The sequence below is a fragment of the Lycium barbarum genome, chromosome 4, assembly GCF_019175385.1.
Source record: "Lycium barbarum isolate Lr01 chromosome 4, ASM1917538v2, whole genome shotgun sequence".
Classification (NCBI taxonomy): Eukaryota; Viridiplantae; Streptophyta; class Magnoliopsida; order Solanales; family Solanaceae; genus Lycium; species Lycium barbarum.
Window position 1 is genome coordinate 5,007,877 of NC_083340.1, and position 144,179 is coordinate 5,152,055.

Sequence of the window (144,179 nt, forward strand, 5' to 3'; positions counted from 1 at the left end):
AAGATGGGGCGAAAAAAAATCCCACCAAACAATTAATATAAACACTGTTTATTTATTTATTCAAATATTATATAACACTGTTTATTTGAACCATTAATGGATGGGCAAATGAAGGAATACACAGCCCATCAATTTCTTGTCAGCTCTTCATACCCTCCAAGCAACATCTTTATTCACACTGCTATTTCCACCTTCCTTAAATGACTATTTTGGCCTTTAAACCTTTCACGTATCAAAATTAATTATTGGCATCAATTAAGCATGGCTCCTGCAAATAACACACATAAATTAAAACAATGATCCAAATTTTAAAGAAAAAAACCAGGCATAATATTTTTCTTATTGATTAGTCATTTATACCTTGTATAAAGGATGAAGTTCTTTTAATTTTTTTCATAGACGTGATAACATTCCTAATAAAACACCTCATTTAAGTTCTTTTTAGTTGAATGAAAGGGAAAACCCATCAAAGGATGTGGTGCAACAGATGAGGTTGTTCCTTTCTTAATCAAAGGTTTCGGACTCGAGCCCTGGATATGAAAAAAATCCTTGGTAGAGAGTGTTTCCCCCAAGTGAGTCCTACACGACGGATATCCAGAATAGTCGTGCTTAAATGCAGGTACCGAATAATGAATGAGAATCAAAAAAAGAAATGAAAGGGAAAAAAGTTGTTAGGAAAACAAAAATTAGATAGTGAATTGTTAAGTGAAGGCTATCAACGTATAGAAGTTAATTTTGTCTTTGAAAGTAACCATTTCAAAATTTTCACATTAAAATGGACATTCGAGTTTTTTATTTTATGATTCCCCTTTTTTATAATTTCAGCATAGTAAAACCTTTTCAATAAATTGCATTTACTTGGACACTAGACTTCTCTTTAACACCGTTTTAAGGGGTGTGGTCGATGAAATAATTGTGAATCTTTCAATTTTAATCAAAAGTTTCGGATTCAAGACTGGTAACTAAACAACTTCTTAATAGGAGCGTTTTTATCTTTAGTAAGCCTATGTGGCGCGTAATTAAATTAATCAGGTCAGTTGACTTCAAGTAGCATATGGTTGACCAAAAATCTTTTCTTAAACTACTTGAGAATTGAGAAAATTAAAAGAAATATTATGAGGGTATGTATGTCATTTTCTACTAGACAATGTTAATAGTTTTGTCTGGTTCTTTCTGCACCACAGGTTGTTTAACACACATATTAATAGAGGACTTGTAACCACTCTACAAAAGTGAAATAAACTCAAAATCAAATAACCAGCTGCCTGTTTCACTCTCTCCACTTCCAATCTTCTTCTTCTTCTCCTTCTTCTTTCTATCATCATAGTCATGAAAATTCAATACCATTCTTTTCAAACTATGCTAATATTGGTAATACTCTCTGTTAGTCAACTATCAAGTTGTAGAAAAATCCAAGAAATCACCCCAACAAGCACAGAGCAAAGATTTAATTCAAGATTTTCATGGTACAACTCTGCACCAGCTCCTACAAAATCAAGAAATAAAGATGATATTGATCAGAGTTATAGAGTTTCACATCGAACCGTTCCCGGAGGACCAAATCCTCTGCACAATTAACTTGTTTTATATCGTTGTGTTCTGGTCAGCTTGCGCACCTCTACGAATATACTGGAAAAAAAGGAATCACCAAACTAGTTTTCGTCTCTACTGAAATTTGAAGCTAAGTTTTTGCAGCTAAGTTTGATATACATTTGTTCTAATGTTTTTATTTTTTAATTTTCTTATCTTTGTATTGTACATGGAAATCAAAGACGTATACAGGAGAGCTTTTATATAGCACTACAAATTGATTGAATTCGTTCTTTTTCTCTTCTTTGTCTTACTTTCTCTGTCCTTTTTTTTTAGGTCTTATTTGCATACAAAGAGTACAAGATTATTTTTCTAGTTATCAAGCAGTAGTTGAAGAGCTACGTCATTTCTTCAATAAATTTATGATGCAAACAAATACGTGCAAGGACAGAGTTGATGAGAAAGTGTGAAAACATGCCAAAAACTAGTTTTTGAATAGAGCTACCAACCAATCATAATGGGATCAGCCACCGACTTTAAATTATAAGCGTTCCAATGTTTTGTTTTTAAAGTAAAAGTGTATTTATTCAATAAGAAAATTGCAGCTGATGTTAAGAAAGTCAACTCATAGACTATCAAGTAGGTAAGACATATAGTAACAAGTAATTCTTGTTTATTAGTCTCTATTCTAAGCATGATGTTTAAATAATGTCTAAGCAGTACGAGCCATATAGATATAATGGTGGGCAGCCAGCTAACTTTCTCATGCATAAAGACATATAGTAATAATCCACACAAACTAGAAGAAGAGATTAAGAAAAAAAAAAAAACTAGCCGGTGCACGTACGTACAATTTTAGCGATTAATGAAATGAGTAAAATCATAAAAATCAGAGTCCCAATCTGAATATTAAAAAAAGAAGAAGACGTACCCACAAAATAGCTGATTGGCATGCAAATTGACCGCCATGATAAAAAAATTTAAAAAGTTGTACATGATACATTTCCCATACATGATACATTTCCCATATATAATTCCTCCGAACGGTCAAATGTTTATAGAAAATATTTGGAACGACGACTCTAATAACAGATGGCAAGAGCTGTCTGGCTCTATGCTAGCTAGTGAGAAGTTAATAGATACTCAATACAATATATAGTTGAGTTACACGCAAATTCATTCAGATAATATTATTAAAGAGGCAAAAAAAGGAGGACATTATTAGATGGATACATAAGTTGTTAATTTCCTATAGATATTTCCTCCCAATAGTCAAACAACTCCATTTGGAAGTATTTGGAGGCGACTCCAATGATATGACAATTCATAATTGTGATGTGAAGTGATTACTGATTAGTAGTTTAATATTCATTGTCAAGCAATAATAAGTGACTTCAATGAGAAGTTAGTTGCGGTGAGAGACACACACAGAATACAATATATGCTCTAATTAATGAGTTTGTAAAAGGACTTCTTCAACCCTCTGAAATTAAAAGTCTATTACTTGCTATTAAATATTTTTCTATTATATATAAGTATCTAAGAGGGAATAACACAACAATGAATGTTTATACCAAAAGTTATATAAATTGTACATTTTAATCAATTACTTTTTTATCTCATGTGGGCATATGTCATAATACTGAATATTTATTATTTTCTCATGCATACACGTATACACTTCAATTTTAATTCGTCGACACGTTTATTTTCTCCATGCACTTTTACTTGTTCACTTTTAACTTTTCAAGTTCTTTAACAATTAATAAATGAAGTACTCCCTCTATCCCATGTTGCTTATCCACATTACTAAACTACTTTATAATCCCACGTGGACATATGTCATAGTACTGAATATTTATTCTCTTCTCATGTATACACGTATGTGTTTACCCCGGATTCGGATAATCAATTAAATTTGTAAGTGAGTATGGGATATGTGTTTGGGTCTTTGATGTATGTTAGATAGAGAAAATGTGTATATGATAGTTCTTTAATAAAACGGTCAGTGATAGCGATTTGCTATGAATATGAACGCTTATAAACAATGTGAAACACTTGATGGAAGAAATACAATATAAATGGAAATAAGTTGCTTTGGCCGAATCAGATTTTTAGAGAGAGAATATCTATATGAACTTCTTCTATTATAAATGTTCTTAGAAAATAAGAGGAGTCAACCCTTACAAAGGAGGGGGGGTGTGCTCTATTTATAGTGTCACTCCCATGGTTCTCATACAATATGAACTAATAAAATAATAGTAACAAGGACAACTCTGCACGGATTTGGTGGGATTAGACTGACGGCGCCGTCTGACACACACATGGTGGGTAGTTGACCATGACTGGACGTTACTGGCGCGTGGCCCGCCTACAACGGCCACACGGACCAACGGCCACTCGGACCAACGGCCATGAATGCCCGAGTCACCGGGATTGGCCGTTTCAACGATGCAGAAGGCAGATCAGTCGGTGCCCTTACTCATCTTCGGCCCAGGCATTGTTCCGGTCAAGGGCGAATAGTATCCTGCGCATTTCTATTCCTTCCTCCGGTTCCTCGTTCCACCGATTTGACTTACATCCGGTTTTTACCGTATACAGTATGCACTACAATTTTAATTCTCTGACACATTTATTTTCTCTGTGCACTTTTACTTGTTCACTTTTGACTTTTCACATTCTTTAAGAATTAATAAATGAAGTACTCCTTCTGTCTCATCTTACTTGGCCACATTACTAAAAATATATGTCCAAATTACCTGTTCATTTACAAAATCAAGATGAAATTAATTAAAATCTTTCCCATTTTATGCTCTCCATCCCATATTACTTGGCCACTTTTAGCACTGAATACTTATTCTCTTCTTATGTATACATGTATGCACTTCAATTTTAATTTTCCGGCACATATTTATTTCCTCCATGCACTTTTATTTATTCACTTTTGATTTTTCACGTTTTTTAAGAATTAATAAATGAAGTATTCCCTTCGTCATATGTTTCTTGGCCACATTACTAAAAATGTATGTCCAAATTACTTGTTCATTTATAAAATTAAGATAAAATTAATTAAATCTTTCTCATCTTACCCTCTCCGTCCTATATTACTTGCCACATTACTAAAAATATATGTCCAAGTTACTTGTTCATTTACAAAATCAAGATAAAATTAATTAAATTTTTCCCATCTTATCCTTAGTAATAAATGTTCTTTAAAATAGTCAATTTTGATTAGAACGTATTTATTTGAGAGTAATAGGGGTAAGATAGTAAAATACATCTTTTATTTATGATTTCTTAAAGGGCGCGCAAAAGGGAAAGTGATAAGTAATATGGGACGGAGGGAGTATATATTTCACCATAATATTTATAATTATTAGTGTAAGTCCCAATAGCCTTGGAAAATGATTTGGAAATGAGTAATTAATGTAAAGGGTAAAATTAATAATAAGAACAAAAATTTGTTTCCCTTGATATGTCAACATGGACAAGTAAAAGTGAACGCAGGGAGTGATTTTATCCTCGTTTTTCTTTCTTGTCAATACTTTAAACATGAAGAGAGGACGAATAATAGCAATGCAAATTGTACCAAAAGTTATATACATTGTACACTTTAACCAACCAGTTTTTTTATCCCACTTGGACATATGTCATAGTACTGATCAGTATTTATTCTCTTTAAATGTATACACATATGCACTTCAATTTTAATTCTCTTACACATATTTATTCTCTCCGTACACTGTTACTTGTCCACTTTTGATTTTTTACGTTCTTTAAGAATTAATAAATGAAGTATATATTTTATCTTAATATCCATATTTATTGGTGTATGGTCTCAATAGCCTTAGAAAATGATTTGAAAATGAGTAATTAATGTGAAGAGTAAAATAAGAAGAAGAAAAATTTCTTTTTCCTGATATGTCAACATGGACAAGTAAAGTGAAGGGAGGGAGTGACTTTTATCCCCGTTTTACTTATTTGTCAATACTTTACTTATTTTACTCTCTTTTGCATTCTCTGATTATTGTTTCTTTACATTTATAAAATGTATTACTTTATATTTTCATTTTGGAATTAAAATTTAGTGATTTACGATATAACATATTTCTATTATATATAAGTGGCTAAGGAGAACCAACACAGCATCACCAACTTGTACCAAAAGCTTTACAAATTGTACACGCAATGAATGCTTGTACCATAAGCTATATAACTTGTACATTTTATCCAACTATTTTTTTTATTCCACGTAGACATATGTCATAGTACTTAATATTTATTCTCTTCTCATGTATAGACATATGCACTTCAATTTTAATTCTCCGACACATTTATTTTCTCCGTGGACTTTTACTTGTTCACTTTTGACTTTCACGTTCTTGCTGAATATTTATTTTCTTCTCATATATAGATATATGCAGTTCAATTTTAGTTCTCCTACATAAATTTATTTTCTCTTTGCACTTTTACTTGTTCACTTTTGATTTTTCAGGTTCTTTAAGAATTAATGAATCCCATGTGGATATATGTTATAGCACTGAATATTTATTCTCTTCTCATGTATACACGTATGCACTTCAATTTTAATTCTCCGACACATATTTATTTCCTCTGTGCACTTTTACTTGTTCACTTTTGTCTTTTCGCGTTCTTACTGAATATTTATTATTTTCTCATGTATACATGTATGCACTTCAATTTTAATTCTCCGATACCTATTTATTTCCTCCATGCACTTTTACTTATTCACTTTTGACTTTTCACGTTATTTAACAATTAATAAATGAAGTACTCCCTGCGTCCCATATTACTTGGCCACATTATTTGACTTTTCACGTTCTTTAAGAATTAATAAATGAATTACTCCCTTCATCCCATATTACTTGACCATATTACTATACTTGACTTTTTACATTCTTTAAGAATTAATAAAAATTAAGTACTCCATTCGTCCTATATTACTTGGCCACATTACTAAAAATATATGTCTATTTTTCTATTCTATATTTTTCTTTTTCTTATATATAAACGCCCAAGGTGGACGAACACAACAACAATAAGTTGTACAACAAGCAACTGAAATTGTACTCTAAACAGGGACTAACATGTGTACATTTCAGAAGTTGAACATTAATTCTACCTCTTGCGTGTTTACTTTTTAAGTCCCCATAGGTCCACAGTGTCTTAATTGTCCTTTCATTTCCTTCATTTGACATGTACTCCCTTTGTCTCAATTTAAGTGTTTACGTTTGACTAGACATGGAGTTTAAGAAATAAAGATAGACTTTCAAATCTTGTGGTTCTAAATTACAAATGTGTATAATATAATAAAATATCCTTTGAATCTTATGATTATAAATTTGACATGTAGGATATTTGAATTGTCAACTTACTAAATCTAAAAAGAGGCGGAAATAACCAAAATAAGACAATTTTATTTTTATTTTTTAACAACAAACGCCCAAGTGGACGAACACAGCAACAATAGGTTGTACAAAAAGCAACTCAAATTGTACCCTAAGCCAAGACTAATATGTGTACATTTCAGAAGTTTAACATTAATACTACCTCTTGTGTGTTTACTTTTTAAGTCCCCACGTGTCCGCAGTATTTTAATTGTCCTTTCATTTCCTTCATTTGGCATATACTCCCTCTGTCTCAATTTAAGTGTCTACATTTGACTAGATATGAAGTTTAAGAAATAAAGATAGACTATCTTGTGATTCTAAATTAAAAATGTGTATAATATAATAAAATATCCTTTCAATTGTGATTATAAACTTGACATGTGGGATATTTGAATTGTCAACTTACTAAATATAAAAAGAAGCGGACATAACCAAAATAAGACAAATTTTAACAACAATTGAGAAATTAAGGGGAAAATAAGACGAAAAAAAATATGAAGAATCACTAAGGAGAATCGCGGTATCCGTTGCAAAATATACAAACCATAAAGACTAACTGAATTGAGTAACCAAATAAATCATGTTGGGCCCCGTGCATCGTACGGGCATAGCTTGCTAGTATCTTTCTAATTTTGATTTCTATGTAACAATGCTTTTTATCTATAATTGTTAATATAAAAAAGTATAATATATTTTTTAATTAATTTAATAAAAATATTTTATTAGCTTTGCTTTTAAGAAAATCAAATATATACAACAATGGTTCTTATGTTTGGATCTGAACAGTTAGTTAATTGAGATAGATATCAACTTGTCGGTATACATATAAGATATTAAAGATTTTAAAAGAAAAATATTGAATCAAAATATTAATTTTCCCTCATATTCTTACTAATTTTCTTTTTTCACATCGATGAATAACTTTTATTGTCATGACAATTAGAAAAAAGTCACACTCTTTCCATCTCAAAGACTTAATTCCATCATATGTTTTTCATTTTTAAACTCCATTATCTAATTATAATTAAAGTGATGGTACATAAAATACATTTTTTATATGTTGCTATTTATCATAATAATTAAAATGTTTTTAAAAGTTATTTCCAAAATATAAACCTTAAAAATTGACTGATTAAAGTGAATAAACATGTTTTAGAGACATGTATTGCTAGTATTCTTAATTATATTTTTCTTTCCTATTGTTCAAAGTGTGCATGTGTACGATATGAGTTCCCATCAAAAAGTCCTATTGCACTTATTGCTTGTTTGGTAAAATAAGATTAGGTCGAGTATTTGACTACAAATCTCTTTGTGTTTTCCCACACGATTCAAACAAGAAATTGGAGCCCAAAAGGCCATATAATTAAGCTCAATGTTGACTTTATTCGATCAAAAGTACATACAACACGTAATAATCATTTAAAAGTGTTGCCCCATTCGGTGACTGATAGAGGTGAATCCAAAAAAAGTTAGTAGATTAAGAATAACTGAATAAGAGTCCGTTTGGATTGGCTTATAAATTGTTTTTAGTTTTTTTTAGTACTTGACTGATCAGCTTAAAGTCATTTTGTGTTTAAAATAAGTTCAAAAAAATAATTGAGCCCATTTGACTTAACTTATCTAAAGCAGCGTATACAGCTTATAAGCCAAAAAAAAAAATAAGTTAGATTACCCCAACTTATTTTTTTTTAGCTTATAAGCTGTTTGCAGCTTATAGGCATAAGTCCATCCAAACAGGCTCTAAGAATGATTTTATAATATGTATGCATTAGTAAATTTATTCGCATTTCGCGCGATCATAAAAGATTTAATTTAATTTAAAAATAAATATTTTCTAATATTATAAAATATAAACATGAAAAATCTCATCGATTATACGAACTAATCCTTTCTAATATACGAATATAAAAAAAATATAACATGAAAGATCTAATTGAATGTACGAACTATTTGTTTTAAATATTTGTATATTAAAATATATAAACATTAAACAAAAGCGAAATGACAACAATAAGTAAATTGACTTGGAAGAAAGCAACACATTCTGTACAAAAGAATCGTCCTTTTTATTCATCCCATTCTTAGATCTTAGTGGTCTATTATGATAAAAAAAAAAAAATTCATCAAACAGATCCAACCATTTCAGATACGGGAATTTTTTACCAAAGTAAGCTATTATTTGAGCCAATTCTCCAAAATAATACGTTTTTTTGAAAGTTAACCGAACTAGCATAAACGTATTCCTGAGTAACGAATTAGGTATTATTTTATTCAAAAATTCCAACGGACAAAAAAGTCACCGGTTAACAGCGTTAAAATATAATTCGTTACTGTCAATAACGTATTATGGCTAATACGTTACTGACAGTAACGAATTTAGAAATTCTAGGTACAAACAATCTTTCTATGAAATCTGACATTGATTGATCCTAAAGTCGTAACCCGCAATTACGACTTCAGCATAAAACGTAACTGACAGTAACGTTTCTTCTGAAACTAGGCACGCGCAATCTCTTGCAGAGAATCCTCACTACAAGAAAGTAAAGATACGACGACATTTATTTAGTGACATTTGAAATAAATGTCGGGGAAAAAGGAATTTCTCGACATTTATGAAAAAATGTCATAAAAATAATGACATGTGATGTAAAATGTCGTAAATATAGTGACATTTGACGAAAAATGTCACTAAAATAATGACATTTGGCATAAAATATAGCTAAACAACGATTTTTGGCGTAAAATGTCGTTAAAATAACGACATTTGATACAAATGTCGAAAATATTATGACATTTATTTCAAATGTCATATTATTAGTCGCTAATTACTGACTTTTACACCTAATGTTGGAAATCGAAATCTTTTTAAATTATGTCATCACTCTTTATATTTAATTCTAGGGAAAGAATTAGTGGATGCATAAAGTAGTAATTATATATATATATAACGAATGAGTTTGGAACTAAAAATATGGCTAAATTACAACAACAACAACACATCCAGTGTAGTCCCACACGTGACTAAATTAATTGTGTAAATTAGTTAAAATTAAATTATACAATTATAACAATAGAGCTATTGAATATTTCTACCAATTAAAGAAAACTATCGCACATATGACTTTTTAAAAAGTATTTAACTAGTAGTATTAGAATAGGTGTCATTGCGGATAATATTTAAAGAATATTAATTATTTTCAGAATATGACTTGGCTTTTTTATCCATTATTGATCTTTTCATTATTGTTATGGCCAGATTCTATTATGAATTTTTACAACATTCTTCATAGGGCACTCTTATTTTTTTCTTGTTCGAACTCTTGTAATGGAGGAAAGAACCGAGAAAAAGGCATCGACGACAATCGATTTTACTACGGGACAATTCGTGTCATATTTATTTTATTTATATGCATTTGAACTTTATTTAAGCTCTTATTAAAGTAATTGATTTTGCAAGGAATACTATTTGCTACTACTAATAAAAAAAAGCTTATGAAATTATAGTAGTTATAGAAATAGGAGCAGTATTTTTTTTTATTTTGGTTCTATGTACTTTAATACTCTTTTTCATTTGGACCCAGACTTTCCCCCCAAAAAATTAAAAAATCCCCAAAGACTAAATCTTCCCCCCAATAATTTTAAACTTAATCAAATACTACTCCCACGAATAAAAGCTGGAACCCTAACCTTTTCCCTTCCCCCAATTCCCTTTACGTCATAGGCTGCACCGGCGGCCTAATTTCTCCATTTCTCTTCTCTCTCTCTCTGCTTGAATTTTATTTGTCATTTACTTTTCTTGATTTATTTTTTCTTTTGTAGGTTTTACGAAGTGGAGTCCCGAAAGAGATTAATTGTATAATATGATTGTTGCATTGGATCATATTTTTGTGGATGTGAAGGTAATCCTCTGTGGTGTGGGCTTTAGGATTGACACTGAATTTTGAGATCTGTATTTTACTTTTTTAACTGTACCGTGAATGTAGCAATACTCTTATTTCACGATCTTTTGTCTTCTATAAAAGTTGCCTGCTATTTTGTTTAAACCATATTTTTCTAACTTCTAATATTTGCCCTTATCTTTGGTTTGCTGTCAGAGATCTCTTTCTCATCTTCATCAGAAGTCGATATGCAAAAATTAGAGTCAAGAAGAGAAGTCTTTTGAAGAGGATGCATGTTGTCATAGAGATTCAAGATGCTGCTTTGTATGAAGGCTCAACAAGTGACAATCAATGAATTGGTGTTTTTGTGGTCACTAGTCAACATTAGATTTTATTTATAGCATTCTCAGCTTAGGAGAAAATTTTGTATTCTTCGGGAACCATATATTTAATGGTGTTCACGAGATTTTTCAAAAGTTTGTCGAAGTGACTCTTTTGTTTAATTCAAAGTTCTATTGTAGTGTATAACTTGTGTACTGAAATTATATGATTCATCGGCATTAAATTAGATTTTTTCAGTATATAAAAAAGAAAAATGATGCTATTGACTAGAGATGATTTTCCGACATTTCTATGTATGCGTAGTAAGGATGGTATGATTTGATGACATTTCGTTATATGTCGCAATTAAATTAATTTCAAAATCGGTGACATTTAATAAAAGTTGCAAATAAATGTCGCTAATTATTTTGCCGACATTAATCTAAATGTTGGAAATTTTGTTGTGACGTTTTTAAAAAGTTGTAAATAAATGTCGTAAATTATGTACCGACATTAATATAAATGTCGGAAAATTCCCGACCCTCAAATTTACGACATTTGTACTAAATGTAAAATAAATGTCGCTAAGTGATTTTGCGACACTTATGGCACTTAATATGACATTTATAAAATGTCGTCGTAAGCCTAATTTCTTGTAGTGCCTGTAAATTGGGAATCCTTCTAACTGATTTGACTATAAAACGTTATCTGTAGTTACGTTTTATTTGTAAAACGTGACACACAATAAGATTGTGCACTTACAATTCTTCTGACTGATTTGACTATAAAACGTTATCTGCAGTTACGTTTTATTTGTAAAACGTGACACACAATAAAATTGTACACTTACCTTTAATAGTTGTTATGTGTTATGTCAATGTCATTTCTATGCTGACAACATTTTCTTACACAATTTAGTGTGCAAGTTATGTGATTATTTTATTCACATAGAAAGAAAAAAAAATTGGATATTGTTACCCACGTGATTAGATGGCAGAGTCAGAGCCAAGAGTTCAACTTTATGTTTTTAGATTTTAGAACGACGATTTCAGATTTAATACTTATGTTCTAAACTTATTATTTATACATATTTAATAAATTTCTTAACACAAATATATTATTTGAGCAAAAATTATTGAGTTTGGCGAAACCCGTGTCCAGGCTTCTAGTTTCGCTCTTCCAACAAAAAAAAAAGTTACAAAACTACCTTTAGCGCAGTAAAATACTGCGTTATAGAAACAGTACCAAAAAGCAAAAAAAATTGGCCAAACTTTATTTTTTGCAACACTTAGTGTTTTTTTCCATACTTTGACCAACGATTAGTCGTGTGTCATGACTCCGAAACGTCAATATTTTATATAGAACCTGATATTTTTTTATGCGTACAATAATGTAGGCCCAATACATCAAGGATACGTAGACGTTCAGATCGTCATTTTAGGGGCTGAAAAGGTGCCCGAAGTAAGTTTTGTTTGAAAAAACTTAGTGTTTTTTTCATACTTTGACCAACGATTAGCCGTGGGTCAAGACTCCGAAACGTCAATATTTTATGTAGAACCTGATATTTTTTCTGCGTACAATAATGTAGGCCCAATACATCAAGGATACGTAGACGTTCGGATCGTCATTTTAGGGGTTGAAAAGGTGCCCGAAGTAAGTTTTGTTTGAAAAAACTTAGTGTTTTTTCCATACTTTGACCAACGATTAGTTGTGGATCAAGACTCTGAAACGTCAATATTTTATATAGAACTTGATATTTTTTTCTGCGTACAATAATGTAGGCCCAATACATCAAGGATACGTAGACGTTCGAATCGTCATTTTAGGGGTTGAAAAGGTGCCCGAAGTAAGTTTTGTTTGAAAAAACTTAGTGTATTTAAGTATCACTATCTTTGTAAGGCCTCACAGGCTAAGCAACATGAGATAGCGGGATTCCTACCACTACTACAGGTATACCTAAAAATATTAATAAAAGTATTAACTGTATTTATAAAAAAAAAAACTTGTTCAATTCCGAGATGAGGCTGACTGGCCATAGCAAATCCATAATTTTGAGCCAACAAATTCATGTGATAACCATGCTGACCACTCATTTGAAATATATTATTTTGATTTGCTGGTTTGGTCTTTACATAAATCTCCAAAATATTTATATCGATCTTATCCGCAAATTTTTGCCGTATGGAGAAAAATTGTAGCAAGGACTGGTCATTCTCAATTTTAAACTCAATGAACCTTGTATTGTTACCTTGAAATGAGCATGGATATTTTCCAGAAATATCAATTTGAATATTTTCACTATTTGTCCCCATCTTCTCATGCAATAGTTCAACCAATTCAGCATAGTTCGTTGAAATAAACATGCTGACAATCATTTTGGCACCTTCAGTGTACCTGAATCCGTTCATTTCAGTAATTATTTCGCCACCCCAATACAAAGCAACCATCACATTATGTTCAAAATTGGCCATCTTTACTCCTACACACGAAAATAAGACACTTATTATTATTAATATAACAGAAAAATAAATTAAAACTATAGTATTATTTTAACATATTACGAAATATTTGACTTAATTAACTTATACATGTTGAATTTTTTAATGCTGTTCCGACAATAGGCCACACAAGTAGAAGCTTTGATGAAAATTGTTCGAATGTGTTTGAACATTCGTTTCATACACTATATTTTATAATGATATGTGGTTTGTTCAAAAAGTATGAGGAAGAGGGACTTTAGCAGTGTGTCGTTATTGTGTGTCACGTTTTACAATTAAAACGTAACTATTAATCACGTTTTATAGTCAAATCAATCAGAAAGATTCCCAATTTGCAGGATTCTCGGCAAGATTTGCGCATGCCTAGTTTGAGTAGAAACGTAACTGTCAGTTACGTTTTATGCTAAAATCGTAACTCCTAGTTACGGCTTTAACATCAGTCAATGTCAGATTACATAAAAGGATTGTTCGTATTTGGATTCTCTAAAGTCGTTACTGACAGTAACGTATTAGGAATAATACGTTACTAACAGTCACGAATTAGCTTTTAACACCGTTAACCCGACCTAATTTTTTCCGTTAGAATTTTTGAATAAAATAATGCCTAATACGTTACTCAGGAATACGTTTATGCTAGTTCCGTAAAAAAAATAAAAAACGTATTACTTTGGTAAATTGATTTAAAAAATAGCTTATTTTGGTCAAAGGCTCCAGATACGGCAAGTGCACATGGGGGGTAGAGCTCCTATTTAAGCCACGGTCTAAGTTTATAAAACTTTCTAATTTCTAATTATTTTGGAAATAATTTTGAATTTACAAAAACTCGTCTGACGTTACAAAATTTGCTTCATGTTTCTTGCTTGTGCAAGCAAACTTCCGTTATACGTGTTCTGAAGTTTGGTTCACTGAGCCCTAATTTCAAGCATATATGTGTGAAGTTTGAACCACCAATGTGTTCATAAGTTCCATCTATGCACATTTAAAATTGTAATTTTTTCTGAAATTTGAACTATTAATCTTTATCACCATCAATATTTTCATGTTTTTCAACAATATCTACTTGATTTCATCTTACTTTTTGTTATTTAAAGCCTGAATAATTGAAAGTCATGAGAAGATAACAACCAATAGAAGGACAGTAACATAGCCACATAATAAGGAACCTCCAATTTGGATACAGAACCTTGTGAATTCAAATTTCGTCGATTTATGATTTCAGAAACAGAAGGTGTTTCTCTCCCTATGAATAAAAAATAATTGTCAACTTTAATCACACTATTAAAAACAGAAAAAGATTGAATACACATCCATTTGCCAGCAACGTGATTGAAGAATGAGAATGTAATACTCACCACAAGCGAAATCAATGTCAAGGATCTGTTGGATAGGAAGTTGCTTGTAGTTGTAGAAAAAGCTTGCGTAATCACTACAAAAAAGAAGGGTAATTTGCGAAGGTTGAAAGTTCTAATTTTGCGGGGGTTTTAGCCTCCTCAAACAATTAGTGAAAGCTACAACCCCGCGAATTGCAACTTTCAACCTCCGCAAATTACTATTTTTTTTTTGTAGTGAATCTTTGAAGAGAAGTTATCCAGTAGCCATTCTGCTAAATCAATTTTGAGACATGTACGTTACAGATCTAGTTACAAAGATGAAGTTTCGTACCTCCTATTTTGGATTCTTCCCTGCTTTCGGTGCCACTGGAATTGAAACCTGGAAAGAAAATACAACTGAAAACAACCGTTACCCAAACTTGATTACAAAATATTTAGAAGAATATCAATATATCGAGAGGTTACAAAATATTTAGAACAATATCAATATATAGAGAGGTTACAAAATATTTTCTCCATGAATAACCGTCTGTATGCTTCATCCTTTTTGAAAGAGAGAACGCCAAAACCTCTCCAACTCTGTCAGGCTAGAGTAGTTTGCAATGAAAAGTTCACAATTCCAAAAGGTACTTATGTAAATTTAATGACCATTATTTCAATTAAACCGTTACCAACTTTAATGATCATTACAGAATTAATTCAATAGCAGTAACTTGTATCTGTAGGTTTAGTTGTTGATTTTCTGTAAGGGTCAGCCAAAAAATGACTAAAAAGAGAAATGAGAGGAATAAAAAGGCTAACTAAGCGAATTTAAAAAGGGAGAAAAATCCAAAAAAAAAGGAGAAAAAAGATAAATTATTTTCTAAGCCATAGAGAGGTGTCACGTCAGCTTGTCTGTGCCTAACATTATATAGATATAGATTCTAAATGTTACATATTATTCGAGCCAAAAATAATGGGTTCAATTAAACCCGCAAAACTTGCTCTTAACATGAACTAATGTTTTGGTCTGGAGCTAATTAACTGAAGATTACCAATAAATAACAGGCACATAGGATTATGTTCTTAAGTCAATCGTAAGGAAACCAATCAATTCAATTGAAGTCTAAATTAATCATCTACTGAAGGAGTGTCTCAGAGGAAAATCTGCAGTGCCTTTTTTGTAAATTTGCAAGATGTACAACTTTGATTATTCCCTTCACTTAGCATCTTCACTTTTGAGAAATTTTAACTTTTACAGTTTGACTCATACTCGTACCTCAGATTTTCCTGGACTTGATCAATGCCTTAAGTGGAGTAATTATGATATGCCTAATGAAAAAAGACAGTTGACAACACACGGAAAATCATAACACTCCTATTAAGGACTGTTTGTTGCAAGTAGAAGTAAACAAAAAATGGATGATCTTCTTGCTACACGAAGAAATGTTAAGCCCATAGATGAATTGGAAAACTGAGACGATGAAGGTCTTTGAAAAGATAGACATATGCCTTAGGTCTTTGAAAAGATAGACATATGCCTTACTTCATTAACATGGAAATTAAGTCAGCCCAGAAATGAGTATTATTTGTCATAGAAAGTGCCCAAAGACAATTCTGACAATTTTCAAATTGAGAAATGTTAAAGTCATGAGCACTCTTGCGTATCAAAAGGAGATGCTGCAGAAAGATGTGCCTCGTAGATCAAATATGTCAGTATGCTGCGCCTATGTTGCCAAAGTATATATACATTATACAAGTGAAATACATACGACTGCTGCAAAGAGGTTGTAGCGGCTGAGTCAGAATTTTCACTAAGGGGATTCAAAATATAAAAAGGTAAATACACGAAGAAGCCAACAAAATTCAATATCTATTATATATACATAAAATATAATTTTGATATAAGAAATACAGTGTAACTTTCTGCTAAAGGGTCCTTAAGTTATGGTGTAAGGTCCAACGATGGTCAAAATTTGAAGCTTCGCGGTAATAATAGACAGTGATTTGGTCGCGCTTGTATGATATGAAAAGTACATTAGAGTGCTAGTTTTAGCCTTGGCTGAGAATGTTTTATAACACACAAACAGTAAAACAAGCCTAATGGCTACGAAACAAAGAAATGAGTTGTGTGTGTGGATAACCAAACAACTACTTTGATTTTCGCCACAATCTTGTTTCTTCATAGAGAAAAAAAAAGGTATTTCGACAATATGTTGTAATTTATGAGGTGCAAAAATATGGTGAGGTGGTGTTGCTGTAGTGCAAGATTAAGGATCAATTTTCTGACTTGTACATGTTGCTGCTGTATCTTTACATTATAGAGTATTTTCTTCGGCTAACCTCTGTAATAGCACCAGCAGAAACTTTTTGTAGTGGCATACATAGTAGTATGATTAAGAGAAATGTAGAATCTCGTCATTTGTAATCAAATGTAATGTAGAATGGGTACATTTGTAACAAACCCAAACTCCTCACCGTATTAATAAGAACTGGAACACGATTACAGCTTTGGAATAGTAATTGCAATACTCAAACTACTAAATTACAATGGAAAATGCTGAAATAACAAGTAACTAGGGATAGAGATAAGAATTGGGGATGAGATGTGTCACAACCCAACAAGAGGGCCATGACGGGCACCAGGAGGTAACCCACCGAGCACCTCCAAATACATCCCATAATCATTTCTAGGTGGACCACAAAGACATCTCATGGTTATCATAATCTGTAAGGGCATATATCACAAGATAAAGACACATCGCTATATAACCATCAATAACTATGTCCATAAACATAGGCCAACAAGGCTACCAAAATATAATACAACAATATGAACTGATGACGATACGGGACTTCTAGCTACACATATCTGTCTACGAGCCTCTATGTATAATACAGGAATCCGTGAAGACGGGGTAGGACTCCGCCATGCCCAAGTATATATATATATACAAGAGTAGTACCAATAATCTGTAGCTTCGAAGCAACTGGAGCGCTTTTGAAACTCCGCTGATGAAGCTCCTAAGGATCTGGTCCGTCTACCTGTCTACCTGCGGGTATGAACGCAGCGTCCACAAGAAAGGACGCCAGTACGAATAATGTACTGAGTATGTAAAGCATAAGATCAACATGTACATAAGAATCATGGAACAACATTTGAGACATGCCAGTGAGTCTGTGAATCTGAATGAATCTGCATGATTGTATATCAGGTATGTACATATATATATATATATATATATATATATATATATAGAGGAGCGCCACAACATAGGCCACATTGTCACCCCCTGTCAAATGTGCCTTATATATATATATATATTATGAAGAATGAGAATGAGTGCAATGCATAAAAGTAAAATGAAATAATAGGACTCGGTAATATCACAAAATAGCTATATACATATATTATATTCATAGCATACATGAGAGCCCAAATAAAAGCTACTACTTTATCGGTGTGACGTAAGGTCGGTAACCTCCAATATTATGGAACAATCATCATCGCTATATCTCACCTTGAAGGAAAAATTATCATAAGGTGAGATCAACAATAATGAATGAAATCAAGAAAATCCTGAAATAAACTCAATAATCTCATAATAGCATCAAGACCACAAGCTTTGAAATCTCTAGAAATGGAATCATCATCATCATCATTGTTTTCATCATAGAAAACATCTATCTTTAGCATCATAAGAACTTTGAAAATCATAAACTTCTAGCTTTTTGGAAATAAGGAATATTATGGAACATATGTATGGGTTCATAAGAAAAGAATCATGCCTTTAAAAAAAAAAAGGTTTGGCCTGACATATCTTTTTGGTCTCCTACTACTTAACGCTTATCCTTCCAAGCTCATAAATCTACATTCAAGAGAATGTATACTATTGTTAGGCTTATCGTCATATGCTTGTCTTAAACCCTCAAATTAATTCCTTTTAAAAGCTGCCGAAATTTGAGCAGCATCTCCCCTGTTTATATCCCTAACCCGAAATCACAATACCAATAAAACAACAACAATAGTAATCCCTAATATCAACAATATTATCATCAACACCAATATACTCCTAAAACATCCCACACGATGTTTTTCCCAATTTCTCAACCAACCATAACAATATCCACAATATCATATTAAAGAATTATATTCAATTTAATCTCAAATTAATCCAAAATCTCCTTTCAAATTCATCTAATAGTCATCATCTTCAATTCAATGCTCCGTGACTTCTCCACTTTGATTCTTTTCATTTTCAAGAGTTATTAAACCTTTAAACCAACTCAATCATATAGATAAGATGGGGACATACCCTATAATGGAAGAACTTCACCTCACTCAACTTCTCCCAAGCTCAAGTTCATCACAACATTGAAGAGAATTAAGAATAATCATCTTCCATAGATTATCTTAAGGTTTTGATGTTTTATCTTCTCTTTCAATGGTATGAATGGTTGTCGAATGTTATAGAACCTTTAAGAATTCTCAATAACTCTCTTATAATGGGAAGATAAGTGTGGAGATGAGAAATGGTGAGAAATTAGGTGATTTAGATGACTTAAAGTGCTATATATAGTAGTCCAATTCGGGTTGGGCTAGTGGGCCAAAATTAGTGGACTTTTTAAGAGGTTTTTAGAATTCCCGCGTAGGTTCGCGGGCTTCTAGCAGTCCGTTTTAAAATGTCCATAACTTCCTACTCCGATGTCGTATCGACGAACGGTTTGTTGCGTGGGAAACTAGACTTGACGAACTTCATTTTAGGCTCTTGAAACACCTCAAAACTACTGATATACCCGGAGATATGCCTCTCTGAAGTTGACCCAAAATTTCTGTCCAAAATTCTGCCAAATTTTTTCAAATTTTCGACAAACTTATTTTCTTCGATTTGCTTGATCCCGGAATCTTCCGAAACTTTCCATACATGATATTTATCATTAATTATACTTGATAAGGGTCATGTCCTTTGGTTCCAAGATTGTCCTTCTCAGTTACGACTTACGAGATCATAATTCATCCTTTACTTCATTGTTACGTACTTCTCATGGCCTGTACCTTTCAAAACTTCAAAGGACGTCTCCGATACTCCATTAATATGGTGAAATACATGGCGTGCTCATGCTCTGGAAGTGTAACAAGATGCTTAGACACATTTTCTCCACAATACGCATAACTGCTCTTTTTAACTCGTCTTTTTTAGTAGTTGCAAAATGGGTCTGGATCTGAAATCAGTCTTTGTAAAAGCCTTTTGACCCTATTGCTTCCATTTTTTGGCATGAATTGCCCTTCTTTTGGGGTGGTCTTTAATTTTTTCCCCTCAAATTGCTGGTCTTTAAATTTTTACCCTTCGCTTAAAAAGGTGGCCGAAAATATCCCGAGGTTTTGGGTTTAAACCCCGCTCAGTAAACAAAATTTTTGGTTAAGAATGAAAAAATCATATTCATCTCACCACAATTCTCGTTGATAAAATTAATTATATGACCATTAAATTTTTTTCTTACATGACCAACCAAATACTGCATTATCTAGTGTAGGAGTTTATTCATGATTAATAGCTCCAATACCACAATGGTTGGAGTTTTGAATCTTAATTCATGGAATTATGACTTAGGGAATTGTTTTTAATTTTATTGGAAACAAAATATGTATTTGAAAATCATAGAAAAGTATTTTAAATTATAAATATTACAAATTATAGGTTAATAAGGAAAAAGAAACACGAGTCTCCAAATAATTAATAGTAATATTTTCAGACAGGAGTAATGATTTTCTCATATAGAAACACGAATCTCTTATGGAAGCATATCTTTCCTTGTCTTTTCATTCTTCCTTTTTTGCTTTACAAACATGTCATAAGAAACTAGACTAATTAGTTGTGATGAATTATAGTTTAAGGGTTGGTGGGAAAGTCAGAGAAATTGTTTTTTTTTTTAATCAACGGTAATGATCAGATTGGAGTAACAATTGCAATAATTGTGGTTAATTAAAATTAGGGAACAAACTCATCTAATGGATATTTTATCAACAACAAGTTTCAATATTAAATTATTAGAAATAGATTAGAGAAGAGAATTTGTGACAAATGATAAAGAACCGAAAACAAAGAAAACCCGAAAACAAAGAAAACCATACATATTTGAATGGCTAATAAGTCTATTTGAAATGGTCAAACTTTTAATATGAATTTCAACTCCATTTAATTCTTATTGAAGGTTTCTCTAATTAAACTAGTCGCAAAACGAAATTCTTCAACAATTTGTTTTTACCATTAACATATCAATGTTTCATCATACACATAAACTATAACTTTTCATTGCTTTTATAGCTATGATAATGAAAAAAGCAATGTTAGAACACTCAAATAGTTATAATAAATTTTGTATTGATAACAAAATTGAAATGATGTAAAATAATAGGTAAAAATTACAACCAAATACCATACAACTTCGAGTTTACAAAATAGATGCATACTACATAGATAGTACATACTTTATACTTATATACATACACTATATACTAGATATACAAGTATATAGGCAGTGTATACTTCGGCCATGTTGGTAAACTTGTTAAACGAAGGTGCATTCACTAACATAATTACTATATTTTATTAGTAAATTTAAAGAAAATAGTTTGACACATGTTTCTCCACTCGCAAATTGTCCATTATGTCCCTAACATAACCTTTCCATATACTCTTATCTTTACAAAAAAGCCTCCTCGATCCCCAACCACCCACCCACCCCAACATGGACAGTGGACAAACTCCGCCTGTATTTCTAAATAATTCAATTTTCCATCAATACCAGTATTTTATTAGACAGAAAAATTACTAAGAGCCCGTTTGGATTGACGCTTATAAGCTGTTTTCAGCTTTTTTGAGTGTTTAGCTGGCTAACTTAAAGTCATTTTGTGCTTAAAATAAACTCAAAAAAATAATTAAGCCCATTTGACTTAGCTTATCTAAAGCAGAAAACAGCTTATAAGTAAAAATAAATAAATTAGACTATCTAACTTATTTTTTTAGCTTATAAGCTGCAACAGCTTATAGGCATAATAAGCCCATCTAAAATGAGAGAATGTTAGATTAAAATTCCAGTAGTATTACTATTTTGTTCATGTAGTAAATTTAAAGGAAAATATATTTGACACGTGTTTTCTCCACTAAGAAATAGTCCCAGTTGCCTAACATAACCTTTTCCACATACTTCAGTCATCACAAAACAGCCTCTATTGACCTCGACACACTCAACAAAATCGATACCAGATTCCGGCGAAAATGGACGGCCGAGATTCATCGGATTGGCCTCCACCTGGCTATACTGAGGATGTCAAAGTATCTAACGGTAGAAAAATCAAGGTAAAAATAATTGAAACCTTATTTACCTAAATTACTACTAGTAAAATTTACTCTTTATCAGTTACTTCTAATGTTTTGAATCTTGAAACTACATAATCTAAAACTCAATTTTAACACTACAAAAACAGGTCTATTGAATTTTGCACGGGATATTGTTGCTCTTATATTTCTTCAAGTTTGAATCTTTATAATCAGTCTATTTTTGTGGTTAAATTACAATTGGGGTTATTGAATTTTTTCATTGGATGATTAAAAGAAATTGGATATTATGTGTTTTTCTTGGATATTGTGTTCAAATCCAAATGGGTTTGGGGTAATTTTTCAAGGTAAAAAACTTGGACTTATTTAGCTAAATTTTACTCATCATTTCTCCAAGTTTGGATCTTTTTACATAATTAGTCAATTTCGTGGGTAACTATAAATGGGTTTTCATTGGATGATTAAAAATTTTAGGATATTTTTCATGGGTCTATCTAAAATTGGGATACTATTGTTGTTTTCTTGCTCTTTTTGTTTTGGGGCATTGATTGACATATGTTGTCTGTAGCTCAATTTCACTGTCATTTCTTCAATTTCGATTTAAAGTTCACTTTTTTTTTTGAGGAAAGGTTAAGGAAAATTGTTATATTTGGGCGTGATCAACTTGGTAAACCACTTGCATGTACAATCTTGATATTACCCATTCAAGTACATAATCAGTGCATTTTGTGGTTAAATACAAATGGGCGTTATTGACTTTTGGAAAAGGGCCAAATATACCCCCTCGTTATACTTTCGGTATAAATATACCCCTGCCGTTATATTTTCGGTCCAAATATACCCCCTCCTCTGTTAAAATTGTCCAAGGTGGACACTAGATCTGACGTGGCACTGACAACTCGGTGAGGTGGACACCACGTGGCATGCCACCTCACCACCCCAACTCATTTAGCCCTCCCGCCACCTGTTTCCTCCGCTTTGCGGTGGCAGAGGTAGCGGTGACGAGGATGCAATGTCAATTTCCTTGTTACAAGGTACACGCTTTTTCTGTTTCCTTGGCCGTGTTCTTGTCAATGGATGCCGGTCTCCGCCGCCTTAAGTCCAACTGCAACATAAAGTCTATATATAGTAAGTACTAAATAGGGGATATGTGAGGCTAGTCCTTCTTTCTAATGGCATGAATCTTTTAACTTGAATCCCTATTCCTTTCATGAGTTCTTACATTCTAAGAAGTTAAAAGATTTCATCCCAATCTACTTCTTTCAAAATCAGAAAAATTATTTCCTTACGTTTTCCCGTTACTTAATTAGTTCCTTGTCCTTTTCAACCCTTTCACAAACTTTTATCTTCTCGGCGTTACAATCTGACGGATCAGAGGGAAAGATCGTCGGAAGGGGAAAACGGTTGAGTGACATTGCATCATCGGCACCGCTACCTCTGCCGCCCCAAGTGGAGGAGACAGGTGGTGGATAGAGAGGGCTAAATGGGTTGGGTGGTGAGGTAGCATGCCATGTGGTGCCTCACCGAGTTGTTAGTGCCACGTCAGATGTAGTGTCCACCTTGGACAATTTTAATGGAGGAGGGGTATATTTGGACCTTGGACAATTTTAATGGAGGGGGGGTATATTTGGACCGAAAGTATAACGGCAGGGGTATATTTATACCAAAAGTATAACAAGGGGTATATTTGACCCTTTTCCGATTGAATTTCTCGTTGGATGATTAAAAGAATTGGGATCTTGTTGCTGTGATTGTGTGTTGTTTTGGATATTGTGTTCAAATCCAAATGGGTTTGCGGTAGAAGTAACAAACGGTAGAAAATCCAAGGTAAAAATTGTAACTTATTTAGCTCAATTAGTAAGTTTTGCTCATCATTTCTTCTATTTTGAATCTTGAAAGTGCGTAATTAATCAATTTTGTGGTTAACTAATTGAAGTTTTCATGGGATGATAACTAAAATTAGGATATTGTTGTCATCATCGTGTGTTTTTCTTGGAAATGGTGTGAAAATCCAAAGGGGTTATCCGAAATTGTTATTGTTTTGCCTTTTTGTTTTTAGGGCATCGACTGATATATGCTGAGCCAGCTCTTTAGTTCAATTTTTTTTTTGATAATGGTAACAGAGCTCTTTAGTTCAATTTCACTGTCATTTCTTCAATTTCGATTTAAAGTTTCCATTTTTTTGAGGAAAGGTTAAGGGAATTCGATTTAAAGTTGATAATGAGCCAATTCTGTAGTTAATTCCAGATGGGTCTAGGTTACTTTTTGATGGGTTTATTCAAAATGGGGATATTACCGTCATTATTGTTATTTTTGGGCGTGATCAACTTGGTAAACGACTTGCATCTGAACTTATTTAGCTAAATTTTACTCATCATTTTTTCAAGTTTGAATCTTATAAGTACGTAGTCAGTCGATTTTGTTGTTAATTACAAACGGGTCTATTGAATTTTTCATGGGATGATTAAAAGAATTAGGAAATTGTTGCTGTTATTGTGTTTCTTTTGGGATATTTTGTTCAAATCCAAATGTGTTTGCCGTAAATTTTCATGGGGTTATCCAAAATTCAGATATTATTGTTGTTGTTTTGCTTTTGCTCATTTTTGCAGGGGCATTGACCGATATTATGCTGGGCCAGCTCCTTAGCTCAATTTCCCTGTCATTTCTTCAAGTCCGATTTAAAGTTCAATTTTTTTTTTTTTTTTTGAGGAAAGGTTAAGGAAATTCAATTAAAGTTCACTTTTTGATAGGGTTATTCAAAATGGGGATATTAGCATTGTTATTGTTATTTTGGGGCATGATCAACTTGGTAAACCACTTGCTTGTACAATCTTGATATTACCCTTTTTATTGAATGGTTTATCAGTTGTGTTACTTGAGTATCATTCTGCTCTGCATAGCAAATAGCCAAATACAGCGTTTTAAGTTAATTTTCCCCGTTGTAGATTTTTGTGTTGCAGCTTTAGGTGGGCAAAGTGGGATTCAGGTTTTTTTTTTTCTTCTTTTATAAAATTAAGTTTATGAGGTGAGTACAATAATGGTCTCTCGGTATCCGTGTAGGCATAGCTAAAACCTGGAAGAAAAGGATCCATACATGCATACCAACTACTAGTTGGTATTAAGGCCAGAATCTTTTAGTTTGGTTAGAAATTTCTATGTCAGAGACTCAGAGTAGAGCTGCAGCAATAAGTGAGAGTTAGAGAACCTCCGCTTTTACAAAACCCCTACTTTGCCTTAAAATGTAGAAAAATAGTATTGGAATGTAACAAAGACGAATAGTCGGGAATGGTTATAGATGAATCATATATTCGACCCCAACTAATATGGGATGGGCAGATTGTTGATTGATTGATTTAATTGGCCATTATCCTTATGTTATAAATTATCAGTCTTTGATTTATTTGGAAATTATCTGCGTGTTACATACATCTTATCAGTCCAACATGTGTATCTGACTAAATGCTAAAAACATGGCATCAACTTGTTGACTCAATTTATAAGAATGATGGATCTAACATGGCATACACTCTACCCTCCCCAGACCCCACCTAGTGGGATTATACTGGGTATGTTGTTGTTGTTGTTGATGGATCTAACATAATGTTATTTTCTTTAGGAATTAAAACTTTCCCCGGTCTTGGAACTCTTTCTGGATATGTTTCATAAAGAGCATAATTGTGTTCCCATATTGTCTTGGCTAATCTTGATGTACGCAGTGATGTTGCAACGTTAGAATCTGCATTATAAAAGGTTGTTGCATGTGTAATAGAGAATCAACCACCGTTAAATGATCTCATGTAAGAAGTGCATAGTCTTTCTGCTTATATGGCTTGCATCACATATTGTTGTCATTTCTCTTTCAGTACTATACAAATGTGGAGACTGGGAAAAAGTTTTATTCCAAGAAGGAAGTCACTCGGTACATGAACACAAAAGATACTTGCCATGATGTGACTCAAGCAGTGAATAATCAAGATAAGAGCTGCTCCGAGAACAATGTTAGTCAAATGAATAATCAAGATAAGAGCTGCTCCGAGAATAATGTTAGTCAAATGAATAATCAAGATAAGAGCTGCTCTGAGAACAATGTTAGTCAGGTGAGTTCTGAAGGTAAAGTAACTCTTACGTTCTACTTTTTTGCAACGTGGTTCCTATCTTCTAAGGTCTGTCACATGTTATTATCAGATTGTTGAGGGAACAAAGGATTCTCATGAATGGTTACCTCCAGGGTGGACAGTTGAGTTGAAGCCTCGTAAATCTGGCACACATGCTGGTACGACTTACAAGGTATAAAAATGGAAATATACCGACTTCTGAAATACTTGTGGCGATGATTTGTAATAATATGCATCTCTTATTTTTGACTTTTAGTGTGACCTCTGGGAATATTAGCAACGTGTCAAACTTGGTGATGTATCAGCATGTCTTTTTGCAAGATTTCATGCTTAAACTAAACAGATAACCGTGTTCATTCGAATTCCATGTAGATGACAAAGTCTGTGGCATACAATGGTCATGCTGCTTTTGGTTCTGCTGGTAGTTTATCTGAATCCCAAAATGTCAATAGTATTTGTTAGTTGATGTAATGATGAGAATGCAGATTCTAGGCAAATCTACTTCTGTTGATTATTTTAAGATCAGAAGTCTTCCCTTAAGGGGTTGAGTGGTGCACGGACTAGTTATATATGGTTTATAATATAGGGAATAAGTCCAAATTTACCCCTTTACTATATGAAATATCTTAGATTCACTCTCGGTTATACTTTAGGGCAATTCATATCCTTACTATTAGCAAAATGTCTAATTTTTGCTCTTGAGTTTGAACGACACTCTAGCGTGGCCGGGTGAATTCACATGTCAAAAATACTTTTGGAAAATGGTCCAAATTTACCCTCTGCTTTTGACTGGGCTTAAAATTACCCTCCATTATACTTCAGAATGGAGCTCCATTAGGGTCAAGGGCAAACATGAGGATTTGCTAACGAAGGGATAAATGACCCCAAACTCCAAAGTATAATGGAGGGCAACATACCCTGTGAGCTTTAAAAAAATGCTAGTATTTTAGAACATTGTTATAATAATATAATGTTTTTGGTCTTGATTATATATATATATATATATATATAATGTGTTTTGGCAAAGTCAAATTTGGTCCTATTTATGGATCAAAGCCTCAGACCAGTTCAATCATCAGGCCAACTCCTGAAACAGTGATCTGCTGCATCTAGGCGGGGTTTGATAATTAGGGGAACACCATAGAGAGAACTGAACTTGAAGAAGCTTCATGATTTAACTTTTAATTATACAAATTTTGAGTTCTTTTTGTCATAGGAACTTCAACCAAGTATTCCTAGAAACTTCTTTAGGGGCTTCTGGTAGCTTGCCTGTAGTCTCATTTTCTTTTTAAAAGTTTTTTTTTTTTTTGCTGCAACTCTAAGCAGAAGTTGTCCTAGTTTGTGGCTTCTCAGTAATAACCATGTCCTTTAGGGCAGGAATGATGCTACTTTACAGATAAAATGCTCCAATCATACCTCATCTTTAGTTTACATTCTTGTTTCTTTTGATGTTCCAGGTTTACGTTGATCCATCAACTGGAAACAAATTCTATTCGAAGCCTGAAGTAACTAGATATCTCAAAAGTATAAAGCAGAACAACATAGCGGGAGAAGGACAGATAGTAGGCCCTCTACCTTTTAACTTTCTCACCATGATATAATCTGCTTGTAGTTTTTACCTTTTTCTAAATGATTCATGCACACACTTCTATTGGACTTGAAGATATCTTTTCTCAAGATATCAAATTTCACCATGCATTTGTAACTAGTTTGAAATGGAAAAATCTGTCTTTGGGCAGCCTGACTCATATTTGGACATACCCGATAGGAAAAGTAGGTAAAAGTTTGATGGAGGAAGCTAGTTCCAGATATTTGATGGTAGCTTTTGTAGCCTTGGGTTATTACAATGTTTTCATTTGTAGTTATGTTTTTGTTTCAGCATGGAAATGGTGAGGTATCCTCTTCAAATCAGAAAGCATCTGAGGATTCTGAAAATATGAGGGTCCAGAGTCGTGTATCCAAAAGGAGGAAATCTGACATTGACCAGCCCACGGTAAAGACTATTTGTTCTGTAATATACCCCCGCCTAAAGATTTGACTGTTAGCTGTGTAGTTCACTATGGGTTACTGATTTCTCTAGTAACATATAGGTGACAGTCGAAAGCAATTCACTGGGTGTAGCATTTAGGCACTGCAACTTATTGTTGTTAATTTATGTTTTTTCTCAGCATGGCATCGAGGAGGGGTCATTTTCGAAGCAGCAAGCATCTCAGGAATCTGAAGAAGTTGGGGAAGAGAGTTGTATATCCAAAAGGAAGAAATCTGGCATTAAGAGGCCCTCTACAAAGATTTCTCCCTCTGTAATATACTCAAGATACCTCTGAAAAGATTTGATTGTTTAGTTCACTATGGATTTATTGATTCTCAGCACTATCTAAGTTGCTGTAGAAAGCAATTCAATGGGTGTAGCCTTGAGGTATTGCAAGTATTCTCATGTAATTATGTTCTTGTTTCAGCATGGTGCTGGAGATGACTTCCCTTTAAATGAGAAAACATCTCTAGGTTCCAAAGAGAATGGGGCCCATAGTCCCCTATCCAAAAGGAAGAAACCTGGCAGTGACAGTCCATCTGCAAAGAGTGTTTCCTCTGTAATACCTCAGATGCTTCTGATACATATGATTTATAGCTTCTCTATTCACCATGGGTTGCTGATTTTTGTAGTAACATTTAGGCTGCAGTTAAGTGCGATTCAGTGGATGAATTACCCCCTGGCTGGAAAAAAGAAGTCATAACTCGACAAAATGGTCGTGGGACAAGGAAAGACGCGGTATTTCTCCTTTTTCCTCAGCCTCCTCCTCTCTCTCTCTCTCTCTCTCTCTCTATCTGTCTATCTATCTATTGATCCATCCATATATTGATATATATGTATGCTTGTGTTTGTGTGTATATAGGGTTTTGCTAACCCACTACATGAGTGTAGTAGTATAGTAGTTAGCACCATGCACACTTTTCATTTTCTCAAATTACCCCTTTCATTTTTCTGGTTTGTCAATAAATAGTGGACAGTTTTATTTTATGTTATTATAAAGAGGTTAAAGGTTGTCTAGCCCACCAAGCTCCCCTTTCCTGTGAAATGAGAAGCCAACTTGCATGCCTTTTTTCCCCATTGCATTGCATGAGCAGACCCCAGAATCAAAATATGCTGATCTAGGTTGAGTTTTAAAGACCCTTGTTGAGTAGAACTTATGAACAATATGTGTTTTGAGTAAATTTTTTTTTTTCATCATTAGGAAGAGAGAGTTAGAAAAGGATTAATTGAAACCATAAAAATTAGAAAATGTGCATCTTTTCATAACAAAACTAAAAAAAAAAAAATGAAATATTGTCTGCGAGGGTGTTTCTTGTTCATCTTCAACTCCAACAGACTTTTCCCAATTGAAAGAAACCCTCATTTGTCCAACACTGCTTTCCCATTCACTCATTTTCTTCTCCACAAAGACCACCTCGGTTCTAAAATGGATTCGTTATCCCTTCCATCGTTAATCTTGGATGTACGAATGGAAGGCTTGAAACTTGTCGACGCCGTAGCAGGAATTCCATTGAAGGAGCTGGGATTTTTGGAGGGAAAGATCTCGTTTGGGGGTGGGGGTGGAGGGTACGGAGAGAAAGTTCCAACTTTTTGGGTTAAAAGACATAAAGTTTTCCTTCTTTAATAGATAGTATGGACATTCTGGGTAAATTAAAAGTGGGTATGGTGCTAACCTACTACGCTCATGTATTAGGTTTACAAAACCCATATTTATATACACAAATAATCTATTTAAGGGGGACATTCTATTTTGGACCTTTATGCAGTACTTTAGCATGCATGAGAAAGGGTGATACATGAACAGGGTTAGGTGGCTCCTTGTGTGATAGACATGGAATGCCGCGGCAATAGATAAATATTCAAAGTTGAGAATTTTATGTCGACTTGGTCATTGCAGATTTACATTGATCCAGTGCATGGACATAAATTTCGCTCCAAAAAGGAAGTTTTCCGCTATCTACAAAATGGAGACGCTAGTAGGTCTGCTAGAAGACCTGCGAAAGGGAATGAAGCTTCACCAAAGAAGGATAATTCTGTAAGTCTACATCTTTCTGGATTCCCCCGTCCCTCTATCCATCGCCACTGTTATTTGGATTGATAGCTTCTTTTTCATGTTACTGTTCATCGTGCATACAGAACCTTGTTGGTCATATTTATAATGTCGCCTCCAGTGAGATGCACCAGTCTTAACCCTTTAGTAGGAAAATATATTACATCCTGTAAGAGTAGTGTAGTTGCTGCCTTCTGTAACACATTTCGTGTGTTGGGGGTTCTGAAGAAGCTCTTCTAAAGCACAGGGTCATTGAATTTGTGAAATTTTAGTCACACTAGAAAACTCCAAGTTTAAAGAGAATAACTCCACATCTTACTATGCAAATTGAGGAGGGGAATGCAACTATGTTCAAGATACTATGTCAAAACAGGCTCAATAACTTACAAAAAATTTCGCTAACACCTAAATTCTAGATCTGAAGTCTGAACCACCATCCAAATGTTATTTATGCCTTTTTCGTTGTAAGTCCTTTAAATGAGGAGGAATCTTGTCTGATATTGCATATCGAATATAATCATTAAGTGTTAAATCAAAGTTGAATATCTTATCACCATATTAACATTTCGTAGAATGGGTATATTCTTTGGTCTAACTGATTGATCTCGAAATTCCTCCACCTTGTTCTTGACTAGCTTTATTTTGGTATCATGAAGGCCTTAATCCTTTGTAGACATGATTTTTGAAAATTTGAAGTATTCAAGCTCAATTTGTTTGTTGTCAAGACTAGTGGATGTTGATTTACCCAGAATGGGAGGGATCTCTGATGGTCAGAAATTTATTTCTTTTGATAGCCCACAACAGATGATGCCAGCTTGAAGAAATCAGGGTGCTTTGTGACAGGAAGACCGCTTTTTCCCACTGATGATGATGAGTCGAAAGGTGATAATCTGTAGTTGGAAATATTGCTCCATTGTCCAAATCTGAGAGGACGCGTATTGTTTATTGTATCTGGTCATCTGTTCTAGTCATTTTATTTTTCTTCGTTAATATGTTTACCTGCTCTCTCTCTCTCTCTCTCTCTCTAGATGCTGGTAATTAATTCTCAATTGTGAAACTGGAATTACTGATGTAGGGGCAAAAAGTTTTGGTACTTGCTCACCTGCACAGCAAGTTGAGAGTTCCAAGAAACAGCTTGACTGCAGTGTGTCTGATCCTAACACCATCATCACATCCATTTTAGCTGAGCTAAATGAGAACCATTCCGTTGAAAATTTAATTGAAGATGCTGAAATAGAAACTGTAAGTGTTGATGTTAAACAGCCACCAGCAGTTTCCACTCAGTCAGATCTCCCTGAGAAGCAAGTACCAGAAATTGAGCAGGAAAAGCAAAGTGATAAAGCAGCGACGCAGCAGTCAAGCAAATCTAGAAATAGAGAGTCACTTAACCTTGGTCGTAGGGCGTCCAAAAGACTCGCAGGTCAAAATCCAGAAGCAGCTGCGAATTTGGATCTGGATGAACATGCTCTTCCAGCTGTAGTTGACAAATCTGCCTCTCCGAGCCTCTCCCTGAATGTCTGTGGTCAGGAATTGCTTCAACACTCTGATCCTCCAACGGGAACTGGCAAGTCTGATCAGGCTTCTTTGAGCGGAAAAGCTTCATTGGACGACTTACCCCCAGGCTGGAAAAAAGAATTCAAAATTACAAAAAAAGCTAGTGGGATAAGAAAAGACCCGGTATTCTCTCTCTCTCTCTCTCTCTCTCTCTCTCTCTCTCATGCACATCATCTTATTCAAGCAGTCTATTTTGCACAATATGCTGTGACGGGTTATGCATGAGAAAGGCTGTGTTACGTTCGCAGGAGTAAGGGCTGCTTGTGTGAAGAATGCTGCATAAGTAGATTTGTATTCGAAGTTTTTAGTGCGGATCTTAAGTTGACTTTTATTGCAGTTATACATTGATCCAGTGCATGGATATGCATTTTACTCCAAGAAGGATGTTTTTCGCTATCTAGAAACTGGAGACATCAAGAGCTGTGCTATAAGACCTGTCAAAAGAGATCTACATGCTACAACGAAGGAGAGTTCTGTAAGTCATAACATTTCTTCTCTTCCCCCCACCCCCTCTCCCCCAAATCCCCTCCGGCTCTTCTGTCACCTTTGTTGTTGCTATTTGTTGGATAAGTTCTATTTTCCCTGTTACTGCTAAACCTTGTTGGTCATATTAGTATGATAGTGCCTCCAGTGAGATGAAGCCGTTTCCCTCCTTTACTTGTAAAATATTACAATCCAGTAAGAACTTTGGTGAAGTTGGTGCCTTCTATAAAAATCTGTTTCAGGTACTGGAGATCAGGAAGAACCTCTTCTAAGATAGGTATGCTTTATTCTGAGACAGAGAGGCTTCTTTAGTGGGATACCAAGTCAAAGGAATCCAATGAAACTTTAAGTCACACTACAACTTGTCAAGAGAAGCGATAGCGTAAATTGTAAAGACTCTCCACCTCCAACCAGGTTGGGTTCGAGTCATGAACGGAGCAAAGTGGGGAAGGTCAACCAACTGTTGGACTCCAGGTGTAGGGGGATCTGGGTAGTGTTGTTAAATCTAGCTTTAAGTGCGCTTAAACCCTGAATTGGTGCTTTAGTGTAGGTATCAAGGTGCTAAGGCACGTGCACCTTCATCGACGGGTTTTGTCTTTAAGGGCAGAGCAGCATAAATAATATTTTTTTTGTTTATAATTACGTTTCCTGTATTATATTTCTTTTCTTTGTTTTGCTTCATCGTGCTTTCTCTGCTAAAGCCCATGCTTGAATTGCGCTTTGCTGTTAAAGCTCCGACAGACTTTAGCGCTTTTTTGTGCTTTTCGCTTTTGACTACTCTGGATTTGGGCGCTGGAGTTTACCCTACACTCTCTCTCTACCTTTCTGAAGATGCTGATGTTTCCTAAGTTTGAAGAGAATAACTCCACATCATACTATTCAAATTTAAATATGCGGAGACCTTTGCTGCGTGGACTCTTTCAAAAACCCTTGGTGCGTGTCGAATCCTCCAATAGTAGTGCCCTTTTGGAGGATCCGACATGGGTACGGCAACATTTTTGGAGCTAATGCTGTAGAAGGTTAAAATGGGGAAAATGTTTATATCTAGTATTTTGCATATCAAATATTACTGTTCAAGTGTAGGATTGAAGTTGAATGTCTTTTCATTGTATTAGTGCTCCACTGCATGTCTAAACAATAGCACAACATACCCAGTGTATTCCCACAAGTGGGGTCTGGGGAAGGTAGGATGTACGCAGACCTTACCCCTACTTTTGTGGGGTAGGATTTATGTAGTGTATTTCACTGCATGTCTCAACTCTATAATGTAATAGAATAATCTTGATTTTTTTTCTTTTGATGGAGCAAGTAGTTTCATTAATGGCATCACGAAGATGCAAAGAGTGCAAAAGATAATGATTTCAAAAGATAGTTTGTTGGCTCCATTACATGAAGTTCTTTGCTAAGGATTAAGGAGCTAACAAAGTCCAAAAAATTGTCAGAGGTATAAGGGGTATCTATATAGGAGATAGATGGCACCAACTAAATAAAAACATAAGACTACTAGCCTCAAGGGAGTATTTTAAGATTATTAGCCTCAAGGGGGTATTTGGAGTTGTTATTCCATCAAAACATCTGTAGCTCCTTCTGTCCAAATAGAACGAGAAATGCTTGCAAGGATATTTTCCAGATTTTCCTGATTGATTTACTAACTTCCAAGAGCTCCAGCATTCATAGGCATACTTAATATTCTCTGGTGTGACTGAAATTTCTGCATCTTGTTTTCAACTAGTCATTTTATAGTCATGGACTGTAATCAGGAATTCCCTATGTTTTTCACTGTTTGTGATGAGTTTCAATTTTGGCAAGCTTAATTCTTTTATTCTCAGGACTACTGGATGTTGATTTACTTTGAAAATTCTAACAGTTGGAAGTTTTCTCTTTTGGTAGCCCGCAACACCTAACACCAATTCGAAGAAATTAGAGTGCTCCGACACCAAAGGGCAATCTTTTGGTGCTAAGGAATCCAAAGGTGATATTTCTTTAGTTAATATTCCCTTGCACTCCAACTTTTAGTGGGGATGTATACTTGACCAAGTGTTAGCCCATCAATAGCAGTAAATTCAATTCTTTCCCCTTGATTTATGTCTTATCAACTCTTTAAACATACATTTATTTCTCAATTCTGAATCTGGGATTGCTGATGTAGGTCGAAAACGTTCAGTTACTTGTTCACCGGAAGTACAAGCCGAGAGTTCCAAGAAACAGTCTGAAAGCGGTGTGTCCAATGCGAACACTATTATCACATCATCTGCAGCTGATATAAATGCCAAGCATTCAAATGAGAATGTAATTGAGACTGCTGAAAAGAGTCTAGACACAAAGCCAGAAATAAGAGACTCAAGTGCAGACACAAAAGTCATAGCTGCTGAAAGTGTCGCTGTTTCAGCTGTCCCAACGCCTCTGTCAGATCTACCCCCAGAGAAGCAATTACCAGAAAATGTGCACGAAAAACATAGTAATAAAGACGAACTGGAGCAATCAAGAAGATCCAAAACTAAGAAGCCACTTACACCTGGTCGTCGGATCTCAAAAAGACTTGTGGGCCACAGCCCAGAACCGGTGGCTGATTTGGATCTAGGTGAACGTGCTTTTCGAGCTGTGGTTAAGAAATCTGCCTCTTCGGGCCTTCCCCTGAATGTCTCTGGTCAGGAATTGCCCCAGCAAACTGATCTAGCGACTGGCAGTTCTGATCAGCCGCCTGCAAGCAATAAAGCTTCATCACGCGATGATCCATTGGAAGTTGTGAAGGGTCTCTCAGAGGGCCAAGCTTTTAAAGAGCAAAGAGTTGCAAACGAGTTGACAAGTGAGAAGCAAGATGATGAGAAAATATTGCAAGATTCTCAGCCAGCTGGAATATCACATGAAAGCGGAAAGGTTCACTTGGAGCACCAGTTGGTTAAAGAAAGGCCTACAGGTGAGCTGGCGAAAGAAGAAAAAGACAGTCAGAAGAGATTATTTAACGATTCGCAACCAGCTGAATTAGAATCAGAAAGTAGGGTACTCCCCGCGGAGGACCGGTCTGTTTCAGAAAGGTCTACCAAGAAACGAACTGGCTATTCTGATCAGGCTTCTCTGAGCAGAAAAGCGTCAGGGGATGAATTATCACCAGGCTTGGAAAAGGAAATACTTAACCTGAACAAAGATCCGACAGTAGGACCTGGCAATTCTGATCATGCTTCTCTGAGCAGACAAGCTTCTGGGGATGAATTACCACCAGGCTCGGGAAAGGAAATACTTAGCCAGAAGAAAGATCTGACATTAGCAACTAGCAATTCTGATCAGGCTTATTTGAGCAGAGAAGGTTCACTGGATGAAACACCACCAGGCCGGGGAAAGGAAATACTTCGACAGAACGAATATCCTATAGTAGGAACTGGCAATTCTGATCATGCTTCTCTGAGCAGAAAATTTTCACTGGATGAAATACCCCCAGGCTGGGAGAATGTAATACCTGCCCAGAACAAAGATTCTATAGTAGGAACTGGCAATTCTAATCAGGCTTCTCTGAGCAGAAAATTTTCACTGGATGAAATACCCCCAGGTTGGGAGAATGAAATATTTGCCTACAACAAAGATCCTACAATAGGAACTGGCAATTCTAATCAGGCTTCTCTGAGAATAGAAGCTTCAGCAGATGAATTACCACCAGGGTGGGAAAAGGAAATGCTTACCCAGAACAAAGATCCGACAGTAGGAACTGGCAACTCTGGGTCACTGGATGATATACCTCCAGGCTGGGAAAAGGAAATACTTGCCAGGAACAAAAATCCATCAGTAGAAACTTGCAATTCTGATCGGTCTTTACTGAGGAGAGAAGCTTCAGTGGATGAATTACCACCAGGCTGGAAAACGGAATTCAGAATGAGAAATACCACTCGTGGGATAAAAAAGGACCCGGTATTCTCTTTCTTCCTCAGCATTTCTGTCTTCCCTCTCCCCCTCCAGGCTTCTCTCTCCCTCTCTTTCTCATGCACATCATCCTATTTAAGCAGTCTGTTTTACACCTACTAATTTTTAAAAAAAGAAGTATGTTTTACACCATTATGCAGAGATGGATAGATGCATGAGAAAGGGTGCTTCTAGAGAAGGGTTATATCGCTGCTTATGTGGCAGACACAGAATGCTGCATTAGTATCTTGTAGTGAGAATTTTAAGTTGACTTTGTCATTGCAGTTTTACACGGATCCAGTGCATGGATATGTATTTCGCTCCAAAAAGGATGTTATGCGCTATCTGCAAACTGGAGACATCAGAAGTTGTGCTATGAGACCTACCAAAAGGGATCCGGATTCAACAATGAAGGATGATTCTGTAAGTCTGCACATTCTGGATCTCCCACCTGTGTTTCCCATCAAATCTATTCGTGCTACATGTTTGATAACTCCTGTTCTCCATGTTACTGCTACTCAGCTTGCGTATATATCTTGTTGGTCGTACTAGGAAGATTCGATCCTGTAAGAACAGTGGTAAAGTTTGTGTCTTCTATGAAATTTTGTTTCATGTATTGGAGGTGCTGAAGCACCTCTTCTTAAACAGGCCTGCTTCGTGTGAGACTGAGTCGCTGCTTTAGAAGGAATAAATTGGAAAGTGATGACCTTATCCAAGTTCAAAGAGAATAATTCCACATCATACTATTTGTATTGGAATATGCAGAGAGAATAGTTTATACGAAACTATAGGTAAAGACGATGTCAAAGAAGGTTAAAATGAATGACTCAGTACCTTATAGTTCCCAGACTGGACCGCCATTCTGAGATTTATCCCTGTCTTGTGAGCTCTTTCAATGAGTATAATCTTTATAAACTATAGCTGAAAATGATTTATAGAAAGTTGGAGGAAGAACTGAATTACCTTAATGTTTTCCAGATATCAACCACCATTTCAAGCATTATGTAAGCTTTTTTTTTCCCCTTGCGGGTTCTTAAACTAGGAGGAAAATCTTTATGTCTAGCGTTTTGCATATACAAATATAATCATCCATGCGGAAAATTCAATTAGAGTGTCCTTCCGTTGAATTAATATTTCGCAGCATGTCTTTACTTTCTTTTTCTATCTGACAAAATAATCTGGGAATTCCTTCACTTCATTCTTGATAACTCTTTATTTGGTTTAATGGAGGTCTGTTATCAGAAATCCTTTATGCATTTCAATGTTCATGACAAGATTCAATTTCGGCAAGCTCCTTTTTGGTTTCTCAATACGAGTGTATGTTGATTTACCTTGAAAGGGAGAAATTTCTGATGGTTGAAAGCTTCTTTCTTTTGATAGCCCTCAACACATGACACCGGTTCGAAGAAATTAGGATGCTCTTTGACCGGAATACAACTTTCTGCCACCGAGGAATCAAAAGGTGATACATTTTAGATTTAGTTGGGAAGTTTGCTCAAACTCCAATTCTGATAGGAGATACAACATTATTTTGTATCGGCAGTCATTTCATTTCCTCCAATTTTGTAGCCTATTTGGCCAAGCCTCTCCAAGGCTAAAGTGCTTTTTTTTCCTTTAAAAAACAAGGACCTTTTCAAAGTTGAGGTGTTGGGCCAAGCTTTTTAGGAGAAAAAAAAGTGCTTCTGAGTAGAAGCAGAAGCTGTTTTAAGCTGAATAAAGTATCTTTTCCCAAAAGTATTTTTTTGAAAAGCACTTTTTGAGAAATTACACTTAGGAGTACCTTTTAAAATCTTGGCCAGACACTAATTGCTGTTCAAAAGCGCTTTTTAAATTGATTAGCCAAACACAAACTGCTTCTCACCGAAAGTACTTGTTGAAAAGCACTTCTAAAAGAGCACTTTTTAGAATAAGTTGATTTTAGAAGCTTGGCCAAACAGGCTATTAGTCTTGTCATTGATATATGTCCTGCCAAATTCTCTAAATGTTGATACTTATTTCTCAATCCTGAAACTGGAGTTGCTGATGTAGGTAGGAAGTGTTCTGTGACTTGTTCGCTGGAACTACAAGCTGAGAGTTCCAATGAACATCCTGAAAGCAGTGTGTTCAACCCCAATAACAGTACTTCATCTATTGTAGCTGATATAACAGAAATAAGAGACTCAAAAGCTATAGCTGCGGAAAGTGTTGATGTTAGAAGGTCATTAGCTGTTTCCTCCCAGTCGAACTCCCCTCCAGAGCAGCAATTACCAGAATATGAGAAGGAAAAGCATAGTAATAAAGGAGTGCCAGCTGGGTCAAGAAAATTTAGAAATAGTAAGTCATCTACTCCAGTTCGTCGGGTCTCAAAGAAACTTTCACGCCACAATCCAGAAATGGTGGCTGATTTAGATCTAGGTGAACGTTCTCTTCGAGCTGTGGTTAATAATTCGGCCTCTTCAGTCCTTCCCCTGAATGTCTCTGGTCGGGAATTGCCCCAGCAAACTGATCTAGCAACTGGCGTTTCTGATCAGCCCTCTCTAAGTAAAAATGCTTCATCACGAGATGACCCAGTGGAAGTTGTCAAGTGTCTCTCAGAAGGCCAAACTTTTAAAGTTGCCAACGGATTGACAAGTCAGAAGCAAAATGATGTGAGAATATTGCAAGATTCTCAGCTAGCTGGAATATCACATGAAAGTGGAATGGTTCACTTGGAGCACCAGGTTGTTAAAGAAGAACAAGACAGTCGGAAGAGATTATTGAACAATTCTCAACCAGCTGAATTAGCATCGATAAGTAGGGTATTCCCTGTGGAGGACCTGTCTGTTTCTGAAAGGTCTGCCATAGAGCAGGTAAGTGAGAAACGAGATTATGAGAACAAGCAATGGCAATATTCACAACTAGCTGAACCATCATGGAGAAGTGTGGTGGATCTTAATGTGGAGAACAAGCAATGGCAAGATTCACAGCTACTAGCTGAACCATCGTGGAGAAGTAATGTGGATCTTAATGTGGAGAACAAGCAATGGCAAGATTCACAACTACTTGCTGAACCATCATGGAGAAGTACTGTGGATCTTAATGTGGAGAACCAGCAATGGCAAGATACACAACTAGCTGAACCATCACACCGAATTGTGGATCTTAATGTGGAAAACCAACAATGGCAAGATCCACAACTAGCTGAACCATCACAAAGAAGAGTGGATCTTAATGTGGAAAACCAGCCTGTTAGAGAAAAGCAAACAGGTGGGCAGCTGGTAACTGAGAATCAAGATGAACAGAACAGAAGATTGCACGCCCAACTAGCTTCTTATCCATTTGCGGACTATTGGTCAGACCCATGCATGGAGTTTGCATTCAAGACCCTTACAGGTGCATTGCCAGTTGAAGATACCTTGCCCTTTCAGGGATCTGCCCATCATGAATACAATACTAACTTCACTCAGGTTGATGATGGGTGCTTTGAACTGCCATTATTCAACACGTCCAGCTTTTACATGAATGATGTTCCAAACAATTGTGCTCCACTGGAGCAGCACGTCGTCAAGGAGCAGCCGCCAATAAATCAGACCTTTTTTGCTCCGCCAATAAATCAGACCTTTTTGCCCGCTGGAAATAATAGCATACCAGGTTGCAGTAGTGTTGTTTCTCAAAATGCAGATTTTGACACCCAGGCTAAGGACTACAACAACAAACAACAGCATACCCAGTATCATCCCACAAGTGGGGTTTGGGGGACCCAGGCTAAGGACTATCATTCTAAATTTAAATCTCAAAGGTGAATGCCTTAAGAGAGAGAAGTGTTAGGTGTATCAATGGATCAACTAATAACCCGATGCTGCGCTTCTGTGAATGCATTATTGTGCAGCTGTTACCCTCTAGCCGTTTAACATTTTTTAACGCCGTTTCTAGAGTTGGGGGTGTCTATAATTGGTTGAAGGTTGACCACAGATGATGCTTCATCAGATCTATGTGGAGGTGACAGATAAATTAGGATTTGTTCGAACCGGATAGCTTGTCGAAATGTAGATGTAGCTTTTTGAATGTTTAGAACCCACGATCTGTTGGAGTTTAGAAAGTCTTTTTCGACTTCAAAAGGCATTAGACAAATGTTTGCTAAATGTTTTCTGTATAAGGTTGGATCTTTAAGCTTTTGTAACATGTAAATTTGTCTCTGTTCTCTCCACTATAAGTGGATTGTTGAGGCATTACAGCTTGTGGACTCTGGTTAGACACAAATCGCCTGTGGATGCATCCAAAAATGCCTCTTAAAACAGGCTACTTTATGAAAAGATCAGAAATGCACTCAAAAAGTGTGGCGTATTGATCTGAAACTATGGAAAACCAAGGTTCATATTCCGGTAGATACAAAGCGGATGCTGGTTGATTTCTTCTCTATCTGTCTAATCCTTCCGATATTTGTGTTTGTGGAACCTAATATGTATTAGGTGAAATAGTCCAAGTGTTGAGGTGCGCACTTTCTCATCTATTTCCCATAGGACATTTCTAGGTTCGTGCCCTTACTCAAATTACTCCCTCCGTCTTAAATACCCCTCATAATTAATATTTCTTAAGAGGCGTTTAAAATAAAATAAAAAAGCGCCAAATAATTTGAGACGGAGGGCATGTGTTTCACTAAGGTTGTTCACATTAAAAACAGTTCTCAAAGGTGGCTCGAACACCATTATGTTATTTAAAATATAAAGGAAATAAAGAGTGTTGTGGGCAAGTTAAGAGTGATTTGTTCACTAGAATTTCAAGATATTTCAGAACTTGACATTTTGGAAGCAACGGTGAAATCATTCTGCATAATAAACCTTAAATTGCAGTGCATGATAAAATAAAATTAAAATCATGGGAAATAGCATCATGAAAACCCTCCCCTAAACCACAAAAAATGAAAAGAAAATATCAAAGTTTTTCATTCAACTACATGCTGGAACACAACATCTGGAACCAATTTCACAATACATGAAACTGATCAATTAACTGATGCTTCACATCAATAAGAAGACTCATTCCATCCGCCAAAGCTTTCTTCTTCACACCCCCTCTCAGAATATTCCTGCAACATAGCAAAAGATATAATGCACTTAGCACACCACTTATTTTTGCATGTCTAGATATGCTAGTACAATTTAGAGTTCTTTATCCAGGTTCGTTTTAGTATTCAATTGAGACGGGTTTAAATGAACTGACGTAGATAGTGACGATTCATATAGTCGCTTTCAACTTGCTTGGCATTGAGGAACATTTGCTGTTTATCCGGGGTTTCCAAATGTCATGGACGTAAACACACACACACACACACTGGCTCTTTCACACACACAATTTTCTTTTCCTTTAGAGAATCTAGTCAATGTGAAGCATATAAATAAAATTTGAGAAAGTAACTTGCCTCAGGAGTAAAGGTAAGACCAACTCTAATTTCTCCACAGTACTCTTCATCTTTAACTACATTATAACATGTTGTCGGGATGCTCCCTTCTGAAAAAACTGGCTCAATTGCTATCCTGCAAATATCATACCATTGAATAGCTCAAAAACAAATATCAACCAATCGACTTCTTTAACAAAACTGCACGTATAACCACACTATCGTACTCAGACTATGCACGTATAACCACACTATCGGACTCAGACTATGTGTTTATACATAGAAAATACGTATCAGTCTTAGATTCCCCTCTAATGGGATAAATGTTTACTTAGACTCCATAAATTAGTAAAATCTGAACCGCTTAGACCAACCACGATTTGTGTAACATTTGACTAGAAATTAGAAATATAACCGATTTCAACATATTGGCAGAGGGTGCACGTATAACCACACTGTTAAACTTAGACAATGTTTATATATATAAATCTTAGATTCGCCTCTAATTAAATGAAGACTTACTTGGCTTCCCCCACAAAATCGTCCTCACCGACAGAATCACTGTCCATTATCTTCAAGAACAATTCTTCAACACCCTCAGAAATGGAGAAAACAAATGTTTCATTCCATTCTGGTTCAGATCCCTTCCCTATGGAAAGCCAATATAAATATGATCACAATTAATCTTATTGATGAAACTTCATTTTATGCTTAAGCAATACGTATATGAAAACTAATTAAGACAAATTAAACAAAGAATATTATGACAATTGCACCTGCTGCAACACTGCTCTTTTTCTCCTGAGATCTACAAGTTAGGACCACATATGGATCCATATTATCTGTATCACCAAAATTACATTTTTCAACAGGGAAAATACAGAGTAGGAATCGAATGAGTATTATGTGAAAACAATACTAATCAATGCAGATCCTCAAATATACCTAAAAATGAGACTAAATGCTCTTACAAATTATTAAAGTCAAATGGCCAAGATGAATGTTGATTCTTTATAGTTTATTTCCTCGATTCCATTTTATTTGACATCATTTGACTAGGCACGAAGCTAAATATTAATGTCACTAGTATATCACATAAGTAACCATTGAAAATTAGTTTGATTAACAGAACATCAAATCAAACTTTATACTAATTAAATTAGTCTAAATTTTTTTAAATTATTAGCAGCAAATAATCCAGATCCAAGATACAAAATCGCGTGGTCATGGATCAATGATCATGATCACTTCTCCTTAATTCTTTTCCCTTTCTTTCTTATATCATGGTGAATTAAATTTTTTAAAGACTGATTTTTCTTCTATTTTATTTTCAACAAAATTCTAATTATTAAATTGATCAGATCAGGAAAATGTGTTATTTGACATCATTTGACTAGGCACATAGCTAAATGTTAATATCACTAGTACATCACATTAGTAACAATTACAATTACAAAGAATCAGATCCATGATACAAAATCGCGTGCTTATGGATCAATGATCATGATCACATCTCCTTCTTTTCCTTACATCATGGTGAATTAATCTTTCTTCTATTTTCTCAAAACAATCTAAATTATTAAACTTATCAGATCAGGAAAATGGAAGAAGAATAAAGAAAAGAGAATTGAATGAAATAAAACTTACTGAAAAAATCAGTGTTGTCAAGGCCTTTAGCCCCAACAAGAAGTACTTCAAGTTTTCCTCGTGTCATTTTCAATGCAAAAGTATCCCCCTAATTCCGAGGAACAAAAAAAGTTAGATTCTTGCAGGAATTTTCGGACAGAAATTGGATCTTTTTTCGATGACAATATGTTAAGCCCGTCTTTTTATACTGTCGAATAGGAAACCGGTTTACGTGCGGTTAGATCTGGTGTGAGTTGTTGATCTTGGGTTAAGTTAACAAATGGCCTTCTGGTCTTGATCTTTTGATCCCGCTAAATAAAAATTTTAAAAATATTATCCTCTTCAGAAAATTAGGCAATGCTTTTGTAATCTATCAGGTATAAGTTGTGGACGTAAATTAGTTTTATCTAATAGTAAATCTGCTCAATTGACCACGAGTTCTGTCTTATAGACAAAAGTTAGAACGTGTGCCTGATAGGCAACAAAAGTTCTTCCCGGCGAATTTTGTCAAGTGAAGGTCATTTTTAAAGATTTTATCAAGCAAGGATAAAAAATCAAGAGTAGACTCTTTTGGGGACACTACGCGTCATTTCCTGGTTGAACTTTCATATTGAAAAATGAAAATCACAATGTGTCTGTTAAATTTAGTATGTTTTTAATGAATTTAAGTCGTATGTATTAATTGTGTAAAAAATATTCACGTATTTTAAGATGACTTATAAGGTAAAATTACATGTAAGAAAATACTACTATACAATTTTTATGAGTTTCTCTTCTATCCTTTTTCTTATGATCAAAATGTAGAACCGGAGGTAGCTATGAGTTCCAATATCATAAAACATTAATTATAAATAGATTAATAACCTGTAAAATCTATTTCTTAATTAAAGTTCCCTTAATGTTAAGAGGAAATATGGGTGGGGTTTGGGTGGGGGATTGAAACTGAAAGCAAAGCACATGTTACTTTGGTCAACTATGCAGAATAGCGTGTCAAGAGAAATAAGCAAACTCACATGCAATTTCCCTCTAATTGTGCCTACTTTAGCTTAATATAGTCACAAGGAAAGTGAAGGTTAAAAATGTACACCTAATTGGATTAAGGTTTTGGATAGAACGAAGTTGGAACTTGCCAGGAAAGTATCAGCATATGTGTGGATTTGAACAATAGATTCTATTTTATATTTTGTTGTGAGAAAAAAAGAAGAAACTACAAATGTTTCCCACAAAAAATTATTTATAGCTGGAGTAATTAAAACCTTAATTTTTTTATGCGCCTCAAAACCTAAAATATCAAGGCTTAATACCCAGATGGACCCTTAAACTTGACATGTTTTGTAAGATAGGCATATAAACTTATAAGGTGACCAGATAGACTAAGTAACTTACTCAAAGTGTATTTTTCAAGTTTTTCAGTTGTTTTGAAAACAAAAACTATATTTTTCAAACACTCACAATTTTCATGGCCAAACAAGCCCTAAATATATCACAAAATATTTTTTTTAAAATGCAAAAATAAGGCAAACGCATATACATGACACTATAAATGTGCACTTAAACCAATAAATACTCGCTAATCGCAATTTTGCAGCTTTCAATTAACTCAGGATTTTTTTTTACACTTGAATAATTAAAAAACAATAACTTTAATCAATAAAAATCCTTAAAAAAAGAAATTTCAAATTAAGAAATTTCTTTTTTTTAAGGATTTTCTTCTCGGCTTTACAGTTTTCTTAATTTGAAATTTCTTTTACACTTGAAATACTGAACTTAGAAATTTCTTAATTTGAATTTTTTTTTTTTAAGGATTTTTATTGGTTAAAGTTATTGTTTTTTAATTATTCAAGTGTAAAAAAAAATCCGAGTTAATTGAAAGTTGCAAAATTGCGATTAGCGAGTATTTATTGGTTTAAGTGCACATTTATAGTCTCATGTATATGCGTTTGCCTTATTTTTGCATTTTAAAAAAAATATTTTGTGATATATTTAGGGCTTGTTTGGCCATGAAAATTGTGAGTGTTTGAAAAATATAGTTTTTGTTTTCAAAACAATTGAAAAACTTAAAAAATACACTTTGAGTAAGTTTAAGTGTCTATCTGGTCACCTTATAAGTTTATATGCCTATCTTACAAAACATGCCAAGTTTAAAGGTCCATCTAGATATTAAGCCAAATATCAATTATCACCCACTAAACAATGTGCTACCACTTTAAACAATGTGCCTTCTTTTGGTTAGGCATGAAGTCATGATGGCCAGCTCAAATGGTTTTGCATGAATAATGTTGCCCACCTGACCTTTTTTATGTTTTAATTTAATCCCTCCTAATCCTAATGTGTCCCACCTTGCATGATGGTGATACGATATTGACAAACTTATCGTGTGCCCAACTTACAAAAGATTAGGAGTATATTCTTAGACCCAATGTAGATTGGGATAGTTGGATATGGGCTGTAGCTCAATAGGTTGTGGACAATTCGCATATTTTGGGGTGGTCTTTAATTTTTGGTCAGTAAATTGGTGGTCTTTAATTTTTGGTTTTCGCCTAATACCATGAGGTTTGGGGTTCGAATCCCGGCTTAGTAAAAAAAAAAAATTGCAAGGCAGAGTTTTATAGCAAAGTTAGGCCTATTCGAACAAAAGTTAAGCCTCATGCAGAATTTTGAATGCAAAACTCTACCGTCAAAGTTAGGCCTCAGACATAATTTTGCAAGCCAAAGTTAGGCCTCAGGCATAGTTTTGTAAGCCATCAGGCATAGTTTGCATAAACCTCTGCCTTGCAATTTTTTTTTTTTTTGTCTGAGCAGGGATTCAAACCCGGAACCCATGAATTTTTAGGCAAAAGGAAAAAATTAAAGATTTGAAATTTAAGGGATAAAAATTAAATACCAGTGCTTTTGAAGGGCAATCCGCACAAAAAAAAACATTAGGGAAAAGGACACCAAAAGACTTCGAGGAAATAGATAAGACAAACTTCACCTCTTCTCTAAAAAAAGTTGTCCCTTTCACTCTTTAAGCTGATCTCTAAATTAATAGCTTGAAAAGTCAAAAGAGGGTTTTACTTTCAACTAGATTCACGCCTAAGTAAGAAATTCAACATTATTCTTGGATTTTGATCGATGCTATTTTTTTTTGGGGAATTGACAGATCAATAATCAAGAGATATTCAAACAGTAATTTCACCTTTCGTATTCGTTGTCTTCTTCACAAAATGATGTCGAGTTGGACTAGTTGATCTCTTAATATATACAATTAATTACTTCTCAAATAACTTCCAAATTCTCTTTATAAAAAATAAAATCCTGCTTTTGGCCTCATAGTCTAGGTAGCTTTCGATGTTCAGTTTTTACAGCAACCACGAGGCATTTTTCTCTCAAAGTCCCACCATTAGAGAAGACGTGTATCATGGGCTTATTAAAAAAAACAAAAAGATTTAAAGCTCTTTATCCATATTATTTAAAGTATAAGATCATCTTATCTAAAAACTTAAATTGTTAGAGATGACATACTTTATTTATTTAATTATGCCTTCAACATTATCTGAGTCTGATTTTTTCTATAGATTATAATTAGCTCGTAATTTTTTTTTTTTAATAATGAGTGGTGGTGCCGGTACTGACACTGAGACTCGAGCACAGGACTTCTACCTACTCAACTACCGTGTTGACTTATGTGATCATCCATCTAAAGACTTAAGCTGTAAAAAGAGCACTTTTTTTAAAACTTAATTATATCTTAAGCACATTTCAGAAAAAACATGGGAAGATGATCAGGTTACGACAATTGAAGTTTCTTGAACAACCAAACTGACAGAAGGATAGCTCGCGCCTACTTAGAGTAGATGGAGATTTTCGGATGAAAAAGCGGCACTCAACATGACCTATTAACCAAAATCATGAACAAAGTCATACCATGTTCTCGAGAGAATATGGCGATGATTCATGATTGCCATGAATGCTGCCCCCAGTACGTGTACAAGTTGAAAGCCATTTTCTTCTCGCACTCTACAACAGACACTTGTCAAAAAAAAATTTGCAACAAAAATAACGTTAGAATATCCCACTCGCTAGTCACCTCTACGCCACCCCATTTGCTTAATTTTTTTTTTAACTGTAGATGCATAATCGTTTTCTATTAATTATCAACTAGATATATGCCTTGAATTAATGGTGGGACTTGGGGGGAAAAAGTCCTCTCAAGTCTCAATTAAGAGATCTGTTATAAATAATTAAACATAAGAAGCCAGTAGATATATAAGACAAAAGAAAACAATATTTTTCTAAACAAGGGGAAAGCAAATGTCTGTAAATAAATTATTAATCCTACAAATTAGTAATTCATCAATTTAAAGTTCTTTTATTTATGAAAACTTGATCAACTAAAAATGAAGAGCATGTAATTAGGCTAAATACTTATTCCCATTCGGTGTTTATCAAACTAAGTACTTTAAATTTAGTAGTCCAACATTAGAGTGACAATTAGTCTTTAGCCACCAGAATTACATGTGGAATGAGTGAACCCGGTCTAGTACAAATTTAATCAAAAGTAAGGCTCAGAAGAAGAGAGGGCTCCTCTTTTATATATATATATATATATATATATATATATATATATATATATATATATATATATATATATATATATATATATATATATATATATATATATATATATATCATGTATTTATTGGTTTGCTATAAATATAAATATAGATACATGCGAATATCAATATGACCAGTGTGAACAAAACATATTACTTGTAGGCTGTATATAATATTGGCGGCTTTTCGTTTCAAGTGGAGATATTTTCGCTACAAAGTTTGCTCGTGAGCATTATCAGATTATCACCAAATAAATTATTTTGCTTCTATATATGTACATTGTTCATAATAATATTGTCAGGCCCTTTCATTTAGCCGCCTAGCAATCTACCTTTGCAAAAGCATCTTTAAAGATTATTTATATATATATATATTAATAAATCAAGTGTCATTATTAAAATGCTTAATGTCCATAGTGCAAAAAGCCGCCATACCCCTATATATTCCCCTAACTCAAATTTCAATATATCCAACACTCAAATCTTCTTCTTACTAAAATGTCCACTAAAATGAGTCACTTGACAACTTGTTTAGTGTTCTTGCTTCTTGCCTTTGTGACTTATACTTATGCTTCCGGCGTATTTGAGGTCCATAACAATTGCCCATACACCGTCTGGGCGGCAGCAACCCCCATAGGCGGTGGCAAACGTCTTGAGAGAGGTCAAAGTTGGTGGTTCTGGGCCCCACCAGGTACTAAAATGGCACGTATATGGGGCCGTACTAATTGCAACTTCGATGGTGCTGGTAGAGGTTCGTGTCAGACTGGTGATTGTGGTGGTGTCCTGGAATGTAAAGGATGGGGTAAACCACCAAATACCTTGGCCGAATACGCCTTGAACCAATTCAGCAACCTAGATTTCTGGGACATTTCTGTAATTGATGGATTCAACATTCCCATGTCTTTTGGACCAACTAAGCCTGGGCCTGGAAAATGTCACGGAATTCAATGTACTGCCAATATAAACGGTGAATGCCCTGGTCAACTTAGGGTACCTGGAGGATGTAACAACCCTTGTACCACATTTGGAGGACAACAATATTGTTGCACCCAGGGTCCATGTGGTCCTACAGAGTTGTCAAGATGGTTCAAACAAAGATGCCCCGATGCCTATAGTTATCCTCAAGATGATCCTACAAGCACATTTACTTGCCAGAGTTGGACTACAGATTACAAGGTTATGTTCTGTCCTTATGGCGCTACTCACAATGAAACAACAAATTTTCCATTGGAGATGCCTACAAGTACTCTTGAAGTGGCTTAATTAAGTAGATTCATAAGAGGAGCCATCTCTTTCTTGTTTATTAGCTTGAATTTGGTCATTATTTGTCTTTGTATTCCCATGCACATTTCTTTTAATTTGGTTTCTTGAGGTGGCTAAGATCTGAATAACCATCGATCAATCGATCACATATAGTACTTTGTCCCGCACATGGTGTCTTTAATTTTCACTCAAGAGCGCATTTGGAGTATCATTTTATTTTGTCTTTTTAATCGTAATTATTAAAGTCTTAAACCTTAGACCCAAAAAAGGAATGAAAAAAATAGTCTTGATTACATTCTACAGTACCCTGACCTGAAAATAATAAAATTGCAGGTAGGGACAAGATAAAACTATTACTTCAGGAGATCTCGTGACATGTCATAATAAGTTAAGAGATGAAAATATTTTTTTATAGGCAGCTTTTAGAATATTTTCAAACCCTCAATGTCCGGTATCTATTCCAGGATGGACTAACTCAAATTCGCGTTGGGAAAATCTCACTTGAGGGTGAAGTGCTCCTTTCGAAAAGAGTATATTCAATAAAAAATAAAAATAAATATTTATCATTCCAATGTATTTCAGCACGTCATGATGCATGCTCCATGACTTCTATACAACTACTCCTGAAAATAATAAGCAAAGTCCTTGACATAGTAGTATTTATCTACTTATCCTCATCTTGAATATTGATTGATTTTTTTGTTTGCAAATGACAGATAAATATCAAGAGGTATTCAAATAGTTTCACCCGCCCCTTTCTTATTCTTAAAAATCGTTTCGTATTCGAAATCCACCAAATAACTCAAATTCATGTTGCATAAACCTTATATAGAGGTAATATTCTGTACCAAAAATTTCACAATTCTACTTCATTGTCTTCTATATAAATGCCGTTGAGTTGGACTTATTCTCTAACTACGATGTATTAGTTCATTAGTTATTTCCAAATTATCTTTAGAAAAAGAATGTGGTTTCGACCTTATAGTCTAGCTAGTGGCGTTCGATGTTCGATTATTGATAGTACACAAGAGGCTTTTTTTTCCTCCCAAGTCTCCACTAGAACACATATATAACAAGTGGACATATTAATTAATAGAAAAAAATATGCCAAGTGGATAATTAAATGAATACTTAATGTGCATCTACAGTCAAAAGTCAAGAAAATGGGGTTAAGGATATAGGTGGGTGCGGCCTTTACGTTGCTTGGTGGTTCATTAATTATTGATTACTATATTTTCAAAAGAATATTCTTTTCTGAAGTAATTCTGTTGTTTCATCTTAATATGTACAAGATTAAGTCATTTCATTCCATCAATTTATGTTGGGCGAAATCAATCATTAGTTCAGTTGGGGTAAACACTTATCAATCCGTATATACATCAAATCAATAAATATATGTCATGAATTAAAATATACATAATTATTTAATCATGATTAATTAAAATATTTAACCACTTTATTAAACTAACTAATTATAATAAGTTGTATTGATTTGATGTGAATCCTCGATGGCAATAAATATTTACTATTGATTTGGTGTAAAGTAAAGAATGAGCGTAGTGATTCTCTCATAGCCAATGAGGCATTGACACAATAATATAATGGAACAGAGACAAATATTACTCGGTCGTTTCAATTTTATGTGGCATAATTTAATTAAAGATGAAGTTTAAAAAAGAAAGAAACATTTATGAAATTTGTGATCTTAAATATGTCTTGAGATTTTTGTACCTCTAAAAGCATATTGTTAGAGGTAAAAAGTGAAATTTCTGATCTTAAATATGTCATGAGATTAAGAACATATCGTTATAGGTAAAAAGCGAAGTTTTTACACGGAGGTCAAAAATTTATTAAGTGAGAATTGATCCCTAATCCTATAGGTAAATAACTCAACTTTCAACCAAGTGCACCATTTAACATTTTTGTAACATGGGTTCCAGCAGATAATATTATACTAATTTTAGAAATATATACATAAAATACCTAATTTCACGGAGAGACTATGGGTTCACGTGCTCCAAAATTAGTACCTAAAATCGCCCCTGTTTTACACACACATATATTCATTTCTTTTTTGATAGATTAATAAAGAAATAGTGCAATAATATACACTGAAATGAATAATATTATTCCCTCCATTTCAATTTATATGAACCTATTTGACTGGGCACGACATTTAAGAAAGAGGGAAGACTTTTGAAACTTGTGGTTCAAAATAAGCCTTGAAAATTTGTGTAGCTGTAAATCATTCATAAAGTGAATTTATTTTCAAATTAGGAAAGAGATCATTCATTTTGGCATAGATTAAAAAGAAAATATATTCAAATAAATTGAAACAGAACAACGGAGTATTAATCTTTTTCCTATTGTGTAATTTGCTTAATTTCAGGAGTTTGCTGCATAGAATTCAAGTAGCACGTGCAGCATGTCCCATTCAGTTAGTTCTTACTTAAAAATGTTCTAATAGCCGCCTATAAATAAATATTTTCAACTATCGAATATTGACCTTAAATTAAAGTGCTCCTACTACTTTATCTTATCCCTACCATTTTATATTCTCAACATCCGGGTCCTGCTCTAGAATGTATTTATAACTACTGTTATTTTATCTGTCTGTTCCCGATAATTAATTCTCATTGACAACGTCTAATAAGAAGCATCGAGTTAATAGTAATAAATCGCGTTTGACGATAATTAATTCTCATTGACAACGTCTAATAAGAAGCATCGAGTTAATAGTAATAAATCGCGTTTGAAGAGGCTTATTTACAGAACAACGTGAAATAATATTCTAGGCGATAAATTTAATTAATAGAAGTTAAAAGCAAAAACTTCACCTTTACCATAATTAGCCAGGACATTATCAATACTTTTTTGTTGGTTTATTGATCTAAGGCTTAAGACTTCACTAAAAGTTAAAAAGAAAAACAACATAAAAACAATTATCCAAATGCACTGTCGATTTCATAAAAATCAAGACAAAAGTACATGTGATGATGTGACTCTTATTCAGGTCTTAGGCTTATTACGGCAAATATCACTTGACCACTTCAAGCAACATAAACAGAGTATAGAAACTCAAATTTACTTAGCCACTTCATCACTTCCAGGCATCTCCAAGGGGAAATTTGGGCCAGTAACACCATTAGGACAAAAGACAACCCTATAATTTGTACTACCGCTAGGGCAAGTAAAAGTGCTTGAAGGATCATCTTGTGGGTAGCTATAGGCATCAGGGCATCTTTTCTTGAAAAATTTTGACTCGTTTGTAGGACCGCATGGACCTTGGGTGCAACAATATTTTTGTCCTCCGAAAGTGGTACAAGGGTTGTTGCATCCTCCAGGAACCTTAAGGGCACGAGGGCATTCACCATTTATATTAGCCGTGCAATGAATTGCGTGACATTTCCCACCACTAGGGTTGGTCGGGGCAAAAGTCATGGGAATGTTGAATCCATCAACTAAAGAAATGTCCCAGAAATCTAGGTTGCTGAACTGGTCCAAGGCGTATTCGGCCAAGGTGTTTGGGGGTTTACCCCACCCAGTGCACTGTAGGACCCCACCGCAATCACCGGTCTGGCACGAACCCCTACCTGCAGCATTAAAGTTACATCCGGTTCGGCCCCATATACGTGCCATCTTAGTGCCCCTCGGGGCATTGATCACCCAAGTCTGGCCCCGATTGAGACGTCGACCACCACCTATCGGGGTCGATGCTGCCCAGACTGTGTACGGACAGTTATTTCGGACCTCGATAGTGGCAGCATGAGTATAAGTCACAAAAGCAAGGAGGAAGAAAACAAAAGAAGATCTCAAGTTGGCCATGTTTGTGGACAATTTTTTTTAACAAGTTGTTGGATATAGTGACAACTTATTTGATGGTTTATATAGGGGTATGGCGGCTTTTGGTAACATGAACATTAATCCATGTATATCAATATCAGACTTGACTAAGTAAACGAATAATATTAAAATATGCTTGGTTAAAGGTTGAGGTGGCAAAATGTATAAGAGCCGCCTAATAATAAATTATTTTATGAATATAGAAGTCAATTATGTTTGGTGATAACGCTTACCTATTACTATAAGCTATGTAACGTGATGACGGGACTTTTTCTCGAAACTAAATAAAAAGAAGCAACCCTTTTTTTATTTCATGGCCAAAATTTTCTTCCATACTTACCTATGCCATTTTTCTTTCATCTTGTTTAAGTTTCAAACGCCTTATTTATTTTACCGATTATTCAGGAAGTATTTAGGCTACTACTAAAGTTCAAAGTATATAAATAAAGATTTATGTCAAATTTGAGGGACATCGATATATTTAATTAACTCTTCATATAGTTTAGGAGTATTATCAATAAATCGAATAGTCACCGATGCCGTTCCTGTCCGTAAGAGGTTTGTGTGTGTATATATTTGATAAAAACATATCACGATCAAGTAATTTAATGATGTGAAAATATGTATTGATTAATATTAGTGAAATTAGAAAAAATTATCGGCAAATATAAGTCATGCATTCATTGATTTAATATAGCACCGATACGAATAAGTTGGTGCCATTCTTTATTATATGTATGTACACCTTTTATTTATAAAGAAAAGGAGAAAAACATACTTGTAGCGGAAACAAAACAATAGTTCTCAGTTTTTCTCTTCTTTACTTCTTAGCGGGCTGCCTGAGCACAAGCATGGGGCGAAGTCCAAAATGAAAAACATTGGCATGATATAGGATCATTAATGCCACTATTTTGTGTAGGTCTTTAATTTCTGTCCCTCATGCCATACGACTTTTTTGCGAGACATAATTTTATATTTTCATATCATAATAACTCATAAGTTATGCTGCGCATGACAAGAACTTATGTCCTACTAAGCATAAATTCGATTGCTAAAGGATAAAAATTAAGTACTAACTCATTTGAAGGACAAAAAGTGCAATTTCTTCCATGGTATACCTATCTAATTCGGATTGTGCTTTGAAATCTCACTTTGGGGGAGGGGGTTGTAAAGAACTCCTATTCCATTTTCAAAATTTGAACCTGAGACCTCTAATTAAACTAAATATATATAAAAAAAAATCAATCCCACACAACCTTTAGTGGTGTTTCGAGAAAACTGCGATAACACAATAAAAATTTCTGGCTCTCCCTATATCTTGTACTGTCTCCTATTTGTGCTAATAATAATATTAATTAATTAGTTCTCGTGTTACTTGGTCGTAAATAGGGATCATTTGCTTCTATGTTTTTTTTTTTTGTTGCTAGATCTACATGAAATATATATACAATTCAATTTTCGAAACAACTTTTCAGTGTAGTATTAAAAGAACCCCAATTGACGCAAAAGTCAAAAAAATAAAAATAAAAAGTGGGGACCCCAGGTGGAAGGGGCTAATCGAACAATCGTCAAGTTTATCATCAACATTAAAATAATCTTACTTATGGCTGCTTTTAGATAAACAAGTGGCTCTTACGTATATAATTGATGCAAAAAATATCTCCTATAAATATCCCTGTAAAACCAAATGAATCCAACACTTGTAACAAATAAACACAGTTTATTCATCAGTTTCGATTCTTTAAAGCAAGTAGAATTGAATGGAGGCAAAAAGTCTATGGTGAAGTTAGCTCACCTGGTTGCTCTCTTGCTTCTTGCATCATGTAATTAGCCATTTTCCACTCTCATGCCTACATTTATTTCTATTTTTTTTCTTTTACATGTATTTCTATTTATTGAAAAACTTAATTATGCATAATTATTCTATGTACAGGCTTGCAACCTCTCATTGCTCGAGATTTGGAAGTCGACATGAGTGATGAATTTAATATCTTGCAACTTGATGTGTCTCAGTCCTTTTGCCCAGGTTTGTTTTTACCTTTCATGCATAGGTCAAATATTATTTTTATTTATATGTATTAAATTTTGAATACCCTTAACGAAAATATACACTTCTAAAAAAACAGAGATTTTTGACCAAAAATTTCGACCACACGAGGTCGAAAAAGCCTTTATTTCGACCAATGGTCGAAAAAATTATTTTTATATTAAATTATATTTAACTTTTTCGACTACGTGTGGTCGAAAACATTATTTATATTTAAATATAAAAAGAAAATAAAAATTCATGTGGCCAAATTGTAAATTGGGCCAAGAATTTCGACCACATGTGGTCGAAATAGAATTTTTCTGGGTACAATTTCGACCTCATGTGGTCGAAATTGTGAAATATCTAGGCTGATTTTCGACCACATCGAAAATCTGGAATATTTTTCCAGCATTTGCCTGCTTTTGGCAGCCCGTCTGCCAATTTCCAAATAGTCAAATTCATCAACCAAAACAGCCATCCAATTCATCAACAATGCAACACAACAACCATAAACAATGTTCAAACACTAGAACACTTAAACATTGTCCATTCAAACACTTATAAACAATCAAATTCAACCTCAAAGTACTTAAAATTAAAACTACATTCAAACACTTAAACATCATAAACTACATTCAAACACTTAAACATCATAAACATCATTCAAACACTTAAACATTATAAACTTAAAAGTACTTCTAATTCGAACTAAAACTACATTCAAACCCTTAAAGATAATATACATATCCATTTAAACATATCCATCATAAACTATTAATTTGGGCTTGCATACCAACATCCGAGCCTTCGAGGAATTAAGTGTTCTTGTTAGCTGAGCAACTTGATGCTCCATAGCTTCATACTCCGTAGGATCAACTGCGCCATCATCAGCAACATCTATGCTTTCAAGGGCTGACGGGTATAAAGGTGGCATCCAGACCAATTTAATTTTGATCAAGAATGAAAATAATATAGCAGAGTTTTATCATTGATCAAGAATAAAAATAATCTATTAACAGGAAAAGAGAAAGGATGTGATAAGTGACTACAAGATGAATATGGAACTTCTTTTCCAAATACTTATTATAAATTATCCAAAGAAGAAGGATTTCTGTTTACCTTTTTTGCAACAGTTTTTGTGTCTTTCTTTCCCTTGAAAAGTTTGTCCGGCAATAAGTGAAAAAAAATGCCTGAATGGTCCAAGACAGGCAAAGCCAAAAAGCTGCATGTAACTATGTTAGCAGCCAATAACAATTCCAGAAAGCAACTTATATATGCTAAGCAAAGGAATATATTCGAAGCATACATGATTCTGATACTAAGTGTCATTTTAGAAGTCTTGTCATAACACTACAACTGTAGTAAGCCTTTGCAGCTCATAATCAAATCATTTCAACAAAAATTTATTTGCCGAGGTTATAGATTCTTATTTTTCAATATTCAACATCAATATACTTAAATCATACTCTCCAAAACCGGCAAAGGGTTCATCAGACCATCAACATTATGCGTGGCAAAAGAAGTCATCAAGCTTTTATGATCAAATTATGCCGAAATATACTAGAAGTTTTCTCTTGAGTGAATTAATTTCAGAACAGTCTGTAGAAAATTTGAGTAAATTATGAGATGAACATTGATGACAATCCTATCAGTATATATTGACTGGGTGTCTTTTGTAGGGAATCATATGGGTGTAAGCTTTCGACATTTTTTATACGTCTTGTAGATAGAGTTTCTCCCACAATGAAGTTAAGAAAATTGAACACATGTGACAAAGCTTTCTGATTTCCACAACACACAAAAAAAAAAAAAAGGGGGGGGGGGGGGGGGGGGGGTGGGGGGGGGGAAGAAGCGCACATGAATGTTTAAAAGGAAGCTATGAAAACAGTACCACTTTCAGAAGAAGGCGTCTAATTTGAAGTCTCTTAATGCCAGTAATCTTCTGAGACACTATATCACTGACCGCTGACAAAAATGCAGCTGTTATCGCCTACAATTATAAATAGCAAAATTTAGAAACTACAAAATTAAAACCGTTGTACCAATCAAGCTAAAAGCTTTAAACACAACACACCCGCATCAACTTGGATCAACTACTTCTCAGTCCCCAACTAGTTAAAGTCAACTATGCTATATTCGTTCTGTTCAATTCAGGTCCATTAACCCCTACCCCCACCCGCCCACCCCCCAACATAGCCGGTGATGTGATGAACCTCTTATTCATTATGCCTAACGCCAATATAAGGCATCCGAATTCATCATAGTTAAACAATCTATGTTTTATAAAGGTGGCATCCAGACCAATTTAATTTCAATATTTCATTCAATTTCAATTCAAAACCCTAAAAAAATTACATGATATAAACCCTAGAACAACTATTAGGATTTAAAAAAAGGTTATCAAATCTATTAAATATAGAAGGTAATGCAACTAACCACATGGTATTGAAATACATGCTTGAGAACTAGTTCAATTTGGGGCTTGTGTTCATAAGATTGAAAAAGAAAAAAAAAATACCTGAGCTTGTCGAAAACGGCGGTGGCGTCTGGTTGGAATTTTCGACTGCTGGTCAGAAACGGCGGTGGCGTGCGGCGCTGAGCATATAAGGAGGTGGGGTGGTGGACTGCGTAGAGAGGAGAGGGAGGAGGAATTAAGGAGAGAGAAAGAGAAGGAGAAAAATAAAAAGAAAGTGACCCGATGGGGTCTAAATCTATTTGAATTTTCGACCACATGTGGTCGAAAATAATTAAGTCATATTTGACTTAATTATTTCGATCACTTGTAGTCGAAATTAGTTTTTTTTTTCAATTAATTATTTTATATTTATATAATTTAATTATGTATAAAATATTTTTTTCCCATTTATTATTTGTACAAAAATTAATTTCAACCACACGTAGTCGAAATTCACTTTTCCAGTTACAAAATCGACCCAGTGTGGTCGAAATCCTATAAAAAAATTAATAAAAATTAAATTGTGCAAATTTCGACCACCTGTGGTCGATTTTTTTCCGACCAAAATTGTGGTCGAAATTTTTTGGTCGAAAATGCCCCTTTTTTAGTAGTGATAAAAGATTGAACCTAAGTTAGAGTTTTATGTTTGACATCAAGATCGGGTCGTTTCTTCTATTTTTTTTTCCTTTGAAGGAAATGAAGGGGAAAAATAAGAATTATGACGACAATAGCGTGACATTAAATTTATGAAAATCAAGATCAAGATATATATGAAAAAAGTAAGAGCATCTATATTACAGCAGTAGTTTTAACATAACCCTTCATAAGTTCATATTGTTTGATGATTTAGAATGAAAAAAAAAAAATATCTTCAACGGTCAAAAGCGCAATTCATTTAGTTCCGTTGGTTAAGTTTATATATAGTCCATATTAATGTTTCTTATGTTTTTTTTCTTCACCATATAATCATAATCTATCTCTTATCTCCCTTTCTCATTATATGTATAAATTACAGGAGTGACAAAGGAACAATGGCCAGAACTTCTTGGGACACCAGCTAAGTTTGCTATGCAAATAATTCAGCAGGAAAATCCAAAATTAACCAATGTTCTAACCGTACTGAATGGTACTCCAGTCACAGAAGATTTAAGATGTAATCGAGTTCGTCTTTTTGTTAATGTGTTGGACTTTGTTGTACAAATTCCCCAAGTTGGTTAAAGGGAGAAATTACTCACCTGCAACATCGGATATTTATACAAAAAAAATATTGTTTACATCAAGTTTTATGTATTAGGTGTTGCAGCCCAGAAAATAAATTGGAGCCGTATGGTTATGTCTCTATGTACTCCACGACTTCTTGATAAATAAATGATAAATGTGGCTTTTAATTTCAGTATATCATCCTGCCTCTTTTTTTCTCTTTTAATTTAAGAAGTAAATCATAGTTGTTTGTTTCTTTTCATTCTCTGGAGGACATACATACGGGCGGACATACATTATCCTAAACAGTGTCACGGGACAATATTGTTTTGTCTATTTTTTTGTTTTTTAACTAAATATGTATATACAGATTATAAATAAAATAAAAATATTGTTTATAAATATAAAAATGACATTGCTTATTATTAGTGATTTATTCCTTTGTTCATTTTTTCAAATAAACACTGCTTAAAAAATTATGTGCTACACAGGATATTTCTGAGCTGGTAGTATGAAGATTTTAGACAACTACGGAAACTGGATTTTGAATCAATTATCTGCTCATATTGTGCAACAATTAAATTTAAAAGAATTATTTACAGAGCCCAGACCATAAATCGTTTTTTTTTTCTTTCCATTAATTAACTATTCTTTGTTTAACATTTTTCATCTTCTGCCTTTAGTAGTATTCAAGTAAATAGGTCCTCCAGGAAGTAAAGGTAATTCACTAGTTTCAAATTCAATTGACAAAGGTAAATAAATGCAGAAAAAAGCCAAATATAAACAAGTTGATCATTTGAGTATGACAGAGCAAATCAGAAAGCGTCGAAAGCTAAAGTTATCACCTGATATATAAAGAGTGCATTTGGATTGACTTATTTTAAGTGCTTATTGGCTTTTAAGCTTTTTTTTAGTTTTTGTGGTGTTTGGCAAATATAAAAAGTGTTTAGAAACACTTATTTTTAAACAAGAAAAGTACAAAAATAATCCAAAAACCAAAAGTTAGATATTCTCAACATATGACTTTTAGATTTTAGCTTATAACCTAATTTTAAAAAGTCAATCCAAACATCTTCATAGTACTACAGTAAATTAAAGTAAATGGCACACGATAAACAATATATATATAATATTTCATTATGAAACATATGTGTATACATTACACACGCATAGGAACTTATTATCACATTAAGACATAGTTTAACAAGATTTATTATAAGTACACTTATTTTGGTAATTTTTCATACCATTTGTAGCAAAATATGCTTCTTGGCATTTATGCGCAAAAAACCACTCTATAGTTGGTTCCTCCACGACAAGTAAAAGTGCTAGTTTGATCATCCTTAGGGTAACTATAAGCATCACAACACCTATCCTTAAAGAACCTCGAAAATTCTGTTGGGCCACAATATCCAAAATTACAACTATATTGATCAGTCTTGAAAACGGTAAAAGGATTGTGACATCCTCCAGGAACTCTTTGGAGCCGTTTGGACATGAGATGAAATCATGAGATGAAATCGTGAGATGAAATCATGTTTGGACATACAATTTGAATTTCTCAAGTTGCAGTTTTTTTTATAAACATAAAAACCCCACAAGTTGTGAAAACCATCAAAATTTTCCCAATTCTTATACAATTTTACCAAATGAGTAAATCATAATTTATAATAAAATCAATACGCTACTAGAATGTCTTTCTAAAAAATGCAACATCAATTGATCAAACTTTAGTTCAATAAAAAGGAAAATTTAACATGAATAGTAATGTAACTACTCTTTAATATAATCCTCCCACATGGTACGACCAATCTCTTCACGTCGAGCATGCATTTCCCGGTTGGTAAACATGATCGGTAAATATATCTACCAATTTATGGGGTTTTTTTTACAAAATATAAACGTGTGGGTCAAATTTTACATTGATATTGTTTGAAATCATGATTTCAAATCCCAAATCATGCCTTTTTGGATGATTTGGGATTTCATCTCATGAGATGAAATCAGAGATGAAATGGCATGTCCAAACGCTGATTTCATCTCATGATGAGATCGCATGTCCAAATGCCTACTTAGTTCATTTGGGCATTGCCCATTAATATCAGCAGAGCACCTAATGCCACAAGCGCACCCATTAAATGTAGGGCTAAATTCCATCGGCACGTTGAATCCATCAACAAGAGAAATATCGAAAAAATCAAGATTACTCTATTGGTTTAGGGCATAGTTGGCCAAAGAATTTGGGGGTTGCCCACAAGATTGGCCCCGGAGGATACCGTTGCAATCTCTAGTTTGACACATACCTCGGCCCGAACCATCGAAATTGCAACCGGTTCGGGCCCAAATACGGGCTTTTGACGTCCCAGCTGGAACGTTAATTGTCCAAGTCTGGCCAGGGTTGAGCTGGAGACCACTATCCACTAGCGCGGACACAGCCCAAACAGTGTAAGGACAATTGTTTCAAATGTCGAATATTGCTGCCTCAGAGTGAGTGAAGAAGAGGAGATGAGCAATGAGAAGAGAAGGGAAAATGAACTTGAAAATGCTCATTTCTTTTTGTGAAAATGGGTACTTAGTCTTTCAAACTAAGGGTTTAGTGTGGTGATAAAAAAATGGGTCTGTTAGCTATTTATAGAGAAGAACTTGGGGCAATGTGCTAAAACATTTACATATTGGAGTAGAAATAGATGGTCATAGTGGAAGTAGCAAATGCTTGCGGATCTAACTAGTCTTCGTCAATGCACAACCTAGTTAGCGTTGTAAGCAATTAATATTTTAAAGCATGTTTTTGTTAGCTGATTGTAAATAGTTTATAAGTATCAACTATTGAAATTATTTTTATAAATAAGTCTAAATAAAAATGTTGAAAACTGACAATAAACAGTTGATGTGTCTGGTAAAAAAATATTGATAAACTGTTCTTTTGGCAAAATGACTAAAAATAACTTTAAAAGGTACATATGTAAGGAAAATGATGAATGATTATGGAAAGGAAATGCGTTTAAAAGGTATTTTGAGAATTAGAAAAAAAAAAAAAATAGTATATGTTTTCGTCAAACGAAAAGTGTTTATAAGTTTAAAACCATAGCTTTTAGCTGATTTTGGATTATAAGTACTTTGAATGTTTGTTGTTGTAAGTACTTTGGATGTTTACCAAATACATAAACTAAAAGTTTCTTACAAATTCATTTAAATAGCTTATAAGCTTAACCAAACACCATCTTAAACTTTTTACAAGAATATATATATATATTATTGGCTTAAAACTCCCAGTACATAAATTGTGGAAATTTGTGAGTCTTCCAACGAAGAATGAAATGACTCGCATGATAATGGTTATATACTGTCTGTTTAGACTAATTTGAATTACCAAACTACAAAATTACTACTACCAAAGTTTCTGGAGATTGTGGGGTTTCAAACTTAAATAGAAGACTCTGCCAGTGAATATAACTGGACTCTTAGTTACTGTTAATTTCTTGTGATTTATTTCCGGATCTTCTGTAGTACTTAGAATAAAATATTAACTAAAAAATATTTGTAGTGAATCATAAAACTGATATGCCCTCGCATTCTAAGCTTGTTGCTAGGAATGAATATAGTTAGGTTGACAGAGGAAGGGGATGTTGGCTCATAGGCAACAAATTGTGATGGTACAACAAAAGATTTTCCTTCTATCCTATGTTCACTAATATATCTATCTAGATTTTTCTCAGACATGCAAACAAATCAAAAATACATTAATTGCTGATCATAAAAAAAGATAGAGAAATTAGAGATATGATATTGTAGTAAATTTGACCGAAATGTAAAAGATAAAAAAATTGTGTATATGCATACAAATATGTATATTTACTCCTATTAACTCCACAACTCTCCATGTCACCATTCCAAATTTATTTCATTCAAAACCGATTCTGATGTTGCATGGACACATAACTAAACGAAGCAGTATCTAGAAGTCTAATTTGATGTCCATATTCAATAATGAACGGAAGAACATAGAGGGGCAAGATACTAAATAATTTTTCCTTAGCTTTTATAGTTCTAATATAATTTAATAGGATCTCTTGAGTTATTTTATGTACAATGTACATCATGAAGCAGTACCTAGTTTTCATTTCTGCAGATCTCTCGTGTTATTCTATTCCTATGAAAAAGAATCATATTACCTTTTGTAATGAACTACAAAATCAAATATGTGGGCGCACATTACTCTAGCTTATCATTAACTAGTGAATTTTGTCACACCCCTTTTTTCGCCCCCGCACGATAAACGCACAAAAGGTTTATTGTTGAAGGGTTTTTCCAATTGAAGTGACGGTTTTGAATAGGGACTATTTACTTACAGAGTCGCCACTTGAAATTGAGTTTTGGTGTTCCAAGTCACCTTATGAATCCCTAATCAAAAGGAAATGACTCTTTTATTATGGTCCGCGAAAACAGAAGACCGGGTAAGGAATTCTGTTGATTGGGGAGAAGGTGTTAGGCATTCCCCGAGTCCCGTGGTTCTAGCACGGTCGCTTTATCAACTTATACTTGGCTTAAAACAATTTTGGATATATTGTGTTTTCGAGCCTTGGTTTGCTCGTACTTTTTATTGTTGAAATTTTATTAGTCTTAACTCAGATGCGTAACCGCATTCTCAATCGAAACAAGATTAATTATTAAAATGACATTGGCCAAGGTGCGTAACCGCATCCTTGAGTTGTTTAAGCGTCTCGAAAATAAGACGCGTAACCGCATTCTCAATCGAAACAAGGTTAATTATTAAAACGACATTGGCCAAGGTGCGTAACCGCATCCTTGAGCTGTTGAAGCGTCTCGAAATAAGATGCGTAACCGCATTCTTAATCGAAACAAACGTCTTGAAAAGTGCCTAAAGCTCATCTAGCATTAAAGACAATTATTTGTCTCTAAAATCCGAGACTAGTCATTTTTTTCACTCTTTGACAACGGGTTTTGAATAAATTCGCAACTCATCTCGCTCCCTTACAATTGGTTTTACCACTCTTTTCTTTTATACTTGACAACGGGATTTGAATTTATTCGCGTCTCATCTCGCTGATTTCACACTAGTATTTACTTAGTTACGCCTTGAAAATTAATCTAGGCCCAATCTATTTATCAGAACAATTCAAGCAATTCTCGTATGGCTCAATATCGTATGGTCAGCTACCAGAAACAAAAGCTCAAAAGAACATTACTGCAAAACTAGATCTATGCTAACTTTATTATAAAGGTCCAAACTTTATATCAAAATAAGTACTTATTATTCTCTTGAAAATATGCCTAAAATAACCAACTTAAACTCTACTAGAGATGATCACTAAAGCAATTCAATTGTGCATGGTAACATATAAAATCCAACTCTGCCCATTAATTCCCTCAATCAAACAAAGACAACTTTAGACCAACTCACGTAACCATTCTTTGACATTAATTGTTTTCTCATCATTTGAGTGCACTAACTTAAACATGATAATACAACTATCAGCTGGTAATTTTCAAATGTAAAAATACATGTTAAGTAATCCCCACACTAAGACGAATGGAAACAATCAATACGGCAAACATCATTAATTATCAAAATGAAATGGGAAACAAAGAATGAACCTGGAACAAAGCCGAGATATTCTTGTGAAATGGGGTTAATAATAAACCATTGTGAATACAGCAAAGTCAAGCTCGTTTGAAATCTTTTAACATGGTTTCTTCAATAGCACAAGATTTACTAGAACACTAAAGCCAACGAACTGAAACCCCTCGACCGAGAAACTCGACGCATCCAAACTTGAATAACAAACCCCTAATCCTAACAGATCTTAATGGTGAGTTCGGTGGTAAAACGCCGGAGCTCCGATCAACTTATGGTGGAGCTACGTCTATGGAGCTTTGTTCATTTGGTGTTAATGGAGTTGTTGGTTTTTTAACGTGAAGGAAGGAGCTGAAATGATTTCGGAAGAAAAGAAATAACTATGGCATCAACTCCCAGCTAGCTACTAAGGGTAGTAGAATCAACAAGCTCCATCGTTTTTCTATCAAAGGAAAGCTAGCAGCTTGGTGTAGATTCTACGTGTTAGCTACTAGGTGTATTGCGGCTGATGATGTATCTGGCTGCTCTTAGTGGATGAAAGAGACGATTGAAGATATGGTGGTTTTTTCAATGAAAAAAAAAAAACTACTGTAGGCTACTGATTAGTATGTTCATCGAATTAGGTGTGGCGGCTGAATATGATATCTAGGTTTCTCTTTTCTAGGGTTCTGTCCAATTTATAATATGTAGGTAGGTGTGAAAAATGATGAAAAAGTTTTTTGGGTTCATGGGTCTTGGAATGGTGCAGATGGATTTTTATAATGTAAAGGAAATTTGTTTTTTTTATTCTTTTAGGAAAAAATATATATCTATAAAGGATGCATGTGGCATGTGTGTGTAGGTGAGGTATTTAAAATTGAGTGGTCCCCACCCCTTTTCCTTTTATCTGTTCTTATGCGTGAAATAACATATGATTAACAAATGAGGACATAAAATACACTATTCCTACTAAATTAAAATAGCAAGATTAAAATATGTACTTACTCTATATTTATTTATTAAAACTTTTAACTTGGAAATTAAACTAAAAATAGATAACACATTTTCGGACATTTTTTTTTCCTTTTGTACTAATAAAAATAAAACGAAACTAAACATATATCATAAACTGTGACTCTATTTTTTGTGATTTTCGAATATTCAAATAAGACCTACTAAACAAAAATAAAACCAAATAAAATGTCCAAACTATATTTAAAGGAAAATTTAGACACTAGAAGCTGAAACACCCCAGGGAGGGTCAAAAATCACGTGTTTACAAATTTGTCTACGCTTTGCGCGGTCATAAAAGACACCATGCATACATACATACATAATGGGCAGCCCGATACACTAAGCTCTGTTATGCGCGAGGTCCGGAGAAGGGCCTGACCACAATAACATAAATAGGAAGTACTTTCAATAATATGGTGAAAAATTTCTTACTACAAACAATATGACATTTTAGAAGATATCCATAAAAGCGTACAGACGGTCCGACTTTTATAAATGGACTATATTTATAATATGAATTTACAACATCTAATGCTCAAGAAGGGCGATAGTCTTGACTAAAATGATTATACCTAATTGCAATAAAGTCTTACAATGCCTTTATTTATAGGACTACAATGTGGAATACTAGATAATGCCATGAACATGACTAATAAAACTTGTGGGAGTAATGAAATAAAAACCATTAAATTTTTACATTAAAGAATAAATGAATGAGGAAATAGTAATTGATATATTTTTCCTTGTACAATAAAAAATAGAGAAGTATGAGAAATTGTCAAAAAAATAAATAAAAAAAAAGGATATAAAAATATTAATTATCTTTTTGATTTCTTAAAACGTTCAAGTTTGAAAAAAAAAATATTTTCCCTTTCTATATAAATAACGAAGTCTTTATCTAATATGTAACTAATATATGTGTATCTACGTCAGAGTTTTTAAATTAATTTTTAGAGTTTCTCCTTACATAAAAAGAATGTAAAATAAAAAAATACAACAACAAAAAAAAATTACACCCACTTGGCCATCTCTATATAAATATCCAAACGTACAATTCAACCAAAAAAATTACATACTTTACGACAATCAGAAATTCATTTAAAAATCAAACTAAAGAGAAATCATAAAGAGCACATATGAAAAAATAAATAAAGAAGAAATTAATATAGCATACACATTGTTCACATACACATCGTTCTTAGGAACTTAATCATAAAAAAGTAGAAAAGGAAAAATACAGAATCAATGCATAATTTTTCAAGCTCTCTTGTCATCATTCATTCCCACAAGCTGATCGCCATTCAAGAACCTTTTTCTTCTTCAAGACAAAATAACACATGAATATAATACTGTAGTAAATGTGACAATATTACTACTTCAAATATGGAATGAATCCAACAAAGTGTGAAGTTACTATTTTGAACCAAAAGAAATTACATGCTTATGACAATAAGAAATTCATCTAAGAAATAAAAATAAAAAAGAGAAATCATAGAGAAAATATACAAAAAAATTGAGAAAAATAATAAAATACAACCTTAATCATAAAAGAATAAAAAGGAAAAGTACAAAATCAATGCATAATTGTCACGCCCCGAACCATGGCCTGGGCGTAACACGGCACTCGGGCCTTGCTTGTATGTGTCCGAGCGAACCTCATGGCTTGCTTGTCAACATGGGCATCAAAACAACATAATCTATATAATGCAATTTAAATGAATCAAGAAAATGTAATTTGCGGAATAAAGTCTTGAAATTTTCTCATAGCATGAAATATCATGAAAACATAATAGTCTGCAAACATGAAAGCACAACTAACTCTGTGAACTAACATCTGTCTATGAAACCTCTAAAACATGTCTGAATACTAACTATCAGGACATGGCCCTGGACTACCATAAACTGAATACTAATGCAGACTCCATGTTGAACCCCGAGAGGAGTGGGGCTCACCAATAAGCTGATAACTTAAGTGATCCTATTGCGCAGGTGTATGCTCCTGAAAATCGGTATCTGCACCGTGAAGTGCAGGCCCCGGGCAAAGGGACGTTAGTACATGGTGAATAGTACTAGTACGTAAAACCTGTTGAAACGAAGAACATGGCACAACATAGATATAGGACATGAACTGAAACTGAATGTAACTTGAACATGAGCATGAAACGTGAGTAAAATCTTAAAATAGTAAATCAATAGAAATACTTGTATGTAAAACTACTTGTAACGTGGGGAATGCTATAGTATAACCGACAACATGGTCTGGTACTTGCGTCCTACTAGCAGAACACTCACAACCTTGCCAGGGATATGAGATTTAAGTAATAATAAGCATGTAAGGATCCAAACTGCATAATGAAAGTGTTGCCTCCTTGCTGACAACCCTTATCCTACGATGGCTACGTAGTTTCAGGCTATCTGAGCCTTCTCGGTTAACTAAGCAATTCCCAAAACATGAACATAATATAGTTGGCTAAGAAGCCCATGATTTTCGTGAAATAACTTATAAATAACTTGTAATCATGATTTCACGAAATAACTTGTAACTTGGTTTCATGAAATATCTTGTAATATGGTTTCATGAGATAACTTGTCATAGTCTTGCAAACATGTTCTTGATTCATGAGTAATAACAATAGTTCATAATTATATATATATAATTGACTTGAAAACATGCTTGTAACTTGCTACATAAAATCATAAAGTTTCATATAAACATAATGAGAATACATGAGGAAGAATTCATGATTCATGGATTAAGCTAGGGTTCCTAATAACCGTAATGGAAGATTAGGAATACAATAACGAATATAGATACAAAATTCATGTACATAAATACATAAATACGGGCTACTAATATGTTGGGTTTAATGCCCTAGGGTTTGAACTTCATGGATATCAACAAACGGAGCATGCGTAAGAACATAGAGATTGCCACATGTGGATGGAAGTTCTACATACCTTAATTGCTCCAAAACTTGAATTAAAGACTTGAGCTTTGGAGAAGATTTTCAAAATCTTGAATTCTTGAATCTTGAGATGGGTTTTCTTGAAAACCCTAGTTTTAGTATGATGATTTCTTGTTTAGATTACAAGGACAGGTATTAGAATTGATTTGGAATAATTAGAGTAGGCTTACCTTGGTGTTCTTGATGATGGAAGAGGGTTGGAAGTCGTTCTAGGGCTTGAAGGAATGAAAAATAATGAGTTGAAATGATATGGACGAATATATAGTGTTCTGGAACTTTGCACTTTACGTCCAGCAAAATACTGGCCGTATTTCAGTTTACGGGCCGTAAACTGCAATACGTATTCTGCCATATGGACTGCACTGCATCTCTTCAATAAAATGGCCATAACGCTTTGCACAGATGTCTGTTTGACCCCCGTAAGATACCGTTGGAAAGGTATTTCAATGCTCTACAACTTTCATCAAGGAAGTTTTCCCAAATTCCAAACAGGTTTTGAAATACGGGCCGTAAAGTGAAATACAGTCCGTATTTAACCATATGACCTCAAAATGTCAAATTCCAGAATGTTCAGAAATTCTTGGTTTCTGTTTACGGGCATTGTTCATGGTCGTAAATTCAAATACGACCACTGTTCATGGGCGTAAACCACCATATCACAACTGAATGGAAAAATTTCAATTCCCACATTCTTTATCTGATGTTCTAAGTCTAGGATCGTGGTCAAAACTTTCGTTAAAGGTACGGGGTGTTACAATATCTCCCCCTTGGGATCATTCGTCCTCGAATGATGGGTCATGGTTAAGGATATGGATGGACATGGCTTGAATACATAAACGTAAAGAATACATGACATGAAACATGAGACATGAAATGATGTGATTACTTGAAAATATAGATACTTCTGGCATGAGACAAGAAACATGAGTGCTGAACTGTCATAAGATACGAATACGTGTGAAAATGGATATCGTAACATGGGATCTGAATATCGAAAACACGATTGTTACAACACGTGGGTTGAATACTAAGCGCGTGTAGGATTTGGATACTTCGAGACTTAATCACAGACGTTTGTATGTCACCATGGTAATATGAGATAGGATTATGAATTAGGCTTTGAATGTAAGCGCAACTCGATGCGAATGCAACAGACTTGAATCGTATAACAAGAATATGATCCTAACATAGGTATTCATAAATCTCTAGCATAGGCATGACATGAATACGTCGAATCTGAGTAGCATACTCTTGAGATAAGTACCACAGGATATATGAAAAGTTATCTATTTGAATATAGGAATGCATCTTACTTCTGCTTATCTTGTTAGCTGTTAATCATGATTATGAATTCCTTAGCTCATCTTGCTCATTCTCATGAGCGAATTATAGAGGACTGAGAGAAAAAGAATTATTGGTACTATTCACATGAGATACTTTGCTCTAGAGAACAAACATGGCATGGTGCATTATACATGGAGGACGTAACATGGAACATGCGTATATGGGAACGTGATTCATATGGCATGAAACGTGAATAGGATGACATGGGGCATGGGACCATGAAAAATATGGCGTTTATATGAGTACCTACATACCATGGCGTATGGACTTGAGTTCATGAATATTGAAGTAAGACTAAGGCATTAGTCTGACTTGCATAGAGCACAAGTTGTAGGCTAACTCTTGGGTACTCAGAGACTAAGGCATGGATAAAACATTACCTTTAGAATTTAGACATACCGAAAAAAAATAGGACATGGTTCAACATAGCTTACTCTTATCACCGTGAGTAAACGTCCGTGTTATAAATAAGGCACATGAAAGAATGGATTATAGGCATGTATAACTCGTTCCTCGAGCATCTAAGACATGGATATAAAGTCACCTTGAACATAACGAGACCTAGATACTTAGCGAAAGGAAAAAAGGAATCATGTCGTCATGATCGTAAAACATTAGCTAAAGGAACATACGCATGAATTACATAGAAGCATGGGTAGGACATCCATCTTGGTTCACCTTCATTATTATCTCACAAAATCATTGTTACAATACCGTTATAAATGGAATGCATAGCGAAATGAATTGGGGCACGAGTATGTGGTAACATGGATAACATAATCATAGGGGTCAAGATTATCATCAGATTTAAAAAGCACTTAGATGCTAGAACATGGACATGAGTATAAAAGCGTGATAGATACGTGAGACCTGAATGCGGTTTTTTTTTTTTAACTTTAGACACGAGCACACCTGATGTGCGAAACATGAAAGGACATTCCCTTGCATACCTTACTATCGTATGAAGTCTTAATTCTTGTATCTTAAATGCAGAGTAACAATCTCTAACATGGGCATGATATGGGTACGAAAGGCACGAGTAGAGTACGTCTGGGCATTAGTACCACATAGTACATGAATTACTCTAGAATTGGAACCGTTATACCCTTAAAACCCACTATTCGCTCTAGAACTTTATCTTATAACATAATTACCTAGTACTTGATCTCAACAATATGATAAAAATCACATTTTATGCATCTTATTTTGGGTTCATAAAACTGTGATGCTCTAACATAATCTCCTCAACACCTATCAACTTACGAAACACATAATCTATATCGGTACCTTATCACACAATCTCCCCCTTAGTTCAAAACTTAACATTTAAAGCCTGTGGATCTCTCGAGTTAGCGATAAGTGGTCATCTAGTGGCTCTGCTAATCTCCTCAAAAATACTGACGACTCATTCCTTCCGCTTACTTCAAGCAAGTCTTACTTACAGGGAAAACTGGATTACTTAAATGAACGGGTTTCTAAGGTACATAACTCGCATGCTAGCTTTGTCAGTCTTGGGGAAAACACTTTTCTGACAACTCTTAAAGACTCTTCTTCTGTAGCTTGCTCTCTTACTGCTTAGATGGTTTTGTTCTTTCACCAATTTCTATACCTCAAATTTATCTTAAACCCTTTGGGTTCTAACACGCCTTCGGTGTATTCAGGCAGTTACCTTAGTAGTGCTAACTTGACTAAGTAACTCAAATCGTACTTCTACTAACTCTGCTGAAATTTTCTAATTCACTGTGTCTATTCAAACTTACTAACTATGCTTCTGTTGACCACTTACTAGCATCATAATCTCTAATTCTTCTCTGAGTACTAAAGTGAAGCATAAGGTTATTTCTAACTTTTCCTCCTTATCTGACTCTATTCTGGAGTTGTATACTATCTTTCTGAACTATAGACATGGATCACACCTAGGGAAATTTCATCTGTCTTAAACAAGGAATTGGATCAACTAACCCCAAACTCTCTATACACTTTCAAAATTTATATCATACTATACACCAGGGATAAATATTTAATCACATAACCTAAGAGAGGATTGTCATATCTTTTATCTCGTAGTAATATCTGTTTCTTTTAGTAGCTTACTAACGTCATACTCTCTAGGTCTGATCTGAATAAGCTGAAATAATTTAAAACTAACCCTACAAAAATTTATATCGTCTGCTCGTGGTTTTCTTATCGCATCAGTTCCTTCTTAGTCATGTGCATAGATCATATGACAAAAATATATATATCCTAAAAAAAAGTCGATACTTTCTAGTATTACAGGTGATTGGCTCTTAGGCTATTTCCTGCTCAAAACTACCGTGGAAGTTTATGCCTGCTGCAGTTAACTTCATAACATGCTACCTCGTGGGGTCTTAAATATGAACCATCACCCTTATACTATAGTTTCATGGTCAAAGAGTCCAAATAAACTTACCCTATAGGGTATATAATCTACGTGTGCTACCATACCGAAATTTGTCTTTCAAATGGTACTAACACCTGATAAACACACCATGCACTATTTGACAAGCCTTGGGTCTCGAATTTCCTTCTTGCCGCTTACACATTTGATACGTTCAGAATTCGAAGGAAAAAGAATGTTACTTATTGCTCTAAACTTCATGGCACGAATTAGAATAATTCATGATGACCCCATCTGAAAGAAACACACCGATAATGATTAGATTTATATCTTTCTCATCCATTGAGGCTTGGCGTATTCGGTAGAATGGGAAACAACACACGAGTCCGAGTGATTTCTGAGAACATAGCTCTATTGCACGATCTAGAGTTGAAAGAAGTGACACAATCTTAAATGTCTTGGTGGTCAACTGTTTATATGTGTGGGCGCCACACACATATAAAAGTGACCCCACTGGACACGGTTTCATAGACTCCCTAAGACACTTGAACCTAGGGCTCTGATACCAAGCTTTGTCACGCCCCGAACCATGGCCTGGGCGTAACACGACACTCGGGCCTTGCTTGTATATGTCCGAGCGAACCTCATGGCTTGCTTGTAAACATGGGCATCAAAATAACATAATATATATAATGCAATTTAAATGAATCAAGAAAATGTAATTTGCGGAATAAAGTCTTGAAATTTTCTCATAGCATGAAATATCATGAAAACATAATAGTCTGCAAACATGAAAGCACAACTGACTCTGTGAACTAACATCTGTCTATGCAACCTCTAAAACATGTCTGAATACTAACTATCAGGACATGGCCCTGGACTACCATAAACTGAATACTAATGCAGACTCCATGTTGAACCCCGAGAGGAGTGGGGCTCACCAATAAGCTGATAACTTAAGTGATCCTATTGCGCAGGTGTATGCTCCTGAAAATCGGTATCTGCACCGTGAAGTGCAGGCCCCGGGCAAAGGGACGTTAGTACATAGTGAATAGTACTAGTACGTAAAACCTGTTGAAACGAAGAACATGGCACAACATAGATATAGGACATGAACTGAAACTGAATTTAACTTGAACATGAGCATGAAACGTGAGTAAAATCTTAAAATAGTAAATCAATAGAAATACTTGTATGTAAAACTACTTGTAACGTGGGGAATGCTATAGTATAACCGACAACATGGTCTGGTACTTGCGTCCTACCAGCAGAACACTCACAACCTTGCCAGGGATATGAGATTTAAGTAATAATAAGCATGTAAGGATCCAAACTGCATAATGAAGGTGTTGCCTCCTTGTTGACAACCCTTATCCTACGGTGGCTACGTAGTTTCAGGCTATCTGAGCCTTCTCGGTTAACTAAGCAATTCCCAAAACATGAACATAATATAGTTGGCTAAGAAGCCCATGATTTTCGTGAAATAACTTATAAATAACTTGTAATCATGATTTCACGAAATAACTTGTAACTTGGTTTCATGAAATATCTTGTAATATGGTTTCATGAGATAACTTGTCATAGTCTTGCAAACATGTTCTTGATTCATGAGTAATAACAATAGTTCATAATTATATATATATATAATTGACTTGAAAACATGCTTGTAACTTGCTACATAAAATCATAAAGTTTCATATAAACATAATGAGAATACATGAGGAAGAATTCATGATTCATGGATTAAGCTAGGGTTCCTAATAACCGTAATGGAAGATTAGGAATACAATAACGAATATAGATACAAAATTCATGTACATAAATACATAAATACGGGCTACTAATATGTTGGGTTTAATGCCCTAGGGTTTGAACTTCATGGATATCAAGAAACGGAGCATGCGTAAGAACGTAGAGATTGCCACATGTGGATGGAGGTTCTACATACCTTAATTGCTCCAAAACTTGAATTAAAGACTTGAGCTTTGGAGAAGATTTCCAAAATCTTGAATTCTTGAATCTTGAGATGGGTTTTCTTGAAAACCCTAGTTTTAGAATGATGATTTCTTGTTTAGATTACAAGGATAGGTATTAGAATTGATTTGGAATAATTAGAGTAGGCTTACCTTGGTGTTCTTGATGATGGAAGAGGGTTGAAAGTCGTTCTAGGGCTTGAAGGAATGAAAAATAATGAGTTGAACTGATATGGACGAATATATAGTGTTATGGAACTTTGCACTTTACGTCCAGCAAAATACTGGCCGTATTTCAGTTTACGGGCCGTAAACCGCAATACGGTCCGTATTCTGCCATATGGACTGCACTGCATCACTTCAGTAAAATGGCCATAACTCTTTACACAGATGTCCGTTTGACCCCCGTAAGATACCGTTGGAAAGGTATTTCAATGCTCTACAACTTTCATCAAGGAAGTTATCCCAAATTCCAAACAGGTTTTGAAATACGGGCCGTAAAGTGAAATACGGTCCGTATTTAACCATATGACCTCAAAATGTCAAATTCCAGAATGTTCAGAAATTCTTGGTTTCAGTTTACGGGCACTGTTCATGGTCGTAAATTGAAATACGACCACTGTTCATGGGCGTAAACCACCATATCACAACTGAACGGAAAAACTTTCGTTAAAGGTACGGGGTGTTACAATAATTTTCCGAGCTCTTGTCAACATTTAATCCCACTACCGATTACCATTCAAGAGCCTTCTTCTTCTTCAAGCCAAACTAAAGCATGAATATAATGCTACAGTAAATATAATAACATTACTACTTTAAATATGGAATGAAATAATAACTTTTGTTGGGTCTCACAAAACAAAATTTATGAACTTACAATATTAGATGCTCAAGAAAGGTGACATTCTTGACTAATTTGATCATTTCTTTTTACAACAAAATCTTACAATTTCTCTATTTATAGGACTACAATATGGGATATCAAATAATGCCATCAATATGGCTATTAGCAATTTAGGATTTATGGTAATAAAAAGTTGTGGGAGTAATGAAAATAAAGACCATTAAGACATGGCTATTAGTAATTTAGGAGTTATGGTAATAAAAAGTTGTGGGAGTAATGGAAATAAAAATCATTAAGTTTTTACGTTAAAGCATATGAATGTATGATGGAGTAGTAATTGAAATATTTATTGTTGTACAATAAAAAAAATAAAAAGAAATAGGAGAAATTGTCAAAAATATGAGAAAAAAGATAAATAGGATTCTTCGCCAAAGAGAGATGTCACATCACTCTTTTATTGCCTAGCTTTTATACTATGTATAGATTTAATTTTTGTTCATTTTTGATAGCAGAGATAGATCCAGGATCCGAACATTGATATGGCTTCGAGTTTGGGATGCTGCCAATATCCATTAAATTTCTGGGTTCGAAATTTATTATAAGTATTTAGTGTATTTGTAACATCTATACGAAGTTCGAGCTAAAAATATTGAGTTCGGACGACTACATATTACATACTAGATCGGCCCCTGCTTTGTAGGCTGGTAGCCACGGTGGGGTTTCCTCTTTTAATCCGACAATTGGCACTATATGTGTCTCTAATTAAATTGGTTATATCAGTGGAGGAGCAAAGGAGAACTAATATATAGTAGTACTGCAGTAAATTAAATTAAAGGAAATGACACACGATAAACCATACTACTTTGTTTTTCATTATGATAAAAATATATAAATTAAAGGGTGTGTATAAACAGTACACACGCATAAGAACTCATTATCACATTAAAACAACATAGTTTAACAAGACTTCATAGTACACTTATTCTGGTAGTTTTCATACCATTTGTAGCAGAATATGCTTCTTGCATGGCATTTATGGGCAGAAAACCGCTCTATAGTTTGTTCCTCCAGGACAAGTGAAAGTGCTAGTTTGATCATCTTTAGGGTAACTATAGGCATCAGGGCACCTAGTCTTAAAGTACCTCGAAAAATCTGTCCAGCTACAACTTCCAGAATTACAACAATATTGATCCGTCTTGAAAACGGCACAAGGATTGTTACATCCACCAGGAGTTCTTAGCTCGTTTGGGCATTGTCCATTAATATCGGTCCTGCACCTAATGCCACGGGTGCACCCATTGGAGGTAGGGCTAAATTCCATCGGCATGTTAAATCCATCGACTAGAGCTATGTCTAAGAAAACAAGATTATTGTATTGGTTTAGGGCATACTCGGCCAAAGAGTTTGGGGCTTGCCCATAAGATTGGCACTGGAGGAGACCGTTACAATCTCCAGTTTGACACCTACCCCGACCCGATCCATCGAAATTGCAACCTCTTTGGGCCCATATATGGGCTTGTGACGTGCCAGTAGGCACATCCTGGGGTCGAGCCAGCAGGCACGTCCAGGGGCGGAGCCAGCACAGTGGTTGCGGGTTCGGCCGAACCCAATAACTTTGATTGAAACTTTGTATTTGTCTTGAAAATTTTATTGAATATGTATACATTGTTACTTTAGAACCCAGTAACTTAAACAAATTAGAATCCCGAACCCACAAACTTCAAATCCTGGCTCCGCCTCTGGGCACGTCTATAGTCCAAGTTTAGCCAGCGTTGAGCTGTCAACCACCACCCACTGGCACAGACGCAGCCCAAACAGTGTAAGGACAATTGTTTTGAATGTCGAAAATTGCTGCCTCGGAGTGGGTGAAGAGGAGAAGTTGAGCAAAGATAAGAGAAGGGAAAATGAATGTGAACTTGAAAATGCTCATTTTTCTTTATGCAATTAGTACTTAGTTTTTCTAAGGGTTTAGTGTGGTGAGAAAGAGTTGGTCTGTTAGCTACTTATAGAGGAGAGTTGAGGCAACGTGCTAAAAAAAATTAGGTACTGGAGTAAAAATATATGATCATAGTGGAAGACTGGAAGGTTGCAATTGCTTGCGGATCTAAGTCTTCGTCAATGTACAAGCTTTCTAGCAATTAATTTTTGTTTTTAGAGCCCATTTGAGTTAACCTGATTGTAAATAGCTTATAAGTATTAAGTGTTGACAAGTATTTTTGAGTATTGAAATTATTTTTATACATATACAGTCATATATTTGGATAAAAATATTGAAACTGATAATAAACAATTAACACTACGAAAAAATTCCTATTTTTCCACTGAAAAATGTTCAGTGGCTATTTCCCACTGAATGTCGGTAGGAAAAACTTAAATAGAATATTTACACACGGAAAAATTAGGAAGTTACCCAGCGTTTCAATGGGAATAGGTTTCCCACCATGTGTTTTCCCAGTGAGCTAGTTCAGTGTAAATGATGTTGGAAAATCATATTTTGTAGCACAAATTTCCCACTGAATGTCGGTGGGAAAAACCTCTATTTCTAGTAGTGTGATGTAGTTGGTAAAAAAAATGTTCATAAACTGTTATTTTGGGTAAAATAACTTTAAAAGTACATTTGTAAGAAAAATGTTGAACGACCAATATGAAAAGGAGATGCGTCTTTTCTGGTTGGAAAATGTATTTTAAGAATTAGAATAATGAATAAAATAGTAAAAATCTTGAATGAACTAATATTGTTTATAAGCTCAACACACATTTTTTTTGGTGATTTTGACTTATAAGTACTTTGAATGTTACCAAATACGTAGATAAGCTAAAAGATTCTTGTAAACCCGCTAAAAACAACTTAAAAGCTTAAACAAACACCATCTTAAAGTTTTCTAAGAAAAATATATATATTATTGGCTTAAAATTTCCACTACATGTGGAAATTTGTGGGTCTTCCAATGAAGAATTTATAAATTGATGAGGCAAACATACAGGGTTTTTTCTTTCCTTCTGCGTGAGGGGTTTCTTTTTTCTCTTGTCCCGTGATAAGTTTTTGGGCTTTTCAATCTAGAGTTATTTAATCATAATCTTTTTTCTTCACCATGTCATCTTCATCGCACCAAACACAGAGGATGCACCCCTTGCAGCGATATACGCGTGTTTAGATTTGAGGACGCGAAGCGTGACATCGTTAAATTTCCCGATGACCTAGAGGTCCCGATGAAAATAGTGGTGCAACGTTCGCACTTTGGTATCTGGTAGGCCGTGTCTATATCGGTAAACCAATCTATATTCTATCCTTTAAGTATTTTATTGGGAAAGACCCGGCGGCCAGAAAAGAAGATGGCTGTCAAGGAAGTTGGAAATAATGCTTTTTTATTCCAGTTCTTTCATAGCATGGACTATGCACGAATATGGCGGACGATCCGTGGAACTATCAACAGAGCCCAATAGTGCTACGACCTCTTCTGCCAGGGAAAAACCCTAGGCAAGTGGAGCTTACGACATTGGATATTTGGGTTCAAATTCATGGTATATATAGCTGCAGGCTTCTGGTCGGAGCGTGTTACTAAGAAGGGGGTAATTTTTGGGTGAATTCCTATCGATGGATGAGAAGAATATGAATCTGATATAGAGGGATTATATAAAGGTTAGGGTCCGCATGGCTTCAAGAATAGTCAGCTGATATTAATCTAAAAGCCATAATAAGCTTAGAGTCACCAAAAAAAAAAAAGTATGTCATGACTTATTTCCATAAAAGCATTTAATGAAAGGTTTCAAATTAGTATAAAATTTGTAGAACCAAAAAAAGAGTTAATCACATGTTGTAGTTGTTTCACTTATGAACGGAGGGCAGTTGATGGGCAATTTGGGCTCATTTGATGGGTCAAAATTGGGTTGATGAATTGTGATTGGTTAACTTAGGCTAGCTCAAATCAGCTCATCTTCAAAATCATTTTAGCCCAAATCCATTAAAACTTGAACGAGTTAAATGGGTTTGGGCTAATCTTTTCACCCTTAATATATACTGCCTTTAATTAAGATGTACTATGAGATAATCTCATTGAGATTGTTAGAATTTAACGTTATAAAGAATTGGTGCGCTAGAAATTTTTAGAGGAGAGTTAGGGAAGGTTGTGAACATTTTACAAATTGGACGAGAAATAGATAGTCATGCTACAGGTTGCAATATTTAATTTTGATTGCAAAGCTAAGTTTTGTCAATATATGGTGCTATTTCTGGTCTTCAGTAGTGTTACAAATTATGTTTCAATAATATCAATGCGTGGATACTAATTTTACTAATTGTCGTTGATTTTTTTCTTAAATCAAAAGTCCGTGGGGTTAGGCTTGGGCCCCTACCTATGTATTCCACAAAGCATAAGTACATGGAGGAGGACATAAACCTTAGCCTCCAATACAACAAGTGACATCGTGTTAATCATGTAGCAAAACTTGAGCTCCAACCTAGAAAGATTGTAATACTTCTCTTTTAACAACAGTCTATTGGACATACTACCATATGTAACAGAAAAGAAATTCATTAGTTTCTACCATGAACAAAAGAGAAGTTATTTTTTTGTGCTTTAATTCTAAAACTAAAAGCTCCATTGTTGTCATTCTTCATGCAGTTTTTAATTCTCCGAGGGAGATTTAAATCCTGTGTGAAGAAAGTGTTCTGCTTTGAGCTCCCTCCTGTGTTAGCCAAGTTGATACAAAAATAAAAGGAAAGACAAGAAATAACAAGGAATAAACAAGAAATAAAGATAGAATAGATTGACACAATTGAATAAGACTAAAAGACAACCCTAACCATAAAAGATTAGGATCTTCAATTAGATTATCCAAAAACACCAAATTCTTAAGGAGACCAAAAGTGATTGATTTCCCAATTAACCACCTTCTGAACATTTCAAACAATCAAAAGCTTAGCAAGCTCTCAAACACTCAATTCTAGAGTTTTACAAGTTTTCAATATCTCCCATCAAAATCATCTAAGTCTTCTATGAAGAAGAAAAAAACTATTTATACTACGCTAGAAATAAAAGATAGTAAAATAACATAAACACCTTTAATGAGACAAGGGCCTTGTTTGGCTATTCTTCTTTCTTCAAAATCTTGAAATCTCCTTTGCAAGAATAGCCAACTCTTCCTCTTTTAGCCATTATGATGACTTTCCATTTCCTTTTCTTCTCCCTACGCAATCTTCATCAACAAATGGACTTGGGATCCAAGATGCTCATCAAAAGTATACTCAAGAGGCTCTCGCTTCATAAATAGACCTTGCAAGTGTTGTAGTTCCCGAGCTTGGCCTTGAGGCAAATGGGCTTGCATCACAAGTAATCTGCAATGACATTTACTTCTCTAAAGCGGTGCTGAAAAGTGAAGCTCCCTTTGTCCTTTAAGAGCAAAATGCTTCTGATGATGGCCTTGACTTGCCAAGGAATGCTACAAGTTCCATTGATCATACCAATAATCAAAAGGGAATCAGATTCTACTTGTGCCTTGTGAAAACCATTGTAGACCAATTTGAATTGCCTTGGCCTCTGCAAAATTATTTGAACAATTACCAAAGTAAGCAGAGAATGCTACAATGAATTGCCCCTTGTCATTCCTCAAAATTCCACAACCTCCTGAACTTCCTGGATTCCCTTTGCTCAAATCACACATCAACGGTACAAAGGAGGAAAATTCAATCTCTCGCAAAAAATCAGTAAAAGAAGATTGATGGAATTACTCAATTAGATTAACGTAAAATCTAAAAAGTTCCTAGTCTTTTTATTTTAGTTCAAACATTGGTGAGCGAAAGAAAACCAACTGTGATCTCGTTCATGGTGAGCACAAGAAACCCATAGTATCTGTAATCGATTCAACCTTCCGTAGATCTAAGAAAATCCTTATAACCCAAGAAAACTGGAAGAGCTAAGTACCACACCGGTATTGCCAACTCCAGTATATACAAAAATACCCTGTTTCTTTTTACTTTCTGCATTTTACATAATGCTCTTGAATTTTAATTTGTTACTTTTTATGTTGAGATTGCTTTAAGCCCCTAACATTCTACTTGCGGACAGGGGCGGAGGCAAAGTTGTGCAAGGGGGGTCAGTTGTACTCCCTTCGTAGAAAATTTATATACTACGTAAGTAGGTTTTTTTTTTTTTTTTTTTTTTTTGCATATAATAAATTATTGAATCTCCTTAGCATAAGAAATATTTTCTTTTTGAATTCACTTGTTTAAATTTCTGGCTCTGCTACTGTTTGTGGAGAAAATTCAACGTTAGTTGACTAAATTTCAACTAACTCGGCAAATAAAATCAAAAAGGCACAATTCACCAATACCACTAGTGCTTTAGCTAGAATTGCGTAGCCTTTAATTAACATGTACACGTTTGTTAGCACTGCTGGAGTAATGTTTTAAAGAATTGGTCAGATAGCTATCTATAGATTGAAGAGTTTGGGCAAGTTGTGCTGACAATTTTAGGAATTGGAGCAGAAATATATGATCATATAATGCAAATCACAGTATTTGACTGCATAGCTAAGTCTTTGTCAATATATGGTGCTATTTCTGGTCTTCAGTAGAATTTTATAGCCTTTAATTAACATGTACAGTATAGCCCTTAACTAACATGTGCGAGGTTTTTGTTGGCATTGTGCCCTTAACTAATATATATTCCCTCCGGTCTAAAATAATTGAGAACTTCTCTTCTTTTTTATTTTTAATAAAAGTAAAATAGGGGGGGAGGATGGTGGCGGTGTGGTGGGCGGTATTGGTGGAGGGTGGGGGTAGGTTGGAAGGGGGGAGTAAGGTGTGGCGTAGAGGTGGGTGGGGGTGGCACAGGGTAGGGTGGGGTAGGCAAGGTAGGGGGCCAGGGGGTGGGGATAGGTGTAGGTGGTGGGCTGGGAGTGCGGTGGGTTGGGGTTGGGGGTTCGTTGGTGTGTTTTTTATCGATCCGGAAAATGTTTTCCCTCAAATTGTAAGGAAAACATTTTCTCGTATTTTGAGAAAAATAAGTTGTTATTCGGTCTAGTGAGTTCATAAATGGGTGGATACCCATATTTGCCCAAATTTTTATGGGTTAAAAAAAGACTTGAAGTCCATATTTACCCAACTAAAATATAAGTGACCCAACGTACTAAAATGTCGGTTAAATGGGCTAATTTTTCTAAATATGAACTGAAATTGCCAGCTATAGTTCACGGTATTCAAAATCTATATATATACATAAAAAATAAAAATAAAATACTCCGTACCTTATATATACTGTGTAATTTTTTGCCGAAGCGGTTCAGGTGAACACCCTCACCCCTTCCTAGATCCGCCCCTTTCCCCAGGCTGAGTCTGAAGAGGATAGTGTATACGGAGACTTTACACCTACCTCTTGGAAGTAAATAGGCTATTTAATTGTGATAGCTTCATAGCAGTCCTTCCAATGGGTGCTAAAGCAAAGTGCTTTTTGGATGCTGGTTATTTTATCAAAGCGTAAGCATTCTATAGCATATTAACATCCTGGTGTTCTCCAAAGATTAACCAAAAAAAAAAAAAAACTTGGGGTACTAAGAACCTTGCTTTATTGCAGGAAAGATATTTCTGGTACGCCTCATATTGAAGAATTCTTCAGAGATATGTACATATAATTGATTTACTACTCCTCATATAATTATGCATGCATATTAATGTTTCTTATTCTTTTGGTCATAATATCTCTCTCACACACTACATTATGACACCAGCTAAGTTTGCTGGTGCAAATAATTCAGAAGGAAAACCCAAAACTAACTAATGTTCTAACTGTACTGAATGGTTTGCCCGTTACACAAGATTTATAGACAGTGGCGAATTCAGGATTTTCGCTCAGGGGGTTTGAAAAAAACAACAAAAGCCAAATATAAAATATATTTTTTTTTATGGGAATTGAACCTAGAATGCTAGAGACAATTTTGAACGCCCTAGACTGCCTGAGCTAACTTTTTACATATGCTCAAGGTGTTCAAAAGTTAATATATATATATAAACACAGAAAATCTATCCTATATATATACTATAATTTTTTGTCGAGGGTGTTCGGGTCACCTCCACTTAAATCCGCCCCTATTTATAGATGCAATAGAGACTTTTTGTTAATGTTTTGGACTTCGTTGTACAAACTCCCCAAGTTGGTTAAGAACTAGATGTTATGTAGCCTCCAGAAAATAAATTGGAGCTGTATAGTTAATGTCTCCACTATTTACTGATAAATAAATGTGGCTTTTTATATTAATATGCTTTATGTTTTATATACTAATAGTGTAAATTTGTTTATACTATTAATACGTTTTAATCTATAAATAGCATGTTAGTTAGTAATTTAGCAGGTTTTCGATTAAGGTTTATCAAGAGATTTACCTGCAATTACCATATACAACCTTAATTGTGTAATTATTTCTAACATCGTCATCCGCGCATAGAAATTGAAGTCATACTAATATGTATCGTGCATCCCGCCCCTTTCCCTTTTTAAGAAGTAAATAAGTCACATTTGTTAAGTAACTTTACTTAAAGTAATTCTTTAGTTTCAAATTCAATTGAAAAAAGGTAAATAAATGCAGTGAAAAAGCAAAACAGCACAAAAGCAAGTTGATCAATCGAGAATGACAGAGCAAATCAGAAGGCGTCGGAAGCTAGAGATAGAGAAGAAGATATCACATGATATACACCGCAGTAATTAAATTAAAGGAAATGACACATAATAAATTATATATCGGAAAAGGATCAAATATACCCATGTACTATTAGAAAAGGGTTAGATATATCCCTCGTTATACTTTGAATTCAAATATATCCTTCTCATTATACTTTGAGTCCAAATATACTTCTCTGTTATATTTTGGGTTCAAATACACTCCTCCTCCATCAAAATTGTCCAAGGTGGACATGAGATCTGATATGGAGCTGACAACTCGGTGAGGTGGACACCACATGGCATGCCACCTCGCCACCCTAACCCATTTACCTCTCTCTTCCCCTTCTTCTTCCATCACTACCATCTCTTCCCCCTTCAGAAAAGCAAAAACATCAAAATATGATTCGTACCTCATAAACACAAATTAGTTTGTTCAAATAAGTCATTTGAATTTGTAGAAATTTGATTATTACTTCGTAAACAAAAACTAATGGGTTCAAATTTCAGATTAACAGAAATATGATTCTTTCTTAATAAACACAAATTAGCAGGTGCACATTAGTCATTTAGATTTGGATAAATCTGATTACTTCATAACCAAAAATTAATGGGCTCAAATTAGTCATTTAAATTAGCATAAAATTGGTACTTTCTTCTTAAACACAAATTAGTATATCAGCTTTCAATTTTACAACTTATATAGAAGCACTCATTGATTAGCATTCACAGGTATTCGTTGTGACATAGTGCAAAAAGAACATGTTAAAGGATAACAAGCAAATGTACCAAAGTTGAAATTCTACTGATTTGATAATAACACGCATTTAATGGGTTCGTATTAGTCATTTAGATTTTTAGAAAATTCTTACACCATAAAAACAAATTAATGGGTTCAAATTAGTTATTTAACTTAACAGAAAATATATTCTTACTTCCTAAACACAAACTAGTAGATCCACTTTTCACAACCTTTGAAGGGAGAGAGAGAGAGATGGCAGTGATGGAAGAAGGGGAAGAGAGGGATAAGTGGGTTAGGATGGTGAGGTGGCATGCCATGTGGTGTCCACCTCACCTAGTTGTCAGCGCCATGTCAGATTTCATGTCCACCTTGGACAATTTTAACAGAAGAAGGGTATATTTGAACTCAAAGTATAACAGAGGGATATATTTGGACTCAAAGTATAACGGAAGGATATATTTGGACCCAAAGTATAACGAAGGATATATTTAACTCTTTTCTAATAGTACTGAGGTATATTTGACCCTTTTCTGATTATATATTATATTTCATTATGAAACACATAAGTTGTAACACATAAGTTGAAGGATGTGTATACATTAACACGCAATAGGAACTTATTATCACATTAAGACATAGTTTAACAAGACTTATTATAAGTACACTTATTTTGGTAATTTTCCATACCATTTGCAGCAAAATATGCTTCTTGGCATTTATGGGCAGAAAACAACTCTATAATTGGTTCCTCCACGACAAGTAAAAGTGCTAGTTTGATCATCCTTAGGGTAACTATATGCATCATAACACCTATCTTTAAAGAACCTCGAAAATTCTGTTGGGCCACAATTTCCAGAATTACAACAATATTGATCAGTCTTGAAAACGGTACAAGGATTGTGACATCCTCCAGGAGCTCTTAGCTCTTTTGGGCATTGCCCATTAATATCAGCAGAGCACCTAATGCCACGGCTGCACCCATTGGATGTAGGGCTAAATTCTATCGGCACGTTGAATCCATCGACTAGAGAGATGTCAAAAAAATCAAGATTACTGTACTGGTTTAGGGCATACTCGGCCAAAGAATTTGGGGGTTGCCCATAAGATTGGCACCGGAGGAGACCGCTGCAATCTCCAGTTTGACACCTACCCCGACCCGAACCATTGAAATTGCAACCGGTTCGAGCCCAAATACGGGCTTGTGATGTGCCAGCTGGAACATAGATTCTCCAGGTTTGACCAGGGTTTAGCTGGCGACCACCACCAACTGGCACGGACGCAGCCCAGACAGTGTAAGGACAATTATTTCGAATGTCGAATATGGCTGCCTCAGAGTGAGTCAAGAGGAGGAGCTGAGCAATGAGAAGGGAAGGGAACATGAACATGGACATGAAAGTGCTCATTTTTTTATGAAATTGGGAACTTAGTTTTTCTAAGGGTTTAGTGTGCATGGTGAGAAAGAATTGATCTGTTAGCTATTTATAGAGAAGAATTTGGGGCAATGTGCTAAAAATTTTTGGTATTGGAGTAGAAATATATGATCATAGTGGAAGTGGCAAATGCTTGCAGATCTAATTAGTCTTCGTCAATGCACAAGCTAGTTACCATTGTTAACAATTAATATTTTAAAGCATGTTTGGGTTAGCTTATTATAAATAGCTTATAAGTATTAGGTGTTGATAGGTATACTATTAGGTGAAGAAATTATTTTTATAAATAAGCATATATTATATATTAGAATTGATAATAAACAGTTGATGAGTTTGGTAAAAAAATACGGATAAATTGTTCTTTTGACAAAGTGATTACAAGTACCTTTAAAATACATTTGTAAAGAAAATGATGAACGACCAATTTGGAAATTGGAGTGGTGTCCTTTTCTTTTCTTTTTTTTCTTTGGAAAAGGTATTTTGACAGAATCGGAACAAAGAATAGAATAGTAAAAATTTTGGTCAAACTAAAGACGTTTATAAGCTTAAAAATCATAGCTTTTGGCTGATTTTGGCTTATAAGCACTTTGAATGTTTACTAAATACGTAAATAAATTAAAAGGTTCTTAAAAACCATTTAAACAGCTTATAAGCTTAATTGAACACCATCTCAAACTTTTCCAAGGAAAATATATATATTATAATTGGCTTAAAACTTTAACTTCATAAATTGTGCAAATTTGTGAGTCTTCCAATAAAGAATTAAATGGATGGAATGATTATTATATAAGGAAAAAGAAAATCCACAAGCCACTTATGTATTCGTTCAGTGTAAGTAATCATATCGAAGGAGGAATAGAAAAGTTGCAGTGCGTGCATTACTCGCATGATAATGTTATATACCGTCTGTTTAATTTAAATTACCAAACTGCTAAATTAGTATTACCATTTACCGAAAGTGATTCTTTAATTTCTGGAAAGTGTGGGGAATTCAAAGTTAGATAAAAGACCCTGTCAATGAAGAGAACTGGACTCTTATCGTTGATCTCTTGTGTATTATTTATTGATCTGTTATATTATATTTTACCGATCTTCTACGAAAAGAATCATATATTAACTAACAAATCATTTGTAATTAATCACAAAATCGATCTCCCCTCACTAAACTTGATGCTGGCGATGAATATAATTAGGTTGCAGCGGACAGGAGATGTTGGCTCATAGGCAAGAAATTGTGACATTACAATAAAGATTTTCTTCCTATCCTATTTTAATGGAGTAAAATTTATGTTTAGCTTTTTCTTGACACGTAAGGTCTGCTAAGGGACCGATGTTGACAGAAATAAACAGCAAAATGCACAAATTTGCACATTTATCATGCGAAAAGGACCAATTTTATCTTTTATTTTACTTTTTTGCACAAAAGTGTGTCTTTAATGAATATTTTTGTGAGGTGAAAATCACATGGCATGCCACCTCACCGCTGCAACCATATTGCATATGCTTGTACTGGTTACTTCGGGTGTAAAGGAATTGCAGATGCTATAGGGAATGAATATTTTTTATATATAATAAAGGCAACATGGCTTACAATTCACCTAAGGAATTACATTCAGATAAGTGTTTAAAAGAACTTATGAAGCACCAGTTGATCAAAGATAAAGCAAAGAGTAAGAAAACTTTGACAATCATTATCCCTGCATTCAAATAGTTTTTATCAATCAACATTGGTGTAGTTCCCAGCATATGGAACTTAAAAATATAAAATATAAACATAAAATATACTAGACAAAATTTGATAGTATAAATACCTGTAATTGATAATTCACAAATAAATTACGAATATACCGATGACCTATCTATATGACTGTGAGTTGTGACATTTAAGTGTGTTTTTCTCCCTCATTGACAATAAAGTGTGTGCTATTGTGATTTTACAGTCAATATATTCAGAGTGACTACGTTTTACTTTACCAAAAAAAAAAAAAAAGACTATGCTTACCGAGGGTGGAACTACAAGTCTATCTACAAATTTGGCAGAATTCAGTTGCTTTGGCCTAGACCCCATATTTGTATTTAAAATCTACTTAATATTATGCATAAATTATTTATTTAAAACCCAATAAGCTATCTTTCCTAAAATCCAAAATCCATTCTTTAATATATTTATTTCTTGTGTCCGGTTGCTAAGGCATGTCACGCAAGACCCATTGCCTTGAGTATCAAAGGGAGATTGGGGGGCTACAATATTGGGAAGTATAAAGATCCATAGAGTACTAAGTATGGGCTGGTTGGATTTTCTTTTTATCTTTTTTGTTTAACTTGTTTTCAAATCGTCCGTATTCGATTTGACCTGCCAATTTGCCAGCACTAGCCATGTGTTAGCCTAGTCTCTGAGATAAATTTTAACTCATTAGTTTCAAAGTCAACCGAATAAGGCAAGCAAATGCAGTTAAAAAGGCAAAATAAACTAGTCGATGATCATTTGAGGATAACAGAGAAATTCAAGAAGAGCCCAAATCTAGAGAAAGCATAGAAGAAGAAATCACATGATATATATTGTCGTAACTTAAAGGAAATGACACACGATAAACGATATTATTATTTTTCATTATGATAAATATATATTAGTTGAAGGGTGTGTGTAAACATTACACACGCATAAGTACTTATTATCACATAAAAGCAACATAGTTTAACAATACTAGTACACTTATTATGGTAATTTTCCATACCATTTGTAGCAAAATATGCTTCTTGGTATTTATGGGCAGAAATCCACTCTATAATTGGTACCAACAGGGCAAGTGAAAGTGCTAAAATTTGATCATCCTTAAGGTAACTATAGGCATTTTTAACGTACCTAGAAAAATCTGTCGATCTACAAACTTCCAGAATTACAACAATAGTTATCAGTCTTGAAAACGGTATAAGGATTGTTACATCTTCCAGGGGCTCTTAGCTCATTTGAGCATTGTCCATTAATATCGGCCGTGCACCTAATGCCACAGGTGCACCCATTGGAGGTAGGGCTAAATTCCATCGGCACATTAAATCCATCGACTAGAGAGATATCGAAGAAATCGAGATTACCAAATTGATGTAGGGCATATTCAGCTAAAGAGTTTGGGGGTACCCCAAAAGCTTCACTACTAAAAAAACAGGGATTTTCGACCAAAAATTTCTACCACACGAGGTCGAAAAAGCCTTTATTTCGACCACAGGGTAGGTCGCTAACAAGTTGGTTGATTTTTTTTTTCCACCGGGGTCGAAAAAGTTATTTTTAGATTAAATTATATTTAACTTTTTCGATTACGTGTGGTCAAAAACATTATTTATATTTAAATATAAAAAGAAATTTATTTTCACAATTTCGACCACATGTGGTCGAAATTGTAAATTGGGCCTAGATTTCCGACTACATGTGGTCGAAATCTAGCAACAATATTGCTAAATTTCGACCGCACGTGGTCGAAATTGTATTTTTCTAGGTACAATTTCGACCTCATGTGGTCGAAATTGTGAAATATCTGGGCTGATTTTCGACCACCTGTGATCGAAAATCTGGAATATTTTTTCCAGCATTTGCCTGCTTTTGGTAGCCCACCTGCCAATTTCCAAATAACCAAATTCATCAACCAAAACAACCATCCAATTCATCATTAATGCAACACAACAACCATAAACAATGTTCAAACACTTGAACACTTAAACATTGTCCATTCAAACACTTATAACCAATCAAATTCAAATACTTAAACATCATAAACTACATTCACACACTTAAACATCATAAACTACATTTTAACACTTAAACATCTTAAAATTAAAAGTACTTCTAGCTCAAATTAAAACTACATTCAAACCCTTAAACATAATATATGTATCCATTTAAACATAGCAGAATTAGAATCCAAAAGCACACTAATAAAAAAGGTCAACGTTCGGTGTTAGAGACATGATCTGTATCCTCCCCACTAGACTCATCGACAAGAGCATGATTTATGTCAGCTTTGTTTACCCCGGATTCGGATAATCAATTAAATTTGTAAGCGGGTATAGGATATGTGCTTGGATCTTGGTGTGTGTTGGATAGAGAAAATAAGTGTGAGATAGCTCTTTAGTGAAACGGCTTATGATGGCAACTTGCTGTTAATACAAATATTCATGGACAATGTGAAACACTTGGTGGAAGAAACACAATAATAGTAGCGGCAAATGGCCTCAGCCGAATCAACTATTGAGAGATGGATTGTATATATCGATTTTTCTATTACAAGTGTTCTTGGAAAATAAGAGGAACCAACCCCTTCAAAGAAGGGGAATATGCTCTATTTATAGTGTGACCCCCATGGGTCTCACACAATTTGAACTAATAAAATAATGGTAAAACGGACAGCTCTGCACGGATTTGACGTGATTAGACTGACGGCGCCGTCTGACACACGCATGGTAGGTAATTGATTATGGCAGGGCGCTATTGGCGCGTGGTCCGCATGCAACGGCCACACGGAACAACGGCTACTCGGACCAACGGCCATGAATGCTCGAGTCATCGGTCTCGGATGCTCGGGCCACCGGGCTTGGACGTTCCAACAATGGCGAAGGCAGACCTGTCGATGCTCACGCCCAGCTCCGGCCGAAACATTACCCCGGTCAAGGGCTAATAGTATCCGGTGAGTTCCTATTCTTTCCCCCGGTTCCCGTTCCACCGGTTTGACCTACATCCGTTTTTCACCGTATACAGATAGCCCCACACTTCCCGAATCTGCGGTCTATCGGAATAACGGGAAGTGGATTATTCCCGAAAAACCGGTGGTTCTGGCAGCTCGTCATTATCTTCCCATTTTGGCGGGAACGGTTGCGTAATGCCTCCCTTTTCATCAGCCACGTGTCCCGCTCCGGATGGCTCGCTCTGCCAACCGCCTTTTTCACGTCGTTTCGAGTCATTTCGAATTAATGACGGGACGCGTGGCGTCCCTTGATTGGCTGACCTCGGTAACCGCTCCTCTTCTTCGCCTATATAAGGCCCTTCATCCCCTCATTTTTCCACTTTCACGTATTTGTCCTTCTTCAACTCCCCCCCCATTTTCTGCACTTTTTCATCTTCACCATAAACAATCGTCTTCCCATTCATCTCACTGTTGATTCGCTGTTTCACTTTGTGCAAAAAGAACCTAATCTTGCCATCATTCTACTAGTTGTTTTTTGTTCGGGTGTTGCTGTTTCGTCACTCCTCGAATCACCAGTTTCTTCGCTTTTCTTGGGTTTTACTCTCAAACCCTCTTTCTCTTCAAGATGTCTAAATCCACTTCCCACGACGCCCCGCCGGTGTCCCCTCCGGGTACCGAGCCTACATCCCCCGTCAAATTCGAGCCCACAGCTTCGGATATTATACCGGCCAAATTTAATTTCAACAAAGACCTCGAGGCCGATAAACCCTCCTCCGTTTCGGACAGGGGATACGACGTGAGGCGATATCCCTTATCTATTACAGAGGATAAACTCGATGTAGTCCGGGCTGACTGCGGGTGGGACACCCGCTCGGTAAGGGTCTTCGCACCCGGCCCGGACGAATCCATCACCGACTACCGAGAAGGACTTTTGTACGTATACACTTATCCCTTCACCCTCAAAACCGATCCTCCGATTGATCCTGTCATTCTTGATATGTGCCGTATTTATGGCGTGACTCTCGCACAGATCGGCCCGATCGTTTGAAGGGTCGTTGCGTGTCTCCGGTTTCTGGCCAATAGCGCCGAGAAGGAATTCTCGCTGGACCACCTGATACGTCTGTACTCCCCGAGGATCATCCGGGGCGGCGCAATAAAGCTTGTCAAGCGCAGCCGGAACCCGTTTTTCTCGAAGATGGATGAAGACCGGGACAGGGGCTGGTTAGAGCGATATGTCCGGATGAAAACCGAGGACATCATCCCAGCCGACCACATGCCCTTCCCGGAGAACTGGAACGATAAACGTAAGTTTGAATCCTCGAGCAATCGTTTTTACGTGTTTAGTCATTCTTTGGCCTTGTTTCTCACTGCCTCTTCTTTGTCTCTATTTAGCCAATGGGTACGTTCCTCCCGTCATTCGCGATCTGAGCGAGTGGGTTACCGCGCTCCTCTGCCAACACCCCTATGACAACCGGACATGGGCTCAACTGTCTCGCGGTCGGTGGGTCGCATAAAATCATGGTAGTACCTCGTTTTCCTTCACGCTTGCTGTGTTTTCGACTGCCCGTGGTCTTTTGAGTTCTCAACCTTTTCTACTGCCTTTGCTTTTCAGGTTTGCCCAAGGGCTCGGTGGCCCCCATACCGGAATCGGGGACCGCTCGACCTGCACCGGCGTCCGAATTTGACACGGCGGGTTCTTCCCGTGTTCTCTCTGATGCAGCAAAAAGAAAACGACCCTCCGAAAGGGGGCAGTCGTCAAAGAGAAAGAAAGCACGAAGCGTTGCCCGATCTTCGAGGGAAGAGACGGAGCCCGACATCATCATTCGGAGAGTCGGCTCTGTCCCCTCCGTGGCTCCGATACCGGAGGAGGCAGTCTCTGTCCCGCCCCTTCCTCCTGTCGGCGAAAGTTCCTTGGTGCCTGCTCCACGTTCAGGTTCAGAAGAAATACTTTTCCCGGCTCCTCTTCGGTCGATTGACTTTGTCGACATTTCAGGTGAAACTTCCTCGGAGGATACACCGCTACAAAAGAGAAAGAGGTCCGGGGAAGCGGCTGCTGCTGAGGCCGACCAAAAGACCGTCCGGGCATCGGAGACCGAAGCTCCTATAGATGCTCGTCCGTCTTCCGAACATGATCCCGCTACAACTGCGGAGCCCCCGGCCCTTGTTGAAAATATTGAGGCCGTTCCGAGTTCATCTACCCCGGTCCTGCGGGTGGATGATTTTGATGACATGTTTTCGAGGACTCCCCCCGCCACCGGTGAGGCTTCGGGCTTTGGTCATCTCCCTATTCCCCGGGCCACGAGGTCTGCCAGCCGATCATCCGAATCCGGTGCCAGGGATAGTTTGGTGAATATCTTCCCGGCCCCGAGCATGGAACCAAGGAGAACCCGATCGGCAGTAATCACTGTCCCCGAGGATTGCAGTTTCTTGTCGCGTCCGGTGGGTGTAGCGAGCTATTTGCGACCCCTCGTCTCCGATTCGGACAAACGCAAAATGATCGGGGTCACCTGGCACTGCCTCATGAACGAGGGTATGCACGCGGGCAACCGGGTAAGATTCTAAGCCATGCTCATGTAATCTATCTGGGGATCTTACCCTTACTTTGTCTAAGTCTTTAAACTTGTTTTATCTGCAGAGTGTGGTGTTGGTCAATGAAGCCTTCATCCGTGCCCAACACGAGATAGACGATCTTCGGGGCCAACTGGATGCTCAGGGTCGAGAAACCGAGAAATACCAGCATCTTCTTCAGGAGAAGGAGGAAGAATTGAATCGGGCGGCCGCGCTAGCCAACCTTCGTCCTGAGCTCGATGCGGCCAAGGACGAAAATCGTTGTTTGAAGAGCGATCTAGCCGATATGACCGATTATAACCGAAGCCTTGAGGCTGACAAGGTCGGCCTTAGCCGGGATAAAACCCAATTCTATTTGAGGCTGGATGAGCTCGAGACCACGGTTTCACGACTTCAGGAAGAACTGGATTCGGTGAAGCTTGATGCTACGGGCTTGGCCGAGAGGAACCGGCGGCTCGAGTCCGAAGCCGCTTTATTCACCGAGCGCAGTCGGGTTTTCGAAGAGAAAGCCGAGGAGCGGTCTCGGATATGTGAAGTTCTTAGAGCCGAGCTCGAGGAGGTGATTATTGTGAATGACAGCCTTAAGGCCGAGCTGGATGCGGTCAACCGTATAAGAGATGACCTTGAGAAGAACCGGGTTGACCTGGAAGCCAAACTAGCCAAGGCTGAGGCCGGTTTGGAGGAAACTTGGAGAAGTGTGGAGGCGGCCGAGGCTCATACTGCTATCGTCGCCGAGTATGAGAAGTGGAAATCTCGGCGCCTCACCCTCGAGCAAGCTGAGCGTGGCTTTGCGGATCTTCCGGCTTTGACACTCGAAGCCAAAGGGATGGAGGAGGAGGCTAACCGTGCCCTTGGGTCCGAGTCAGATGACTCCAAGCGAACTGAGTCCGATCACTCATCCTCCTCTAGCCATGCCGGATAGCATAGGGCCAGTACTTGGCTTTTATCCCTTTATTTTTTCTTGTCTTCGTAGGACTTTGTTTTTCCTTTGATGTAAAGAACATCAGTTGTATAAATAAAAAGTGCATGCTTTTTGCTTCTTCGTTTGAATGTTTGTTTACTGCTTTTGCTATAGTTATTGGTCCGTTTTAGGACATGTCGATTCATAGTTGTTAATTCATTGTGCCCGTAGGTCTTATCCGATATTTCGGGGCCGGTGGTTTATCAAATTTTGGCTTGGATCATTGTGATCTCGTAGCCTTTGTCGAATTTCGACCAAGGTAACCGGCGTAGGGTATGCGAATGAGGCAGTACCGAGATACGGTGGTTATCAACTGGGCAAAGTACATTTGACAAAAAGTTTGTACATTTAGTAATGCGAAATGTTTGTACATACGAGAATTTTAACTCTTTCTTCCTTAGCCGTAGCAAATGTAAAATGGGACACGATTCGCTATGATCGTTTGGTCCTTACATCGGAGGCTATGGCTGGTGGCCGGGCCTTTGTTTTTCCGTAGCAAATGCTGAATGGGACACGATTCATTATGATCGTTTGGTCCTTACATCGGAGGCTATGGCCGGTGGCCGGACCTTTGTTTTGCCGTAGCAAATGCTGAATGGGACACGATTCATTATGATCGTTTGTTCCTTACATCGGAGGCTATGGCCGGTGGCCGGACCTTTGTTTTGCCGTAGCAAATGCTGAATGGGACACAATTCATTATGATCGTTTGGTCCTTACATTGGAGGCTATGGCCGGTGGCCGGGCCTTTGTTTTGCCGTAGCAAGTGCTAAGCTTCTCCGTCTGTTTAAATCGGTGTCATCTTCGGTGTGGCATAGTACTCCCCTAGCACTTATCCGATCTCCGAGGTCGGGTGAGTGTTATTACGTCCCCAATCGGAGGGTGCAACACCGAGTACCCGGGTACTTGCCCTTCACATTCGTTAAGTAACACGTTGTACTAGTTGCCTCATTAAAAACCTTATCGGAAAACCCATTTTGGGACAAAACCGTACTAAGGAAAAGAGTGCAACACGTGTTTTCAGATCTAGATTCCAATCTTTTTCCGCTCTTGCCTTCCTGCAAAAGAGAAAAGTTAATAAGAGAATATGGGGAAGCCATACCTTAGCAGTAGTATCTCTTTAGATGGGCCACGTTCCAGTTATTACGCAGGCGTTTCCCGTCAATGGACTCCAATTGGTATGATCCTTTGCCCGTTATACCGGTTACCCTGTACGGGCCTTCCCAGTTCGGACCCAGCTTTCCCTCGTTGGGGTTCTTGGTGTGTAAGGTAACCTTTCGCAGCACTAAATCCCTGACCTGAAAATGCCGAAAGTTGGCTCTCTGATTGTAGTATCTTTCCATCCTCTATTTTTAGGCCGCTATGCGGACCGATGCGCTTTCGCGTAATTCATCTACGAGATCGAGCTTCACAGCCATGGCCTCCTCGTTTGACTCCTCAGTGGTATACCTGAAACGGAGTGTCAGCTCGCCAACTTCAACGGGGATAAGGGCTTCGGCTCCGTAAACCAACGAGAACGGGGTTTCCCCCGTGCTCGATTTGGATGTGGTTCTGTAAGCCCACAACACCTCCGGTAATATCTCCCTCCAATGATGTTTTGACGCTTCAAGTCTTTTCCTCAGATTTTGGACTATCGTTTTGTTCGTGGATTCTGCCTGTCCGTTCGCACAGGGGTGATACGGGGTTGACACGATTTTCTTGATCTTCAATCCCTCGAGGAAATCGTTGACCTTGCTGCCCATGAACTGAGGACCGTTATCACAAGTTATCTCGGAGGGGATGCCGAAACGGCAGATGATGTGATCCCATATGAAGTCGATGACTTCCTTCTCTCTTATCTTTTCGAAGGCCTGCGCTTCAACCTACTTAGAAAAATAGTCAGTCATAAACAAAATGAAACGGGCCTTACCTAGTGCCCAAGGTAATGGGCCCACAATATCCATTCCCCACTTCATGAAAGGCCAAGGCGAGATCACCGAATGCAGCAACTCCCCAGGCTGATGAATCATCGGAGCATGCTTCTGACACCCGTCACATTTTCGGATGAAACTTTTCGCGTCCTCGTCTATCCGGATCCAGTAATAACCGGCCCTGATAATTTTTCGAACCAGGGCTTCTGCACCGGAGTGGTTGCCGCAGGTTCCCTCGTGTACCTCTCTCATCACGTATTCCGTTTCACCGGGGCCCAAGCACTTAGCCAAAGGACCGAGGAAAGAGCGTCGGTACAGTTGGCCGTCCACCAAGCAAAAACGGGCAGCCTTAGTCCGTAGTGATCGTGACTCCTTCGGGTCGTTTGGGAGCTTACTGTCACACAAGTAGTCAATGTACTTATTGCGCCAATCCCAGGTTAAGCCCATTGTGTATATTTCGGTGTGCCCAGTTTCTATGGCCGTGTTTGATAAGTGCACCGTTGCCCCGGGGTTGATTTCTTCCCCTTCGACCGAGGATCCCAGATTTGCTAATGCATCGGCTTCGCTATTCTGTTCCCTCGGTATGTGCTGCATGGTCCATTCTTTGAATTGATGAAGTACCACTTGGGTTTTTTCGGGGTACCTCTGCATCCGTTCGTCCTTCACCTCAAACACGCTGTTCACCTGATTTGCGACCAAAAGCGAGTCGCACTTTGCTTCGATTACTTCGGCTCTCATGCTTCGAGCCAATTCCAAACCTGCAATCATAGCCTCATACTCGGCTTCATTGTTAGTCAATTTAGCAGTTCTAACGGATTGTCAAATGACATCCCCAGCCGGGGTCCTAAGGACAATCCCCAATCTGGAACCTCTAAGGTTCGAGGCCCCATCCGTGTGCAGAGACCAAATGCCGGCGGTTTTTCCCGAGTTCAGCGAAAGTTCCTTCTCGACCTCGGGGACCATGGCCGGGGCAAAGTCTGCCACAAAATCGGCCAGGATTTGGGATTTAATGGTTGTTCGAGGCTTGTACTCGATATCGTAACCACTAATTTCTATAGCCCATTTTGTTAATCTTCCAGATAACTCTGGTTTATGCATGACATTTTTCAAAGGATAAGTGGTTACTACGCATATGGGGTGGCATTGAAAATAAGGCTTGAGCTTTCTGGAAACGCTCACCAAGGCTAATGCCAATTTTTCCAAATGGGGGTAGCGGGTCTCCGCATCCCCCAAAGTTCTACTTACATAATAGATAGGGAATTGCGTACCTGATTCCTCTCGAACCAAAACGCCACTTACCGCCATTTCAGAGACAGCTAGGTAGAGGAAAAGTGTTTCACCGGCCTTTGGTGTGTGCAGCAACGGGGGGCTAGACAAGTACTTCTTCAACTCTTGTAGGGCTTCTTGGCACTCCGGTGTCCAAACGAAGTCGTTCTTCTTCCGGAGCAAAGAGAAGAAGCGGTGGCTTTTATCCGAGGGCCTCGATATGAAGCGATTCAACGCTGCTATCCTCCCAGTGAGCTTCTGCACCCCCTTTATGTTGCTCACGACCTCGATGCCCTCGATGGCTTTAATTTTGTCCGGGTTGATTTCAATCCCCCGGTTCGACACCATGAAACCCAGAAATTTACCAGACCTTACGCCGAAGGCACATTTCTCCGGGTTGAGCTTCATGTTGTATCTGCGGAGCACATCAAAGGTTTCCTGCAAATGCTTTAAATGGTCCTCTGTTTCCAGGGACTTGACAACCATATCGTCAACATAAACTTCCATTGTTTTCCCTATGAACATTCCATTAACTAGGCGTTGGTAAGTTGCTTCGGCATTTTTTAGTCCGAAAGGCATGACGTTATAACAGTAAGTCCCATAACGGGTGATGAAGGACCTTTTCTCTTGATCCTCCGGGTGCATCCGGATTTGGTTGTACCCGGAGTAAGCATCGAGAAAACTTAACATTTCATGCCCGGCCGTCGCATCGATCATCCTATCGATGTGAGGTAGTGGAAATGAATCCTTCGGGCATGCCTTGTTTAAATCCTTATAATCGACACACATTCAAAGTTTATTACCTTTTTTGGGCACCACCACCATATTAGCAAGACAATCCGGGTATTTCGCCTCCCGGATGGAACCTATTTTTAAAAACTTTGTTACATCGTCTTTCACGAAGGCGTGTTTTTGCTCCGCCATGGGTCTCCTTTTTTGCTTCACCGGGGGAAACTTCCCGTCCAAGCTGAGTTTGTGTGATGCTATTTCCGGTGATATACCTGTCATATCTATATGGGACCATGCAAAGCAATCGGCGTTAGCCCGAAGAAACTTAATCAATTCACGCCTGAGCTCTGGGGTAAGACCCGTCCCCAGGTATACCTTTCTGTCCGGTAAGAACTCAAATAGGATGATCTACTCTAGCTCCTCTATGGTTGATTTGGTCGCGTCCGAGTCATCCGGCAAGACAAAAGATCTGGGTAGTCTGAAGTCATCTTCTTCATGCACCGGATCCGGCCCGGTGTTCTTTGGTTGCTATAGGGGGACCTCCCCTCCGGTTACACCCTTCTTCTCCTGAGCCGGCTCCTTCTACCGAGGCGCTGTCTCTTCTACTGCGAACATTTCCTTGGCTGCGGGCTGCTCACCTCGGATGGTTTTCACCCCCTCCGGGGTAGGGAATTTCAGCAATTGATGCAGTGTTGAGGGAACCGCCTTCATGCTATGTATCCAAGGTCTACCCAATAACGCATTATATTTCATGTCCCCTTCGATCAGATAGAACATCATTTTCTGAATGGTGCCATCCACATCCACAGGCAACGAGATCTCTCCCTTCGTGGTTTCGCTGGCCATATTGAACCCGCTGAGTACCCGAGCCGCTGGTACAATCCTATCGAGCAACCCTAGTTGTTCGACCACTCTCCATCGGATAATGTTGGCCGAGCTACCTGGGTCAACCAGAATACGCTTAACCATAGTTTTAAAGACAAGTATAGAAATTACCAGCGTATTGTTGTGAGGTTGAACGATGCCTTCCGCGTCTTCGTCATTGAAGAAAATAGAGCCCCCAGCTGAGTGGTCCCGGATTCGCTTTTCACGAACGATAGAGACCTTTGTCCGCTTCATTACCGGGCCCCGGGGGGCGCCAATGCCCCCAACTATCATGTTGATCGTATGCTGGTGATCGACCGGCTCGGTCCTCCGGTGAGCTTCCCTTTCTTTGTGATGATTTTTGGCTCGCTCGCTCAGTAGGTCTCGGAAATGGCCGTTTTTCAACAACCGGGCTACCTCCTCCCTTAACTGGCGGCAGTCGGTTTTGTGCCCATGAGTTCCGTGATATTCACACATCATGTTCGGATCTCGTTGACCCGAATCTGACCTCAGTGGTTTCGGCCATCTCACATCTGGTACGCGGCCAATGGCCGAGACGAGGCCCGATGTGCTGACGTTGAAATTGTTCTCCGAAATTTTCGGTGGACCTTTGTTACTGGCAGAGCTTCCGGTATCGCTCCTAAACGAGAGTCCCCGGCTGTTTGACGGGCGCTCGACTCGCTTGCTACCTCGACCTGAGAACTGGCTCGGACCTTCCCTTGACTTTTCCGACCGGAAGTTTGGTCTTTCCGAGTGGGAGTATGGCCGAAACCTTTCTTTTGATGATTCAGACTTCGTTTCGTAACCCTTCCTCGGTGCCTCGAAACTTCTATTTACTTTAAACTTTACTGGAGAGAGCTCGAACTGATCGTCCTCCACCCGAATCTTCGACTCATACCGATTGTGGACGTTGGCCCATGTCACGGCCTCGTATTCCAGCAAATTTTCTTTCAATTTGGCCGAAGCTACCGAACTCAGCATGTTGAGCCCCTTTGTGAAAGCTTGCGCGGCCCACTCTTTCGGCACCGGAGGGAGTTCCATCCGTTCCCTCTGGAACCGGCTGACGAACTCCCGCAATAGCTCGTCGTCCCTTTGGATTATCCGGAAAATATCAGCCTTACGGGCCTGCACCTTTATGGCACCGACATGGGCTTTTACGAAGGCATCGGCGAGCATTTCGAAAGAAGTGATCGAATACTCGGGTAGGTGGTCATACAACGTCAACGCTCCCTTCGACAGAGTTTCCCCAAATTTCTTCAGCAATACCGACTCGATCTCATCTTCCTCCATATCATTGCCCTTTATGGCACAGGTGTATGAGGTCACGTGCTCGTGCGGGTCCGTCGTGCCATCATACTTCTGTATATCGGGCATCTTGAACCTCTTCGGAATCAGTTTTGGGGCAGCACTCGGTGGAAAGGGCCTTTGGACGTACCTTTTCGAATTCGGTCCCTTCAGCAGGGGTGGAGCCCCCGGTATCTGGTCTACCCGAGAATTGTATGTCTCGACCCTCTTTTCTGTCGAATCTACGCGTTTCGCCAGAGTTTCGAACATCTTTAGAACCTCGGTAGAGGAGCCGGCTCCGGAGCCGTCGCTCTCGACCATTCGTACTTCGTTCCTTCCGGTTTCGGCAGTACCCTTTACCTTTACCTGTCCTGCTTCACCCCTTCCGCTCTGCAGTTGCGCTATTACCATTCCTTGCTCGACGATTGCCGTTCTTTGTTCCTGCAACATTTCAAAAATCAAACGTAAGTTAACACCATCGTTTGGTGCATCCGGTTCTATCCGGCCCCGGTCCCGGGATAATGTAACGAAATGGTGAGTATTTAGTGGATCGGTGGCCGGTAGCGCGGCATTCTCTTGATCCACGGTATTTTGCCGGTTGAGTCCCTCCCTTGAATCGGCGGGGTTCGGGTCAGCGGGGTTCGGCAATGCCCGTAGCGCGCTTCCTTCATTTTCTGCCACGATCTCGGTATTATTGACATGACCGGATTGTTCGGCGTCAGCCATTTGAACCGTTTTCACAGAGATGGGTAGGGACACTTTTGGTTTTGATGAATATGGTAGAAATCAAGGCCAAAGACCACTATTATCCTAGCCCTACGGTGGGCGCCAAACTGTTTACCCCGGATTCGGATAATCAATTAAATTTGTAAGCGGGTATAGGATATGTGTTTGGATCTTGGTGTGTGTTGGATAGAGAAAATAAGTGTTAGATAGCTCTTTAGTGAAATGGCTTATGATGGCAACTTGCTGTTTATACAAATATTCATGGACAACGTGAAACACTTGGTGGAAGAAACACAAGAATAGTAGCGGCAAATGGCCTCAGCCGAATCAAATATTGAGAGACGGATTGTATATATGGATTTTTCTATTACAAGTGTTCTTGGAAAATAAGAGGAACCAACCCCTTCAAAGGAGGGGAATATGCTCTATTTATAGTGTGACCCCCATGGGTCTCACACAATTTGAACTAATAAAATAATGGTAAAACGGACAGCTCTGCACGGATTTGACGTGATTAGACTGACGACGTCGCCTGACACACGCGTGGTAGGTAATTGATTATGGCAGGGCGCTATTGGCGCGTGGTCCGCATGCAACGGCCATACGGAACAACGGCTACTCGGACCAACGACCATGAATGCTCGAGTCATCGGTCTCGGATGCTCGGGCCACCGGGCTTGGACGTTCCAACAATGTCGAAGGCAGACCTGTCGATGCTCACGCCCAGCTCCGGTCCAAACATTACCCCGGTCAAGGGCTAATAATATCCGGTGAGTTCCTATTCTTTCCCCCGGTTCCCGTTCCACCGGTTTGACCTACATCCGATTTTCACCGTATACAAGCTTGTGACCTATGTCGTCTACCTTGGGAAGGTCGGGGTTGGCTAGGGGGCTATGACCTACGAGCATCCCCAGGACACGGGGGAATCGGAAACGGCCGCGAATTAAGTAAGCTATTAATCTGGGCTTGCAAACCCAACATCCTGCCTCCGAGGAATTACGTGTTCTTGTTAGCAGGTCAACTTGATGCTTCATAGCTTCATACTCCTTAGGATCAATTGCCCCATCATCAGTAACAACTACGGCTTCAAGGGCCGACGGGTATCGACAGAAGGCTCGATTAGCCATCCCATAAACTGTCCCATGCCTTGTTGGGGGGAGCAACCTTCTCATTGTTGCTGTATTAACTCATCGGTCATCGACGTGCTACATGGCTGAGTGGCTCGAAACTCCCCAAAGTGTTGTTGAAATTCGTTCTGAAATCTAAGGATACAATGTTAATAGTCTAATTTTGTACAAAAAATATATTATTATTGTTAACTAACGACTTACCCAAGTTCGCTCCGCCCTTAGCTCAACCCATCAGTCTGTACCATCGGCGTTCTTTTCCTTCCTTGTGTGAGTAATCTTGAAGATGTCATCTTGAAGTACTACCTGACTCCTCTGGAGCTCCTGCAAACAAATCAAGATTAACAACTAAAAAAGTAATGTGTTTCAATTTTATGTTATGTACCATGATTCATGCACCATTTACATAATAGTTCTTACTGAGATTGCAAAAAGGAGACTAGGGGAGGAATGAGTATACCCAAGATTTCTTTGTCAAGACTAATTATTTAAGAGTTAGTGAAGACCAAGAATAAACTGGAAAACAATGTTTTTCAGTTTTGTTATGCACCATTTTATTCAACTAGCAAACTTGATTCTCATTTAACTCCTCCCGCTAAACAATGAAATCTTAACTCACATGTACTACCTAATTGTAGACGTGCACAATATTAAGGAAATTTAATAAAGATGACATGTTCTATCATACATCCAACTACGAGATTCCATCTACACAAATTGCAGAAAGTTTGAACTTGTTAAACCATATTTAATTTATATGATTAGTAAAAGAATTTTATTTCAAAGTATAACATTCTTACCTGTAATGCGCAATTTGAAACTCAATAGATAAAGTACCTAAATCTTTTTAACTTCCATTAATAACTACATAATAACCACCCTCAAACTCAAATGTGAATTTACTATTACTCAAACTAAGACTCCGTGCCAAAACTAAGCAAAAACATGAATAAAAAACTAGTCCCAAAAAACTTAAACAAAATCTGAACCAAAACAGTCCCAAAAAATTAACCAAAACAGTCCCAAAAAAATTAACCAAAACAGTCCAAAAAAATGCACCAAAACAGCCCCAAAAATACACCAAAACAGTCCAAAATTGGACCAAAACATGGCCAATGTAAAGTGTTCTCCTTAAAGCTTGAGACTGAATAGAATAATTAGTATGCAAATTGGAGAAATCTGTGCTAACCTTTGTAGTCCAACCCCTTTTGATAGACTTGTGAACAGTAGTATTGGTAAAATTAAATTCATGATAAAGCCTACTGTTTTGTGAATACATGACAAGATTTATTTTTGAATTTTACATCATGATTTATTGAAAGTCTCATGTTTGATTATAATAGTGGTACCGAAACTGATTTGGTATTGCTAAGTGCTGGAAATATTATTTGATTTGCTACTTAATTAGTTGAGTTAAATAAGTGATTGGACCAAAACATAAGAAAGAATTTTGAGTATAAAGACAAAGACAATAAAAAATTTAAAATAAGTAAAAATTAGAGGGATATTTGAGGTGAGATTAGACTGGTTGGTGCCCAAATACAAAGAAAACAATCAAATCAATTTGTGTCACTATAAGATTATCTCAATTGATTTTACACTTGTAATTTTCCCTAACTTATACTCATTTTAGCTATTCTCTTGTACTTGATATAACGTGAAATCAAATTAATTGCCGAAATCATAATATTACTAATTTAAGTGTAATAATTTTTATATTAGTATCCTGGCATAACTAATTAATGAACCAAATGATCCTGCTTTAAATTTTTAAAGACTTTAAATGATTCATATTACTTGGGTTTTTTTTCTACTTTAGCTTAAATAAAGAAGAAGAAAAAAAGGAATAGGACAATTCATCATCTAGGTGTCACCCACATCCTCCATTGTTCCAAGCTCTAATCTTAAGGTATAAAATGCAAAAAAAAAAAAAAAAAAAAAAAAAAAGTCATAAGAAGAAAAGCTAAAAGAAGGAATATACGAAATCTATAAGATCAATATTTCATTCAATATCAATATTTCAACACAACATTCAATATCAATATTTCATTCTATTTCAATTCAAAATCCAAAAAAAATAACATAATATAAACCCTAAAACAAATATTGAACACTAAATAAAATTATCAAGTCTACTAAATATAGAAGGTAATGCAACTAATAATATGAGATTGAAATGCACTGCTAAGTGTTCATGGCATTGGGAAAAAAAAACGTACCTGAAAATAATTGGCTGCGCCACCGACGGTGGACTGGCAGTGGTCGGAAAGACAGTGGGTTGAGCGTCTGGGCTGGTGGGCTAGTGGTGTGGGTAGAGAGGAGAGGGAAAGAGGTGGTGTGTGTGGGTAGAGTGAGGAGAGGGAGAGAGGAAAGAGAGAGAAAGAAGAAACCTTGAAATGAAAATTAAAGACCAGATTTGTCCTAAATGTGGTCCAATTTTCGACCACATGTGGTCGAAATTAGTTTCTTCTTTTTTTAATTAAATTTTTTCTATTTACTATTTATATAAAAGTTAATTTCGACCACACGTGGTCAAAATTATATTTTCATGTTAAAAAATCGACCCCGTGCGATCGAAATCTTACAGAAAATAAAATAAAAATTAAATTCTTGATTTTTCGACCGCGTGTGGTCAATTTTCTTTCGACCAAAAATGTGGTCGAAAATTTCTGATCGAAAATGCCCTTTTTTTAGGTAGTGCTTGGCACTGGAGAAGACCATTGAAATCTCCAGTTTGACACATACCCCGGCCCGAACCATCGAAATTGCAACCGGTTCGGGCCCATATTCGGTCCCCTTTCGTGCCAGCAGGCACGTCTATAGTCCAAGTTTTGCCAATATTGAGTTGTCGACCACCACCCCTGGCACGGCCGCAACCCAGACAGTGTAGGGACAATTATTTCGAATGTCAAATGTGGGTACCTCAGAGTGAGTAAAGAGGAAAAGTTGAGCAATGAGAAGAAAAGGAAAATGAACGTGGACTTGAAAATGCTCATTTTTTTTATGAAAATTGGTACTTAGGTTTTCTAAAGGGTTTTAGTGTTGTGAGAAAGAATTGATTTGCTAGCTATTTTATAGTAGAGTTTGGCCAAGTAGTTTTGCTGAAAAGTTTTAAGTCGGAGTAGAAAAAGACTATCACAATGCAAGTTGCAATTGACTGTAGTCATTTGGTAGGATGGATTGGATGAGATGGAATTATTAGTCCCATGGGATAATTGGATTATTAGTCCCATGGGATTGAAATTATCCCATGTTTGGCTGGTAGGATAACTGCTTTGGTATTTTACCCAATTCCATCTATATGGGATAAAAGATTAGATAAGTTATCTCATATAGAAGGTGGGATCAGTTATCCCACCTTATCCCACCAAATCCCATCTACATAGTACTCCCTCCGGATAAAAAAAAAGAGTCCACTTAGCCATTTGCACACCCCTTAAGAAAATACTAATTGCTAGATAAAAATAGATAATTTGACTAAACTGCCCCTAATTAAATAGGCATTGCGATTTGATCATATAACAATTACTAAGGGCATATATGAAAAAACAAGGTTAATTCTTTCTTGATTTGCTAAGTGAACTCTTTTTTTTATCCAAGAAAAAAAGGCTAAGTGAATTCTTTTTTTGATCATAACTTAACCCTCCTACCAAATGACCGCTAATCTAAGTCTTCGTCAATGTACGAGCTTAGCTTGTTATCCTAGCTTGTTAGAAATTAATGTTCTATGTTTTCCTAGAGAAATATTGTGGCTTAAAACTTCTATGAAGAAATTAAATGGATGGAATGATGGTAGCGAAATTCTTTTAAGGAGAACCATAAGCAAGGCACATCTAGTCTAGTCTTAAAGCTAGGGTTCGCGTGATCAATAGTAATTGTTGTCCAAACCTTATATTTTTATTAAAAAAAATTATATATTTATATTAAGTTAAAATCGCTAACAAAATTCATAAATATCAAATTCTAAATCCATTTTTGTCCACAATGATAAATAATGTAAATATGTAGTCATAGAATATTTTGTAAATCTTCTAATTTAGGTTAGTATATTTTGTATCCTAATAGGACATTGTAACTATGGTATATTTACCAATTCCATCAATGAGAATAATCACGGAATTAATCTCTTTCATGGTATCAGATACTAGGGTTTCCTTTCCTCCTCTTCCGCTACCCTAATTTTTCCGTCGTCCTCTTCCTTTTTTTTTTTCTTTTCCGACCACCTTCTTGCTTTCCTTCAATGGCAGACGCCAAGTTTCATCCTGCTATGGCTGTCTCCAACATCAAGAATCACATTCCTATCGTTCTTGAGATGGAAACGGATCATTATTCGGCTTGGGCCGAATTATTCAAGCTTCATGCCCGGTCTCACCGTGTCCTTTCCCGTATTCTCCCGACCGGAAAAGAGAAAGCTCCTTCCACCGACGAAGAAAAGGAGTTGTGGTCCACCTTGGATGCCACGGTACTTCAATGGGTGTATGCAACCATCTCCACTGACTTATTGCATACGATCATTGAAGAAGATCTATCGGCAAAGGAGGTCTGGGATCGCCTCCGTAATCTTATTCAAGACAACAAAAACTCCCGTGTCGTTGCATTGGAACATGATTTCTCTCATGTCAAGTTGTGGGATTTTCCGAACGCTTCGGCGTATTGTCAACGACTCAAGACCTTGGCCGATCAACTCAAGAGCGTGGGGGCTCCGGTGACCGACAACCGCCTCGTTCTTCAAATGGTGGCTGGCCTCACCGAGGCATACAAGAATGTGGGCACCTACATCCGGCAAAGTAATCCTCTTCCATCATTCTCCGAAGCTCGGTCAAGTCTGTGCCTTGAGGAAAAGGCGTTGGCTGAAATACATGATGACTCGCCCTCGGCTATGGTGGCTAATTCCCAACGTCAGTTTGATGACTCCTCTCCTATGGAAAATTCTGGTCGTGCTCACCATCATCGGGGCAAAAATAACCACAAAAATCGTGGTTCTGGCGGCGGCAGTGCCAACCGTCGCCATGGTGGTCGTGACCGGCAGCAAGTCCCCATGCAGCAGCAGTGGCAGCAGTCCTCTTCACCGTGGCCATGGGGGTGGATGCCGCAATGGGCTCCCCCTTGCCCGTATCCCACCCAGCAGTGGGCTCGGCCACAGCAGCAGTGGCAGCCGCAGCCACCGTCTTCTGGTGGCAGGTCAATGGCCCAACCTGGAATATTGGGTTCGCGACCACAGCAGCAGGCGTATGTAGCAGCAGGCCCAACGACGTCGTGGACTCCGACTGATATTGAATCAGCCATGCACACGATGACACTGAGCCAACCCGATCCAAATTGGTATATGGATACCGACGCCACATCCCATGTGACATCCACAAAAGGTACTCTCTCGTCTTATTTTAATTTGAGCGATCATAATACTGGCATTGTTGTTGGTGATGGTAAGTCAATTCCAATTCGAGGTTGTGGACGTGCTAAATTGCCTCCCCCGAACCCTCCATTATTATTAAATAATGTCCTTCTTGCTCCAAAACTCATAAAGAATTTAATATCGGTTCGAAAATTTACTACTGATAACTCTGTGGGTGTTGAATTTGATCCTTATGGGTTTTCTGTGAAAGATTTCCGGACGGGGATGGCTCTCATGAGATGTAATAGTAGGGGTGCTCTTTATCCATTGTCCACCTTCAAACACCCCATCCATTCACCATCAACTTTTGCTGCTTTGTCTTCTACACGTTGGCATGATCGTTTGGGCCATCCGGAGCTTCTATTTTGGATTTTCTTAGGCACAATAAAAGCATTGAATGTAATAGTTCTAGTTCATCTAGTATTTGTCATTCTTGCGTTCTTGGTAAACATGTTAAGTTTCCTTTTGCTAGTTCTATTTCCGAGACTTTGTTTCCGTTTGACATTATTCATAGTGATTTGTGGACTTCTCCCATTTTGAGCTCTATGGGGCATCGTTATTATGTTTTGTTCTTGGATGATTTTACTAATTTTTTGTGGACTTTCCCTTTGGCTACGAAATCTGATGTTTACTCAAAATTCATAGATTTTAAGTCAAATATCCTTACTCAATTTGAACGTCCTATCAAAAATGTCCAATGCGATAATGGGAAGGAATATGATAATGGTCAATTCGAAAAATTTTGTGCGTCCAATGGGATGTCTTTCCGTCTTTCCTGTCCTCATACATCCTCTCAAAATGGGAAAGCCGAAAGAAAAATTCATTCAATAAATAATGTCATCCGCACTCTTCTTGGTCATGCCTCCATTCCTCCATCTTTTTGGCATCATGCATTGCAAATGGCAACTTATCTCCTTAATATTCTACCAAGCAAGTTGTTGGGTCACAAATCCCCTTTAGAAGTTCTTTATCAACGGAAACCATCTTATTCTCATCTCCGGGTCTTTGGGTGTTTATGTTATCCCCTTTTTCCGTCTACTACTATTCACAAGTTGCAACCTCGGTCAACTCCATGTGTCTTTTTGGGATATCCACCAAGCCATCGTGGCTACAAATGCTTTGATTTATCCTTAAATAAAATCATTATTTGTCGTCACATGTTGTTTGATGAGACTCAATTTCCGTTTTCTAAAATCCACACTTCCACTCCCACCTCGTATGACTTCCTTGATGCTGGTTTTTCCCCTTACTTGATCCATCATCTCGCCACCAGCCCCTCTCCACCGCAGTCGTGTCCCCCTCCCCCGCTGCCCAGTGGTTTTCCGCCTGCTATGGGCCAGCTGCCCATGCCACCTTCGGCTGGACAGCAGCGTCTCCCTTCCTCTACGCTAGACCAGCCCGCACATATGCCCAGCCAGCTTGCCAACAGCCCACAAAAACTCCACCAATACTCCTCCTATCCAGCCGCCTCCTACCCAAACGCGCATGGTCACTCGTAGTCAGCGCGGGATCTTTAAGCCCAAACACCCATTTAATCTACATACGGCAGTTACCAGGTCCCCCATACCTCGTAATCCGTTGGATGCGCTACGTGACCCGAATTGGAAATTGGCCATGAATGATGAATATGATGCTCTTATTAAAAATAAGACGTGGGAGTTGGTACCCCGTCCACCTAATGTGAATGTTATTCGGTCTATGTGGATTTTTACTCATAAAGAAAAGTCTAATGGTGATTTTGAGAGGCATAAAGCCCGTCTTGTAGGTGATGGCAAAACACAGTAGGTTGGCATTGATTGTGGTGAGACTTTCAATCCGGTCTTAAAGCCAGCTACGATTCGCACTGTCTTAAGTCTAGCTCTCTCTAAGCATTGGACCATTCATCAGTTGGATGTCAAAAATGCATTTTTCATGGCGAGCTCAAGGAGACAGTATATATGCATCAGCCAATGGGTTTTCGAGACCCATCTCATCCCGATTATGTGTGCTTGTTGCGCAAGTCCTTATATGGGCTTAAACAAGCACCGAGAGCTTGGTATAAAAGATTTGATGACTTTGTTTATTCCATTGGTTTTGTTAATAGCAGGTCCGACAACTCATTGTTCATCTACAGCAAAGGGCACGACTTGGCTTACCTTTTACTATATGTGGATGATATTATTCTTACCGCTTCTTCAGATACTCTCCGTTGTTCGATTATAGACCTTCTTGGCTCAGAATTTGCAATGAAGGACCTAGGTCCTTTGAATTATTTTCTTGGCATTGCAGTGACCCGTCACAAGGGTGGTATGTTTCTGTCACAACGAAGTTATGCTACGGAGATTATTGAGCGTGCAGGCATGTCATCGTGTAAGCCTTCTTCCACTCCGGTTGACACTAAACCGAAGGTCAGTGCCGCTTCTGGCGATCTTTGTGAAGATCCCACTCATTTCCAGAGTCTTGCAGGTGCTCTTCAGTATCTGACCTTCACCAGACCGGATATTTCTTATGTCGTGCAGCAAATTTGTCTTCATATGCATACTCCACGAGATACGCATATGCTTGCTCTTAAACGGATTATTCGGTATATTCAGGGTACTCTTGATCATGGTTTGCATCTCTATCCATCTTCAGTTACTGATTTGGTTTCGTATACTGATGCTGATTGGGGGGGATGTCCCGACACAAGACGTTCAACGTCGGGTTATTGCGTGTTTTTGGGAGACAATTTGATATCTTGGTCATCCAAACGCCAACCAACTCTTTCCCGCTCCAGTGCGAAAGCAGAATATAGGGGGGTTGCTAATGTTGTCGCTGAATCATCCTGGATACGTAACCTACTCTTGGAGCTACATTGTCCAGTCCCTAAGGCTACTTTGGTTTATTGTGATAATGTCAGTGCTATTTACTTGTCAGGGAATCCAGTCCAGCATCAGCGCACCAAGCACATTGAGATGGATATCCATTTTGTTCGTGAGAAGGTTGCGCGCGGCCACGTACGTGTCCTTCATGTTCCGTCCCGATATCAGCTCGCCGATATTTTCACTAAAGGACTGCCGTAGGTCTTATTTGAGGATTTTCGGGACAGTCTCAACGTTCGTCAACCTCCCGTTTCGACTGCGGGGGTGTGATAAATAATGTAAATATGTAGTCATAGAATATTTTGTAAATCTTCTAATTTAGGTTAGTATATTTTGTATCCTAATAGGACATTGTAACTATGGTATATTTACCAATTCCATCAATGAGAATAATCACGAAATTAATCTCTTTCACACAAGCTACTATTCGACATTCGTCTAAGTAATCATATGGACAAAGAACGGACCGAAGAGTACTGCACTACATTACTCCACATGATAATAGTTATGAACTGTTTGTTTTGAAGACCAAATTGCCAAAGTACTAGACTTTCCGTTAGATAACAAACATTCAGACACTGCCAATTAATGAAGACTAGACTTAGTGTTGATAGGTTGGAGAAGTCTTGAACAATGATAACAGAAACGAATCATTTAAGGGTATGAAACCAAAAATAATAGGTCCTTTGTTTTCTCAATCCGAGAAAATAATAGGTCCCTTATTTTCTCAATCCGAGAAAATAATCTCCTATGATCAGTTCTAATTTAAAAAAAAAAAAAAAAAAAAAAAAAAAAAAAAAAGGACCTTGCAAATATGTACCTCTGATCCTGTGTTATATTTTATCGATTTACTATAAAAAGGGTCATATAATTAAAGATATTACTATTATATATAAGAGCAAATATGGAGACTTTTATAGTCCTCACAATAATTTTCAAATTTTTTTTAAACTTTTTAATTAATTACTTTTATGTCCTAATCTTATTTATCTAAGTCAATTTTTTTGTTTTTTGTTTTTAAGGTCTACTTTTCAAAAGCTATCGAATCTGGGGACTTTTGTAATCCTCACAATAATTTCCAAATTTTTTTAAAACTTTTTAATTAATTACTTTTAGGTCCTAATCTTATTTATTTAAGTCAATTTTTTTGTTTTTTGTTTTTACGGTCTACTTTTGAAAAGCTATCGAACCTCCTATCTCATTTTTCATGTTCTTTGATTTTCTGGTTGGTGCTCGATATCCGCATTTGAGCCCAATTAATCCAGATAATTCGCACTGTATCGCACCTATTCGGGGAGTAGCGCTTCCTCCAAAGATTTTTTCCATATCCATGTTCGAACCCCTAATCCCTAATTAAGAGAGGAGCAGCTTCATCCGCTGCACAAGTTAAATTATGTATTTGTCTTAAAAGTTCATTAACTATGTATAGATTATTTATTTAGAACTAAATAACTTTAGAAAATTAGGATACATAAGTTATAAATGTCAAATTATGGCTCCACATTTGATTTGAAGTAAATAATTTCATCAAAATGGAAGTTAAAATATTAAAGGAGTGGAATGAAAATTTTGCTTTCATATAACTACCCACTTGTGGGACTACAATGGGTATATATATGGTGGTGGTGGTTGTTGTTGTTGTATACTTGTACTAACACAAATTATATTTCTTTAGTTAAAATATCTACTTTTATATCTTGAGTTTGGACCCGAACTTAGCACGGGCCTCACATAACTAGTATTTTTATATTAATGGACCATAAAACCGATGTCCCGGACATTCTAGCTTGTTGCTAGTTGCAACGAATGAGTATAATTAGGTTAGCGAAAAATTGTGATAGTACAATAACGATTTTTCTCGACATTTAAGGTCAGCTTAGATGTTGACTGCTAAACAAAAACAAAAATTACACAGTTACTGCCGTCAACCGACACTAAAAGATTAATTTGAAAATCCTCTTTTTATAATGAAATTGGAGCAGAATTAGATGTTCATAATGCAAATTGCAATATTTGACTGCAAAGCTAAGGTTTTTGTCAATAAAATATGGTGCTCAGTAGAATGGTATATATAGCCTTTCATTAAGATGTACTATGAGATGGTTAGCACTTAGCATTGTTAGAATTGTTAGAATATAGGGAAGAGTTATTTGGGCAGGTTGTGGTGAAAATTTTAGAAATTGGACCGGAAATATATGATCATAATACACGTTGCAATATTTCTTTTGATTGCAAAGCTAAGTCTTCGTCAATATGTGGTGCTATTTCTGGTCTTCAGTGGTGTTAGAAACTATGTGTTAATAAAAACATCGTGTGGATACTAATCTTACTAATTGTCGTTGATATATAGGTATCAAATTGCTCATCAACTATACAAGGACTTACAAAGGAGGAAGATTCAATCTCCTAAAAATGAGCACAAGTAGATTGGCGGATTTACTCAAAATATAAAAAAATTCTACTCTTTATATTCATTCAAAGTTCAAATACTGTATTCTTGAGTTTAATAGTATCACAAAAGAAAAATGTAGCTGTGGCGTATTCCCAGCCAGTATATAAAAATACTTTTTGTGTCGTTTACTTTTTGCTTTTTACATTCTGCTCTTAAATTTTGCTTCATTTTTATCTTGAGATTGCTTTAAGCCTACTTTAATAGTCGACTCTCGGAGAAAATTCAACAATAGTTGACTAAGCTTCACCTAAGTGGGCTAATAAAATCAAAAAGGGTACAATAATCACTCCCCTCTCGTGTTTCTAACTAGATCGAATTGTATAGCCTTTAATTAACATGCACATTATCGTTAGCAATACAAGAATAATGTTTTAAAGAATTGATCTAGTGGTTATTTATAGATAGAAGGGGCAGGAATTGTGCTGAAAATTTTAGGAATTGGAGCAGACGGATCATTATGCAAGTTGCAATATTTGACTGCATAGCTAAGTCTTTGATGTCGTTGCATGTGTTGTATTTAAACTACCATATTTATGGCTTTGAAAACTTCAAATAGAACTTCAATTTCCTATTTATTAAAAAGAACTCAATCCTTAGCAATTGGAGCCCTGAAGTGTAGTTGTATTAAGACTACAAGAACTAAACCAAGCCAAAAAAATAGTGAAAGAATTACCAATTTCTTCTAACAAAAAAAAAAAAAGGAAAAGTAAAAGAAAATTGAGGCAGCACCAAGGTTCCAACCAAAAGATATTTGATGAAAACATTAATTAACAACCAAACAAACCCATCAATCATCATAAAGATCTTTGTTTTCCTTTGATTTGTTACAAACTAAGGAACTACTTAACACACTTCCACATCACTTCATGCATAAAAACATATTATTCCTCGGCAGTAATAAATCCTCCTAGCTAGGAGGACAGCGTAGCCTTATTCGATTTACTACGTAGATAGCTAAATTACAATAATTTTAATCCATTCAAGGACAGAACACAACCTTATAATTGGTACCAGCGGGACAAGTGAAAAGACTAGTCTTATCATCTTGAGGGTAACTGTAAGCATCAGGACACCTCTCCTTAAAAAACTTCGAAAAATTCGTAGGGTTGCAGCTGCCGGAGTTACAACAATATTCATCGGTCTTGAAAACAGTACAAGGATTGTTACAACCTCCAGGAGCCTTCAATTCAGTAGGGCACTGTTCATTAATTTTAGCATTGCACGTTATAACACGGGTGCACCCATTGGATGCTGGACTAAATTCCATAGGAACATTGAATCCATCAACAAGAGAAATATCGATAAAATCGTTGCCCCCAAATTGGTTTAGGGCATATTCAGCTAGTGTATTTGGGGGTACCCCAAAGGATTTACATTCAAGAACACCGTTACAATCTCCTGTTTCGCATTTTCCCTTGCCGGATGCATCAAAATTGCAGCCCGTCCGGGCCCAAACACGGGCTTGTTTGGTCCCCGGAGGGGCATCTATCGTCCATTCTTGGTCACGGTCGAGGCGTTTGCCGCCGCCAGGGACACCGGCCGCCCATACTGGGTCAGGACAATTGTTACGAACCAAAATGGTAGCTGCATCAGTATAAGTGATAAAGAGAAGGGTAAGGAGAAAGAAAATTGAATTCATTTTTGTGACTATTGTAAAATAATTTGATAAGTGATAATGGCTTTCTTTGGTGTTTATGAGGGACTAATTAGAAGGGTATTTATAGGGTAAAAACGGGGCACCGTCGTTGCTAAGCTACTGATTACGTGGTTTAATTTGATGGAAATTTTGGTTTGTGATAATGTAATGGTTTGTCTGGACTTGTAGTCAAGTCAAGATAATGGTGCAACGTGTTGCTACTAGAACTTCCCATGGCCTAATATTCTAGCTAGAAATTTTTACTTTTGGACAGTATATATAATAATAGCTAAAAGAAGAATCACAGTTAAGAACAATGAACTTGGATGTTCAAAAATTCAAACTTTTAGGCAAGTTTAGGCACCTATATTTTTCAACAGCGGCAAATTAAAAGCTTTGCACACATTAATGCTTTGTGAAGAATACAAAGAGGGTCGGGATATAGTTAATTTTTTTATTTCATAGGCCATAATTTACACAAGTACTTGTTTCGTTGTCTCATATGGCGTTGAGATGCTTGATTAAATTCAAATTTGTATTAGGAAGTCCCACATTATAGGTAAATCACTCTCTTACAAAGGCGACTCCGTACTTAACAGGGCTCAAATCTAAGATCTTAGATTAAAGATGGAAGGGGTACTTACCACTCCACCAGACCACGACAACTCTTGTTGGTAACTTACACAAGTATTTTACTAGTTGTAATAGCCTAGCCCAATCAATATTAGTCACTACTAAAAAATCACTATTTTCCCACTAAAAATGTTCATTGGCTATTCGTACTGAATGTTTGTGAGAAAAATCTAAGTAATAGTATTTTACACGAAAAATTTAGGAAGTTTCCCAGGATTCAATGGGAACCTGTTTCCCACCGTTCATTATCACAATGAGCTCGTTCGGCGGGAATGAAGTGGGAAAATCTTTATAACACAAAATTTCCACTAAATGTAGGTGGGAAAAACCTTTATTTCTACTATTGAGTGATACTATTTGATCTAGCTCAGCAAAGTTTTAAACTCGTTACTAGAGGCTAAAAATTGCTCTTAGATAACCAATATTTTTGTGCTTTGCTGATGTATAATATGCCTGAGATGTTATTGAACATATAGAAAAAGCACTTGTATCGCGTCTGAGTGCTTTAGGAAGAAGGGAATTCAAACTGTATAGTAGGAAAATGCATCAATCAAAGGTGGATGCAAAATTTGATATTTATGAGTTTTGAATTATTCTAGGACAGCGATCTCAAATGCTAGTAACGGAGTTGGATCAATTTAAATTAAGTATATATTTATTGAATTTCTCGACACATGTATAAGATTCGGGTTAAAGCTACTAACTTCGGTTGAACAAATTATATCTAACGGTGTACATCCGCCCCCGGCATCAATATAGTTGAAAGGACCTATACGTGACTTGTTAAGTGTACAAATAACAGAAGGAAAATGGAGACTGGACGGCAAGAAAAATCAAAGTGAATTAAATATGAAAGCACAGTTGTTAATTTCCTCGTACGGAATTCGAAGGTGGGGCCAAAAACAATTTGACTACATGTTGGAAAATTCTTAATAAAATGAGATGGTGATAAATGATAAATCATAGTATCGAAATGATTCGTCTTCAACTCGTTGGGTCTCACTTCTGCTATACTGGTCATTCTGAAGATATATTTTCGTCCACCAGCTATTTATAGGGAGAGTTATTTGGGTAGGTTGTGGTGAATTTTTTTAAAAATTGGACCGAAAATATATGATCATAATACCCGTAGCAAAATTTATTTTGATTGCAAAGCTGTCTTCAATATATAGTGCTATTTTTGGTCTTCAGTAATGTTAGAAATTACGTTTTAATAATAAAATCGTGTGGATACTAATCTTACTAATTGTCGTTGATATATAGTAATATAGGTATCAAATTCCTCATCAACTGTGTAAGGACTTACAAAGGAGGAATTAAAGATTCAATCTCCTAAAAATGTGCAGAAGTAGATTGGCGGATTTACTCAAAATCTAAAAAATTCCTACTCTTTATATTCATTCAAACACTGTATTCTTGAATTTAATAGTATCACAAAAGAAAAATGTAGGTATCACGTATTACCAGCCAATATATAGAAATACCCTGTATCATTTACTTTCTGCATTTTAGATTCTGCTCTTAAATTTTGCTTCTTTTTATCTTGAGATTGCTTTAAGCCTATTCAAATAGTCTTACTGGCGGAGAAAATTCAACGTTAGTTGAGCTCCATTAGCCTGGGAAAGAGTATGTTCTCCAAAAACTGCAGGGGGATTTAATGTCATTGACGTGGAATTGTGGAACAAAGCAGCTGTTTGCAAGCATCTGTGGAATTTATGCAAAAAGAAGGATAGAATGTGGATCAAATGGATACACAATTACGGCGGACAAGTGTGGGATACATTTCCTAGGCAAGCTTCCTGGCAAGTTAGGAAAATTTTCAAAGGCAAAGGAGATTTTGAAAAAGCTGGCATGACCATAGAGGATGTATTGAATTTGTCTTCTTTCTCTATCAAACAAGTATACCAGCAACTCTGAGGGTATTTCAGAAGATTACTTGGAGGAAATTGGTGCGCAACAAACTGGGCTGTCCCTAGTGGATTTTCATATTGGCACTAGTTGCAAATGGAAGGATAAACACAAGAGATAGACTGGCAAAATGTGGAATAACAAATGACACATAATGTCCCTTGTGTGAGAATGTTGTGGAATCCATTGATCATTTATTTTTTAGCTGCGGTTTCTCAAGAGCTATATGGATGAGGTTATTAAAGTGGCAACAGATAAACAGGCAACCAATGCAGTGGTGTGATGAGCTTACTTGGGCAGTACCAAATGCATCGGGTAATTCAACAACAGCTCAAATTTTCAGAATGGTGCTGGTTGGAACTGTATACTTTGTGTGGCAAGAAAGAAATCAGAGGGTCTTCCAAGCACAACAGCAAAACGCAGAGCAGGTAATCAGACAAGTGATTCAAGGAGTTTACTATCGAGGAAGTAGATACAGGAAGTTAGAAAGTGGATTAGCTAGACTTAATTACTATCCTTAAATGCAGAATGTAATACTAGTATGAGTAGACAGTGAACTGGTGGAGTGATGTATTTAGAAGACTATTAGGAGAGGCGTAGGAAGTCTTGACAGATTCAGTTTTGACTGTAAATATTTACCTTGCCAATAAAATTCCTCTATTTACCAAAAATGTTAACATGCACAATATTGTTACCAATGCTATTGTTTTAAAGAATTGGTCTGGTAGCCACTTATAGATAGAAGAGCTTTAGCAGGTTGTGCTGAAAATTTTAGGAATTGGAACAGTAGGATTATTATGCAAGTCTTTGATGTCGTTGCATGTGTTGTATATTTAGTAACTATAGCACATTTATTGCATTGAAAACTTCAAATAGAATTTTAATTACCTCTCTATTAAGAGCAATTCAATCCTTATATATCCCTTTTTTTTTTGGCATATTTATGCCATTAAGAATCTTATGGAGCCATGAAGTGTAGTTGTATTAAGACTACAAGAACTAAACCATTCCAAAAAAAATAGTGAAAGAATACCAATTTCTTTTAACAAAAAAAAACTTGGAAAAGTAAAAGAAAATTGAGGCATCATCAAGGTTCCAACCAAAAAATATTTGATGAAAACATTAATTAATAACCAAACAATCCCATCAATCATCATAAAGATCTTTGTTTTCCTTTGATTTGTTACGAAGTAAGGAACTACTTAACACACTTCCACATCACTTCATGCATAAAAACATATTATTCCTCGGCCTGCAGTAATAAATGCTCCTAGCTAGGAGGACAACATAGCCTTATTCGATTTAATATACAAAAGTAGATAGCTAAATTACAATAATTTTAATCCATTCAAGGAGAGGACAAGTTAAAGTACTAGTCTGATCATCTTTAGGATAACTGTAAGCATCTAGACAACTCTCCTTAAAAAACTTTGAAAAACTCATAGCGTTGTAGCTGCCGGAGTTATAATAATATTGATCGGTCTTGAAAACATTACAAGGATTATTACAACCCCCAAGAGCCTTCAATTCATTAGGGCATTGTTCATTAATTTAGCATTGCATGTTATGCCACGGGTGCAACCATTGGATGTTGGACTAAATTTGTCACGCCCCGAACCATGGTCTGGGCGTAAGACGACACTCGGAGCCTTGCTGCATGTGACCGAGCGAACCACATGGCTTGTTGAATCAACATGGGGCATGAGCTAATGCGGAATGTAATATAAAACATGGGTAGTCTGAATAATCATCGAATCTCATAATAGTAATGAAAATACTTGTTTAAGACATGAAGCGAAATTAATCTGAATAAACATGATAATGCTGAGCCAAAATGGCTATACGACTCTGAATATCTAACATAACATAACTGACTAGTCTATGAAACCTTTGACATGAGTCGACTGTTAAACTGTTTACCGAGACAAGGCCCCCGGCATACCTTAACTGCATAACTGAAATAAACATAAATAAGGATAACACCCCGAATAGAATGGGGCTCATCAAAAGCTGATACGAGCAAGTCCCAACGTGCCGATCAGTCATCCTGTAAATTTGCATCATGAAATGCAGGCCCCTAGGAAAATAAAGGGGACGTCAGTACACTTGAATTGTACTGGTGTGTAAAGCAACTGAATGAAATAACGCATGACACATGAAATAATAGAACTGACACTGAAACTGTAAGCTGAGCATGAACATGAGCATATCTGACATGAGTAAACAGATAACATGAGTAAAATGTTATTTAAGTGGGAGAGCCTTAGTATAACCGACATGTATCCACCACGTAAGAATGCGACGTCATGAAGGAATCGTCCTAACTGGGAAGAGCGATCCTTATCCTACACTGGCATACATAGTTTCAGGACGTCTGAGCCTTCTCGGTAATCTGTGCAACTCACAAAACATGAACATGGATATAAATGTCTTAGTAGCCCATGAATTATATAAACATGATTCTTCATTGTATTATAACATGAATATATATATAGTATAACTTGTATGAGAACATGAAAGCATGTAGAAGTTCATGAAAATAAACATAAAAGTTCATATCTTGCATTTACGAACCCATGGTTTGGGTTTTCATGGATTACGGATATATTCTCAAGAATACAATAACGAATAATCAATATAAACATGGTATATCAGGGTACATGAGCTTAGGGCAATCATAAACGTGTCTACAACCCTAGTTTCGGGTGAACTTCATATAATCATGGAAGAACGCAGTGTGGGGAAGAATAATGATATTCCCACACGTATATAGAAACCCTACATACCTGTTAATGCTCCAAAACTTGTAACCAATGATCTGAACTTGAGAAGAATCCTAAATCCTTAGTCTTGAATCCTTTAGATGGGTTTTCTTGAAAACCCTTAGTTAGGAATGATGAACCCTTATTTAATATTCATGAATACACGTTAGAATTCACTTGAGATGCTTAGAATATGCTTACCTTGATGTATTCTAATGGTGGGAATAGGAGAACTTCGTGCTAGGGCTTGAGATTGTGAAAAGTGGAAATAAAAACTGAACCCACGTATTTATACTATTTGCTGAAGCAGGGAAAATACGGGCTCAAAGTATCACTACAAAAAAAAGAAGCTAATTTCCGGAGGTTGAAAGTTGCAATTCGCGGAGGTTTTAGCCTCCTTTAACAAATAGTGGAGGTTGAAACCTTCGCGAATTGCAACTTTCAACCTCCACAAATTACCCATTTTTTTGTAATGTACGTCCCGTACGTCAATTGTACGGGCCGCACTTGTAGCCCATACTTGGATTGTCAAAATCCAGTGACGGTGATTTTTCGCATGACTTGTACGAGACAAAAGTACATCTCGTACATTGATGTACGCCCTGTACATCTATCCCGCACCTTGATTGGCAAATTCCAGTGACTTCTGATTTTCCCATGAAATATACGCCCTAAAAGTACGGCCCGTACAATTACCGTTCTCGGACAAATTTTCTAATTCTAAACACTTCCCGTCTTGGTTTCTAAGTCTTGAATCATGAACGTAATTTAAATATGATGTACGAGGTGTTACAAAATTTGTCCGCAAATTGGTTTAGGGCATATTCAGCTAGTGTATTTTGGGGTACTTCAAAGGATTTACATTCAAGAACACCGTTACAATCTTCTGCTTGGCATTTTCCCTTGCTGGATGCATCGAAATTGCAGCCCGTTCGGGCCCAAACACGGGCTTGTTTGGTCCCCCGCGAGGGGCGTTTATCGTCCATGTTTGGTCACAGTCGAGGCGTTTGCCGCCTCCAACCGGGACACCGGCAGCCCATACTGGGTAAGAACAGTTGTTACGTACCAAAATAGTAGCTGCATCAGTGTAAGTGATAAAGAGAAGTGTGAAGAGAAAGAAAATTGAACTCATTTTTGTGACTATTATAAAATTAATTTGACACGTGATAATGGCTTTCTTTGGTGTTTATGAGGGACTAATTAGAAGGGTATTTATAGGGTAAAAACGGGGCACCGTCGTTGTTAAGCTACTGATTACGTGGTTTAATTTGATGGAAATTTTGGTTTGTGATAATGTAATGGATTTGGCTGGACTTGTAGACAAGTCAAGATAATTGTGCAAGGTATTACTACTAGAACTTGTAGAAGCTACATAATCCTATGGCCTTCAGTGTACCCAAAAAAAAAAAAAAGGAGAATCCAATGGCCTAATATTCAAAGTTAAGAGCAATGAACTTGGATTGTACATAAATTCAAACTTTTAGGCAAATGCAAGTTTACGCACCTATATTTTCAACAGCAGCAATTGAAAACTATGCACACATGAATGCTTTGTGAAGAATACAAAGAGGGTCGGGATATAGTTAATTTTTTTATTTCATAAGCCATAATTTACACAAGTACTTGTTTTGTTGTCCCATTCGGTGTTCAGTAACTGCTTGACAAAATCCAAATTTGTATCACTAAGTTCCACATTGGAGATAAAGCGCTTCCTAACAAAAGCGAATTCATACCTAGCAGGGCTCAAATCCGAGACCTCTGATTAAAGATGAAGGGCTACTTACCATTCCACCAGACCACCACAACTCTTGTTGGTAATTTACACAAGTATTTAACTAGGTGTAACAGACTAGCCCAGACAATAATATTCACTACTAAAAAATCACTATGTTCCCGCTGAAGTTTCCCACTAAAAAATATTCAGTATTTATTCCCATTGAATGTCAAAGAAAAAAACCTAAATGGTAGTGTCTTTTCACGGAAAAATTAGGTTGTTTTCTACCATTCGTTTTCCCAGTAGCTAGTTCGGTGAGAATGAGGTATAAAAATCATGTTTTATAACACAAATTTTTCATTTTCACTGAATGTTCATGGGAAAAACTTCTATTTCTAGTAATGAGTGATATTGCCTGGCCTAGCCTGCCATGGTTTTAAAACTCGTTACTAGGGTCTAAGAAATGCTCTTAGATAACCAATATTTTTGTGCTTTGCCGATGTAAAATTTGCTTAAGATGTTATTGAACATATAGAAAAAACATGTATATCGCGTGTGATTGCCTTAGGAAGAAGGGAATTCAAACTGTATAGTAGGAAAATGCATCAATCAAATATTTATGAGTTCTGAATTATTCTAGGACAACGACCTCAAGCGTTAGTAATTGAGTTTGATCAATTTGATTTATGTATATTTTTATTGAATTTCTTGACACATATATTAGACGAGTCAAAGCTACTGTTGAACAAATAATATCTAAAGGTGTACATCCAGAAAAGACTATGCGTGACAAGTGTACGAAAAACAAAAGGAAAATGCAGACTTAACAATAAGAAAAATCAATGTGCATCAATTATGAAAGCGCAATTGTTAATTTCCTCGTACAGAATTCAAAGGTGGGACCAAAACAATTGGACTATATGTTTGGAAAATTCGTCAGAAAAGGAGATGGTGACAAATGATGTCATAGCATCGAAATGATACGTCTTCAACTCGTTGCATCTCACTTCTGCTGCATTTAGGGTCTGTTTGGAAAGCCACCCGGTAATTGAAATTGGTGTACTCAGCCTAGTAATTTACACAATATAGTAATTATGAGGACTTGTTTGTTTATCATAACATAATTATAGTGTAATTATAAGCATATTGTTTGGTTACGCATGTCTGATTACACTGTTAGATTAGTTTAAGAATAAAAATTAATACTTGACAAATATGTGCTTTTATAAATGATATATTAAATTAGATACTTAAGATATATACTGTTTCTCGAAAATATATTAATTAATAATCACATATTTGTAAAAAAAATATTGTAAAAGTAATTGTTTATTTTCAAATTAATAATGTTTTAATTTAATTAATTATAAAAAATTAAAAGCACACATGTTGTAAAAACATCATGAATAAACATGTCAGGCTGTGTAATTACACCCAATTATCCTCAATTTCAATTACATGAGTGGCTTTCCAACACAGGCCCTTAGTAATTTTCGCTTTGATTGACAAAAAAGACTGTCGGAACCAGTTACTTATTTAGATCATATTCCTGCAAAAGACTCATTCTTTGATGGTATTTGACTAAACACAAAACTAAAGATCAAGAAGATTTTTTTTTTTGTAAGTTGTGGTCTGGAATATTGCTATAAAATTATACTCATTAACAATAATATGAGAGCTTTAATTTAAATTATTTTTTAAATATAGACGGTATCAATCTTTGTGAGATAGATTAAAAAGGAAATGGGACAAAAAAAAAATTAAGAAAAGAGAAGATAACCGCTCGAATGATAAAGGAAATTTAAGAAATATGCTGACTTAGGAAATGGTAAGGAGATAATCTGGAAGTTGTAAAATTTCTCCTTTTTAATTTCTTATCCGTCGAATAAAATTAATCAAAATTCAAACATAGAGATTTAAAAAATTATTTATCTGGGGGACAAAATTAAAAACCACCACAAAATAGGAACAAAAGTGCAAATGACCCAAATCAGACCTTAGAATGAAGATAGCAGAAAGATCAAAGTACCAGACAGACATAGAAAGCCCACGAACCATTTCTAAACAAGCCCATGTACGGGAAAGGGAACTGAGACCGTTAATTTACGCAAATGTTTCTTTTACAAAAAAATAACAAAAAGGTTAACATTTAGATTTTGTCCCTACTTTTTAAAAGATATGCAAATATATCCTTGAAAACTTATCCTTACGGATAATGTTAGACTCAGATCTAATGTTTGATCATATATTATTCAACCGTAAAGACTAAAGACGAACATTAAATTATCATCTAATGCTTGTAATAACTTACACAATTTTAAATCATGGTCTAATATTTTCTCGTAAGATCTTCAGTTTCTTAAGAGGGATATTTAGACCGTGATTTAAACGATTCATATGTTACAAGAGAAATAATAAAAGGGTGACTATCACAAAAAGAGACAACTGGCAAAAATTTATGGACAATTTGTCTCTATCTTTCCTAATCTATATCTATAGACTATATTATATTAAAAGTGTGAAGGGCCTTAGAAATGTTGATTGAACTTTTTGTCCTTCATTAAATGACTCCGCAATAGACAAAATAGTCATTTACTAATTAGGTAGAAATCCTAATATTTAACACTTTAAAATCAATTAAAACTTACCTTGTTAAAAAAACATTTTATTAAATCATTCCTTATTTGACATAGGTAGAAACCCTAATATTTAACACTTTGAAATCAATTAAAACTTACCTTGTATAAGATTTTCCACCGCCTATTGCTCTTTTATATATAGATTTCATTGGCATATTGCATTCTCACGTTAGTTAGTGACGGATGGTCCTAATGTCTTCTTCCTTTTTGTTTATATTTCTTCTCTTTCTTATATGCGTAGGATGCTTATTCATTTATGCATATGATCAAATTAATTGAATATAAGATGCAACTTTACTTCTTTGGGTTTCGATTTAATTAGTTTTTTCTTTGTAATGTGATTTATTAAAGTGGTTAATTGTTCTTTAATGTTGTAGATGATCATGCTCTTCTTTGGTTCCTTATTAAAGTTGTTAATTGATCCTTAATGTTGCAGATGATCATGCTCTTCTTTGATTCCTCTTTTTTATTGCTATCGCAGTTAATATAATCTCTTTACCGAAAATTCATTACATTGTATTATATTTTTCCCTTTTGTAAGTCTAAAAGTTCTTCACTTATTTAATTCGCAGCACAGTGTTGTTCTTGTACAAAGATGATGTTTAGAAAGACCTGTAATCTACTTTATTTTGTGTTTATATTTTATTTTTCTTCAAAGACTTGATAATACCTCAGATAAAATTATATTAATATTTATACCTTTACATAATAATTAAGACCTGAAATTAACTAAAGCTTTGCTCATTTAGAATTATGTAATAGAAATTTGTCTATTATGGTTGTGGAGTTTGAGTCGCAATCTAAAATTGAATTTAAGAAATATATATGTTAGTCTTTTTTACCCTTTGTAGGAACACTAATAATATATATTTTCTGCAAAAATAAAAGATAACCGTTATTTTTGTCAAATAAAAGCTGATGTAGGAATCCTTTCTTTGTTCTAACTCTAATTATAGTATATTTTTGAAAAAATAAAGAACTTCCTTACTTTGGCAAAATAAAACCTGATGTATGAGTCCTTACTTTGTTCTAACACTAATAATATATATTTTTCGAGAAAATAAAGAACTGCCTATATTTTGGCAAACTTTTACCTTCGTTTGTATCCTAATTCGTTTATATTCAAATTCATTTCGAGGAGTATTTGACTCCTCTCCTAATTTTTTGGACAGCAATGATATTTTTCAGTTTGTATGGAATTTAAATTCCTTCATGAATCCACGGAGAAAAAGAATAAATCTAATACTTTTATAAAGAAGCTATTGTTCCACATCATTTATCATAAATTGCTTTGGGATTATTGGAAATAAATTGTGATTGTCAACGTTTTCAACAGGTATTAGTACAATGACTCATATCTATCATTGTATTTGCTTTAATTAAATGCTCTATGATCCATACATCTTTTGATTTTTTTTGTTTTGTTTGGAAAATGCAATTTTTTTTAATTATTTTCTTACCGGTGGAGTTGTGAGTTTTTGCATTGAATTGTGATTGCAGCGTGTATTTTTTATTGAACAGTTTATCTGAATACACAATTATATTAAACATTACATACACGAATTTTCTTCAAATATTAAGGCAAACTCTTTGATGCCAAGCATGGATAAATCATTGAGTGTTTTCTTCTTTTTTCAACTGCTTAGTTTTCATGTGATTGTGGTGTATCTTTAACATTGAGGTGTTGGAAGGTTTGAATCAATTAATACATGGGTTGAAGCCTGAAGGTATAATTGCTTTGATTTTACTATTATTTTTACTCTTCTAGCCTTTTGGGTTTTGGTATTTAATTTTTGTGTTAAAAGTTTGGATTGCTAATGTATGAGTAACTTCCTACAACAAAGTGTGCTGGTTAATTAATAGACATGCAAATCTCCTTTGGGTAAAACTGTTTAAGTTTTTGTTTTGCTTTTGATTCAGAACACTTTCAAGTCATTAATGTATTTTTGAAGTAATAAAAACTTTTTTTTGTATTTAGTTACATTTTCTGTAAAATTATATATTTACATCTTTTCTTAACAACGAAGTGGCAAAAGAGAACACACTAAAATATTGTAAGTATATATTAGGTGCCCGAAATATGGCAACATGACCTATATGTGTCTCATATTTTATTAAATATATTCACCTATCAAAATTAAATATATTCACCTATGAAAATCAAGATTAGAAGTCCTTTAGTGAAATATCATTGCCTTTTAAAACAACAACCATAACAACATATTCGGTGCAATCTCACAAGTGCGATCTGAGGAGGATAGTCATTAAATCTTTCACTTAAAATAACCTTCTAAGCTTTATAACGTTTCACCTAATATATGAAATAAACATTTAATTAACTTTCTATAATGTTGGACTTCTTCCATACCAGTCAAGGACTCCTTTTTCTCAGCCCACTTTCAATTCTTAGATTTAGGATTCCTTTCCCCTATCATATGATATTTTACTATCTTAACATAGTTGGATTTCGAACATATTCAAATTTATTGGGATTAGCAAACTCCACTGTAAATTAAATTTGTATATTATTGATTTTAATAGTTTCCATTAAATAGAATAAATATATAATGACAGTTACATATTTTTCTATTCAAACTTTCTGCAGATATTTTATATATTAAATTATTTTTGGAAAAATCCACTCAACATTAGTCATTTTAGACTTTAAATTATCACTTATTCGTTTCTTTTCTAGGCAATTATGAATTTCTTCATTCCAAATCTCTAAGGAAGAAAAAATATTTTTCAAAACATGGACCACAATACACACACGCACAAACACTGTGGTCCATATGTTTGGCTACCTATAACTTTTTAATCATTCTAGCCATCTAAAGTTATGAGTATTAAGAATATTCTTAAACGCCTAGCTACAAAAAAAAATTCTTTAGCACCTTAAATGAATTAAGATTTTATTTTATAAAAACTATAATTTCTTTTGTGATTTTCCATTTTGTATGCGGGGTTGATTTTGAAGGAAAATGCACACATCAATCATATTATTGAGAAACTAGAATTGTTAAAATGCTTATGTAATAATACAAATATGGTAGAAAACCATTTTCACGGCGACGTTATACATGCAAAATTATAATAGGCCAATAAGTGTCGAAACACGTGTTGAACCTCAAGATTCAACTTTAGCCTATAAAGGATGCCATTTAAAATTCATTTAAAATAATTTTTAATATGTTTGTGATATGCAATGGTAATAAATAAAGCATATTGGCAAACGATTTCAGAAATTGAGTTATTTTTGCCGCAAGGTGATTTTTGTATATGAACAATCATATGTTACGCTTGAAATAACACATACTTTTGCCATTTAAATGAATACAATGTTGCATAATCAATTGTTATGTCATATATGTATACGATCTTTTATATTAACGTGATACACACGTGCAACGCACGTACGCTAAAATAGTGATTTCCAAAAACATCATCACTTAAAATTTCAAAATAGCCTTCCGACTTCCTAACCTAACGAAGGAAAGGGGACAAATAGCCACTACCTCCATCCCAATTCATTTCGTTACAAATTTGGCAAAGGTTTTATTGTAGGCCGACAGAATATGAAAACAAATTATTTGTATTATAAGGTTACTTAATACTTATCGTAGTTTATTAAAGTAATAATTAATCGAGTATTGGAAATTTTTTATTTATTTTTTAAATTTTATGTTCAGTCAAATTACGAAGGAAATGAAATCGTTTCAGATCTCTTATGAGTAAAAATAAAGATCTTTTGTAAAAAGGACATAAAGGTAAAAACATTTTGTAAGTAGTCTACGAAACCATTTCAGGCATACTTATGAAAGGCAATTTGATAATCCAACAAGATGCAGCCCAGAGGTCGGAAAGAGCTATGTCATATAAGATTATTTATTTGGATTAGCATACTCCTGTCAAAAAAATGTGAAACAAATGTGATAAGCTTGCACTAGTCTCTTAATAAGATGCATTAATAAAATACCACTACGTATTTGATCCAAACTGTTATAATGAGCACTTGATACATCTTAATATGTTTTTTTAGTTTCCATCTGATGCCCGATATCAGTTATAGGGCATTGACTAATTCGAACACGTCATGTAAGACTCATTATAGAAAAAAACATTAGCTATCAAGATTCTTTCCATTCTAAGAATTCAATGCCGAGACCTCTAGTTAGAGTTCGAAATATTCTATAAATCCGACCATAACCATTAATGATTATACATCTTAAAACACTTAACGTCAAACACGCACTAGTAAACGAGTCAAAATATAACATACAAGTAGCGTATACGCTCCCACCCCACTCCCAAAAAAAATGCATAAAAGTGAACGTGTTCCCACTCCTCCTATTCTGTTCCTTCTCAAACGCTTAGGAGCCGTTTGGAAATGATTTCATCTCATGAGATGAAATCATGTTTGGACATGTAATTTGGATTTCTTGAGTTGCAGTTTTTTTTTATATAAATATAAAAACCCCACAAGTTGTGAAAACCATAAAAAATTTCCCAATTCTTATACAACTTTACCAAATGAGTAAATCATAGTTCATAATAAAATTAATACGCTACTAGAAGGCCTTTCTAAAAAAATATAACATCAATTGTTCAAACTTTAGTTCAATAAAGATGAAAATTTAACATGAATAGTAATGTAACTACTCTTTAATATAATCTTCCCACATGGTAAACATGATTGGTAAATATATTTTACCAACTTGCAGATTAATATTTAATACAAATGGTTGGTAAACATGATTAGTAAATATATCTACCAACTTATGGGTCTTTTTTTTACAAAATATAAACATATGGGTCAAATTTTACATTTATATTTTTTGAAATCATAATTTCAAATCCAAATCATGCCTTGTTGGATAATTTGGAATTTCAACTCATGAGATAAAATCAGAGATGAAATCGCATGTTCAAACGCTAATTCAATTTCATGATTTCATCTCATGAGATGAAATCGCATGTCCAAACGCCTACTTATATTTTCAAACAACAAATCTGTCATTTGCAAAATCCTTCTCTTTAGCTTCCCGCTACTTTTCCTCTCTTTCTTTCTAAAAAGAAATCTAAAGCCCATGTAAGTTATTAGATATTTGATTCTACTGCTCCCTTTCACTCTCTAAAAGTTTCTAAACAATTAAGTTATAATATGTTGATATGACATCTTAATATATTTAATTTAGTCGACATGTTGGATTACTCACAAATTTTATCGGATTGTTATACTTTCTAGTTATTTTTTATTTAATTTCTCCTAGTCTCATTTAATGAAATGATATACCTAGCTTACAAAAAATGCTCAATTTATCGCAACAGTTGAATCTACCTATTGGTTGTAAGTTTGTAACGTCCAAACGGAGTTAAGAAAAGCTGAGAATAGTACTTTTAGGTCCTTCAATTATTGGTAAATTTTAATTTTGGTTGTTGTTTTACCTGAATAAGCATAATTGACCTTCAATTATTTAAAATATGAACTTTTGATTAGGGGTGGGCGTTCGGTTCTTCGGTTCGGTTTTCTCATACATCGGTTCGACTATTTCGGTTTCGGTGTTTTGAACGTGGACACCAAACACCGAACCAAACTAGTTCGGTTCGATTCTTTCGGTTTCGGTTTTTTGAAGTTTGGTTCGGTTCGGTTTCGGTTTTTTCAATTCGGTGTTTTCAATTCAGGCTTTCAAGTTTCAGCACCACAATTTCAGATTCTGAAATACCACAAACGCCTACTGTTAAAACAGACAACTTAAATGCAAATACCTTATATTATAGATACAAGCTAGTCATCCTTTTTGTGTCACAGATTCAAGCGGAATTATTCCCAACTATTAGTACCGCATAGCAACACAACACAAATTGTGATGCTTAAAAGAAAAAAGCAAGTATCCACCTTAGACAAATTTCCAGAACTGATGGCATTCTTAAAGCGAAACAAAGCCCTTGCTCTCCTGTGTCCCTGAATAAACAAATGTAATGGCATAAGGTCAGAAAGCAAGGATACAAACTACTTTTTGGACCATTTATTTTTTCAATAAAGAGAATAAATAGAGCATCATGAGAAGGTCCAAGGGACTTAAGAATCTTCCCGTTAAAGCATAAACTAATACTACTAATGGAGAAGCATAAATAAAATGGAGCAGTAAGTTAACGCCAACTTAAAGAGTAACTTGCAGAGAAGATATAGTATACCAAAGATTCTATGGCAATATGGGAATAACTTACTTGCAAACGCACAATATTGTTGAAAAAGTCCTGCTCTGGATCGTCGCTGTAAGGAACTGCAAATGATTTGAAGTCTTTCACCGTTGGAAGCTTCAGGACCATATCTCGAAGTAGATCGATCCATATCTAAAATCAGAAAACTAGCATTAGCGGAAAGTCGCCGCTGCTGTGAACAGTGAAGTGCAACTTTGAGCTGTGAACAGTGAAGTGCAGATAGTGAGAGAGAACTGAGAAGTGAAATTAGGGATACGTTCGGGTAGATGTGATGATTGATACAAAAGAATGAAAGTGGGCTTGGGTTATTTTCTTTTGGGCTTAAATTTAATAGGCATGGGCTTGGACTATTTAATATTTTTGGGCTAATACATAATATTTCGGTTTAAACCAAAAACCCGAATACTAAACCCCGAACACCGAACCGAATCCCGAAATTTTTGAAAATTGAAACCGAACCAGAACAGAAAACCCGAACACCGAAAAACCGAATTAATTCGGTTCGGTCCGGTTTTTCGGGTTTCGGTATTTATGCCCAGCCCTACTTTTGATCCCTTTGCTTGTGAACATTTACAAATTTTCAAAATTATTTAACCATTTCATCATTTAATTACTCACGTGTTATTTTAAAACTGTACTATTACTTCATATTTGAGAGTTAATATACTTCTGAAAATATTTAAATTATAATATATTTTCTTACATAAAGGGACCAAAAGCGTATAATAACAATAATATACCCAATTTAATCCCACAAGTGAGGTCTGGAGAGGGTAGAATGTACGCATACTTTATCTCTACCTTTACTGTTTCTGATAGACCCTCGACTCAATAAAAAAAAGGTAATCGATGCAAGAATGTAAGAAAGAAAAGGAGATAACGAAATAGCAAATATACATAACATGTAGTAACATATATCAGTACACATTAGCAAAATGAAAACTACACGACTACCTAAATCATACTACTAAAAGTACGATAACACTCTGTTCCCTACTAACCATCCACCTTTATACCTTTCTATCCAAGATCATGTCCTCCATACCTTCCTATTCAAAAGCGTAAACTTTTATTAGGCAAAATACATCAAATGACCCCTAAACTATAACCAAAATGTCGATATCACACACAAACTATACATGTGACCTATTATGTAACACCTCGTACTCTCATACTAAACTATATCAGTAACATCCCGTAAGTTCGAGTTAGGTCCCAATGGGTAATATTGGTATTATAATGACATTTTAGTTATATGAATCCCTTCGGGATGATTTCGGGCGATAGATAGTCGTTTTGAAGTCAAACCAAAAAGTGAAATCCTTAAGGCCTTCTAAATCTGAGACGATCTTCATTCATTGCCAGTTTTAGAAATGTGCGTTAGTAATTTGAGAAAACTTCCTTCTTAAAAGTTGTAGATAATTGAAATACCTTTCCAACGGTATATTTCAAAGATCAAACGGACATCCGTATAAAGAGTTATAGCCATTTTAATGAAGGTGGCAGAGCTGAATCTTCATTCATGACCAGTTTTCGAGAATGTTAATTCGTAATTTGAGACAACCTCCTTCTTTAAAGTTGTAGATAATTGAAATACCTTTCCAACGGTATATTTTTAAGATCAAACAGACATCCGTACAAAGAGTTATAGCTATTTTACTGAAGGATAGCAGAGCTGAATCTTCACTGGAAATTTCACTCAATGTACGCCCAAAGAGTATTGGACGTACTTTCAAGTACGGGCCGTACATCCTAGGATGTACATTTCCCCTTTTTGGCAGAAAAATCATTTAGAATGGGTAGGGTCTTGTTTTTTTCCCATTTTTCATTCTCCCAAACCCTAAGGACGAAATTCTTCTCTCCCAAACTCAAGATACTCTAAGGTAAGCCATTCTAAGTCATTTCAAGTTAATTCTAACGCATACCCATGATTACTAATCAAGAATTCATCATTACTAACCTAGGGTTTTCAAGAAAACCCACATAAAGATCAAGATTCTAGCTTTTGGAGTTCTTCTTCAAAATTCAAGTCTTTAATTCAAGTTTTGGAGCGATTGAGGTATGTAGAACTTCTATTCACGTGTGGGAATCTCTACGTTCTTCCCCACGCTCCGTTTCTTGTTATCCATGAAGTTCAAATCCTAGGGCATTAAACCCAACATATTGGTAGCCCGTATTTATGCATTTATGAACATGGATTTTGTATCTATATTCGTTATTGTATTCTTAATCTTCCATTATGGTTATTAGGAACCCTAGCTTAATCCATGAATCATGAATTCTTTCTCATGTGTTCTCATTATGTTTATATGAAGCTTTATGATTTTATCTAGTAAGTTACAAGCATGTTTCCAAGTTAATTATATAAGTATTTATGATTATTATTATTATTATTATTATTATTATTATTATTATTATTATTCATGAATCAAGAACATGTTTGCAAGACTATGACAAATATCTCATGAAACCATGATCTCACAAGCTATCATGATAATTCACATGTTTTGGGATTTGCTTAGTTAACCCAGAAGGCTTAGTAAAGCTTGAAACTATGTAGCCACCGTAGGATAAGGGTTGTCAGCAAGGAGGCAACACCTTCATTAAGCAGTTTGGATCCTTACATGCTTATTATTATTTGAATCTCATATCTCTGGCAAGGTGTGAGTGTTCTGCTGGTAGGACGCAAGTACCAGATCATGTTGTCGGTTATACTATAGCATTCCCCACGTTACAAGCAGTTATATATACATGTATTTCCATTGGTTTGTTGTTTTCAAACTTTACTCATGCTCATGTTCAGGTTATATTCAGTTTCAGTTCATGTCATATACCTATATTGTGTCATGTTCTTCATTTCAGCAGGTTTTACATACTAGTACTATTCACCATGTACGAACGTCCCTTTTTGCTCGGGGGCCTGCACTTCACGGTGCAGATACCAATTTTCAGGAGCATACACTTGCACAGTAGGATCACCTCAGTTATCAGCTTATTGGTGAGCCCCACTTCTCTCGGGGTTCAATATGGAGTCTACACTAGTAATCAGTTTATGGTAGTCCAGGGCCATATCTTGACAGTTAGTATTCAGACATGTTTTAGAGGTTTCATAGACAGATGTCAGTACACGGAGTCAATTGTGCTTTTATGTTTGCAGACTATTATGTTTTCATGACATGTCATGCTATGAGATTACTTCAAGACTTTATTCCGCAATTATGTTTTCATGATTCATTTTAATTGCATCATATAGATTATGTTGTTTTGATACCCGTGTTGACAAGCAAGCCATGAGGTTCGCTCGGACACATGCAAGCAAGGCCCGAGTGTCGTGTTGCTCCCACGCCATGGTTCGGGGCATGACAAAGCTTGGTATCAGAGCCTAGCTTCAAGTGTCTTTAAGGAGTCTATGAAATCGTATCCAGTGGGGTCACTTTTATAAGTGTGAGGGCCCCATACATATAAATAGTTGACCACCGAGACATTTAGGATTGTCTCACTTCCTTCATACTCTAGATCGTGCAGTTAGAACAGTATTTTCAGGATGCCTTTCTAATTCGTGCGTGTACGTATTTTCAGAAAATGCCTACGAAAAGGAAATACACCAGGAAGGCCACAGCCACCAGCCAGGGGGCTACTACAGAAGCAACTCGCGAAGAGACCGTTCCAACTCAGACAGCAGCCCCAACCGCTCCTACAGTTACACCTTCTAGTGATTCAGATGGGGATGCTAGGAATGCTATGAACATGCTCACACAAGTGGTAGTAGCTCAGGCCCAACGTCAGGAATCTGGGTCAAGCTCAGGGAATAATTGAGAGTCTTCTAAGACTAAGGATTTTCTCAGAATGAATCCCTCAGTCTTTACGGGGACAAAGAAAGATGAGGACCATCAGGACTACGTTGAGGCCCTTCAGAAAATCTTCAGGATTATGACAGTTACAGAAATCGAAACAGCTACTTTTGGAGCTCATCAGCTGCAGATCATTTCTAACACCTGATATGAATCTTGAGAATTGTCCCGAGGTGAGGATGCACCTAATGCTACATGGGATGAATTCACAAGTGCATTCCTGGACCACTTCCCAATAGAAGTCAGAGAAGCTAAGGCTGAGCAATTCCTGAAGCTTAAACAGAATGGCAGGTCAGCTTAGGACTATTATTTAGAATTTATCAGTCTGGCCAAGCATGCTCCAAATATGGTACCGGACATGAGGGCAAGAGTGGGGAGGTTTGTTGGGGATCTTAATGTATGATGGGGCCAATATTGTTGCACAGAATGGGGGGATAACTATCTCCAAGATAGCTGCTTTCGTACAAGGGAACGAGACAAGGCTGAAAGAGAAGGAAGCCTTGCAGAAAGAGAAAGACAAGGAGTTCAACAAGAGGGTCAAGTCTACCGGACAGTTCAGCGGTAATAGAAACAGAAAGTTCTTTAAGAACAGGTCAACCGGACTTACTCCGTCCACAGCAAGTGCTCCAGTTTCCAAGTTCAGGAAAGATAACCATCAGCAGAATTTTAGGTCGTCAGGCTCCTAGTCTCAGGCCAGTGTGACTCAAAGTAACTTCACCAATCTGATTTGTGGTAAGTGTGGGAAGAGGCACCCTGGGGAGTGCCACTCTGGATCGAATGTTTATTATGGGTGCGGCCAGCCGGGCCATGTTCACTGAGATTGCCCTTCAGTTAGACAGGGCACAGGAGGTAACCGGACTTAGTCAGCAAATTCGTCAGTTCCTCATAATAACCAGACTCAGGCAGGACTTGCACCAACTAGATCCGGCAACACAAGCGGTGGCCCAAACCGTTTGTATGCTTTGACCAGGCGTCAGGATATCGATGCCAGTACTGATGTTGTTACAAGTATACTCACCATTTTCAATTTCTATGTTTATGCTCTCATGGATCCTGGATCCACCTTATCCTATATCACCCCTTATATTGCTAAGAAATTTGGTATTGAACCCAAAAAGCTAAAAGAACCTTTTGAAGTGTCTACTATAGTTGGTGAGTCAGTCATAGCCCGACGTGTCTATAGGGGCGGTCCAGTCAGAGTCTATCACCATGTTGTTCCAGCTGACCTATGTGAGTTAGAAATGGTAGATTTTGATGTAATCATGGGCATGGACTGGTTATATTCATGTTATGCGTCAGTTAATTGTAGAACCAAAGCTGTAAATTTCAAGTTTCCTAATGAGCCAGTCTTAAAGTGGAAGGGTGATTCATTAAGTCCTAAGGGTAGGTTTATTTCTTACCTCAAGGCAAGAAAAATGGTGTCTAAGGGTTATATATGTATCATCTCGTTCGGGTTAGGGATTCAGCTTCCCAGAAAGATTCAACTTCCCAGAACCCAACTCTTCAGTCAGTCTCTGTTGTTAACGAGTTTCCAGAAGTCTTTCCCGAGGACCTTCCCGGAATTCCTCCTAATAGGGAAATTGATTTCGCAATAGACCTACTTCCAGGCACGAAACCTATATCCATTCTACCTTATAGGATGGCTTCAGCTGAATTACGAGAGCTTAAGACTCAACTCAAAGATCTTCTAGACAAGGGTTTTATCCGACCCCGTGTCTCTCCATGGGGTGCCCCAGTCCTTTTTTTGCGTATGTGCATTGACTATCGCTAGCTCAATAAAGTCACGATCAAGAACACCCTCTTCCACGAATAGATGACTTATTTGATCAGCTTCAGGGTGCCCAATGTTACTCCAAGATAGATCTCCGATCAGGTTACCATCAACTTAAGGTTAAGGGACAAGATATTCCTAAGACAACCTTTAGAACCAGATATGTTCATTTCGAATTCTGTGTCATGTCCTTCGGTTTGACCAATGCCCCAGCAGCATTCATGGACCTCATGAATAGAGTCTTCAAGCCATATCTCGACCTCTTTGTCATTGTTTTCATAGATGATATCCTCATTTACTCCCGTAGTGAGGCCGAGCACGCAGAACGCCTTCGTATAGTTCTTCAGATTCTCAAGGACCGTAAGTTATATGCAAAATTATCTAAGTGTGAGTTCTGTCTCAAGTCAGTAGCCTTCTTAGGTCATGTGATTTCTGGTGAGGGTGTTCAGGTTGACTCTCAGAAGATTAAGGCCGTTAAGAATTGGCCTGGACTCACATCAGTTTCAGATATCCGCAGTTTCTTAGGTTTAGCAGTCTATTACCGACGTTTCGTAGAGGGTTTTCTTGTATTTCAGCACCATTGACCAAGTTGATGAAAAAAAGAAGTTAAATTTGAGTGGTCAAATGGCTGTGAGCGCAGTTTCGAGGAATTGAAACCGAGACTGACTTATGCTCCAGTTTTGACGCTGCCAGTAGGAACTGAAGGGTTCGTGGTTTATTGTGATGCTTCAGGAGTTGGTCTCGGATGTGTCTTAATGCAGCATGGTAAGGTTGTAGCTTATGCATCTCGTCAGCTCAAGGTTCACGAAAAGAATTATCCGACTCATGACCTAGAGTTGGCAACTGTAGTTTTTGCCCTTAAGATATGGCGTCATTATTTGTATGGAGTACATGTTGATTTTTTCACAGATCATAAGATCATGCAGTATATCTTCAAGCAAAGGGAGCTAAATCTTAGGCAAAAAAGATGGCTCGAATTGCTTAAGGATTATGATGTGGATATTCTCTACCATCTAGGGAAAACGAATGTTGTAGTCGATGCTCTTATAGGCGTTCCATGGGAAGTTTAGCCCACGTTGACGCAGACAAGAGAGTTATGACAAAGGAATTTCACCGTTTGGCCAGTCTTGGAGTTCGACTTTTGGACTCTGAGGATGGTGGTGTGGTTGTTCAGAATAGAGCTCTTTCCTCTTTGGTCGTTGAAGTCAAGGAGAAACAGTTTAATGATCCCTATTTGTTGCAGCTAAAATAGGAGATTCATAAGCATAAGACGACGACTTTCGAACAAGGGGGAGATGATGGTACCTTGAGATACCGAGGCAGATTGTGTGTTCCAGATGTAGATGGGCTCAAAGAGAGAACCATGTCAGAAGCTCACAACTCCAGGTATTCCATTCACCCAGGTTCTACTAAGATGTATCATGATCTTAAGGAGATTTATTGGTGGAACGATACGAAGAAGAATGTGGCAGATTTTGTAGCTAAGTGTCCGAATTGTCAGCAAGTGAAGGCTGAACACCAGAGGCCTGGTGGCTTGGCTCATGTCACGACCCAACTAGGGGCCGCGACGGGTACCCAATATTACTATACCGAGCACCTCTTACTTCGCATCTTATTCTTACTACTTAGTGGGCCGTATAGACAATACCGTCATTACTTCACTCAACACTATCATTAATAGCATACTCGTAACAAGTGTCAATAAACTTTACTAGCATATTATACAGCGACAAGGACAAACAAAGTTGTGAAACATCTAACTGTACATATCTGTCTACGAGCCTCTAAACAAGATACATATAATCACAAGGAGGGCCGGGATCTGCCGTGCCCGAATATATACACAAAAGTAGTACCAATAAACTGAAGCTCCGAAACAACTGGAGCGTTCTCATTGTACCGCTGGCGGAGCTTCTAAGAATCGAACCCATCTACCTGCTTACCTGCGTGGCATGAAACGCAGCGTCCACAAGAAGGGACGTCAGTACGAGTATGTAAGGCATGAATAAAAACATACGAGAGATACATAACATGAACAATGACAAAAAGGGAATGTAGAGCATATCATGAGATAGAAGAGCAACCTATACATTCGAGCGCCTCATAGGTCGGATGCCATGCATGCTTATCTTTTCTTTGAAAACATTTCTTTTTCATATACATAGAAAATAGAACATATCCTATTGCCGAGTAATTAACGGCTCCCATTTGTGTAACCAAATATATCCCGCGTCCGGGACAATATTAACCGATGTGGGATTTGCCTGAACCAATGTGGGATTTGCCTAAACTAATGTGGGATTTGCCTAAGGCAAGCCTTACACTCACCCCCCCCCCCCCCATTGGGACTCAGCGTTTGTGCTGAGGTTTGCCCCACCACTGGGTTTGCCCCACCATTGGGTTTGCCCCACCACCGGCTCTAATACCAACTGATCATGTGGCTATGCGTCTATAGCGCCTCACCTTTTCCCTTACCCCAAATACATATACATATAGCATGTCCATATGTCATATACATATATCATATACATATGTCGTATACATATATTATGCAAGCAGCATGCAGGAGAGCTTAAAGAATGTTATATCCTTATCGGAGTGACGTAAGGTCGGTAACCTCCGAATATATTATGAAATAATCATCGTGGCCTCGTCTCACCTTGAAGGAACAACTATTAAAAGGTGAAACTATCAACGAAGGATAGCATTAAGAGAACGTAGAATAAGATCATAACCACGTTTCGAGTCAATCCGAGTTAGTATGAAAAAGTTATGAACATTTGAAGTACGGAACCTTCTACGAACGTTTCAGAAACTATTTTTGGAAAATCAAAGCAATAAGCATGTCAAGTACCTTTAAACATGAAATCATTCTTATCATAATCATCATAGAAATATTCTCATCCTCGGCATCATCAATGTCATCGTAACACATATCCATCGTTACTGTCATAAGAGCTTACAAAATCATAAATCTCTATTTTGGTAGAATATAGACACTTTGGAAAAAAACATTTACGAGTCATCGGGAAGAGAATCATGCCTTGGAATCATAAAAATCTAACTTTTGAAAATAAGGAAAATATGGAAGCAATTATGAAATCATAACATCGGAATCATGCCTTGAAAGAAAAGGACGAGCCGTAACATACCTTGTCCGCTTCCTTAGTCAATCCAACTCAACTCTTGGCCTTCCCAAAATCTATAACAATGTTAATGAATACAAACATTAGCTATAGATATCCAAGAATCTCATCCTAAATAACACTTTGTCTGCCGAAATTTCGGCTGCATTTCCCCTGTAAATACACCATCCTCGAGAATCTAACTCGGCCAATTCTTATCAACAACAATCCGAGAATTTAACTCGGCCAAACTATCCACAACAATACCAACAATCATACTAACAACTTCAACAATCGATCCAAAATATATTCTAACATTAGCAACCTTCATCACACAATTCATCGGCCATTCGTTTGTATTCAATTCAATCACATATAATCAAGCCAATACCAATGATACCACATTCAAGTATTAATCCGAAATCATTCCAACACGATTCGAGAATACTTCAAACAATTTACATAACATTCAAAACAACCCAATCAACTTACTACTTCACCCAAGACCTTCCAAATTCAACAAGAACTATAACAACACATTTCCTTTCCTTCCAAATTCATGAACTACACACTAACAACATTATTCTCATAATTACAAGAAACCATATTAGAATCACATTAATTCCTCCAATAATTTCTCAACGATTACAACTTCATTTCAATTCATCCAACCTTCATTTTCACCATGGAATCCACAACTACAACAACCAAAACACTAGATAAAATAATTGAATCATTATTCCTACACAACACCACACCTACACGGTTACACACACATATGCACGGCTACAACCTATCATCCATATTTTCATAAATTCCATCCATTTTCACATACTACAACATACACAAACATCCCTAACATATAAAAGAAGATGAATTCTTACCTTTTTCCTTTAACTTATCACTTGGCTAAGATTTGTAACTTGCAAGAATATGTGTTTTCTTGCTCCAATGATCACTCCACTTTGCTAAGGACCCTTCAATGGAGTATTTAGCTAGAAGAAAATAATTTTTGATAAAAAATTTCCAAGGTTCTTGTTGGAGTTGGACATGGCCGAATGGCCTTGGTTTTTTTTCTCCTTCTCTTTTGTTCTATAAGCTTCTTGAAATTTCTAGGAATGAAATGAATAAGATGACTAATAAGTCATCTTTTGGACTTATTAATTTTGTCCCCATATGGGCTTTGGCCCATCTATTATGGACGGCCCAAATGGCCCCCTTTAATTTCCAAGCCCATTTTTTTTGTTTTGTTTTGCACTTCATGAAAATTTATTTTTTTCAAATTCCAAATTTGCCCTTCGCCTTCCTCCATATTTCCATGAGTCATTTTGCGAATTTCCCTTTTTGCCCCTAACCTTTCTTAATATTTTCACTTCAAAATTTTTTTATAACCAACTTGTGTGTTAGACAAGATCACAATATAGCCTTGCTCTTAACTTCCCGCAATTATCTTGAATTATCCGAATGTACAAAATGCGGGATATAACAGCTCAGAATATTGATATTCCTGTCTGGAAATGAGAAATGATCAATATGAATTTTGTATCAGGTCTACCTCGTTCAGCTAGGAGACATGACTCTATTTGGGTGATCGTTGACCGACTTACTAAGTCGGCGCACTTTTTGCCAGTCAAAACCACAGATTCAGCAGAAGATTACGCCAAGTTGTATGTTAATGAAATTGTCAGATTGCATGAGACCCCAGTTTCCATTATTTCAGATCGTGGTGCTCAATTCACAGCGAACTTCTGAAAATCCTTTCAGAAAAGATTGGGTATCAAGGTGAACCTCGGTACGGCTTTTCATCCGCAGACAGATGGCTAGGCAGCACTATTCAGACTCTTGAGGACATATTGAGAGCATGTGTCCTAGATTTCAAAGGTAATTGGGATGATCACTTACCTCTTATTGATTTTTCTTATAATAACAGTTATCATGCTAGCATTGAGATGGCACCGTTTGAAGCTTTGTATGGGCGAAGGTGTAGGTCACCGATTGGTTGGTTTAAAGTTAGTTCATTTGGTTTATTAGGCTATGGATAAAGTCAAGTTAATTCAGCGGCGTTTGAAAACGGCTCAGAGTCGCCAGAAGTCTTACACAGACGTGAGGCGAAGAGACTTAGAATTTCAAGTTGATGATTAGGTGTTCCTTAAAGTCTCACCCATGAAGGGTGTTATGAGATTTGGAAAGAAAGGAAAACTCAGTCCCAGATATATTGGACCTTACAGAATTCTGCGAAAGGTCAGTTTAGTAGCTTATGAACTTGAGTTGCCACAAGAGTTGGCTGCTGTATGATAACGTCCAAATCCACCCTATTAATTAGAATGGGCACGGTCGTATGCAAATATATTTACCCAACTATGAGTCGGGGTCGAATCCCACAGAGAACAATATGTAGGCGATTAGTAAAAGTAGGAATTTTCACCAATGATAGCTAAAGTCAAACGATGGATAATATTTTGGTTTTGTTTGAGAGAAAATTATAACTAATGCAAAAATGTAAACTAACCTAGAAAGCAAGTAAAATGATCAATGGCCACAAGCATGGATACAAGGGAAACTACGCTCAAGTAACGATCCAATGTACTTCATGATTTACAAATAATGATGAGTTTATATTACTTAGCCTCGGATAATGACTCTAAATTAGCTTCTTCCGAAGACTAACTAGACTACCTAATTGAATATCCCTAAAGCAATTAGGAGTATTAAGAACACCTGAATATGGCTACAAGTGGTGTCGCCTATCCCTAGGTCGATTTCCATTAGATGAGGGTTAACGCCCCAAATTCTTGTTAATTAATCTTTCCCAATCCCGAGTTTGCCTCTTTCAAGTTTAAACCGAAATAAATGGGCAAGTCTTAGGGTTAGCTACTCCCTTAAGAATCATTCAACATGAGATTAATTAAAGAAACAATAACTCACTTCATTAGGAATAAAATCATTCAACACATAAGCAAAACAAGAGATTCAATCCAAACTTTAATCAAGAATACTTCCATAAACGAGATTCAAGTATTGAAATGAAATACTACACATATAAATATTCAATACCAAACAAGAAATTGAAGAAAGGATTAAGAATATCTCATTAAAGTGCTTCCAATCTTCTCCTTCAATGTGTTGGTGTGAAACCCTAGCCTCCAAGGACTTGTGTTGAGCCAAAGATAAATATTACAAACCCTAAAAGAGTATTTATATCATTCCAAAAAACAGGAACAAAATCTGGACCAAAATACCCTCTTGCACAACATGCTGCACCACATGCTATTCGCATGTGGTGCCAAAACCGTAGCATGTGGTGACATTTTCTCTGTCACCACATGTTGCTCGCATGTGCAACATGCTGCGCCATATGCTGCACTCTGCGAGTAGCATATGGTGTCAATTTCACTGGCAGCAGATGCTGCTAGCATGTTCAACATGCTGCACCATATGCTATTAGCATGTGGTGTCAGAAACGTTGATTTGTTCTATTTTTGCTCTATTTTGGTCCGTTTTGCTCCGTTTTTCTCCGTTATGCTCTCCGGGCATCTTTTCCTACAAAACAACATAAAAACACAAAAAGTAACAACAAAAGTGCTTAAGGAGTCACAAAAGCTTAAGGAATTAGCGTTGAATATCGCGTAATTTCACGACTCATCACTGTACATCCAGTGTTTCATGTGTCCATGTTGAGAAAGTGTGTAGGAGACCCGTCGTTGGTTGTTCCTGCTGATACTATAACAGTTAAGGATGGTTTGACCTATGAAGAGATCCCCGTAGCCATTCTTGATCGTCAGGTTTGCAAATTGAGAACTAAGGAAGTGGCCTCAGTAAAAGTGTTATGGAGAAGTCAGAAAGTTGAGGAAGCTACATGGGAAGCCGAGGAGGATATGAAATCCAAGTACCCATTTTTGTTTGAAGAGAAAGCAGATAACTCTCAAGGTAACTTTCATACCCCATGTCATGTCATGTCTCATGTTTCACGCTCATGTCATGTATCCAGCGCTCATGTCTCATGCTTCAGTATTCATACTTCCATGTAATCACGTCATTTCATGTCCCATGTTTCATGTTATGTTCCTTCATGTTCATGTATTCAAGCCAGGTCTAGTCCCAATCTTAACTACGACCCATCATTCGAGGACGAACGATCCTAAGGGGGAGATATTGTAACACCTCGTACTCTCATACTAAACTATATCAGTAACATCCCGTAAGTTCGAATTAGGTCCCAATGGGTAATATTGGTATTATAATGACATTTTAGTTATATTGATCCCTTCGGGATGATTTCGGGCGATATATAGTCGTTTTGAAGTCAAACAAAAAAGTGAAATCCTTAAGGCCTTCTAAATCTGTCTAAATCTGAGACAAACTTCATTCATTGCCAGTTTTAGAGAATGTACGTTAGTAATTTGAGAAAACTTCCATCTTAAAAATTGTAGATAATTGAAATACCTTTCCAACAGTATATTGCGGAGATCAAGCGGACATCCGTACAAAGAGTTATAGGCATTTTACTGAAGGTGGCAGAGCTGAATCTTCATTCATGACCAGTTTTCGAGAATGTTCGTTAGTAATTTGAGAAAACCTCCTTCTTTAAAGTTGTATATAATTGAAATACCTTTCCAACGGTATATTGTGAAGATCAAACGGACATCCATACAAAGAGTTATAGCCATTTTACTGAAGGGTGGCAGAGCTGAATCTTCACTGGAAATTTCACTCAATGTACGCCCAAGGAGTATTGGACGTACTTTCAAGTACGGGCCGTACATCCTAGGATGTACATTTCCCCTTTTTGGCAGAAAAATCATTTAGAATGGGTAGGGTCTTGTTTTGTTCCCATTTTTCATTCTCCCAAACCCTAAGGACGAAATTCTTCTCTCCCAAACTCAAGATACTCTAAGGTAAGCCATTCTAAATAATTTCAAGTTAATTCTAACATGTACCCATGATTACTAATCAAGAATTCATCATTCCTAACCTAGGGTTTTCAAGAAAACCCACATAAAGATCAAGATTCTAGCTTTTGGAGTTCTTCTTCAAAATTCAAGTCTTTAATTCAAGTTTTGGAGCGATTGAGGTATGTAGAACTTCTATTCACGTGTGGGAATCTCTACGTTCTTCCCCACGCTCCGTTTCTTGATATCCATGAAGTGCAAATCCTAGGGCATTAAACCCAACATATTGGTAGCCCGTATTTATGTATTTATGAACATGAATTTTGTATCTTTATTCGTTATTGTATTCCTAATCTTCCATTACAGTTATTAGGAACCCTAGCTTAATCCATGAATCATGAATTCTTCCTCATCTGTTCTCATTATTTTTATATGAAGCTTTATGATTTTATCTAGCAAGTTACAAGCATGTTTTCAAGTTAATTATATAAGTATTTATGATTATTATTATTATTATTATTATTATTATTATTATTATTATTATTATTATTCATGAATG

General features: G+C 36.3%; 8 protein-coding genes, 2 long non-coding RNA genes and 2 pseudogenes across 12 annotated transcripts; 3 read left to right on the top strand and 9 right to left on the bottom strand.

Moving 5' to 3' along the window:
- Nucleotides 1-22,138: 22,138 nt before the first annotated feature.
- On the top strand, nucleotides 22,139-40,607 carry LOC132634936 (uncharacterized). Of its 2 annotated transcripts, XM_060351121.1 has the most exons (18): nucleotides 22,168-22,309; nucleotides 24,898-24,959; nucleotides 26,152-26,385; nucleotides 26,474-26,575; nucleotides 27,861-27,965; nucleotides 28,283-28,396; nucleotides 28,572-28,703; nucleotides 28,860-28,991; nucleotides 29,075-29,170; nucleotides 30,330-30,467; nucleotides 31,277-31,364; nucleotides 31,558-32,159; nucleotides 32,374-32,511; nucleotides 34,410-34,491; nucleotides 34,669-36,419; nucleotides 36,696-36,833; nucleotides 37,791-37,872; nucleotides 38,439-40,607. In XM_060351121.1, the coding sequence occupies exons 2-18, from the start codon at nucleotides 24,915-24,917 to the stop codon at nucleotides 40,169-40,171; spliced, it is 5,712 nt and encodes a 1,903-aa protein (XP_060207104.1). In that variant the 5' UTR covers nucleotides 22,168-22,309; nucleotides 24,898-24,914; the 3' UTR covers nucleotides 40,172-40,607. The 2 variants fall into 2 exon arrangements, with proteins under 2 accessions (XP_060207103.1, XP_060207104.1); XM_060351120.1 differs by lacking the exon at nucleotides 24,898-24,959 and having other exon boundaries at nucleotides 22,139-22,309.
- Nucleotides 40,608-41,168: 561 nt separating this feature from the next.
- Nucleotides 41,169-43,680, bottom strand: LOC132634937 (elicitor-responsive protein 3). Of its 2 annotated transcripts, XM_060351122.1 has the most exons (5): nucleotides 43,414-43,673; nucleotides 42,543-42,608; nucleotides 42,289-42,415; nucleotides 41,788-41,902; nucleotides 41,169-41,454 (listed from the first exon to the last, which is right to left on the bottom strand). In XM_060351122.1, the coding sequence occupies exons 1-5, from the start codon at nucleotides 43,478-43,480 to the stop codon at nucleotides 41,392-41,394; spliced, it is 438 nt and encodes a 145-aa protein (XP_060207105.1). In that variant the 5' UTR covers nucleotides 43,481-43,673; the 3' UTR covers nucleotides 41,169-41,391. The 2 variants fall into 2 exon arrangements, with proteins under 2 accessions (XP_060207105.1, XP_060207106.1); XM_060351123.1 differs by lacking the exon at nucleotides 42,543-42,608 and having other exon boundaries at nucleotides 43,414-43,680.
- A 4,768-nt stretch (nucleotides 43,681-48,448) lies between these two features.
- Nucleotides 48,449-49,437, top strand: LOC132634938 (osmotin-like protein). The gene has a single exon (XM_060351124.1). It carries the CDS (start codon nucleotides 48,486-48,488, stop codon nucleotides 49,248-49,250), a length of 765 nt encoding a protein of 254 aa, XP_060207107.1. The 5' UTR covers nucleotides 48,449-48,485; the 3' UTR covers nucleotides 49,251-49,437.
- A 2,755-nt stretch (nucleotides 49,438-52,192) lies between these two features.
- On the bottom strand, nucleotides 52,193-53,118 carry LOC132634939 (osmotin-like protein OSML81). The gene has a single exon (XM_060351125.1). The coding sequence runs from the start codon at nucleotides 53,073-53,075 to the stop codon at nucleotides 52,335-52,337; it is 741 nt and encodes a 246-aa protein (XP_060207108.1). The 5' UTR covers nucleotides 53,076-53,118; the 3' UTR covers nucleotides 52,193-52,334.
- Nucleotides 53,119-54,759: 1,641 nt separating this feature from the next.
- On the top strand, nucleotides 54,760-58,970 carry LOC132634940 (proteinase inhibitor I-B-like). The gene is made up of 3 exons (XM_060351126.1): nucleotides 54,760-54,916; nucleotides 55,027-55,119; nucleotides 58,593-58,970. The coding sequence occupies exons 1-3, from the start codon at nucleotides 54,781-54,783 to the stop codon at nucleotides 58,793-58,795; spliced, it is 432 nt and encodes a 143-aa protein (XP_060207109.1). The 5' UTR covers nucleotides 54,760-54,780; the 3' UTR covers nucleotides 58,796-58,970.
- Nucleotides 55,729-65,005, bottom strand: LOC132634942 (uncharacterized). Its single transcript, XR_009580364.1, has 5 exons — nucleotides 64,394-65,005; nucleotides 57,641-57,746; nucleotides 57,014-57,112; nucleotides 56,242-56,344; nucleotides 55,729-56,034 (listed from the first exon to the last, which is right to left on the bottom strand). It is a non-coding gene; the product is annotated as an uncharacterized LOC132634942 (long non-coding RNA).
- LOC132636771 (protein P21-like) lies at nucleotides 60,054-61,327 on the bottom strand (annotated as a pseudogene).
- Nucleotides 65,006-75,885: 10,880 nt separating the features above from the next.
- Nucleotides 75,886-76,782, bottom strand: LOC132638102 (protein P21-like). Its single transcript, XM_060355086.1, is given in 2 exon segments — nucleotides 75,886-76,392; nucleotides 76,600-76,782. Coding segments are annotated over 2 exon segments (690 nt in total).
- Nucleotides 76,783-84,895: 8,113 nt separating this feature from the next.
- On the bottom strand, nucleotides 84,896-85,672 carry LOC132638103 (protein P21-like). The gene has a single exon (XM_060355087.1). The coding sequence runs from the start codon at nucleotides 85,646-85,648 to the stop codon at nucleotides 84,962-84,964; it is 687 nt and encodes a 228-aa protein (XP_060211070.1). The 5' UTR covers nucleotides 85,649-85,672; the 3' UTR covers nucleotides 84,896-84,961.
- A 2,767-nt stretch (nucleotides 85,673-88,439) lies between these two features.
- LOC132638104 (protein P21-like) lies at nucleotides 88,440-104,779 on the bottom strand (annotated as a pseudogene).
- An 8,425-nt stretch (nucleotides 104,780-113,204) lies between these two features.
- On the bottom strand, nucleotides 113,205-114,171 carry LOC132634943 (thaumatin-like protein). Its single transcript, XM_060351127.1, has one exon. The coding sequence runs from the start codon at nucleotides 114,107-114,109 to the stop codon at nucleotides 113,450-113,452; it is 660 nt and encodes a 219-aa protein (XP_060207110.1). The 5' UTR covers nucleotides 114,110-114,171; the 3' UTR covers nucleotides 113,205-113,449.
- Nucleotides 114,172-117,740: 3,569 nt separating this feature from the next.
- Nucleotides 117,741-120,580, bottom strand: LOC132634944 (uncharacterized). The gene is made up of 2 exons (XR_009580365.1): nucleotides 119,611-120,580; nucleotides 117,741-119,529 (listed from the first exon to the last, which is right to left on the bottom strand). It is a non-coding gene; the product is annotated as an uncharacterized LOC132634944 (long non-coding RNA).
- Between the last annotated feature and the right edge of the window lie 23,599 nt (nucleotides 120,581-144,179).

Bases quoted from the DNA above. Each gene is read 5' to 3' on its own strand.
- LOC132634938 (XM_060351124.1), top strand. From the start codon at position 48,486: ATGTCCACTAAAATGAGTCACTTGACAACTTGTTTAGTGTTCTTGCTT.
- LOC132638103 (XM_060355087.1), bottom strand. From the start codon at position 85,648: ATGAGCACTTTCATGTCCATGTTCATGTTCCCTTCCCTTCTCATTGCT.
- LOC132634940 (XM_060351126.1), top strand. From the start codon at position 54,781: ATGAATCCAACACTTGTAACAAATAAACACAGTTTATTCATCAGTTTC. The intron at 54,917-55,026 runs GTAATTAGCCAT...TTCTATGTACAG, and splicing joins TCTCTTGCTTCTTGCATCAT to GCTTGCAACCTCTCATTGCT. The intron at 55,120-58,592 runs GTTTGTTTTTAC...TATAAATTACAG, and splicing joins GTCTCAGTCCTTTTGCCCAG to GAGTGACAAAGGAACAATGG.
- LOC132634939 (XM_060351125.1), bottom strand. From the start codon at position 53,075: ATGGCCAACTTGAGATCTTCTTTTGTTTTCTTCCTCCTTGCTTTTGTG.
- LOC132634936 (XM_060351120.1), top strand. From the start codon at position 22,229: ATGGACGGCCGAGATTCATCGGATTGGCCTCCACCTGGCTATACTGAG. The intron at 29,171-30,329 runs GTATTTCTCCTT...TGGTCATTGCAG, and splicing joins GTGGGACAAGGAAAGACGCG to ATTTACATTGATCCAGTGCA. The intron at 32,512-34,409 runs GTAAGTCATAAC...CTCTTTTGGTAG, and splicing joins CTACAACGAAGGAGAGTTCT to CCCGCAACACCTAACACCAA.
- LOC132634943 (XM_060351127.1), bottom strand. From the start codon at position 114,109: ATGAATTCAATTTTCTTTCTCCTTACCCTTCTCTTTATCACTTATACT.
- LOC132634937 (XM_060351122.1), bottom strand. From the start codon at position 43,480: ATGACACGAGGAAAACTTGAAGTACTTCTTGTTGGGGCTAAAGGCCTT. The intron at 42,609-43,413 runs GTAAGTTTTATT...TTGGTGATACAG, and splicing joins TGACAACACTGATTTTTTCA to ATAATATGGATCCATATGTG. The intron at 41,903-42,288 runs GTAAGTCTTCAT...TGATATTTGCAG, and splicing joins GATTTTGTGGGGGAAGCCAA to GATAGCAATTGAGCCAGTTT.